The sequence below is a fragment of the Pteronotus mesoamericanus genome, unplaced genomic scaffold (assembly GCF_021234165.1).
Source record: "Pteronotus mesoamericanus isolate MK-2021 breed Mesoamerican mustached bat unplaced genomic scaffold, CSHL_Meso_final scaffold_705, whole genome shotgun sequence".
In the NCBI taxonomy this organism is placed as follows: Eukaryota; Metazoa; Chordata; class Mammalia; order Chiroptera; family Mormoopidae; genus Pteronotus; species Pteronotus mesoamericanus.
Window position 1 is genome coordinate 4504359 of NW_026555326.1, and position 121896 is coordinate 4626254.

The window sequence follows — 121896 nt, forward strand, 5'->3', positions numbered from 1 at the left end:
AGGGAAGGTTCTTCTTCCTCAAAGTCTTACCCTAGCCTCACCCTCAGCACAAAAAGGCGTTGTGACCTGGATCATCAGGCCATGCTACCCACCTCCTGGACTGTGAGCATCCCTGTGTTTGTTGCCCTGAGCTGAATGAAAGGTAAGGATGCAGAGGAAGAAGGCGATCATTTTCACAGGTTTCTGCAATTATGGGGGAAGCAAGCCTATGGACTCTAATCCCAGGAGCTGCCAGACAAATAGGGATAATAAAGAACACATTGACATAATCCTACACAAGCTCATGGAGAAAAAAAACTATACTAAGTGAAAATTAAGATATCCAATAAAGGATGGAGAATGGACTGAATTAATCAGAGAAAGGTTCTTGGAGAAGGTGAGTTTTAAGACTGGTTGTAGAAGGAATCAGGAGAAGGGAGTCATTGATTCAGACACAATTGATAGAACAATAATGTGTTGTGGGAAATAACCTGAGGTGAAGCTCCAATCCTGGGGTAGGCAAGCGCACAGCTATCCAGGTATAAAAGTTGTATGAGTTCACAACAAGTTACTCCCAAGCCCTGAGTCTGTCTTCCCATCCATAGAATGAGGAAGAAGGTAAAGTAGCTAGTTCCAACATCTCATTCCAGCTCCAGCCTTCTACATTGACACATAGGTAAGAGTTTGAGGGTGAATTGGCTTGGGTAGAGTAGAAAATTGGTGATAAGTAAAAAATAGGTACTAAGTAAAAGAGGACAGGCTAGGCTCTTGAGGCATCTAATCTGAGAATAATCCAGGTGCATCAGCTCAGGCTGAGCAAACTCAAAACTTACTCCTGACCAAGCATCATCCAGGACTGGTCCCTGTAAAGCATCCCCAGAACAAAAGTCAGCCTGTGGACGCGACATAATAAACCCATCTGGGTATAAAGAAACTGAAGTGTGTCAAGAAGGTGGGGCTGGGTCTTTACAAAGGTGCTACAGCTTTGTGATGACTCATCCATCCCCTCTAACAACAGACCACTGCCCACAGACTAGTGCTAGCCCTCGCTGCCAGGTGTTACTCTAGGTTCAACCTATTAAGTTGGCCCACATGTCTGCACTAGGTTGGTTCTTGTGCTTTAAATGTTTGTTCAGAGAAAAGAGAGCCCTTCAATGAGACACCTGGTCAGGACAATCAGGGTTGCTTTAATAGAAACAAGGAGATGGGGTGGGGTTTGGGAGGCCCAGTGTGATCTGCAAAGCACAAGGTTTGGGGATCCCTCATCCTACCCTGAAGGATGCAGTCACTGGTCTTTGCCCTGAGAATCCTGAAATTTTCCATCCCACAGCACCTTTGCCAATCAAATGGGTGCCAAGGGCAGAAATAGGTATAGAAAGTACGGAGTGTGGTGGGATTACAGTTTGACAAAGCAAGGGGGTTGGCACAGGTCATGATACACGGTCCAGGGAAATCCCCAAACAGAAGTGCCCCAGCTGGTTTCCCCATCACTTTGGGTAACTTTCCATTGCTATACACCCACACCCACTACCCAGGTCTCTTCTAAAGAACGTATTGCTCACTTACTGACCTGTTGAACATGGGAATCAAAAGAAGAAATAAACTTGGTTCCTAAAGTTGAAAAACTACAGTCTACATAGAAAACAAAACTTACATTCATGCCACAAGAAGGGAGGGCCTAAGAGGGAAATAATAATCAAGAGCAACACTTAAAATACGAGTCTCAGAGAAGGGCAGACAGTGAGAGCTGAAGCAGTGGGAGGAAGCTTCATGGAGGAGGAGCGAATAGAGCACAGCGGCACAGCAATCTGCGAGCGTGGGGAAGGCAGGAAGGCAGCACAAGTAATTTAGAGCAGGGACAGAAATTGGAGTATATACTGGGACAGACCATAAAGGGGAACTGGAGTGAAATAAGCCACCATTTGTTGGGTGTCTACTGTATGCCACTTGCTGTGCCAGGCACTTTCTATCTGTTACTTCATTTTATCTTCCCAACGAGAGTGGCAATGCCCTGGCCGGATGGCTCAGCTGTTTGGAGCATCATCCTATACACCAAAGGGCTTCGGGTTTGATTCCCAGTCAAAGCACATACCTGGGTTTCAGGTTTGATCCTCAGTCAGGGAGTGTATAGGGGCGACTAATCTCTCTCTCTCTCTCTCTCTCTCTCTCTCTCTCTCACACACACACACACACACACACACACACAGATACACACACATCCTCTCCCCCCGACCCCCACTCCTTCCTCCCTCTCTAGAATCAATAAACATATCCTCAGGTGAGGGTTTTTAAAAAGAGTGTTAGTATCTTTACTTCCATTTTGCATATGAGAAACTGAGGTGTTTATATGAATTTAGACTTGACCTGGTGGCCAATAAGAAGTCTCTGTCAGTGGCCAAAACAGCGAGTTAAGTAGCTTGATGGTAATGGTGATGAAGTATGAGTGACCTGGCCATGGAATTCGGGAGGCTGGAGAACATTGTCCACCTACCACTTAAGGGGTCAAGAGGAAAGATGACCCAGGAGCCCTCTAGATGCCTTTGGGAAACTGGGTGATGATCCCTAACCTGGGGCTTCACCCTGGGGCTACACCCTGGGGCTGCACCCTAACTCAGGTGCACTAAAATTAGCCTTTGCCCCAAGGGGGTTGCCCCACACCTGCTGTCAGCCCTGTCCCACTCCCCTTTCACTGGTTCTCAGCTTCTTCATCTGTCAGCAAGAACACTCCTTCCTGGCCGGGCAATTGGATGAGGTAATTCATCATCACCAACTGTTAAGGAGGCCAACGAGGTGTTACCATCACAGCTACCCAAAATGCGGCTATGACTAATCGAGCAGTGTCAGAGACTCAGAAAGCATTAATGATTATTATAATTATTTTTTCCAGCCTTGGGGTTTTTTTTCCTCTTTTTGAAGTTCCAGGCATAAGATGAAGAGTGACAGGAAGGCCCAACCTTTCCCAAAACTGAGAAGACGTGCCATTTTGTTCAGCCTCCCACTCAGTTTTGTGGTGGGGGAGGGCAGTGCCCACCGGGGTCCTATTTGACTCTCCAAGCAGCATCCTGATGGAGGCCCGAGCATCACTGAGCAGTCTGGAGGCTGGGGTGAGTCAGGCCAGATGGCAGAATCACAGGCGTGCTATAAGAATGTGGCCCTGAGACGTGCTGCCGGGGAATCCCTCAAGGGAACCGGACCACGCTGACCCACGCGGACTGAAGGAAAACCCTGTCTTGCTACATGATGCCTGATTCATGGCTTTCCCCGCCTGGAACTTGGCTCACGTGCTGCCCCTGACACAGCCATTACCAGCTACCTCAAATTATTTTTAAAATACTCATTGCCACCCCCCCAAATTCCTCAGACAGCAAACTACCCGAGATGGAGATGCTAAAGTGTCAGATACTCTAAAAGTCACCTGCGAAAGGCCTGGTCAGGATGTGACTCCAGGGCCACCCCTGGTGACTGCCAGTGGCCTGCATGGGCCACAAACACAAGCGCACCGTCACACTTCCAGGCCATGCTGGAATGCGCCCTGAAAGCCCTCATTCTACTGTTATTAGGATGCAAACTGTTCCTAGCAGAGGGACAGAAAAAAAGACAAGGAAACTAACATTTATGAGGGACTTTCTAGGGGCTAGACACCCTCTGGTGAACTTTAAATTCTTCATGTCAGCTCACCATCATGAAGCCCTATGAAATGTACCATTGTGATTCTCAACTGGAGAAAAAACAGAGGCTCAGCAGTTCCTATTTGCCCAAGGTCATCCACCAGAGCTTTCAGGGCTGGAATTAGGACCAGAATGTCTTTGATTCCAAAGACCATGGTTTTTTGAACATGCCACTGGCTGCCCCATAACTCTGTCTACTAAGGAGCAACAGAGTGTGATCTCTGCAGCAACACTGTGCAGGTTCAAAGCCCGGTTCTGGCACTTACCAAGCTATGTATGCTGGGACCGGACACCTCCCCTCTCTGACACTCGGTTCACCACCTGTAAGGTGGATTAATGGAGGAGGCAAAATCAATTACATGGATCCGTATCAGGATTATTACAAAGATTATAGGGATTAATATATGTATACCATTTAGAACAGTGCCTGATACATTCCAAGGGTTAGCTCTAGTTTTATTTCTGTTATTTATTTTAAAGGATAGATGACACTTAGAGTAAACTCAGTCCTGAAAACAGTTCTTAAAAAGAGAGGAAATGTGAATGTGCCAAGTCCAAAAGGGACAATGAGGGCAATCTTATTTTCATCATTACCCAATTTTTCCTAGGATGGCCCTGTCTGAGAACACACACCACTGCCAACTCAACACAGCCTTTAATGTGATACAGAAGGGTCCAAGGCCATAGCCAGGTCGGGACTGGGGAAGGAGGAGGTAGTCTAAGAAATTCAGACTTGCCCTGGACTCGGGGATACCCAGCCACATTTACTCGGGAAGTGGGGGGGAAATTGATGGGAAGTTGATTTGCTTGTATATTATTTCTAGTTTAGACTTTTCTGCTCTTTCAGGCTTTCCCAGAAGCTTAGAATAAAGAAAAGGCATCTCAAACTCAGTCCTTTTAAGCCACAGATATTACCAGGATGGGACAATTCCAGAGAAGCGGACATGTGCTTGTGACTGGCACTATTCATCTTTCATAATGAGAAGGTCAAATAAGATGATACATCCAACCAGTGGGGGAAGGCCCAGGGCCTACGCCCACCTTTCCCTCAAAGACACATACACACACATAGGAACACTCGAAGTTAGACACCCTATATTCAATACCATAGTGAAAAGTCTGAGTTTTCCTGGGAAGGTGAGAAAACGCAGTTATAACCTATTTTCCAGTGTTCAGTTGGTCAGTTACCTTTAAAGAAATGGGGTTTTTGCAGGGGGAGGAGAAGGGAACACCTGGTAAGGGTGAAGCGGTGAAGCTGTTGGTGAAGGAAACCACACTGAAGTTTTGGAAACCAAAAGAGATGATGAGAGGTCTCTTGAGGGCACAGGAAGAGATAGGACTGGGTGCCAGTGTGCAGAGAACTAAAGTCAAAACTTGGGGACACCCTGGACATGGCCAGCAGCAGGGCCCAGCCTTGCCCTAATAACGAACAAATCATGTTTATTGATTAACTCTCTCTATCCAGTCTACAGCCCTCCCAGAAAACAATCTCCTTCTTCCCAAGAAAGAAGTGGAAGAAGTCACTCTGGCCCTATAATTGGCATCTGATTATTGGTGTATGTGGCAGACACTGTTCATCTTTCATACGGTGATCAGCGCATGACGTGTACATCAGACAAGCCCTGGGAAAGCCCTCTGGCCCACAAATGCCTCAAGCTCAGAGGAGTACAACTTAGCAAGAAGAAATGAGGAAAGATATCAAATGTTATCTGTCAAATCATCCTAAACGTTCCAGAAAGAGTTCTAAGAGAAACCCCTATGGAATCTAGAATCTTGCCTCTGTCCTGCCCACTCTGCCTTCAGGCTGCAGGCACATGCTAAGGGGATTCTGAAGATAACAAAACCCTAACTCCTTTCCAGAAAGCACCTCCTACTGCTTCTGCCCCAGCTGGTCTGGCAGCATCAGGGAGGGAGAAAAGGTGGAGGAGGGGAGGAGGTGTCAGAGGCCAGAGTGAACCCCCAGACACCTGCCACAGCCCTAAACCTGCGTCAGAGTCTGTCTCCATCGAAAGGAAAGAAAGCAGTGCGCCACAACCAAATCACAGTAGGCAGACTGGAAAATACAGTTCTGACACGGGCCGTTGGCTCTGGGGAAAATTCTACTGATGAACCATATTGAGACACACGTTATTTATCTTCTATGGTTGCCAAGCTTGGGTTTCTCTTTCTTCCCTCTTTTTCTATTTGGGAGGTGACAGGTATTTCTCATTCCACTGGAATGGAGGGGCTGCTGTCGCCTGTCCTTAGGCATGCCACAATCAGAGAGGGAGGCTGAGTACTGGCAGCGATGGAATCTCATGCAGCTCAGGTTGTCTTCTGGGACACTGAGGGGAAGCGGGGTGGGGAGGACCCCACCATTATACATCAGTTTGTGAGATATAATCGACATAGAACATTATATCAGTTTCAGGTATAAAGACATTTTTTAATCTTCTAAAAATTATTGAAACCACACCATTCATCTTCTTTTTTCTTTTTATCCTCACCTGAGAAATTTTTTTTTCATTGCTTTTAGAGAGAGAGAAGAGAGAGAAACATCAATTGGTTGTCTCCCATTCACGCCCAAACCTGGAATCAAACCTGCAATCCTTTGGTTATAGGACCATGATCCAACTTCTGAGCCACACTGGCCAGAGCCATATAGTTCATCTTGGTATGATGCATTGGGTAAAGAAATGAACTGATTAACAGGAGACCAAAATTCTAATTTCTAGTCTGTCACTCAGGCAAGTTCTTTAAAGACTCTGGATTTCAATTTCCTTATCTATAAAATAAGAGGATTGATATGGAATTAAACTGGAAAATAAACCCCAAAATTCCTCCCAACTCTAATAACCCTAAGTTCTTAGAGTCGAGTCTTAATCCTACACACTCTGCTCTCTGACTTCGAGCAGCCAGCTAACCTCTCTAAGCCTCAGTTTCTTCATCTGTAGAACCGCAATAAGAACTCAGGCCTTGTCTCTTAGGGCAGCTGAAAGGATTGAATGATGCATGTGAAAGTACTTTGTAAATCTTGTTACCTTGGACACATGAAAAGTATTTGTGTAATTTCTACTTACCAGGACAAGGGAAGAAGGTTTTGAATGTCTGAAACTCCTGGTGTTCCATGAAGTTGGTAACAGGCTTGTAATAAAGGAGGAGAAGGTTTTAGTTGGATTAAAAAAAAAAATTCTGACCACCAGGAACATTAGACACTGTGGAATCTTTTCTAAAAGGCCTTGGGAAAAGAATAGACCAGGACTGGTCGCAGCTTGTTTAGTCATGTTTTGTAAGCAAGAACCTACACCAAATGACTCCCACTTAGCTTCCTGTGTTAGAATTTTTTTAAGCTTCCTATGTAGGGATGAGAGTGGGAAGATACATGGATGACAGCCCTTTGGACTTAAAGGGGACCATTTTCTAGGTCTAAGTCTTACTGGAATCTGGGGTGGTTTCCTGAAAGATTCTTTTGGAGTATGTGAGTATGTGGGCAATGTTTTCCAAAGCAACATACTGGGAAAATGGGTGGAGTAGCAAATGAGGTTTAGAAGCAATGTAGAGAAATGCTTTTGTAGTTTCCAAAAACGGAAGTTTAGTGAGAGGTATGGCAGCTTTGAGAAAATTCTTGATCGTACAAGAAGCTACCCATAAAGGGGTTTTTCCCCCTTTCCTGAGGACATTTCTTCATTGCTTTTACAGAGAGAAGAAGGGAGAGAGATACATCGATGTGAGAGAGAAACATTGATTGGCTGCCTTCTGTACGCACCCCAACGGGGGATCGATGGGAGATAGAACCCATCAACTTTCGGTTTACAGGACCACACTCCAAACAACTGAGCCACACTGGCCAGGGCACACGTAGCTCTTTTAAACATCTAATTTTGGGGTCCAATCTGCTTCAACCACTAATAACTGTATGACCTAAGGTGAGTTACTTGAACCTTATTTAACTCTTCTGTAAAATAGAATTAATAATTGTATGAACTCTTAAGGTTGTTGTAAAACTTAAAGTGAAATTATATAAATAAAGTGTCTGGCACATAGTAAGAGATCAGAGTGGTAAAGGAAAACCTATTAAGCCAGGGAGTACTTGGGTATGGGCATGAGCAGGGGTTCATGGACTCTAGCCTTGGGTCAGACCTTGTCAAGTCCATGGCACATAGTAGGCACACACTATATGGTAGCAGACAGCTGGCATCAGTTAGTCATAGAAGAGCTGCAAAGAGTCACATACCTCCCCCTGTACACAAGCACACACTCACACAACAGATCATTGCTTAAGCTCGCCATCTCCAGATCGAGAAGATGAATAAGAGGTCTGCAGACCAGTGTGTTTTCCCAGCCATGCCACAGAAAGGAAGGAAGGTCTTCAGGATCCCATGAACCCTGGGCAGAGGGGGATTTTAGAAGGAAGCTTTCTGAAAAGCTCAGATCCCATGGCTGTAACATGATTGAATGAAAGGAAAGTGAGGCCTGACAGACTGTCCCACCTGGGAGAGTGGGAAGAATAGAGCCCAAGAAAGAGATGTGGCTTAGTGCTTTGTGGCATGGTTAGCAAGCAGAAAGTTCAGGATCCTACTTCTTCTGCTGATTCTAGGAAAAGGCACCAGGGTCTGAGTCAAGGAAAAGACCACAAAGGAGCTAACTCTTTCATGCCATTAGCTATTTTGCGGACTTAAAGCATTTCGACCTATTGACAAGCCTCTTCGATTATCTGCAAGGGAGGAAAAAGAAGTGAGGAGTCTCCCCACTTCACAGAGACAGGAAACTGAGGCTCACCAAAGTTGGAAGACATCTTCATAATCACACAGAAAAAAGACTAAAACTAAAACAGGTCTTCTTTTCCTGGGCCTAGTTCTCTACCATTTGAGAATCCTAAACCTATATGGTAGCCAAAATGAATAAAATGTTCACACCAAGCTAGACTGTGTCTCCTCACTCTCCCTGGCATATGCGAAGCATGGGTCCAGGCCCCAAATGACAAAACACACACATATACACATGCACAACATATGTGTGCACACACACGCAGATACATACCCAGAAAAAGATGCTTCACAACTCTAGGTGGTACACACTGAGTGCAGCCAAGTATAGTCGTAAGCACTGGAGGATTTTTAAAAAGAGAGAAAAAAACTTAGTGATATCAGATTGGTAAAGAAAGTCTCAAGGGAGAGGTGGCACTGAAGCATGCTGTTGGATGGAAGCGGAGAGGGTGAGTACAGTCATTTCAGGCCAATGGAGCCAAGTGGAAGCAAGGAGTTGCGAGAGAGCAGGGCATCATCTGACAACAGGAGAGAGCCCTCATGTTGGCCAGAGACCTCGTGTAGAAAATATTGTGGGAAAGAAGGATGCAAAGACATTTGGGAGTGTGAATGCCACTCTCGGATAACTGGGCTCTGTTGAAGGCACTGGGCAGCCATTTAGGTTTTGGAAGATGAGCCTGCGGTCTGGAGAAATATAAAATGGCTTAAAGAATGCATTCTAGCCCTGGCTGGTGTGGCTCATTTGGTTGGAGCATTGTCCCATAAACTGAAAAGTCAGGGGTTCAATTCCTGGTCAGGGCACATGGCTGGTTTGCAGGTTCAGTCTCCAGTTGGGGACCATATGGAAGGTCCCTGGCTGTGGTGCATGCAAGAGGCAATTGATTGATGTTTCTCTCTTCTTCCATTCCCCTCTCTCTAAAATCAATAAATATCCTCAGGTGAGAATAAAAAAAAAAAAATGATGCATTCCATTTGCTGGCTGCCTGGAGTTGAAGGGAACTGTCACATAAAGAATTAAGTTTATTGTCCTTAGAATGATAATGGTAGTAACTACCAGCAACAGCTGAATGTCCACTGGCCCTTAGCTTGGCTAGGGTGGGACGATCAGGAGACTAGGGTGGAGTCAATATGAAGAAGTTGACACCCTTCACACCATTTGCAAAGATTTAGATCTCTGTTGCACTGACTCCAGCAACCTCAACCTCAACATTCCTATCACTACAGCCCATACGGGAGCAAGCTCTGGCTCCATGTTGCAACTCAGCTCCTCCTCCTCACCTCTAGTTTACTCTAAAGCCCTCTGATTTTACATGAAATGAAACAGAAGCCTGCACTGTAGTCACAGTGACCAGAAGCTCCTGTGTGCTGCTCCCCACCTCATCTGCCTTCATCAAGGGCCCTGTCTTATGGTCCCCTGCAACCCCACCCCCACAGAAAGGATGCAGTGGGGATCTCAACTATTCCTCCACTTGCACCACTCTTTGGATGTTCCAAGTCGTTACAGGAGGCTCAGAAGGGAAAGCGAAATTATAGTGTCAACAGTCATAGCTGTTCTCATAGTAGTGGCTGTGATAGTTGAAGTAATTGTAGCATAGTTATATAGTAGTTATAGTATAAAAACAGATTTCCAGGTAACAGTCATTGAATACTCATGTGGGCCAGGCACTGTGACATGCATTTAATCCCTTTTTCTGCTCATAACCAGGAGATGGGTACTAGTACTTATTCCACCTTACAGATGATAGGGTTTCCTCAGTGGAGATGTACATGGAGTTCTGGATTCCAGTGGCAGAACTCTGGAATCAACAAAGGCCAGTTTGCCCATGACACCTGTGAAGAATGTCCTGTTCTCCCTCCCCTTCCACTCCCTAGCCCCAAGTCCCCACCCCCTCATCTTCACAACACACAGCTGAATCTTGCAGTCCCTTTGACCAGATACATGTTTGTACACATCAGTGCAGTTAGCCTTCAGCTTACACACAGATGGTTTGTTAGTGACTTGTTTGGCAGCTGGAACAATGTCACCGTAGAAATTCATTTTACAAATGCCGATTTTTCCTATCTTACAAGTTAACTGAGTTATACTGTAAATAGCACCAAACTCAGTTCAGATTCATGGGAACTGGGGTCTACAAGATTTACAAAGGAGAGTTTCTTTCTCCTACTGGACACGTAACCTGCTTTAGGCAACATTTGAAATAGACAATGTTGTCTTGGATCACCACTTATCACACTCTACTCCCTCTCCCGGAGACCCCTCTCTGGGACGCTCTTGTCTACTTCCTCCTCTGAGGAGACCTTCCCCTGCCCCACTGAAACCCCTGCCTCCTGCCAGGCTCAACTTACTCTCCTTCCCACCTGTCTGAGCATATGACCACCCCCCCGGGAACTCAGCCTCTGGGTCAGCACACCCAAGGGGCTGCTGCTTCTTCCTCATTACTTCTTCAACAACTCTGAGTCTGAGCTCAATGGCTACCTAGAAGTTGCCAGTTACTTCATCAAGGGTTTCTCAGAAGCAGCATCTTGAGGTAAGGGGTTCCTTACCTCAGAAGGGTGAAAAAGAAGCAATAGATGCCCCTGGCAGCTATAGAAAACAGGCATTTTTAAATTAGGGGTGGCCTATGTATCTTCTTCAGCATCTACATTTCTGTCCTCTGGGTCCTCCATCTCCTTGCCCCCTGGAGCTTTCTTCCTTGGATCTGTGAATCTGCTTCTTTGGAGCCTGCATGAGATGAGTGTTCACCCACAGAGGTTTCCCCACAATGGTCAAATATCCTGTTTCCAGTGCTGGTCATTCCTCACTCCCTTCTTTTCTTTTCTTTGTGGGATACAACTGAGGGGCTGAGGGACTTCATTCATTGCTTCAAAGCCGGTGGCAGCTGGCAACCCCTGGGACTCAGGCAACATTCTTACTGGCCTCATTGGGCTTCACCATGGGAATCTAGCACCCGAGGGTCACCTTCACCAACAGAACCTATTTCTGGAGACTCCTGTCATGAGCCAACAACACCAAGAATGCTGCCTCCTCAGCGCTGGCAGCAGACATCAAAATGACACAGACATTTTACCACATGGTGTGGATAATTTCTTAAGAACATGAAGGCCCTTCTGAAAGAGATATGAAGCGATCTCTAGGGCTTTCCAGTAATATTCTTTCCTCCCATAGACAGTCAATGTGAGAAATCCACTTCCGGAAGGTGATCACCTCCCTCCCACACCCCCGCCACCCCCCGGGCCTGTGCTCTTGAGGAAAAGGCAGCATCACGTCCTCCCGTCAAGCGGAGGCCCTCTGATTTCCACTGCTCTCAGCAGGCCTGACTCACAACGAAACTGCAACCTCAAGAACATGAGGGGCCAGGATTGCAAGAAGGAAATACAGGTGAACACACGCAAACTGCCTCAGGAAAAGGTTTTGTTCCTCTTACAGTATGGCACTTCAGCTGGGCAGAAGTTGTGAACTGGAAGTGGCTGAAGGGGCCTGCGGTCATGCTGACCTAGTGGATTTGGCCAAGAGGGAAAGTATGCATCAGAGCCACACGTGCCAACTAACTCCTGTCGAAGAGGACAGATGGGGCAGGGTTGGGAGGGGAGTTAGGGGAATAACAGAAGTCTAAGAAGTTAGATATGGAAAGTATCTTAGAAAAGCAATTCTGTCAAGCCTCCCCCTTACAGATGCAGAAAGGGAGACTGAAGGATGGAGAGGAATGTGTTTGGGATCTCAAAGTAGAAGGTCCAGGGCTGGTTAACGTTCTCCTAGACACCTAAGTCAGACCTCTTTCTACTGTGGGATTGACACCTGCCCCCTCCTGTGACATCCTCAGGATATTGGGGTGGAGATCCTGTTGTGTTCCAAGTCTTCAGGTCCTCAAAGAGATACATCCAGCTCTATAACAGCTGAGCATTACCAGGGAAAAGCATTAGCAACCACAACTCAGATGTCCTGACAGCCTGTTATGTGCCAGGCACTCACCTAAGCACCTGTGGCCATTCCATTCAGTCTCTATAGCAAGAAAATTGCCCAAGGTTACACCAGTGGTGAGGGGCAGAGCCAGGCTACAAGTTTAGTCTGTCCACAGGGCCCACACACTTAACCACCATACTCTACTGCAAAGACCAACCCCAAAGCAGGGCACATAGTGTGCTTGGCAGTGACTGAACACTTGGACCCAGGGGGTGAGGATTGGCAAAGTGGGGGTGATGAGTGCTTTGCTATCAGAGATCTAGCCTTTGCTCTCAGAGGTATATGAGGTCTGCCACAAAAAGAGGATTCAGTGCACAATTCTTAGCCACTTTTTTGTGTAATCAATCAATCGACTCCTTGATACCAATTTATATCCAGCCTGCTGCCTGAGGCTTCTTACCTTACTACTACCAAAAACAGTCCTAGATCACCAAAAAGCCAAGGCACAAACAGATTCTCTTCAATTTTTTTTTTAAAAAATGCTATTTTTAAAAGCATTGATATAATCATCAAAAGTAGCTGAAACTTGTTGGACTTCCTTAAACTTCCACTATAATTTAGTGATGTGTTATTTTGAACTATGTTCAAAGGTTAAATCATCTTAGGGACTCAGGAGTTCTTAGTCCACCTCTAGAAAAAAAGAAGTTCTGTTTCCACTCATTCCATAAGGAGTCTCCCACAGTTGAAAGGGCAACAGGGATCAAGGTTTAATCTGAGTACAAAATATGTGACCCAGTTCCTAAAATAGTGCCCACCTCATCAGTGATTTCTGTGATTCATCAGAAATTAGCCATATTAATAACAGCCCCTGACTGTTAATGCCACTCAATTTTGCATGAGGTGAGAAGAAACTAAAAAATAAATTGTATTAATATGATTGGCTAAATCCTGTCCGGCTGGACTGGGAGATGTCTAATTTTATTTTGTAGATTATTCTGAAAACTGAGAAAGTACAAGGCTAACCAAAGAGAAAGCAGGGTTTTTTAAACTTTGTCTCAGAACTGAAGGAGAGAGACAGAAATATGGTGAAGAATTAGAAGTGGAAGTGAAAAGTAGAACCCAAAATAAGCCTGCAGTAGAGTCCCTCCAATAGCCCTGTGCCGCCTGATCGCACAAGGAGCCCACAACCCAATCCAATGCCCGTGACCCCTTGGAGGAGGGGGTTTACAGTAATAGGTATAACGCAGCACATCAGCCCCTAAAATTGCATGGTTTCTGACTTGAAACCACAAACACTGTATGTGAGGAAGCACTTCAGCTTCCATGACATACATGATGTGCACAGGAGCTGCTGAGCTTAAAGGACCACACTGGCTATTTGGAAACTCTGAATAAAGAAGACAGCAGTGAGGCGGTGGGCTTCCCCCTTCTCCATCCAGGCCAGGTGCCCTGTGGCTGTCTCCCTCACCCCTTCTTCTGAGGCCAAACTTGGGTCTCCCTCCTCCTACTCACCCTCAACCAGAGATTTTTGTTGAACACTTAACCAGCAATTCTTAAAGGGTGGTCCAAGGACCCTTGAGAGGTCGTCCCTTTTCCAACTATATATGTATGTATGTGAGGCTGGATCTTCTTTATATACTTCAACCAAAACAACATAGCACAACAGAATGCAGAAGCAGATATAAAAATACAAGTTCTTCTGTTAAAGCAGATATTTAAAGAGATCTGGAACCAATGTCAAACAATGCCACTCTTCTGACTAAATGTGTTCTGACTTGGAAAATATAGCTATTTCTCATAAATATGTTATTTGTATTAACATGTAATGGGTTTTTAGTATTATTACTTTAAAATGTCATAAATAGGCATCTTTTTAATTTCTCACTTTCAGTTTCTAATATAACTATTGATAGATAGAACTCACATAAGTAAAAGCTCTTCAACAATTTTTAAGAATGGAAAGGGTTCTGAACCCTAATGGCTTAGAGAATCTAGAACCACACTGGACACAGCGGCATTCTCCCACTCCCTCCCTGGGAGAGTTTATGACTCAAGGCTGGCATGTAAATGACATAGTCACAGCAGGAGTGGCATTAATCCAGAATGGTGAGAGCATCTGGCTGTTCCCATGTAATGCAGATGGATGTCTAAAGCACATATTAACAGCACAAGGGGTATGGGCCCTGGCCAGGTAGCTTAGTTGGTTAGAGCAGCGTCCTGATACACCAAAATGACAGGTTTGATCCCCATTCAGGGCACACACAAGAATCAACCAAGAATGCATACATAAGTGGAACAACAAATCGATGTTCTCTCCCTCCCCCCACCCAACCCTTCCTCTCTCTCTAAAATCAATTTTAAAAACACACACAAGGAGTGTGGTTCAGGATTCAGAGTCAGGGGTACATTTCAGAGATAAAGAGCAGAATAGACAAGATAAAGTACTCAACTCTCTGCTCTCTGAATAAGGCTTTTTGAAGGAAATGGTGCTTTAGGGGTACTGTGGTGGGAGGCCATGCCAACCTATGTCTTTTAACACCATGGTGGTTATGTCTCAGAGACAAATACAGTAGAAACTCTTCTCCATCTGCACATATTCTAAGGCTTAAAGGGAACCCTACCCAGAAAAGGCAAGTGGCAGCCATTGAAAGGTTAAGTGGGGAGGGGCAAGTGGTGTTTGGAAATAATCATTCTGGCTACAAAGTGGGGAACAGTTGGGAGAGTGGAAGTTAGCATATCAATTAGGCTTTATTTTGGAGCCCAGAAGAGATAAGATGGTAGCTTGAGTCAGACAATTTTTGACGCTGATGGAAATTGAGAGAAGTAAGCAGATTAGAAAGATGTTTGTGAAGAAAAATCTGGAGGATGTGGAAATAGACTGCACATAAGTTAGCAAGGGAGAAGGAGAAACCAACAAGTTATTACTAGGTTTCTGGCTTGTATAATGGGTTAGATGGTAGTGCTGTTTACTGATTTAGGAGGAGTAGATGAAGGTGAGACCATAAAAAGAAGATGATGAATTTAGTCTCATATAGAATCAACTACATAACCTTTGGGGTGGGTCTATGGCAATGAAAAGGTGAAGCCTGTTGTTCAACAATTATAAGAATTTCAAATGACAGCAGAGCAAGGGCAGAGCTTTTCCAAGCATGGGACCCTATGTGACCACAAAAGTCTCAGGGCCACAAAGCCAATCCTATTCAGACATGCTAGGTTTGAGATGTCAGCCATCCAGAGGAGATTTGAGTAAACTCAACCCCATCAGACTAACAGCGCTGGAGTTGCAAGGATCCATCTGTGCCCCAGGTGTGGGAACCCACTAGCTATTCCAGGTAGTCATGCAACAGAGCAGAAACAGCCTCGTCCTCTGGGTAACAAGGTCTCCAATTCCCAGTATCCTGGCTTCTGTAAGCTCAGGGTCTCATATGACAAGCTACAGATCACAGTGTGCCCTAAGGAAAATCCAAATTGCTTGATTCTCCTCATTGCACAAAGGGGAATTCCACATTGGCTGTCCAGAGATCAGCTCTTCCGCTGTGGTTTACAGTGTCTGCCTTGTCTGTCTGCCAGTCCTCGGAAGAGCACCCAGTCGAGTTTGCACACACTTTGCTTGACTTGGCCAAGAGGTCAGCCCCAGATCAGCTCCTTCAACCCACCAGGCCTTTATTATAAAGCACCCCAGGCACAAGACCAAAGTCGGAGGATCCCAGAAGAGGACAGGGACACAGATTGCTGTCCTCTTGGGCCCCCACCTGGCCACACTTGGGGGTGTAATAGCACACTCTGTGTTGACCAGGCCCGTTGCAGCACAGCCACCGAGGAAGTCTCTGACTAGGGAGCTGAGAAAGGTTATTCAAGAGAATACTAGAAATTTCAAGCTGGGGAACTATTGCATGCTAACTAGATGTCTTGGATAAGAAGAAATGAAAGTCCCACTATCAGCTTTGAAATAATAACTCCTAATGGGTAAGCAAGAGCCAGTCCCCAAGAGGATTTTCATCAGGACAGTTATCCCATTGCCCCAGGAAGCCACCATCCCACCTTCTCTGCCTGCAAAACAAACCTGCCTGTTCCCTCCCAACTGGCCCTATTAGCAGGTGAACTGGCCGAACCCTGAGTCCCGCAAGCCCAGATTCCTTAGCCTTCCTTTTGACGCTCCAGTGCAGCCCACAGGACATTCCCCACTTTTGGGTCTGAGTTGTGGAATTGCTCAAGGCACAGGGCAACTATACCAAGAAGGCTGCTATTTTGCTGACCATGAAGGTAGATGGGAGGTGGCCCCTTATAAAACTTAGTGCACTATAAATTAGACCCTCCAAAATCTACACACACACACACACACACACACACACACACACACACACACACACACCGGCCATTCTTGTCTGCCTAGACGCCTCTGTAGCTAAAGCAGTGAAACTCACTGAGTGGAACTTTCCAGAAAGAGTATTAGGATCTCCTGGGCTGATGTGCTTTTGGACCTTTGGACTTTACCCAGGCCCCATTCTCCCTGACATCCTGCAGCAGTGAATAGCAGAGCAGGAAGGCAAGAAAAGAAGCTTGTGGGTGACATGTGAGAGCTGTCCCAGCCTCCGAATACCTGCCTTTGGACTTGTTGTGTGAGACAAAAAATAATAATAATAATAATATCCTTTCCTTTTTTAAGCCATGCTTATTTAGTCAGATTTTCTTTCATTTGCAGCTGAATACTGAAATTAGGGAATATTTTAGGGCAAGGGAAGAAGAAGAGAAATCTTTTCCCCTCCCACAAACTTCCTCTTATTTTCCAGTGAGTCCTCACTGAAAAATTCATTTATATTCAATTTAATAAGCATATATTGGATACCTACTGTGCATCTGGACTTAGGGAAATTTGGACTCTGACATTTAACCTCAAGGAGCTCACAATTTGCTGAGTGGCATTTTTGTCGTCTTGAAATCCTCAGGATCAAACAGCGGCCAGGCTGATGCTCCTTCCATCCAGAGGTCCTGCTTTCTCACTTCCTTCCCTACATGGGCTCTTCCCTTCAGTCCTTCCCTTGGACTAAAACCCAAACTCAGATCCCCCAACATGCAGATTGTCGACATTTATGGCTCAGAGGTGACCTGTGAATTTGGGACTTTTTCTAATGGACCCTAAGAACTTTTCCAATAAGATTGTCTTCACAGTCTTGAGAAGCAGGATAACTCCTATTTTTATTGTTCTCCTTGTTTTGTCAATATAAAAGGAGAGGGTCTTAATTTTTCCCAAAATGTTCATCCCTATTCTCTTGAACCAGCTTGATGTCAATCCCATGAGATATGTTGATAGGGAACATATTGTTATCTCTATTTGTTAACTGAGAAATTGTGTCAAGAAATTTGCCTCTGGTTATCTCTAGATTCCAAGATTCTGAATCCACTAGATTCTGAAATTTTGAGATAAGAGGGGACAATGATTTCAAATCAATGGGGAAAATATCAACTATTTAACAAATGGTTTATGGATTAAAGAAAGATAGAAATGGCTTTTGCCCACTCCCCTCCTCCCTGCCATCTTGTGCATGAATGCACACATGTGTATATATATGTATGTATGTGTATATATATATAATATATATCTCAAATCATAAGAAAGTGGAAGAGATGCTTCCTGTCTCCCTGAATTGCTCCCCCTATCCCTCTGAGTCTTTGCCTATGCCCAGGCCAGCCTCCTTAGCATTCCTTCCTCCAGCCCTAACCAAGTTTCCCAGGACTATGCTCTGCACATCTTAATATAGTAAAGAGGAAGCCGTGTACCTGGCACCTACCATGGGCCACACCCCATGCCCAGCACAAAGTACACACAGGATACCAAAACAGCATTATGCTTCAGGGACCTCACAGCTGACTGAGGGAGACAAGGTGTGGCCGTGGATGATAGCTATAGGGTTGTAGGTTTAGTAGTGGAGGGAAGCATAGGGCATGGTGGCAAACAAAGGTAAGAGGGGTCCATGCTGCCTGGCTGGAGGGAAAGAACCTAAGAACCTTGTTCTGGTTCAGGTCCTCCACCTTAACTGCTCCACTAACATTAAATCTGCACTCGAAACACCCAGCTCAGAGAGGGGCCAGCCTTCTGGGCTAAAGCAGACCCAGACCAGAAAACCCAGAAGCCAAGAAGCCAAGAGTGAAGGAGAAGGGTGGAAAGGATGCAAGACACAGCTCCTGGCTCTTCCCTGCCTCCTGGCTGTAAAATGCAGTCCTCCTAAGCCCGGTGTAAATCTGGCAGGAAAAGCAATTCCTGTGTTAGTGCCACTCCTGTTTCCAGAAGACTCCTTCCCCCTTCATGGCTCTTAGGTTCTGTATTAACACTCCCTGCAGGGCAGGGAGGAGAGGTTGCGATTCTGATTCACAAGGTACACTTTCAGGATGGGCTGAACCCTCCCCCTCCTCCCTCCTACTCATTCCATCCTGGCCCCAGTGTGTCCACCATGCTTGCTCTGAAATACCAACCTTCTGCGACAGAGTGGGCTCAGAGCCCAGCACCATTCAGGGTGTCCCAGTGCTGACACAGGAGGGCACGGAAATAACACAAAGCAGATGTCCTACATCCGGGTCCACTCATTAACTCCCCAAACCCCATCCCATGGGAAGCCCAAGGCCGTACTGTTGCCCTCCTGGGGCAGGTGGAAAACAGACACGAAGAGGTCAGGGGACGTGCCCCAGGTTTAAAGAGTGACAGACCCAGGGCAGAACCCAGGCCTTCCACCCCCAATCCCAGGTCAGTGTTCTCCCCATTACTGTCTTCACTAGTGGGAGAAGCCCCTGTGGAAGAGGGAGCTCAGGGCATAAAAGACCCCCAGAGAATTTGCAGAGATCTGAAGAAGTGATATCACTGCCCTGTCTTTCCTAACTAGAGGTTGAGCCATGCGCCTCATCACATCTGGCTGCTCCACCCCCTGACACACACATTTACACACATGCATATACATTCACATGTCCAATTCCAAGACAAGATAACAAATGCTTCTTTGGGAAAGGAGAGGAGAAACAGGTCAGAGAAAAGAAAGGAGCCTGCAAGCCAACCTTCACGGAATCTTGACTTATTTTCTGTGTTATTTCTACTTCTTCCTCTCCATCTTTCAAGCTTGAGTCTCCAGCCATAGAAGCTTACAACTGAAAGAAACCTGAAGGCCTCTAATCTGATCTTTTCATTCCACACACTGGGGAGAGTAAAGAACAGAGTAAAGAGCGTGGATGGTGCCAGTGGCAGGCCAGCCTGGGTGCAAACTCTGGCTCCCTCACTTAGCACTCATGTAACTTTGTGCTGGTTCCTTAACATCTCTGACCTCAGCCTGCTCATTAGAAAATGGAGATAATAAGGGTCACGGTGACTGGCAGTTACCAAACTTATGATATGAGTGGACTACTTTTACTAACTTCCCCCAGATACTGAGACAGCTGAGGAGGTACAGATGTAACCCCAAGTGTCTCAGAGAACCCAGGGCCAGAGAAGAGGCCTGGAGAACATCCCGAACCCCTGCCCATCCTGTGGCAAGCCAGCATCTTCAAGGAGCAGCCTTGGAACAGAAAATGAGAGAACCAGAAGGGAGCTTTCAGGATATTTGGCTCCCCCACATGTTTTCACTTAGGGAATCTAAGGCCCAGAGAGTTGAGGTGACTTCCTAATTCAGCAAGGAAAAGCCCTGAGTATTCAACCCAGGTTAGAAAAGGGATCCAATTATTTCTCAACCCCAGTATACTCTGGAATGGCCAATTTGTCCACGTCACTGTGACCTAGGGACACGTGAAGAGAACCCACAACTATGGGCTTCTGCGCACAGAACAGCTGTCCATCCCAGGAAATCAACTTTTTTTTTATTAAGAGAAGCTGAGAAATTATTTTAAAAGAGGTAGCTAATCCTAAAATAGCTGTAATGCAGAAGTTCTTCAATCATCTTTTTTTGCTTATGATGCAAAAAATAAGTACTTAAAGAAGTTCATCGAATGCAAAATTGAAGTGGTCTACCAGAGGGAGGAGCTAGCTTTAATCAGAAGGGTGTGTTTTTTTGGGTTTTTTTTTTTTTTTATGAATGGGGCAATATAAAAGGGGACACAGTAGGTGAAGGTCTACACATCAGGGCCTTGCTCTTGCAAAACCAAACCACAAGGCCGACTTGCAGAAGACAGAGCACCACCATGTCCAGCTCAGCACTTCTCTGTTGCCTGGTCTTCCTGGCCGGGGTGGGAACCAGCCGAGAGCAGAGCATGCCATCTCAGAACAACTGCAGTGACTTCCCAGCCAACCTGCCCAACATGCTTCGAGAGCTCCGTGCTGCCTTTAGCAGGGTGAAGACTTTCTTTGTGAGTATGATGCCCCTGTCCTTCCTCCCTGAGACCGCCTGAACTAGGCATCCTGCTAGAGCTCCAAGAACCCTCCTTGTTTTCCTCTGTCCCCAGCACCTATTGCCCCCAAAGTTAAATTCTTAAGAGACTCCCCTAGTCAAGCTATGGGTTCAATGAGTTAAGTAAAGCCCAGATGATGAGCCAAATGTGCAGGTTAAAAGCTGCCTACAAGGTAAAATTGCTCTCCTATAATCAGAAACTTTTCACCAGATTCTGCTGGAGAGCAATGCTTCATTGGCTGGGAGAAACCACGACGGGGGTAGCCGAAGGTGCAGGAGTTCCCCACACCCTTCGGCAGGGAAACAGACATTGCCTCTGCTAAGAGCGGTCCAGAATCTGAAAGAGGGACGGCCAGGGAAGCGCCGTGCAGTGGGGATCCTGCATGAGGGGCCACCTCCTGTCCCCAGAGAGCCTTCAGGGCTGCAGCAGGGTCGGGGGCGGGCAGACCGCAGCAGGCACTGAAAGGCTGACAGGGGTGGCCTCTTCAAACTTTATGTATCTCTGCAGGAAGAGGACTGGGACTGAGTTGAGCTTCTGCCTTGGCTTCAAAATAGGGCAGAATGCTTTAAATAACTTGATCCTGAGGGGGAGGACTGGATTTAACTAACAGTTCCAGCGCTGTAGAATGCCTCATTTTGAAAACTCTCCAGTTTTGGGTCAGGGCTACAACTGGTTAAATATCAAAAACTCTATAAATAAAAGACATTGTTTTCAGTTATTTCCCTAAACCTCAGGTTTCTTCTCATTTTGTTCACTTGCAGCAAATGAATGACCAGCTGAACAGCATGCTGCTGAACAGGTCCTTGCTGGAAGACTTTAAGGTGAGAGTCGGTGGGAGAGTGTGCCCCAGGGCCAAGAGAAAGGAGGCTCGGCTTCACGCCTGCAGAGAGCTGGGTCTGCTTTCTTCACTCGAAAAGGAGAAGTGGGAAGATCTTAACTCAGCACAGAGCCAACCAGAGGGTTACAGAAGGCTCAGTCCTGGGGGGAGGCGGCTAGTAAAGAGATCCCTGGGGACAAAGCCATCCTCTCCAGCTAGTGGCAGCAGCCCTTTCTTCCATTCACCTCCTCCCCACCCGGTGCTTTTGCCCTTAGGGTTACCTGGGTTGCCAAGCCTTGTCAGAGATGATCCAGTTTTACCTGGATGAGGTGATGCCCCAGGCTGAGAGCCAGGGCCCAGACATCAAGGAGCACGTGAACTCACTCGGGGAAAAGCTGAAGACACTCAGGCTGAGGCTGCGGCGCTGTGTGAGTAGCAGACCAGTTCTCTCCCTTTCGGCTTTTCAGAAACACCGAAACACTGCCTCATCCCCTAACGCCACTCACACCCAGGCACTCAGAGTGGCAGGAGCCTGCTCACATCTTTCTGAGCAGGGGGTGGGGTGGCTGCTAGGCATTTACATGTGAAGATTTGCAAACAGCTTTCCTGTTATTTGTGAGTCATTTGTGGGTTATTAACTACTCCCCTGTCTCTGTATGAAAGGGGCCCGGAGCTTTCGTCAGGGCTCCCTTTCGTCAGGGCTCCTTTGTCCCCTGAGACCTAAGCCCTGGCCCCAGCAGGAGGAGCCAGAAGGTGAGAATCCCAGGGAAGGAAACTCCATTTCCTTCTTATTCTTTAGAAAGAGGGCAAAGGAGAGAGGGAGATAAACATCAATGTGTGAGAGATACATATATGGCTTGTCTCTCCCACATTCCCAGCCAGGGGCCTGGCCCGCAACCCAGGCATGTTCCCTGACTGGGAATCGAACCAGCGACCCTTTGGTTAGCAAACTAGGACTCAATCCACCGAGCCACACCAGCCAGGGTTTATTCTGAACCTTTTGAAAGCAGAGCTCTAAGTGAGGCCCTACTAACTAACAGGATTTTCCTTAGTATTTCAGAAGGGCCCTAAGGTTAGTGTCTGTGAACAATTCCCCGGGATAATCTGCTTCTCCAGCTGAAATTATGCCCTCATCAGTAATTTCCTTGGTTCTCTTCCTGATAATGGGAAATCAGCAGTTCGGGGTCTCTGTTTGTAGGATGGGACTATGCAAAATGTTCAGTCCACATAGCTGAGACTGTCTCTGTTTCACGGGGACTTAGAAAATGGTCCTCGGTGTCTGACTGAGGGGAGGGACAGGACAAGCAAGAAAGGACAGAAAGGCTGGCTCAGCACTAGGCACCACTGTGCACTGCCCGGAAGGAGTCCCCAAGAAGTCAACAAGCTTTGCAAACATTTCAGAGTTGTTCCTGGACAATGTTTCTCCTCTGTTTGGAGGGGAAGAATGAGAGGTCGGGGTGGGCAGGGGAAGACATTCAGGATGATTCTTGTCCCTACTTCTTGCCACCAGCTTGTCCTCCAAGTGCTATGGACTCAGGAGCTGAGAGCCAGTATCTTAAACACTTTCTCTTTTCTTGCACAGCATCGCTTTCTGCCCTGTGAAAACAAGAGCAAAGCAGTGGAGCAGGTGAAGAGTGCCTTTAGTAAGGTGAGTTTGCATGGTGGCCGGCAGGGTTTGGGGAACGGGATCCCTGACCACTCCCCAAGGGGCAGAGGTTGACAGATGCTAAGCAGCCCCCCCTCCGCCCCGTCCTTCCCTGAGAGGGACTATGGGAACCCGACAGATGGTGTGACCTCCTCAGCCAGTGAGGATCTGCCGCCTTGGTTATATTTGTTTTCTGTGAAGTCTCTTTGGGGGTTTCTAAATGACTGCTCCCCGCCTTTGCAGGCCTGTGGGTTGAGCCAGCCAACCAGCCTGTGAACGCAGTGAGCTGGGTGCTGGGGAGAGTGACAAAGGAAACAGAAAGTAGCTTTTTGGGAATCCAGGCTGAAGCCACACGTGCAGGAAGCCGACACGTGAATAAGCACACACAAACACACCCAGGGGTTCAGCCTAGACTCCCCAAAACTCAGACAGAGCAGGAAGCAGGATCCTCGCTTATCTAGAGTTGGTCCACGCTCACTTCCCATCTGCCATTCACACCTCCCAAGGTGCCTGAAAATGGCAACTCTCAAACCAAATGGGGTTTCACACTTCCAGCTGTTTGTGAACATTTAAATCCCATTTCTCAGAAGCATGTGGCTTATGTCCTCTTAGGGGGCTGGGGACAGACCCTCGGCACAGTTCCAGCATCAGGGGACATGAATCCCTGACATAGGCCAGAAGAGCAGGGTGAGTCCTAGTCAGTCTGTTGATGGAAGAGAATAAACCTAAAAGAGGCTCCCTTCTCTCCTCTCTCACTGGCCTGCTTTCAAAGTGGTTCCTCTAATGGTTTTTCATCAAATTCTGAATAAGCATCATGTGAGCACATGACCTTTAAAATTGTTGAAAAGGCACCCATCTGAAGACCGTGCTTTGCAGACTAGATGTTCCTCTTGCCACCCACTGCTAGTCATGCCTCGCATCAATGCACAGCATTTCTCATGGCAGCTGGGCATATCTTCAGGTTCTCTGGGTCCGTTCTTCAAGTCCCAGCCTGAGGGATAAAGTGCAGCTTCCGGGCCCCAGGGTCACGGCATCCAGATGAGAAGCCAGCTTACATATTCACTGAGACTGGGTTTTCACTAAACATTTCTTATCTCCTCACACAGCTCCAAGAGAAAGGGGTCTACAAAGCCATGAGTGAGTTTGACATCTTCATCAACTACATAGAAGTTTACATGACAATGAAGATGAAAAAATGAAACATCCTACGGAACAAAACATCCAGGATGATGACTCTACTAGACTCTAGGACATAAATTAAAGATCTTCAGAATTAGATCCAGAGTTCCAGGAGAGACAGACCAACTCCTTGGAGAACCCCATGGTACCTCTCTCCTAGAATATTTATTACCTCTGATACCTCAATTCCCGTTTCTATTTATTTACTGAGCTTCTCTGTGAACTATTTAGAAAGAAGCCCAATATTATAATTTTTCAATATTTATTATTTTCACCTGTGTTTAAGCTGTTTCCATAGGGTAGCACCCTGTGGTATTTGAGTGTTTTAAGAAAAATTTTAAGTTATATAATGAAAAAAATGTTTCTTAGAGAGCCAACTGAAGTTTCCATTCTGAGCCTGACCATTCCTTAAAGCTGGTGAGCTATTTTCCCCAACCTCCCTCTGCTTTCTCTTGTCCCTGGGCCTGGGGCTCCCAAAGTGTTACAAAGATCTCACCCTCTTAGGAAGAGAAACTAGGGAGCCCCTTTGGTGAATACTATCCTAGTGGCTCAGAGGGATTCCCCTGACCTCATTCCCCAGACACTTCTTTCTTGAAAGCTGTGGTCAGCTTGTTATTTATAACAACCTAAAATTGGTTCTAATAGAACTCAGTTTTAACTAGAAGCAGTTCAATTCCTCTGGGAATGTTACATTGTTTGTCTGTCTTTGTAGCAGATTTTAATTTTGAATAATAAATGGGTTTTATTAAAAATCATGTTGTAGCATCAGTTGATTTCTGTCTGACTAAAATTATTCCCCCAAAGTATCCAAGATAGAAGAGAATAGAGGAATGAATTCTGCATTCCAGAGTGAGACACCAACTACCCTCTCCCAGAAAGAGGGAAGGCTCCAGATCCAAGGCGGGAGGGGAGATATTCTCCCTTCAATAGCTGATATCGAAGGCCACCTCAGTCTTTTCATAAACTCAGTCCTTTAAGGAATTACCCTTAAATCCTCAAAGAGCGTGCTGATTTTCAAGGCTAAGGATAAATTGGAAGAATAGGCAGAGGGAGTTTCTTCGCGTTCTTTCCTTCTTCAAGCACCAAATTTCCAGAGGTGAACACCCAGTTGCCCTGGATCATCACAAGGACTGAGTGGGGTGCTTTCAAGGCTCCCGCACCAGGGGATGGCCCCAGTACACACAGCTGGTTGTGACTGGTCTTCACAACTAAAAACGTCCACCAAATCTTCCCTGAGCTGGGTGCAGTAGAGCAGAATATAAGCAAACTAGACCACTCACTAGGATACCCAAGGATTCAAGCTGCTGACACTCCTTGAGCCATCAGACAAAGGCGAGATTGGCTCCTGACTGTGATCTGCCGGGAGGAGCATGGTGGCTGGGGAAGCCCCGTGACCTGAAGGAGCGAAGGGAAAAGAATGGGCTAAGTAAAGACGGATCCCCTCACACTCTGCCCAGGCAGCCCTGGTTCCGGGGGAGGGTAGGAGCTGACTGCCTGTGGTCAGTTTTTCAGTAAACCTGACTCACTTCGGTTAAAGTAACCATAGGAAGGAAGTGGGGAGCATCAAAGCCGAAATTCTGAGATGAAAGGTTAGGTTTAAGAATGGGAGCTAGCAGAAGAAAAGGAGAGAAGGGGTGGTGTTGTCTTCGCTAAGGCTCTCCATACTGAAATGGAGGAGAAGCTATGAGGCCCTCAGCAGGGAAGGTTTAGGTGTGTAGGGCTGTCTTCCAGGCAGTGCACACCAACTCACGTTTGAGGCTGGCACTTCATGTGAGGGAAGTGGGCATCTGAAGCCGAAAGACAAAAACTCACCTGGGGAAGCCAGGTGTTGACAACAACTACAACTTATTGAGCATATTTTGAGCTAGTCAGTACTAGGCATATACAGGGTCTGACAGGAGTAATGCCTGCTTGGTAGGGTAATAATATGGGTGTAATAACCTATAATTTTAATTTGAACATTGCGCCTAAAATGTCATAAGGTGCGCTTTCCATAGGCTGCCTGCGCTTGAGTGTGATGTTGTTATGTTACAGAATTACATGTTTATGATTTTATAATAAAGATTTTGTAATAAAAAGGAGCATTATTTGTGCTGGACCCTGTATATATCAGGCATACTATATGGTATTTTGTTGCTATTTTCCGTAAGAGGAAACTTGACTCAGAAATGTTGATATGGCTTGGCCACACGGGTAATGGGGAGAATGGAGAACTGGGCATAGCATAAAACACCTTTCCCTTTATATTAATTATTTATTGCTGCCCCCCAAATGCAGCTTGAAACAACAAACCTCTACTATCTCACAGTTTCTGTAGGTCAGGAGCCTGGGAGTGGCAACCAAGGGTTCTGGCTCAGGATCTCTGAGTCTGCAGTCAAAATGACAGCCAGGGCTGCAATCACTGGGGCTGGACAAGTCACATGCAAGTTGGCACACTCACATGGCTGTTGACAGGAGGCCTCAGTTCCTCCCTGGCTATAGGCTGGGTTCCTCATTGCACGGGCCTTTCCATAGGCTGCCTGCATGTCTTCACAGCATGGCTGCTGTCTTCCCCAGAGCCTATAACCTGAGAAACAGACAGCCAGGAGATGGTCAGAGTGTATTTTAGACATAATCTCAGAAATCTCACACCATCGCATCTCTTACATTCTATTTGTTAGAAGTGAATTGGTAAGTAGATCCCCTCTTCAAGGGGGGGAGAACTTAGATTCCACATTTTGAAGGGAAGGATATCAAAGTATTTGCAGACATATTTTTTTCATGTAAAAGCAATCTTTATTAAAGATAGGAAACCATTCAAATAAGCTGTTTCAGATAATGAGGAGCTGAGGGCGGGTAGCTGTTTAAGATCCAGTTTTATAGAGACACTGCCATTTAGAGAATGACTAGTGAATTACTATGTACTTAAAATATCAGTCTTATCATCTGAAATTGCTTCAGCTAGTTGTACTTAAATTCTACATTTCTGACAATTATTTTTAAAACAATGCCTTAAGTGATTTGACTGGGGTCAGGGGAGACCCAAATCCTGCCTCCTGCATAGTAAAGATGACCACTAGTTATTTCACGATCCTTTATATCCTCTCCCTTTGAGATCTAGGCCTGCTCTAGGACTGTCGGAAGAACTAACAGTGTTCAGCCCCAGGCTGCATTTGCAGCTCCCACTTCCTGTCCCTTTGGAGCACTTCCTCTGTAACCCAACTACCATCATGTTACGGTGCTCTAATAGCCTCTGGAGAAGACTCTTTGAAGAGGAACTGAGGCTGCCAGCCAACAGCCAGTACTAACATAAAGTGGCTCCTTCTGCCCCAACAGAGGCTGCATGAAATAGAGATGAGCTATCCCCATCATGTGCTCCCCAACTGCAGATTCAAGAATAAGATGAATGATGACTGGAACACACCTTAAACTTTAATTCAAGGTATTCTATGATTTAAATTTCAAGGAACTATGAGAGGAGTAATAACTATATATTTTGAGCATTTTCTATATGACTAAATGCTTTACACATTCTTATTCCCTAAAACAATCTTATTTGGATTAGTAATTCCTCTATTTTATAGACAAGGCAATTATAGAGATTGCCCAAGGTCACGTAATAAGAGGATAATATTCAATAACCAGATCTAACTCCAAGGCCCATGCTTAGCCAGGAAAATGGGAATGAAAGAAATTCCAAGCTAATGCTAGGGACTTCAATCTTCACAAATAGTGTAAGAATTAGAACATGTGTCAATAAAAAGATATGTCCTGAGGGTGCCCCAATAATTGCTTTGCACAACTTTCAAAATTAAAAGTGCTAACATTTTTTGAAGTATAGTATTCAGAAAATATTTTCTGAGTATTTATAACCTCAAATATGTCTACCAAAAAACCAAAAAATATGTCTACATGATGTGTACACCCTTCTAAGAATTTAGAAGAAGTAGCTCTATCCTAGGTCAAAGGAAGGAGAAGAGTAGGTAGGCACCAGGGAGCATGGAGGAGTCAACATCACAGGAACTACCCTTCTTCAGTTCTCTCTCATTGGCTCAGTCTAGTGATGTTTACTTGTTCTGAGCCTCAGTTCCTCATCTAGAAAGCTAGCAAATCTTCTTTTTCAGCTGTTATGGACTGAATGTTTGTGTGCCCTCAGAAGTTCTATGTTGAAGCCCCAACCCCCAATGTGATGGTATTTGGAGATGGAGCCTTTGAGAGGTAATTAGGGTTAAAGAGACCATGAGGGTGGGATCTCATGATGGGATTATTGTCTGTTTAAGGAGAGACACCAGAGAGCTCCCCCTTGCACACGCACGCTCTCTCTCTCTCTCTCTCTCTCTCTCTCTCCACCCCACCTCACACACACACAACAAAGAAGTCTTATGAGCACACAACAAGATTTTGTCATCTATAAGCCAAAAGAAGAGGCCTCTGAATGAAACCTGCCTTACCAGCTCCTTGTTCTTGGACTTTCAACCTCCAGAAAGGTGAGAAAATAAATTTCTCTTATTTAAGTGTCCCAGTCTATAGAATTTTATTCTGGCAGCCTGAGCTGACTAATATAACAGGTTTGATATAAGGGTCAAATAGAATGTCAACTATGAAGATATATATGTATTTTGGATAGAAAGTATAGAGATGAAGTTTAAATGGGGATTTTTTTCTTCTTTTTTTGCAACAAGCCTTTATTCTCTAAGAGTAATCATCTCATTTCTGTCCATCTGTCCCTTCATACCAGAGTCTGGATAACAGTCGGAAATGAGAATCTCTGTTTGTCAGTGGCCCCAGCTGCAGAAGCGAGAAGGATGGAAGCAGCGAGAGAAGTTCCCAGGACTGTCATGACAATGGGTGATCCTATCTGGCCACTGACAGAAATTAAACAGGTGAAAAGCTCCACCGTGGGAGCGAGGCACAATCTGAAGGAAGAGGATGAGATCAGAAATGAAAAGAAAAGAGGAAAGTGGCGCATGACTTGATGGCTGCAGCTGTCCATTCTACAGCATGGTTCCCCTAAGATACTTGTATGAGCAGATCTGATTGTCGAAAATGCTTGTAGAATGTATCAGCTTTAGGCCTGGGGTGATTCAGGGAAAAGCAGAAATAACCCTCCAAGGAAAGAGGAGTGGGATCATGAGAACATGTACTCAGAATTAAAAATGGCAAGAAGGCCTTTGAACTTTAAAAAACTGCAGAACTGGCTACAGAATGACACTGTCAACTCTGTATTTATGAGTGGTTAATGGGTCCCAGTGACACATGTCCCATTTTTCAGTACCCCTTTTACACACTGACTCACTTCATGACTTTGAAAATTTTCCTTACCTTGTCTGGGCTTCATTCAGTTTCCTCAATAATAAAATAAGAAAGTAGATCTGGATTAATGGTTTCCATCTGGGGCCACCAAGATTGATGAGGGTTTTGGAAGGTACTCACGGTGAAAAGAGTATTGTCTTTAAATAATTTCCAAAATTTGAAGAAGCCTAATGAAATTGTACATTTTCTACCCCAACCTCCCGCAAGTCTGCACAGGCTCATTGAAAAGCACTTGTATGTGCTTGGCTGGAGTAAAAGCCACTTGGTACAGAAAGACAGGTGGTCCCATGTGGATCAGAGGCTCTATTCGATAGTCAGATATTATATAACTTATTAACAAAATGAAAAAATAGGATTATTTCCTTAAAAATTTAATCAGCCAAAATATTTCAAAATAGAGATCTCTGGAGAAAATTAATAGCAGCAGCCTTTTGTAGTCAAAAGTTTCAAAACCAGTGTATTAGATGACAGTGATTTCCCTTCAAGCCCATAGTTCCTAATGGCAGCATCTGATTCCTTTAGTTTTCCAGGTCCATTCCCACTTGAACCTTTCTCTGAGGCACATTCCTATGTCTGCGTAGTCTGCACTGACCTTGAAACATCACCTACCTCAGTGTTCTCTGTACTATGGAGAAAATAATCATTCCTTCAAGGTGTTGCTGTTGTAAAAAATAAAAGCATGAATTCGTGTAAAGCACGGTTTAACACTTGGTTTTTTTTAAAGCAGCTCTTCCTCTTAGACATTTGGAAAAATGCTCATGTGAAGCCAGATAGTAAGATCAGTGCTAAAACCATGAAAATAAGCTGGATATACCTTGCATGCCAACCACCAGACCTGGACCTTTCTTTTAACACCTTCGGCCTTCTTCCCTACCCACCATTTCTAAGTAGAAAGAGAAATGGACCATTCCTGCACTTGGGAGGGAAAGAAGGAAAATGACTTTTTTGTGTGTATGCCTGGAGTTGGTATCAGAAACACCTGACTTGGTGAAAGAAAATACACACACACACACGCACACATGCACACACATAATATATACACATATATAATATATACACATATATAATGAATAACAACCACTAGAGTTGCATAAGTCTAGTGAACTGCTTAACATAATTGTCAAATTGCATTCAGAGCAATAACAGTTATACACACCATTAAATATAGGTTAGAGTAGCTATGTAGAAAGTTCTCATTGATTACTTTGTTTATATATGCTCATTATTCATTATTGTTGTTTATCTACTACCAACCTGAAAAATGAAATGGCCTCCCACCCTGCTTCTTTCCTGACCAGTATTCAAGAAAAACATACCTATTTTCTAAAGTCAAGAAGCCATTGCATAAAAAAGTTCATCTAATATACAACTCAGAACCTCATTCTTATTCAAAGAAGTCCTCTTGGATTAGAAGAGGGGAATATCATTTCCCCAGTTGAACCATATGATACCCATTTCACCAGGGCTGAATTAGAACTATGGCTAGTATGCAGCATAAATAACCAAGCTCATTACAGAATAATTTCTACATTCATATCTGACAAGGATGAGACTCAAATCAAAACAGCAGACTGGCTTCTTCCATGCCTTTGCTCCAAATCTGGTTTTTATGAGCTGCACGATTACTCACTCAGAACCTATTAAGCTCTTAGGTACTACACTGGGTGCTAGAAAAAGCAGTGAATAAACAGACACAGTACCTGCTTCACGAATCTGATAGTTAGGAGCAGAAAAAAGACATTACAAAGTTAACTACACAATTTTACTATAATTATAATAACCACTAAATGAGAAGTGGGAGCTTTTAGCAGAGAAACCAACCTAGACATGGGGTTAGAAGGATGCTTTCATGAGAAGGTGGCAGTCAGCTGGACACGAAGAATGAGAGGAGTTAGCCAAATAAAGAGAGAGGTGACAAGGACCTTAGGCAGAAGGAGCTACATTTTAAAGACCCTTTAGAACTTCAAAGAATGGGGGCACAGGGTGTCTCTGAAGCAAAAGTTTGTACTGATTTCAACATAGTAGACCTGGGCCCTCTTCAGGACTCTCTGATTTCTCTATCTCTTCTCATGTTCTGAGGGCCTGAAATAGAAGGGAACTTAAACTGTTTAAGGAGCTCAAAGGTGGTGCACAAGTGAGGGACAGTATGCATGAGGGAGAGAAATTTAAGATGAACAAGAAGAAATGAACTGGGGTAAAAAATTTTAGACTTTAACCTAAGAACAAAGGGAAGCCATTGGAGACTATCAAATAGAGAGAAGAATATATATCTTCAGAATGAGACCCTTTAGGGGCCATTTGTTTCCAGCCCAGATAAGATAAAATCGCAGTCTGGACGAACGTGATAATAAGTAGGAATTAAGAGAAGTGCCAGTGGTTAAACATTCAGCAACTACTTAGATGAGAGTAGTAACAGCAAGTGAGGGCCAAGATAAATCTTAGATTCCTAGCCCAAACAACTGGGTAGAAAAATAGCAGGTCTGAAGGGGAAGGTGATTAATCTACAATGGCCTTGCTAAACTGGAGGTGCCTCTGAGACTTTCAGTGAATATACCCAGAGTGGTCAGCTGGACGTAGAGATATAGTCTGGAGTATAAGTGAGTGTCATTGCAATAGAGATGGTAAGTGAAGTCATGGGAGTGGAGAAAAATCACCAAGGGAAAGAATCTAGAGTAAGGAGAGAAGAGAGCCCAGAACCAAGCCCTGGAGAACCCAGATATTTGTTAAGTCAGAGCAGGAGATGCTGGCAAAAGAACTTGTAAAGAGAGGACTGAAGAATAAAAAGATATACCAGGAAAGAGTGGCATGCTTGAGGACAAGGAAGGAAACTATTTTAAGAAAGTGGGAATGGTCAGCTGGATCCAATCTTATTGGGATGTCAAGAAAGATCAAAACAAAAGAGATCCTACCGGATATAGCAAGTAGGGGCACGAGTGACTTTATCAAGAAGAGTTCAGGGAGTGGTAGGGGATGGGAGATAGATGGGACTACATTGAATAAGAGGTCAAAAAAGAAAAGAAAAGAAAACCACCATGGGATTACAAGTGTGAATGACTCTTTCAAGACATTGGGCCAAAAAGGAAGAAAAGAAGTTGAAAATCAAGAAGTGAGATGGGAAAAATTATAAAGATAGTTTCCTTAGAAAGCAGGAAGGGGTGCCATACAGGTAGAGGAAAGAGCAATCTTTGAAAGAAGGAGAAACACCTTCATTGAATAATAACAAGAAGGAAGTAGGAACAGTGAGTACAGAAGCAGGTTGGTTTGAAGATATGTTGGCAGGAAGCTGAAGTTTTTTTCCATCAGATGGTTTCCACTTTCTCTGAAAAGAATGAATAAAAAAGAGAGAATTCAGGGAGATTTGAAGAGAGGAAAAAAAGATTCGCAATGATTTTCACAGATTTGTAGAAATTAAGCAGCTCTAGAGAAGCATAGCAGATTTCCAGGTAATATTACGTTGAGCCCATTTGAGGCAGGTGATTATGAATTGAAGTGGCCTGTCAGATTGTATCATTTTTCTCAGAATTCTCTCGTCACCGTGGGGTGAACACAACAGAAAGTAGAATTGTTTTGCCCCATGAATGTACAATAACAAAAGGACAAGAGGGAGAGGACATTAGAAATATAGGAAAGATCCTGATTGGAAAGATGGACTCAAGAGTCAAAGTTGAATAATGAGGGAAGTGAAGACAGGAGAGAGCTGACAGAAAAGGATAATGCAGACTGGGGTTCTGATGAGTACAAGAAACAGTTGTGGGGGAGGGGGTACAAGGGGACTAACTGTTAATGAAAAAATATAATAAAGATTTTTTTTAAAGAAAGAAACAGTTATAATGGTAGAATCTAAATCACCAAGGAGAGGAGGCAGTGGCCAGAGAAAAGAAAGACTGAATGAAGAGGTTTTGGAGGTGGGTAGTTCTGAGGAATGACAAAGTCCATGCTATAACCATTAGAGTAGGTACCTGAATAAAGGCAAAAGAAAAGGTCATTGGAAATCTGGAGGTCATGAAATTGAAAAGCCACGTTTTGGATAAATCATCCATAAGGTCACTGAAGTCCAGATCAAGCTCAAGACAGTAGGAGGGAAGTCAGTAGAAGGCACTGGAAGGAAGAGTATGAGATAGATGCTCAAATCATTTGTGAATGAAAGAGAGATGCAGAAGATGTCTCAGCATCCTGGAGCTTCTGGCTGACTCCAATAGAGTTCTCAGTGTTTCATACACTGAGAAAATAATCATGTTTTTGAGATTATTTTATTGATTGATCTCAGAGAGAGAAAAAAGAAGAGAAAGAGAGAGAGACATCGATTTGTTGTTCCACTTGTTTATGCATTCAATAATTGATTCTTGTATGTGCCCTGACTGTGGATGTAACCCACAACCTTTGCATATTGGGATGATGATCTAACCAACTGAGCTATCCAGACAGGGCCAAAGGATCATTTTACATGTTCTAAATCTTAGAAAAGAACAGATCTAAGCATCAACCTCTTGGGTTTTTTAGAAGATTCCCTATAGACTTCTTGGAATTTCCTAATAAATAAAAGAACCAATATACTTATAAACATATCTTACCAGATTGAAGTCATTTTTACGTCAGAAAAATAACAAATGTCCAAGCATTAATCACACCCAACCCCATAGTCACTCAAATCAAGGAGGCTATAATTTTTGTCACTATGAGTCATCATTCAATGACATAGCAAATCTTTAAACAGAGACCTTTCCTCCTGTGGGCACGTTCTTTAACCGCTAAATCTCTTCTATCTCATATATTCCCATCATGCTCAGTCTCTTTCCTACATACCAAGAGGACAGAAAATCACCATCAAGAAAGTGTTCCCCACCCTGGCTGTGTAGCTCAGTTGTTTAGAGCATCGTCCAGATACTCTAAGGCTGCGAGTTTGATCCCTGGTCAGGGCACATACAAGAACCAATAAATAGATGCATCAAAAGTGGACAACAAGTTGATGTCTCTCTCTCAAATCAATAAACAAAACTTTAAAGGACAGTGTTTCCCAAAGTATAATACAAATCTGTTGATGAAAACAGAATTCTCCATGAAAAGAGCTGTGCAAAATAGCCTTTTCCTACGATGTTTGGCTCGACACTATAATCAGTAATTCTCCACTCCTCCCCCCGCTGGCCCCTGCCATCTCAGTGCTGAGACATCAGAGCACCAGATATCCTGAGCTGAAGTCTAGGAAGGAGGATGAAGGCAGAAAGCTCTCTAAATCAGTGTTACTCAGTTACATCAGTGAAGACCAATGTTGGCCCAGGAACAGTTTGTCACCAGTCATTGGAAAAGGGAATACAGAAACAAAGAGTAGGTGTTTAGAAAACTTGATAGCAATTTGACAGTATTTTTTGTTTGTTAGATTGAATCATTGAAAATGGAGCTTGTATTCTATATATATCTTTATAATTTTTCTCATTTCATTTTCCTAGTAGTTTTATTGTATTTTATTAAAATGATTCATAATAGATTCGATTTTTTTAGCCAAATAGAGTTTGAGAAGAATGGGCCTTTTTTCCCCCTCACCAGAGGACATGTTCATTGGCTTTAGAGAGGGAGAAGTAGGGAGGGGGGGAGAGAGAAACACTGATTGGCTACTTCCCATATGTGCCCTGACCAGGGATCAAACCTGCAACACAAGTATGTGCTCTGACCAGAGATCAAACTCACAACCTTTTGGTGTAGGGGATGAAGCTCCAACTAACTGAGCCACCTGGCCAGGGCAAGAAGCATGGGTCGTAAACACTCCCTGGCTTATTCCTAGACTCATGGAAACTAAGTTGGAATAAAGAGTCAATGAGATACAAATAGAAGAAGGACACTTAGACTAACCCAGTTTCAAATCCCTGTTCTACCACTTACTGATAACTTTGGGTAAAGTGCCTAGTTTCAGTTCCTTATCTGAAGGTGAGGATAACAGTCCTTGACCTGCAGATTTAAGATGAAGATGACAGGAGGCACTGTGCTACTGGTCTATCACAATAGCGGGCCCAGAATAAGGGCTGTGAGTTGCCTTAAAGATCACCTGGTTGAAGCCATAACCCATTGCTCCAGTGAGAATTTCCAGTCCCACCAATGAACCACCCACATATATCCTAGCACAGGCTGCACATTCTGACAAGGACCCCCAGCTCAAGCAAGGCAAGCAGTCCTGGCCAGCTCCCTCTGCTTGTCTCCATCATACCTAAAGAACCTAGCATCCTGACTCGGGAAAAACGTGGCAGCCACTGTTGGCTGCCATCCCTACTCCACCCAATAAAGAACCCTGATTTTGTTCTGATAGCAGGCATCCATGTGCTCCAGGGGAGCTGGGCCACTCTTACGGTAATTCCATTTCCCCTGTCCAGTGGCTGATTTAGGAATGGGTTTGTGGTATAACCTGGTCCATGAGATATGAAGAGAAGTTGGTTGAAGGATTACCAGGAAATGTTTTCTTCTGACTCTTAAAAGCAAGAAAAGTAGACTTTTACTGCATCTTGTTTTTGTCCACTTTTAAAGCCTGGAATTTCTGAAGCTTCTTGAGACTATGAGGGGACTCAACCGAAGAAGATAAATCAATGGGCAGAAAATAGCAAACAGAATAATGGAGAGAAGTTGGTTTCTGATGACTTTGTTAAACTCACAAATTAACCAATCCTAGATGAGAACTATTTCAGAATTTTTAATATGTTAGAAAATGTTCCTTTTTCTGTCACTGTTAATTGGGTTTTCAGTTACTTGCAGCCAAAATTATTTACAAAAAATATACGTGAACTCTCGGACTATGGGGCAACTTCAATCCTGGGGCTTCCCCTACTCCTTTCCTCCTTCTGAGCAGCCGAGTCACCCCTGACTCATACACTGAACCCTAAATATTTGAGAGAGTTCAGGAGAGGCAAGGAGTCCATTCGCTTTCAGCACAGGACATGACTCTCGAGTTTCAGCAAATTCTCAGGCCAGCCTGCATCCCATCTTCTCCATTGGTTTCATCTGAGGAAACCAGAGCTGTGCAGAGCTAAGCACAGACTCTGATGCTGGGAATGAAATGTGTGAGGAGCTCCCTCTAATGCATCTTGCCCATTCCTGCCACCTGCCTTTCTCACAGAGCTATCCCATCCCACCCTCTTTCTCCCGAGGGAGACCCTCCTTTAGAGCCCTTCCCCATCCTCTAAGTCCCCTGTCAAATGCTTTCTTTTCTATGAAGCCCTCCCACAGTGGAAGACCACCCATCTATCTCCATTCACTGACCAAACCACTGTACCACACATTTAGACAATGATGACATTCTGGAAGTTTGTGCCTCCTAATTGTCTCCTATGAGCTTGACATTGTCCCTCAAACCTGACTGTGCATCTTTAAGTGCAGAGCCTTGCAGTCCTAGGTCTCCAACAGCATCAAGCACAGACAAGCATTAAATAAATGTTTGAGTTCAACTAAAAAGAAAACTTTCCATACAGACATAAAAATCACAGGTATTTTGAGTTAGACCCTCAAAGGCTCTCCTGTCCAACTGCCTCCCCCCATGATCCTAACAGATGGACCTCTAGTTTATACTTCAATGTTTGCAATGAAGTAGGACTCATCATTGTGTGCCCCTATTTCATTTATGGACAGCTCTCAATATTGGAAAGTTCTTTCAGTGTTATTATCAGGCCCAAATTTGCTTTCTTGTAACTTGCCTTCCATGTCTTACTTAATACATTCAGGGATAAAATAGAATGAATATATTCCATTTTCACATGATATCCTTTAAAATACTGAAGGTAACTATTATATCTGTTCTAAATCCCCATTTCTTCAAGCTAACTATAGTAGGTTACTTAAATTATTCTGAAAAATGTATGCTTCCCAGGATCTTCTCCAGCCTCAAATTTTTCCTTGCCTTGTTAAAAGAGTCATTTCTCTCAAGCCTCATCTAAGTCAACAAATATTGACTGAGTTCTTACTATGCACCAGGCATACAGCAGAGAATCAAACGTCCAATTTGCAGTTCAAGAGGGAAGGCAATTAAACAATGAGAGCGAGGAACAGAGTGTGCCTGGTGACTGCATTGCACAACTTCAGGGGCACTATTCACACAATACAATTGAAATGTCACCCTTGGATTTGCACAATGTGGTCACTGATGGGAATGAGCAAACTGTGGATTAGGAAAGGCCTCCTTAGAAGAAAAAAAAATGTACTTAAACCGAGACTTGAAATATGAGTATTAGTTCATTAGACAAAGAGAGAAAAGAACAATGTGCTGCGCTCAGAGAACAGCAAGTATAAAGATGTGAGAGAGAGGGGGGAAGGTGTGAGAGTAAGAAGAGGGAACAGAGAGAAATGAGGCTTGAGAAGTAAGCTGGGATCAAGCCATATAGTTTAAATTAGGCCACGTTAAAGGCCACGTCATAGCCTTAAGAAGGTGGGAATCCACCAAGGGGTTTTAAGCAGGGAAGTAACGTGATCATATTTGCAATCTGGCTGTTGCATGGAAAATGAATTAAAAGAGAATAAGGCCAGAGACTGGGAGACCAATTCAAAATCTGTACAGTAACCCAAGCCAAAAAACAAAAAATAAAAAAAGAAATCAACAGTGGCCCAAACTGAAATAGCAGCAGTGGAAGTAAAAAAGAAATTGCATGGATATAATAGTTCAGATGGAGTGTCAGTTAGATGTGATGGTTGTCCAGATGTGGAGAGTGGAGAAAAGGGAGAAATCAAGGATATCTAAGACAAATGGACAAATGATGGTGCTATCGACTGAGACTGGAAACCCTGGAGGAGGCCCAGGGTTTTAAAAATGAGGAAGACAAAGATCCCATGTTGGATAGATTCAGCTGAGATAGTTAAAGATAGGCAAGTGGAGATGTCTAATTGTATTCAAGAGACATCTCCACAAGATTCTGGAGTCATCAAAGTATAAACTGTAGCTGAAGTCGTGGAAGAGGATGTTGACTCAGGAAAAAAAGAATGTAGGGTGAGATGAGAAAGTTTAAAGCATTGAGGAGTACAATCATTGAATGTCTGAGTTAAGAACTGATGTATCGGCAATGGAGATCAAAGAGAAACAGCCAGAAAGATGAAAGAAAAGTAGAGTGGGATGCATGGAAACCAAGGGGAGCAGGTGGGGTCCCGGACTGCAGGATGCCAATAGATGTGCCTGGCCAGGCAGGTTCAGAGCATCACCCTGCTTCCCCAGGATTCTCTCTCATGAGGGAGCCTCACCACTGTCATGCAGGCCCATTAGCAGCAGCCACTCTCCACTGTTGGCCATACCAGGTATGGTAGTTCAATTGTGTCTCCCCAAAGTTATGTTCAGAGCTTTGGGATTTGCATTCGTTTCCCATGTCTGCTGTAACAAATTATCAAATATTTCTTAACTTGGGTTATGAGCACACAGGCTTTTGCTTTATTATTGTTTTTAAACCATATGTATACATTTTATATACAGATATGATTTCACAATAACAGAAATAAAAATAAACAAGAGCGAAAAAGAAAAAAAAGAGATGTGTTCAAGTCCTAACCCCCTAGTACCTGTGAATAGGACCATATTTGAATAGTCTTTGCAAATGGAATCAAGTTAAGTTATACTGAAGTAGGGTGGGCCTGAATCCAATGACCAGTGTCCTTAAAACAAAAGGGAAATGCGAATACAGAGACAGAGACACACAGGGAAAAGGCCACATGAAGATAGAAGCAGAATTGAAGCTCTGCTGCCACAAACTAAGGGACACCAAACATTGCTGGCAACCATGAGAAACTAGGAGAGGCAAGGAAGGTTCTCTCCTAGAGCTTTCAGAATGAGCACAGTCCTGCTACCTTGACTGTGGAATTCTAGACTCCAAACCCATGAGCAAATACATTTCTATTGCTTTAAGCCACCCATTTTGTGGTAATTTTTTACAGCAGCCCTAGGAATCTAGTACCCTGAGGTCAGCTAAAATCCTAAGTCTTTACAATTTGAACTATGACCAAGTTACCTCATTCTCAGTCTGCATTGTACACTGAAGTTTTTAAAATAAAAGGTATGTCTTACACTCACCCAAGTCTGCTTTATTCTTAGACATTTGGGGAAATTGATCTAACTTTTGATAAACTTGACTTCTATAGGATTGCCTTGATTGATAGAGGATTAAATATGGTGAGTCAAGGCCATTACACATCAGATATCAATCAAGGCCCTTCTCCCAGCTAGAAATAATAGAAAGTTATAACTTACCCACAAATTGGTCATAGAAGATTTGATGAAATTCAAATATACCAAGTCTACTGGAAGTCCAAAAGGTCATGCCAGAGTGACCTTGAATTGGCCCTGTCCACTCAAGACCAGCACCATGCAAAAGCATCTTTTCATTTTGTTGAGTGAGTATGCCTTTCTCTACACCAGGCAATCCCACTGACTATGTTGCTTGTTCTGTTCTTGAATCAGCCTTCAGATTTGAAGTACTTGGTCTCCCAGTCATGGCTCTGTGTGTCGTCTTAAGTCTGACTCAGCACCCATACCTATAGACTGACTCAGGTATCTCCCCAAACACTGTCCTGACAAGTAGTTTATACAGCCTAAAATTGGGACCTGAACAGTGAACCTTTACTGGATCCTAGTGACTGTTGCCTTCCCTTTCACTTGTTCCCACACCCTTGGATTAACAATCTGTCATTCCACCTACTCTGAGGTAGGGAGAAGAAGCAGTAGGGAGCCTTTCACCCAGAAATTGGGAGTGAGGGAGAGACAGAAAGGAAAGATGCACTCATACCAGGAATAACATGTCAGAAGCTGAAGTTTGTTGAGTAAGAGATGAGCGAGATGGAACTCAATGTTCCCTGCCAGAAAGCAGAGAGCTTTGTGTGAGATCTTGAATTCCTAGAGAAGAGGGAGGGAGGTGGGGAAGTTCTTCTGTTGCAGTTCCCATTTCCCAGCAACAACTACGGATGGGGCAGGAATCTCATGAAGAGCCAGTCTTTTCTGCCACAGTGGAAAGCAAGTAACAATGAAGCTAAGAAAAATAAGTAAGGTATAGAGTCCAAGTTAGAAAAGTGTCAGTGCATGTCAGAGTTCTGCAGCCTCTGCTGAAATTATCCCAGGACAATTCTACAGAGGCCACCACTTGCCACTCTTCAGAGTCACCAGAAACAAACCAGGAGGAAAAGGGCGTGGATTCTGACACGGCTACAGAACTCCTTCCATGGAGAGAGTAAACTCTGGGGTCGGATGAATTAAACTATGGAGTCCGTGGAACTCTAGTCTGGATTTTACAAAAACAATGGCAAATGTGCTATTGGGAAAAGTAATATTGTTATATATTTTCTGTTGGTAAAAACAGGTAAGATGGTACTCTTGTGCCCACAATACCTAAAGAAATTATATCCCCTTCAGTTTTGCTCTATATGTAGCTATTCAGTGATTTGGGGCAGGGATACTCTTAAAAAGTTTATAGGGGTGCAGCATGTAAAATATCATTTGGTATTCCATGATTCTAGGAAGTTTGATAAACATCAGGCTCCTTTGCAGGCCTCCGGCCCTGCAAGTCTGTGATTCAGGGAGGCCCCCAACATGTGCAGCGCTCACCCATGCTCTGATGTGCCTGGTAGGGCATGTGACACAAGCCAGAGAGGAGCTAGAACCCTTTGAGAACTGGGACACCCCACTTTTCCTGTAGGCCCAGGAGCAAGGGACATGTCCCCATGCTGGTGACAGGGCTGTGGCCCAGTGTTGCCCTCAGAATGGTGCATAACAGGAGCAATCCAACAAGTAAGTACCCAGACGCCAGCAGGGCTTCAAATGTCTGGGTTTCAGGTTCCTAGTAAGGACTTTTAGGGCATATGCTGCTCTTCTTACTGCCCCATTTTTTCCCCTTGATTTTCTTATGTATTTGTATCCAGCGATATTGCGCCACACTGAATACAATTTTGGAAACTTCTACTTGGGGAAAAAATGGCATAAATAAAATACCAAAACACAAATAAATAAGAAAGTGAAAGAACCAAAATTTAGTTGAAATGATGTCCCCACCAAGTCTAGACACAAGCCAGGTGGCTAGGACTTCTGAGGGCACCCAGGAATCCTCAGCTTCACCGCAGGTTCAGCCGACGCCCACTGAGTGCTCTCTGTGGGCCAGCGTCCAGCCGAGTGCCTGGAGAGGGCCTCCATGAGTCCACCCGGCTCCGAGGATGAGAACTTTCAGCTTGACCCACCGCCTCCCAGCTGCATAAGTCTATAGGCAATTTGTCTTCAACAGCCTAGGGGGCTGTAGGAGAAGATGGGCGGGTGTAGGCTGTGTGGTTGCTGCCGCAGGGCCCACCAGGGGCAGGATGAGAGGAAATGGGCTGAAACAGCGGTGGAGGTACTGGTGGCTGACAGAAGGAAGGACGGGCTACCACAGGTGACAGGTGAGCTCGGAGTTCTGGGGTGCCGGCTAACCTCTTCTAGGAGGCGTTCCTGGCTGTGATGGAGCCCTGGGGGTCACTCTGGCTCCAGGCCTGCAGCAGCCTCTGCCCGCACCCTTGACACCAACTCAGAGAGCTCCGGGTGTTGTCCTCCACATAACGGTCAAGTGCACTTTTATTCTCTACGAAGCACACCAGATGCTACTACGTTTCCACCAACAGTCAGCAAATAGTTGAGGGCCTACTGTGTGCCAGACACTGGGGATGGAGAGGTAAATAAAGCAGACACAAATTCCTGCCCTGTGGACCACCCATTCTAGTCATTACAAGTAAGTAAATGATACAGATTTTCAGAAGATGATCAGATCTATAGGGGAAAATTAGTAGGGTAACTTTTGTATGGACATTATAATTCAATAAAACCAATTTTAAAAATAAAGCCATGGAGGGAAACAGAGTGACCAGAGCGGGGAGTCAGGGGTAGGAGGGAGGATTGCAGTTCTAAATAGAGAGATAGGATGAATGTCAGTGAAAAAGTGGCCCATGAACAAAACTTAAAGCCAATGAGTTGTAAAGATAACTCAAGAAGGAATGTTCCATTTTGGAGGAAGGGTGGCGCAAAATGGCCAGCATTGTACCCCTCCAGCCCTTCACATCCGTGAACGCTCTGTGCCCCTAAACCGTGGCTTGGCCACTGACAAGGGGCCTGGAGCTTCAGGGGCTTTGGCTGCCTCCTCTGTGCATTTGGGAGGTGTTCCAACAGGCTATATAAACTTCTGCTGAACATTAGGGTCCTGCACTATAAAAGATTGTTTAATAGGACTTAACCAGGCTGAGTCTCAGTGTACAAATCTGTAAAAGGGGGATAGTAATTCCACTACCCGATAGGGTTGCTGGAGGTCAAAATCCAAAATATAAAAGAAGGTCGCAAAGGGGGCCAGGGCCTCCAAACAGGGCTGGAGGGTCCTTCATTGGGTATTCGTTCACATGTGCCTGGAACTGGGCTGAAAGATGTACACCAATTAGCTAAAACCCAAACTAGACCCAGCTACTGCACATTTCCTCCCAGTCAGCCTTAATCTGTGGCCTCCTTTGCTAGGATATAACCCAGTGGTTTTCTCTGCCAGATTTTTCTAAGAGAAGAGAACAATATCTCCAGAGTGAGGGGCCTGATTAATTTTGGCAACTGTGGGAGGGGAGGAAAGGGGATGCATTCTCAGAATTGGGGCCAAGGCTGGGGCTGGCGGGCTCCTCTCTCAGCTCATTCTGAACACCAGGGGCCTGAAGGTTTTGAGAAAAACCCTGTGACTCACCCTCACTTCTCATGACCCCTGTTTTACTCAAAGGCACTCTGTCTCCCCACCATCCTCCCTCCACCCCCAACTGCCTGGCTGCTAACGCCCACCCCATGACCCGTGCAGCTACCCAGCTAGCCCATGTCTCAGCATGGGTGGGGTCCTCTCTGCTAGGCTAAGGGGCCACCAAAGTGAGCCTGAAGAGCCCTGTAGCAGACCTTTATCAGCCGTCTGATCCCATTTCTTAGCCAAAGCCACACGGCACTGACCGCCTTTACCCAGGCAGAGGGCAACCAGGGCCCACCAGGCTGCCAACCCGGACAGCTGCCACTGGTACAAAAGGACACGCGTGAGGAAGTGGGTGGTGGGGCAGTAGAGAACTCAGGGAAGGAGCAGGGAGATAAATTTCTTCTTTTTTTTAAGATTTTATTTTTATTCTTTTAGAGAGAGGGGAAAGAAGGGAGAGAAACATCGATGGGAAAGAGGTAACATCAATCAGCTGCCTCTCACACACCCCCAATTGGAGACCTGGCCCATAACTCAGGCATGTGCCCTGACTGGGAATTGAACTGGCGACCTTTCCGTTCACAGGCTGGCACTCAATCCACTGAGCCACACCAGCCAGGGCGGAAGACACATTTCCTAATTCCCAAATCCAAACTCACAAACTGGTACAGTTATCAGACTAGTTACTCTGATGTTTGATCGTGAGTGCTCGCTGTGTGCCAAGGATTAATGCTCAAGCTTTTATATTATTTTTCACTTGTTCTTCACAACCCTAAGAGATGGTATGTTCATCTGAGTCCTGGGAGAAGCAGATGGCAAAGTGAGATGCAAGGGTCTTATTAGGAGAAATGTATATTTTTGTATTAAATTTTATTGATTATGCTATTACAGTTGTCCTGATTTTCCCCCCTTTGTCCCCCTCCACCCAGCACCTCCCTCTCCCTCAGGCCATCCCCCCACCATTGTTCATGTCCGTGGGTCATGTGTATAAGTTCTTTGGCTACTCCATTTCTTATACTGTACTTTATATCCCCATGGCTATTCTGTAACTACCTATTCTGTAATTCCTAATCCCCTCACCTCTTCACCCATTCCCTCCTGTTCCCCTCCCATCTGGCAACCATCAAAATGTTCTCCATATCCATGATTCTGTCTCTGCTCTTCTTGTTTGTTTTTTAGATTCAACTGTTGATAAGTTTGTATTTTTTGCCATTTTATTGTTCATAGTTTTGATCTTCTTTTCCTCAAATAAGTCCCTTTAACATTTCATATAATAATGGTTTGGTGATGATGAACTCTTTTAGTTCTTTCTCGTCTGGGAAGCTCTTTATCTGCCCTTTGATTCTAAATGATAGCTTTGCTGGGTAAAGCAATCTTGACTATAGGTTCCTGCTTTTCATGACTTTGAATATTTCTTGCCAATCCCCTCTAGCCTGCAAAGTTTCTTTTGAGAAATCAGCTGACAGTCTTATGGGAACTCCCCTGTAGGTAGCTACTTTTTTCTTGCTGCTTTTCAGATTCTCTCTTTATCTTTAACCTTTGGCATTTTAATTATGATGTGTTTTGGAGCTGGCCTCTTTGCATCTCTCTTGTGTGGGATTCTCTGTGCTTCCTGGACTTGAGTGTCTATTTCCTTCACCAAAGTAGGGAACTTTTCTTTCACTATTTTTTCAAATAGATTTCCAACTTCTTACTCTTTTTCTTCTCCTTCTGGCACCTCTATGATGAGAATGTTGGATCTCTTGAAGCTGTCCCAGAGGCTGCTTACTCTATCCTCATTTTTTTGGATTCTTTTTTCTTCTTTTCTGATTGATTGTTTTTTGGTTCCTTATGTTCAAATCATTGATTTGACTCTTGGCTTCATCCACTCAACTGTTGTTTCCTTGTAAATTGTTCTTTATTTCAATTAGTGTATCCTTTGTTTCTGACTGGATGGATCTTTTTTTATGCTGATGAGGTCCTCATTAAGTTCCTTGAACATCCTTATAGCCAATGATTTGCACTCTGCAACTGATAGATTGCTTATCTCCATTTTGTTTAGCTCTTTTTCTGGAGTTTTGTTCTGTTCTTTCATTTGGGCCATATTTCTTTGTCTCCTCGCTTTGGCAGCCTCCTTACGTTTGTTCTTATGTATCATCTAGAGCTGCTTTGACTCTATGTCTTGGTAGTGTGCCTAATGTACTAGGTGTCCTGGAGGGTCCAGTGGCACAGCCTCCCCTTTCACCCAGGCTGAGTACTCGAGGTGTGCCCTTTATGAAGCACACCTCTTATAGTTGAGCCTTGGTTACTTTTGGCAGATCAATGGGAGGGATTTACCCAGGCCAGTGAGCTGCAAGGATTGGCTGTGACCACTGACCACCAACCTCCACCCCGCATGGAGGATCACCTGTGCAGGGGCAAGGCAGTGATGTTCCAATGTGGTCTGTAACTGCCCACTGGGTGCACAGGCCTTGGGGTTTCCCAGGTGGTACAGGCCAATATCAGCCCCCACCTGTGTTTTGCCTGGGGAACCCTGCCTGAACTATAAAGCAATCTGAGTTAACTGCTACTTGTGCTGGGCTTGGAGATTCCCAGGTGAAGCCAAGCTGTGAATCTAAGGTGGCCGCTGCTAGTGCTGGACCTGGGGCTCACTGAAGCCAGCTATTGTTTGTTTGATAGGATTTAGGAAGTTATGAAGCATTAGCCAAGACTGGCCATTCACAAGGAAAAGCACCTTGGGTGGATCCATAAGCTGGGAGGGGCAGAGTCTCTGAGGATCTCCAAGGTGGGTCAAACTGTGTTAGCCAAGTTGATGGAGTCTCAGATATGGCACCAGCTTACTGGCTCTGTCGGGGGAGAGTTTATTTAGCAAAGGGACAATGGCCTCTACTCACCTTGATGCCAGACACTTCAGTTTCTCTGTGTATGCCACTGGTGCCTTTCAAGCTGCTACTACAGTGCTGGAGCTCAGAGGGAGTGAATCAGAGTAGGTGAGTCCATGCGTGGGTTCTTTAAGAGGGACTGCTAGGTGCTCCAGCAGTTTCTTCCACCAACTCAATCCCCACTGGTTTTTGCAGTTGGAAGTTGTTGGGACTTACCTTCTAAGCACTGGAACCCTAGGCTGGGGGTCCTGATGTGAGGCTGGGACTCCTTGCTCCCAAGATATCCCTCCCAAATTTTTATACACCACACCTGGGTCTGGGGCCAGCCAGTTCTGCCTCTGTACCCCACCTACCAGTCTGGATGGATGGATATGGTTTCTTTAATTCCATAGTTGTCAGACTTCCATTCAACTTGATTTCTGACAGTTCCAAGTGATAGTTGTTCTATATTTTAGTTGTAACTTTGAGGTGGTTGTGCAAAGAGGCAGGTCATGTCTGCCTATGCTGCCATCTTGACCAGAAGTCCAGTAGGAGAAATGTCTTTATGAGAGAAAATAGGGAGGGAGCCGGACCAGGCCAGGCCAGCGGTGGGGTCGGGGCAGGGGCAGGGAGAAGGGTAGCCACCACACCATGTCCAACCCCTGCTGAAAGGAATGAGGACAGGAGTGTGCAAGTGTGAGGGGCTACTGTGCAGTCTCAGGAAGGTTTATAGAATTGCCAGGGAATCCTCCAGCCAAAGTCAGCTGTCACTAGCATCCTTGTTTCCTCAGGAATCTTTGTACCCTGGCGTCCCTGTTGTTCTCAGTCACTGGTGAAGAACAGGAGAGAGAAGCGTGGGCTCAGTGCAGATGCAGCAATGAATGGACTTCAGAGCACAGCAGCTGGGTCTCTGGGATGATTATGCTGGAAGTGGAGGTCTGTGAGGCATCTTCTCTTAATAATTTACATCATAAATATTAATAATTATTAATTATGACAAATCATATAATAAAAGTATAGTTATCATATATTTATTATAATTATAAGTATATATTTTAGTATAATTAATAATTAAATTATAATTATTAATTGGGGCAGTTCCATAATTATCACCCCTATTGTGCCGGTTGATAAACTCAAGCTCAGAGAAGTCAAGTCACCTGCCCATAGTTTCAACCCAAGTTTAACACTATTCCAAAGCTTTCTCCTGTGCAGTGTGCATCTGAGCTATTGACTACCACATCACAGACTCAGTAATCAGCAGAGGGTTGGGCACACCATCAGCATCCCAAGCGTTTTTGACAGGAATGTGGTTGAGCTCCTGAGTAGAAGGAAAAAATCCTGGCATGTCTCCTGTGTCCCCCACAATACCTAGGACCCTGAGTCAGAGCCATCTCCTCCACCATGTGCCTTTCTTTCCCTGATCTCCCTAATCAGAGGGGATCCCCAGTAACCTCCCCCTCATTCTGGGCCTCTCATAGCATCTGCCAGTCTGCCTTATGTAAGTCATTTGCATGCTGTCATCTCCTTGGTGACCAGGGCACTCACTTCCTAATCTGAGAAGTGGGTCAGGTAACCTGCTCAAAGTCAGAAACCAGAGGGCACTGAACAAGGCTGAATCTCAGATTTGTCTTTGAGCCATCCTGCCTACACACCCAAAATACATGCAAATAACCATAATTTAGTGATCAGAGCTGCTGACATGGGGAGAGATTGAAGGAATCCCCTTGTGTCCTCCAGATCTGATTTTTCCAGACACCCACAATGTGACCAAGGATATATGCACTTATCAGTTTGGGGAAGTGCTCAAATGTCTTCTCATTCTATCCCCAGTTTGCCCCACTGCTAACAGCAAATCCTTTCATTGACCTCTCATTCAGAAAGCAATATGCAAAGTGCATTCATTCATAACTTGATACTTTCTTTTCTGGCAGTGCCTACCAAAACATATATAACCTTTGATCTAATTATTTCACTTCTAGGAATCTATCCTACAGAAATCCTTAGACACATGCACAAAGATATTGTACCAGATCTTTGCAACATCCATTGTAATAGTAAAAAAATGGAAATAAATGAAACATCTATCCATAGCAGATAGTGAAATAAATTATGGTACATCCATATTGTGGAATACTCTGCATCTGTTTAAAAAAATAAAAGGATATGGTGGTTCTGAGTCCTGCCATGAACACTCACTTGGACATACTAAATAAAAAAAGCAAGTTGCATGTTCATTAACAGGTGTGAAAAATTTCTGGAGTTTGATTGCACAACAATGTGAATATACTTAACATTACTGAACTCTACACTTCAAAATGATTAAGAGCCCTGGCTGGTATGGCTCAGTGGATTGAGCGCCAGCCTGCAAACCAGAAAGTCACAGGTTCAGTTCCTGGTCAGGGCACGTGCCTGGGTTGCAGGCCCAATCCCCAGTTCAGGATGTGTGAGAAACCACTGATCAATGTTTTTCTCCCTCCCTCCTTCCGCTTGCTCTAAAAATAAATAAATAAATACGTTTTTTAAAAAATGATTAAGATGGTAAATTTTATGTGTATTTTACAACTACTTTTTTAAAAAGCATGTTGCAGAACAACAGGCCTAATGATTACACCTATACTTATTATAACCTTCAATGAAATTTCTCCCATGTGTTTATAAGCATATATGTATGTAGACAAATTAATACAAGAAAACATTTTAACCTGGATAAAATCAAACCAAGCTGTTAAAAGAAGTTACTTGGGGATCTGGCATAGTTGGGTGGGGTTATAAAGAACTTTCACATTTCACACTGTGTGCATATGTAATTGCGTGTATATAATTGCTTTGATGTTTGAGTTCATGAAATCGCCTTTGTTAATTGTTCTTTAGATGCGTTCAACATCCAACAGCTACTGATCACCAACACTGGGTCAGCTCTCATACTTAGAATCTGCAATCAGATCAGACCAGACTGGATTTCTGTCTATTCTTTTCCTCTTTTTTGCAGACCAGCTAGAGAATGGCCTTCTTTGGCCCCCACTGCGAGTGGGAGAGTGGGGTGAGAGGTAAGGCTAGAGTCTCGTTATTAGTACCTTTTCCTTAGAGCAGGTGTCTGACCAGAAAAGGAGACAGTTGAGTGCCAGAAACCCCTAGGCCCCTCCCGGTCTTACTATAAACATCAGCTCTCCATGCACCACAGGCTCCAGCCACAGCGAACCACAGTCTGGGTCAGACTCAGAGGAGGTCGTGGTTTCTTTGAAAAGCAAACCTCCAGCTGGTGAATTCAGAACCACAGGTTTCCAAATCAGAGAAAAAGAGCTGGGAGAACTCAGCTCATTCTGAAACTTGAGGCCTCCCAGCGCAGGGGAGGAAGCTCAAGCTATTGGATGAACAAGAGGCCCACAGCTGCCAGGATTGAGGAAGGACCAAAATCACGTTTCACACGGTCTCAGATAGCAACAGCCTGTTCTTAGCAACTGGCCTGCACTCAGGCCAGAGCTACCCAGACTGGGGGCTCATTTGCATAACCTTCGCAGATACTTTGCATCCCAAGGCCCCAGGAACACTGCTCCCCTAGGATCAGAGAGGTTAAGGCCAGAATTTGGTCACCTAAAGCCTGAGGAACACAGAGGGAGAAGAGGGTCTGAGAAGGGAGTGGGGATGGCAAAGGGGAAAAGCCACTCCCAGTATTTCACTTGCAAATCCTGGCAGGGTTGCTGGATGGGGGAGGAAACTTCAGTCCCTAAGAGCAAGAAAATTATGCAAACAAGTGCATTTGCATAGCAGCACCCCACTCCCACCCCACACACACACCGAAGCACAAGCTAGAAGCCTGCAGACCTGACAGCTAAGGCTTCCGTGGCCAGAGGCTTTGGCCAAAGGGAAGGGCAGAAACTTCCCTTTGGAGCCATTACTGTTCTCTCCAGCAGATGGTTGTACACTCCAAGGTAACCCCAGGTTTGAGATGTTGGAGTGCAAAACATAAAAAAGTGTGGAAGCTTGAGTACATTAAAATGAGTATTTGTAACAGGGAAGCTCCCAAGGGCTTTGTGTTTAAGGTCCTGAGCGATGGAAGCACCGTGAACTGGGGTGAGAGTTCTGGCTTTTCCATGACACTGAGAGAGGGGAGGAGCAAAGCAGCCCCTGACAACCATTCATCCCAATTTTCCAGAAGGACCCCGCTCCAATTTCACATAAAGTCCTTTTTCACAGTGATTTGTAAAAGGTGTAACAAAACGTGTTCTAAGTTTAAGGTATTATTTCCTCATAAGCTTCTTGAAAAAGTAACAAACTGAAGAGTAGGTAGGGAAATCCCTGTGTTCCCAATTTTGGTTTTGGGGAAGCAAACATGGTGAACAAGGGGGAACCCAGGCTGGAGAGGCTGAAAAAAGAAGATGACCAGAAAACACCAAGAACACCCGCCCGGGGGTAAATCAGATTTCCCACAGACAGAGCCGATGGAGTCAAAGGTCCAGCCGAAGAGCAGCAAGTAGTGCAGACCAGGAGACAAACAGGACGGACCGAGATTCAGTGAAAGAAGACGCTGGCCCCAGTGGGGAAAATCTCTGCCACACAGGTCCCTCATTCTCTGCCACCCACACGGTCCTGAGCACAGCCTGAGGACCCCTCGGGAGGCGCTCCTGGGTCTGCCCGAACAGCTCCGCCTTCCGCACCGGACAGCTGCCCCATCGGTTTTATGAAAGGCTGGTTCTCCCCGCCTTATGTCATGCTAGTGTCTGCCTGCCCCCCTGGGAGGAGCCGCCCGAGCGCTGGACCCCCTCGCACTCGTATCCATGTCGCCCCAGTGTCCGCAGCGCCAGGCATCGCACACAGCACGTGCTCCAGGTGAGCCGAACGAGACCCTGGCACCTCTCTTTATTCTGGGAGAGTGGGGACATTCTTCTCAAAGGGCAGCTCAGGCCTGAGGCCAAAGCACTGACCCCACTGGAAGGGCGGCCCCGGGGGGCTCAGGTCAGTGGCCCTGTGGTCCCATTGCTCCTGCATCAGCAGGGCTTCCTGCCTCTCCAAGTCCCAGTGTGGCTGAGTTTAATCCTCACGTGCCTGGGGTGGGGCTGGGCGTGAGGGGACGCAGATATTATCCCCAAGACGTAAGACTTGACGGCTTCATCCAGAAAATAAGAACCCAGGGCACACTTCCTTTGACCTAACTCATCTCTCCTGTCTCCGAACTTCTAGGGCCCTCGGAGGCTGTCCTGGGCCACCCGGGCTTGGATGGCACACTGCTCACGGTCTGGAGCAGCTTCCAATGGCTCAATTCAGACCACAAAGGGTGTCCATCCTGTGCACGCAGAGAAAGACAAGATCTCTCACCGTGACACATGTTTTGAATCTCGCTGACTGGGAACTGAGCAGGAACCAGTTCTTACTCTTGTTTCTCCCAAAGCACAGTGCATAGGAAGTGCCTGGGCGTTTAGTGATTTGGTTGTCAGGTGGTCTCTTCACACTGGTCTGAATGCAGAGAGAGGTAGATGAATTCCCCAAAAGGCCCCCCAGAGCTGGAGCCTGGTGTCCCTTCCAAATGAATGGCTAGTCCCACACTGGGCCAGACTCCCCCCTGGGGTGGCTGAGATCCCCAAGCGTGGACTTCAAGAGAAAGAGCCAGGGAGGGGCAGTATTTCCAGGGCTGAGGGCCTAGAGGCTGCCCCCCAAAGCCTGCTGCCTGCCGCCCTGGCCCACCCGGGGAGTGCCCAGCAGGCTTGTTTACACTCACGGTGGATGGGACGCCACTTTCCCCAGCCTCGCCAACCCCACTCACCTCCCTTGAGTGACTGAGTTTCCTTCACACCCTGAGCAGACAGACCTACCCCTACCCCCACTACCCACTCGTCACTCACAGCCCTCCGCATTTCCTGTCTCTAACCCAGTCAAAGGAAAACCCCAAATTTACTGTTATTGTTTACCAACTTGTCTCCTCACACCAAGACTCAGAGACAGGCCCTCAGTGTGAGGGCAGGAGCACAGACCCCACCTAGACCACCAGCCCCCCTCCCATCCCAGGGTTCCCAGTGTCCCCTGGGCAGTGCAGCCCACCTGTGGGCCGGACTCTACTAGTGATCAACCTGGCACCTTACAAAGAACTTAAACCATCTCCTCGGATTCCTCACAATAGCCACAGGGCATAGGAATATCACCCCCACTTCATAGAAAACACTATTCAGTGGAGAGGAATCCGGTCTGTTGCTGCCCTTCCCCCACCCGCTTCCTTCTCAAGAGAACTGCAGTGTGTTTTCTGAGGAGCCCTACACGTGGAAGCAGGAGATCCGCGTCAGATTCACCTCTGCCTAGTTCTGAGGCCTTGGGAGAGTCATTTCCTTCTCTGAGGCTCATTTCCTCACAGGTCAGACCGACTACCTCGTAGGGCTTTCATGACTGAAGAAAGCAGGGTACTGAGTCACCCAGCACGGTGTTGGAGCTCAGCAGGTACCCAGGAGTGTCCTTAGCCCTCTTTACATTTCACACCACCTCAGGGTGTTCGAGAATCTCACCCTGTAGCCCCCATGCAAGCCAGCGTCCGTTTTTAGGTACAAAGCGCCATGGTCATTCCATCTGGGAGTTCAGCGGGAAGAGGTTAAGTTGCCCCTAGGGGCAGGGAGAGCATCACAGGGCCAGGCCAGTGTGCCAGGTCAGGGCATCGGGGAGAATGGAAAGGATGGCAAGACCCCGCTCACCCAGCCGGGCATCTCCCAGCCCTTCACCCAGGCTACCCTCCCTGAATGCCAAGTACAGGCCCATCCTCACTGGCCACAAAGGCATAGCTTGGCTCACCCAGAGCGAGAAGGCAAGCGTGTGGGGCAAGAGGATGAGAAGGCTGTGAGACAGGCGGGCAGAGCGGGGATCCTCAGACGCCGCGTCCGAATCGCTGGACCTGTGGGCATGTTACCTCACATGGCAACATGGACTCCACCGGTGAGATGAAGGTTAAGAACGTCCTGGATTATCCAGATAGGCCCAATCTGATCACATGGGTCCTTAGGAGTGGAGGCTCCTTCCTGGTTAGCTGGGAGAGATGTGGTAACAGAAGGGTCAGAGAAGTGTGCTGTGCCTGGCTTCGAGCACCGAGGAAGAGGGCCATAAGCCAAGAAAGGAGGAAACCTCTAGAAGCTGGAAAGGCAAGGCAAAAGGATCCCCCCAGAGCCTCCAAATACAGATGCAGCTGTGCTGAAACCTGGATTTTAGCCCAGTTATACCCTATCAGATGTCTGACCTACAGAACTGGAAGATGCCAATTTTGTGCTAAGTCACGAAATATGACAGCAACAGAAAACTAATACAGCCTCCCCAGACAGCAAAGTGCTGACAACTCCCTTCTCGTGTCACCTCACGTCCCCTCCTACCACCCCAGGCCCTTTCCCAGATTGTCACTGCTGACACCTTCACAGGCTTACACAACCTAACGATTTCTCTGAAAGCAAAACGAGCCCTATGCTGGTTCATCTGAGCAGTGGTTTCTAGAATGGTGACTAGAGTTTCAAAGGAAGACCCAACCACAGCTGTCCTTTCAGGACTTCTGCAGGGACCACCCTGCCCGTGCCCATGAGCCTCAATGGGGGAGACGTGACCTGCCCACCAAGGACACAAGGCCGCCTCGCGTCGGGGCAGGAGGCCTGGTCTGCAGAGGAGATTCCCCAGGCCTTGCGATCCTAGTTCTAGCCCTGACCAGTGAGCGGCGTGCCCCAGGGCACAGGGCTTCACCCTCTCTGTCGGCTTCCTCACTCGTAAAACAGGGACCACCCTGCCTCACCTTCCTCCCCTGACAGCTCTGAGGCTCATGTGAGAAAATGTGAAATTACTAGGATTTTACTACCTGGGGAGGAGAGCAGCAGGGTCAGTAGACCAATTTCTACCTTTGGCCCTACTGCAAACCAAGCCATGTGATCTCAAACATCCCACTCTGGGCCCCGGTCTGTGAATGGAGGGGAATGAGTCACATGAATGCTGAGGACTCGTCCAGCTCGGAAGTGTTTTTGGTTTTTGCCTGATCCCTATCGCCCCCTCCTGGAAATTTCAGGAACTACACCAACCTACTCCCCGGTCTTTCTCAGGGTTTGAAACCAATTAACCACCACCCTCTTCTCCCTAGACCCCCCATGCCAGTCGGCCATGCCAGGCTGAGCGTCCCAGTGTCTGGCTATGGCTAAATTGGTGAAAGAATCACGTGCCAAGAAGCACCTTGGCTCCTGATTCAGTGTTTGGCAAAAGCACGAGATCCTCAGCTCTTCCTGGCGCCTCTGCCCTGCTCCAAAGGACAGCAGCATTAATGCACCCACACCAGCCACACTGGCCAGGCCCTCAGCAGGGCAGGTGCTGGCCGCTGCTCACCCAGGAGGCCCTCCTGGGTACCTTCCCCTTCCCTCGGTCAGACCGGTAGGTCCCCTCCCCTCCCCTCCCCTCCCCTTCCAGGACGCCCAGCCTTTGTTCTCCCAACAAACAGAACCACTCTCCACAGGTGGGAAGAGGAGAGGCAGGGCTCAAGGGGCTAAGCTCCGCGAAAGAAGAGACACAAAGCCTTTCAACTATTAAATCCGTTTAGTTTAGTAAAGACAATTTCGCTCATACAAAACAACAGTTTACAACAATCTGAGTGCTGGACACACCATCAGACACGGGAGGCGCTGCAGGCACTTGGAGCCCTTCCCCCACGACAGAGAAGACCCTGGGTGCCCCTCCACCACCCTGCCCTGAGGGAGATGAAAACTGAAGTATCACTGACCCCGCCCCACCCCTGCCCCAAAGGGACCTCGGCCCTGAGGACCTCTCTGTGTTGCACCTCAGGAATACCAGGGGGGCCCCCTGCCCTCCCCTCACTGGCCTGGACACAAGAAGCCAAGTTGTTTCCGGTGGGAGTGACGTGGCGAATGGGGAAGGGGCTGAGTCGGGACATCTTTGGTGTGAAGACCACCCCCAACCCACTAGGCCACACAACGGAAATGTGTGGGAGGACCACAACAATGATGTTGCCTTTGCCCATAAAGGATAGCCGGCCAATGCCCCCAGAGCCCAAGGCAAAAGGCAGAAGCTTTGGGTCACTTATAAAGTGCCCAGGCTCACCCATGTGAGCTGAGAGGAGGCCTGTTGAGAAATGGCTAAAAATGTAAGGAACACAAATGAGAATGGGTCACTAATGGCAGGAGGGGAAGCAGAGGTTACTCCGGTAGTCAGCGCCTCAGAGGCTAGGACCAGCACTCAACGGGGAGCAGGTCCTGGGGCGGGCGGTCCAGTCTTCCTGATTTCGTGCCAGTGCCTAGTCACTCCCCTCTGCCTCCCAGACCAGCCAACAGAGGCGGCCACGGAGGGCCCCGCTCAGGGTCTGGGCAGGCTTCCAGGCACTGTGACAGGCCCAACACAGGCTGGGCCAGGCCGGCCCGTGCAGGGCAAGGTTCTGGAGCCACAGCAGGGCCCCTCCCTGCCCGCCCCCGGCCCCCCAAACACACAGACCCAGGCACACATGCACAGGCGCACGCGCACACACGACCACACTCCTATCTGCCTGGCACACTGGTGATGTCCAAGGGGTCCAGCAGAGGATGCGGGTGGCATCCTGGCCCTGCCCTCCATGGCCTCCAGCTCCAGAACGCCCCAGCCAGCGGCAAAGCTCAGGCTGCGGTGGGGACAGGGGGCAGGTGGGGCAACACACAGGGACACTCTCTATAACAGTTTCCACAAATACCCTTTAACAAGAGGAAGGGGTTTGGGGGAAGAGGAGTGGGCAAAGGACAATAAAAGAAGTTTCATAAAAATTCTAGGTCAAATTACTCATAAAACTGCAAAGTGAGCACAGGTTCAAGAGCATCTTGCTCCCTTCTCTCCACGCCCTCCAGACCTCCCAGCCTCTCTCTCTCTGGGGTGGCCAGAACTGAAGGCAGAATCCGGCCTCTCATGAGACTCCAGGCTCCATGCAGCCGAGGAGGAGGGGAGCAGCTGTGAACAGTTCTGTGTCTCTTCATTTAAAAAATATTTCCAGGTCGAAAGTTATTGCTTGTCCTCTGGGGGAGGACGGGCCGAGCGGCTCAGTGAGCGAGGGCTGCGGCCTCCAGGGCCCGGGCTTTCTTCCGCCTCTTCAGAAGCAGGGGATTGGAGGCGTCTTCAATCTTTTTTATCTTGATCTGCTCGTAGTCGACGCGCATTGTGGCCAAGGCACTGGTCATCTCCTCCTAGGGGGAAAGGGGTCCAGCCACAGAGAGACATGAGAGACGTACATAAAGGCAGGATGAGGGCAGAGCAGAGAGGGGGCGGGCCGGCTGGGAAGGGCTCCGGGGCTGACCGCAGCCTCGGCCCTGGGCTAGGTTAACCGAGTCGGCCACTGCTGCTGCCCCTCTCCGAGAGCCCTCCGATGACTGCGCAGGCAGGCAGCAGGAGCACTGGCCAAGGAGTCGGGAAACCTGGGCTCTGGTCTGCCCCAGACTCTCATTAGCTGGATGACCCTAAACAGGTCATTCCCCCCTCTGGGCCTCAGTTTCCTCATCTGCAAAATGAGAAGAGAGCACCAGATGGCCCCTTGGGTCTTTTTAGAGGCCCGGGGAGCAGAGTGGTAGGAAACGGCTGAGCTCTGACTGAGCACAGACTCCTCTGGCCCAGCCTGCTCAGGGAAGTGGCTCAGAGGCGCCGTTCTCACTGGGACAGACATCCCCTGGGCGAGAGAAGGCAGGACCGAATCCTCCCCGGCCAACACCGCCAGGCACCCCGTGAGCTGCACCCCACACCTCTCTCGGCCAGTGGTTCCCTCACCTTGACATCCTCCCACCGCTCCTTGTCCTCCTTCAGGACCCGGCTGGTGTGCAGGGGGGTCTGAGGGACCTTTGTTGATTGCTGAGAGGAGAGAAAAGGGGTCGAACTGAAAGCCTGGGCAGGGCAGAGTCCTGGCTAAGGCCTCGTCCCAAGGGACAGTCCCCAAGGGCCCAGGTCTCTCTGGCCTGCCAGGCTTACCATGATCCAGGGGTGGTTCATGAACTCCGTGATGGTCATTCTCTGAGTGGGCTCTGTTTTCAGCAGGTTCCGGATGAGCATCTTCACTGTGGGATGACACAGGGGACAGACCATTCAGGGGCCTCTCTGCCTCTCCTGCTCTTCCCCACAGTCTCCAGGGAGAAGCCAGGGGGTGTCACCCGGGGGCAGACCGCCCAAGGATCTGCCCCGAGGACCATCACAGCTCCCCCCGCCACGGGCCCTGCACAGGCCTGTGCCAGGCCCCTCACACAGGCTGCACACACCCGGCTGCTGTGTGCAGATCCACAGCGACACCACCCACATGAGACAGACACCCACGTGGCCATGTGTACGCATGCACGCACGCGTACATGCATGGGCTCTTTACCTTCCTCTGATACTTCTGACCACTCTGGGTTGGGAAATTCATACTGGCCCATGCGGATGCGACTCTTCATGCCCGGAGAGATGGCAAGGCCGTGGTTGGAATAGAAGGGCGGATACCCACACAGCCTGAGCCCAGTGGAAGCAGGGAAAGAGGAGCAGAGGTGGTGTCATTTATGGGAACCAGGGCACCAGGAATAGAGTGAGAAACAGACTTCTTGTAAAGGTCGCAGAGAAACTGGGACTCGTTGGCTGAGGCACAATATAGAAAGTCAAGGACAGGGCCCAGGGTCCCCATATACCAAGCACCTGAAGCAGAGGTTTCCCTGCCCATTAACTAGTTTATTCCCACCACTTAGCTGCCAGAATCCACTAAGCAAAGGAACATACAGGAAGTTCTCCGGGAACTCCCCATCCAGAAGGGGAGTGCTAACCCTTCCCTCTTCCTCTCATGCAGGAGAGGTACAGGCCTCCTCCCCGCTCTGCGCTGGCCGCCTGGCCCGGCCCCAGCGCCCCCGCCCCAGTCCTTCCCCGGCACACTCACAGGATGTACATGATGACACCCAAGGACCACATATCGCAGGACTTGTCATACTTCTCTGGGCCCAGCACTTCTGGAGCTGCAAACCAAAGGTCGGCGTGGGTGGGCCTGGCCCTCAGACGCTGTGACCTAATCCAGTTTCTCTGGATGACGTTCCCACCCCAGCCCGTCAGACCATCGTGATGGATCGGAACTTGGCATGGGAGGGGAATAACCGTAACCCAGCCCTGGGGTTGGATGGAGGAAAGCAAAGACCCTCCTCCAAGTGGAACCAAGGGCTCGAATCTTAAGATAAAATAATTCCTGGCAAGAGCCTGCCAGACCTTCGATGTCCTCTGAGTTTGACAGACACGTTTGTGAGCTGATCCTGTGCCATCAGCGTGGGAGCCAGAACCAAATCTGTGCACCAGACACCACCAGGAACCTGACGGAGATGACAGCTCTTCTAGGGGAAAGTGCCCATGTGCACAAAACCCTGCCCACAACCTCGGGCTGCCAATTTCCTGTGACACTTCAATCCCAGCTCAACTCTGACGAGCCCTAAGCCAGGTCAGGTGGCACCAGGACCGGCGCCAGGGAGGGCCGCAGGACATGACCCTCCAGGGCCCTGTGGCTCCCAGGGTGGAAGCGGTGGGTCTGAGAAAGCTCGGGGGGCGTCGGGGGGAGCCCAGCCCCCTCTGGACTTACCCACATAGTACGGCGTATAACAAGGAGTGGTCAACGAGTTGTGGCTGGTGGTTTCCTTGGCGAAACCAAAATCAGTGAGTTTCAGAATGGCGTTGGGCCTTTTGGAGGTGTACAGGAGATTCTCAGGCTACAGAAAGAGAGAGAGAGAAATAGCAACCCTGCTGTGAGGGGCTATGGAAAATGGAAAGGGGACAGATGACATCCTTCCCTCCTCCGTCCGCAGCCACTTGTCTAGCCCCATGATCTGCACACCGTCAGCTGCATGTGACTAGTTAGCTCCCTGCCTTCCCAGGGCTCTTGGTAGGCTGGGCAATAAGAGACTAACGCTGAAAACCAGCAATCAACACCACAGGCAGAGAAACCAAAGGTACGACGTGTGGCGCTGACTGAGAAGACCACAGGCAGGAGTGTGGCCACCGAGGCCTCCCTGCTGGGTTTGGGGGTTTGCCTAGAGAGGGCAGCCCCTGCAGAGCAGAGAATGGTACCCTGCTCCCGTCTGCCCTCAGAAACCAGGCAGCAAGGAGGCAGGATGCCCCTGGCAATCCTTCCTGGGGTCACTATGATCCCAGAGCCCTCTGCAGCACCCGAGTTGGGGGGTGGGGGGTGCTGAACAGCTGGTACCTTGACATCCCGATGAGCAATGTTGATTGAGTGCAAATACTGAATGGCCTCGCCAATGCTCTTCATGATTTCTGATGCTTCTGTAAAGGAAAGGGAAAGAAAATCACAAGACTATCATTAGGTTTGAAATCTCAGTACACTGCTCCACCCCCCACACCCCACCCCAGTGCAGCCTAAGGTTCCCGACATCCACCGCCCACCCCAGAAACCAAGACACAACGAGCCACCCAGGGCCAGCTGAGAACAACGGCCCAGGCAGCGAGCTGGAGGGGGCAGCAGGCCTCAGCATCTTCCATAGAGGGGAGGCACCTCAGAGGGTCCCCGCTGCCCTGCCCGCCCAAGGCCCGTCCCATAACAGACCCTTTCTACCTCTTTCTGTGAACGCCTGGTCTCCTCGGTCCTGGATTCGGCTAAAGAGTTCTCCACCATCCAAACTGGAAAAAAGCCACTGTTAGATGCGGGGGATACACACCTCACTGCCGCTCTCCACCATCCCCTCCCCCCGCAAAATTCACCATTCACATTTTAAGCTCCAGGGCACCTCTGACCAGTCCTCAGAAACTGAGGGGCCTGGACGGGGAGTGGGGAGGCTGGGCCAGGAGCAGAACCGGCAAGGCTGCTTACCACTCCATGACGATCAGCAGGCACTTCCGGCCCGCGTACAGGTTCTCGTAGACATCCACGATGCGCACGATGTGCGGGCACTGGGAGGCCCGCCAGTGCAGCTCCACCTCGCGCCGGGCCTTGGGGCAGTCCTGAAGCATCTACAAGCAAACAGTCCCCTGAACGGCTGCACCATCTCTGGAGGGGCGGGCACAGCTGGCTGCTGGCCCACATGCCTGCTGACATCCCCACTGAGGCACCATTAACTCCCCTCTACCGCTGATCCTCTACCGAGCCAGGCTCCTTGGCATTTTCTCTGGCAGCTCCTTCTCCTAAATCCTGACCTGGAGCTTCATGGCTCCCTTGCCTCCTCTAACGGAAACCTCAGTGTGATCCCTTGGCACCTCGGCGGTCTCTGCAGCTAAGGACACAAAGTCTGTTCCGGAAGGCAGGCAGCAAGTAGCACTGGGAGACAGGGGTGAAGGAGGTGTGGGAGAGAGAGAGACTGAGGAAAACCAATCCAATAATGGGGAGGGGTCTAGGGAGAGGAGAGGCTCAAGAATTTAAAAGAAAAAGTATTTACACAATCCCTCAAACCCAGCACACCGAATCCCGAGTGATGTTCTCTCTCTGCTTCTGGGGTTTATCTCATTCAACCACAGATGGCCTCGGAGTCAGCCTGAGGTGGTTTGAATCTTGATCTTACGAGGTCTGCAACCTTGAGCAAGTTCTGTAACTCACCAAGCCTCCTTCACGCCCCCTCATCTTTCATGAACCAAGTCGCCAGGGGCATTAAAAGAGCCTGAATCCTCATGAGTCTCAGGGGCTGAATCTTGACTAGTCCAAGCCAGTCTCATTAAGTCCAGGCACTCTACTAGTGACTGGCTTGGAAGTAAACCTAAGACCCAAGGTGGTCAAGGAGAACTTTGTAAGAAATTGGCTGAGAGGCCTTTTAAAGGGAGCGCAAGGACCTCTCCTGCATAGGACACCCAGGACCATGAGAGTCACCTTGGTGCTAAGGAGAACCAGCCTAAGAGGATGAACCCACACACTGAGGAAGGCAACCAGGGAGGAGGCGGGCAGCTGCCAGGACCCTTGCTGGTATCACCACACATCCCTCATGACTTCTTTATGGTAAGAGCCAAAAAGCACCCTGATACATCCCTTTGTCAATGGGTATCAATTTGTTATAAGGATTAAATGAAAGAATTCTGCAAAACGCCTAGCAGAGTGCCTGCCTGTGCTCAGTAAGAGGAGCTGCCATTCTCATTACAGAAAGTCTACTTAGTGCGCGGTGCAGATGCCAAAATCATTAAGACAAGGACCCCCACAGACTTACCAGCCCTGTGGGAAGTGAAGACTAGCACTACACAGTACATAGCCCCACTGCGTTGGACTGTGAGCAGGCTGGCTGTGAGGGAGGCAGCCAGACGGAGGAGGAAAGGCGCAGGCAGAAGGGATGGCTGGCAGGCAGGGGAAAACAGCGGGAATCGGGGCTGACTCAGAGGGAGCGGGGTGGGGGTGGGTGGGTGAGCTGAGGAACCTGCCGGAAAGTGCGTGAGGCTTGGTACTTGGTAAGTAAGATCAGATCGCCGAGATAGATCCAGATTACAGAGGGCAATGAAAGGCAAACATGAGAATTTCCGACAATAAAATTAGCACTTGTTTATGCTATGGCCCATACTATGCTCTACCTTTTCTAATTTTACAGCAATTGCTATGTTACAGGATGAGAAAACCGAGGCTCAGAGGAATAGGCGTGTGTCAGGCTCAGGTTTGCAGACAGGCAGAGCCAGGGTTGGAATCCAGGACTGGTGGACTGCAAAGCCCAAGCCTTTTCCACTACACACCACGCAGCTTTTAGAGAAGGGAGGAAGGCAGTCTTGTTAGTCTCAGAGCACCAAATGCAGACTGACTTTGCAAAGGCAATATCCAAACAGATGCCCAGTTAATTCAGTCTCCGAAGGAGCAGGCAGGAGGAAGGTACCCATGTGGTCACACTGCCACCTGGTGGCCAAATGAGGCTACAGCACCGGTCTTCAGCCAGCCTCAAATTCATTCATTTGGATGCACCGAAGAAAAAAATTTATTTTCCTTCCCCAAGGTCTACGAGGAGTAGAAGGAGGCACTGACTGATTTCATATGTATGAAATTTAATTCCACAAGCATTTATTGAGCTCCTACGATGGGCCGTATATTGTATAGGATGTCAAGACCAAATGCAAGAGTCCTGATCTGAAAGAACTCAGGCTGGGGCTGGAGGGTGTGATGCACTAGGAAAGGACACACAGGAAATACTTATAACCCACTCAGATAATGGGCTGTAAGACTGACTGATAGGTTCAAAGGATTCAGAAGCAATAGTTCAAAGAGCAACAAAGCAGGAAAGACCTCCACCGCCCCCTACAGGCATATAGGAACGGAGGCCCTGAAAAAACAATGTCAAATTTACTCAGAGGCAACATAAGGTCATGGATCAATTTCTGGTTGCATAACCTCGGAGAGGTCCTTACCTTTCTACGCCTGTTTTGCAGCTCTAAGTTGGGGGGCAGGGGGAGGAGAAATACCTACCTGTCCCCTCCCTCCTAGAGCCATTGTAAACATCTAATGAAATAACACCTCTAATCGTGCTGTTACCAGACAGGCACTGATCACTGAACCAGCAGTATAACTGTCTCTCAGTCATATCTGTGTGGAGGCTGGAGTACGCCATGGTACAGCCAGCACAAGTCACCTGCAGGACTGTAGGCTGGGTTTCTGTCTGCAGCCTGGTGACCACCTCCTGGGAACCAGCTCCAAGCTCTAACCAACCCCAATGGTGCTAAGCACCAAGACCCAAACTCAAGTGCACGCCCTTCCTGAAATGACAGCAGGCACTCGAAGTTCTGTTCTTTCTGCCTTAGACATGACCTTAGAGTGGCATCAGGCAAAAGAGAGCTGCAGTCAGAGAGCCTGGGTTCATTGCCCCTCCAGGCTCACACACAATTCTGCGCCCCGTAGGGGAGCCAGGTGGACTTAGTACAACACACCTGGCCTTGGGGATCCCACACAACTCACATCCCAGGTCTGCCTTCCCAGCTTGTGTCAGGGAGACCACTTCATATTTCTGAAAGGGGTTGCCTCATCTGTAATACTGGATTCCATTTAACAGAATAAGTTAATTGTAAAGAATGGTATTTTTTTAATTCTAAGAGAAATATAATAAAAATTTCCCATGAAGAGTGGTAACCGACATTCAGGGACATGGTTATCACAAGTCCCTGAATGGATATGAAAACCAACGCAAGCAAGACCTTCAAATCAGTCAGGAGGGCAGGCCGGCTGACGTCATGGGGCAGAGCCAGGAGAGCCAAAGTGGCTCCGCAGACAGCTGTGGCGTGCGGGGAGCCTGGACTGAGGAAACCAAGAATGTGCTAATCTCAAGTACACGGCTAAGTAAAGAACAGCCGGGGAGGGGGGCGGGGGTGGGGCCTGAGCTCCCAGCCAGAGAGAAGAGACAAGGAGAGAAAACAGGATTCCCAAGGTGTTGGCAGGGGCAACCAGCAGAGGTGCGGTGGGAGGTTCAACCAGAAGCCAAGATAGCCACCTAGGAAAGGTCCCACCTCTCTGGCATGGGAAAGGACAGAGGACACCAAGAGCCCAGGACTACTGCCCCAAGGGCCTGATTCTGAAGAAGGGAAGCGTCTTCCTACTAAAATGTCACACAGGCTCTTGGGCAAGGAATGTCTGCCTAGAAGGGACTGTGAAATATTTTAAACCCATGCTAAGCCTGGAACAGATACCACGACTTCCCTCCTCCCTCCAAGCTTGCGTCTGAAATTCTCCTGCGCTGTAGAAAAGACTGTGGCATGTGCAGACTGTGCTGGACTGCAACGCAGTAGGCCAGCACTCACTCTAGGGGTCCTTCCCAATGCGGCAGGGGCCAGGCCACAAGCTAGAGAGTCCACTGCCTGGGAGGAAACCCTAGGGTGAGAGTGGCTATTATAGAGATATGGGAGCTCTCCCGACTACCTCTCTGCCTTCTCAGGAACCTGGAGGGAGGCAGGATGGTCCTCTTATCTCCCCCACCAATCTCCCATCATGGGCTCACAGGAAAAGACTGGAAAATAGTCAGCATCCCAAGCCGAGCCAGGAAAAAGGGAGGGAACACAGCCCAGGCCTGAAGCCCTGCTCACCAGCAAAGCAGAAACGACGACAGGAAGGAACAAGCCCAGGCCCCACCGGAGCATCCCCTTCCCAAGCTCCGCCACGACTTACCAAGAAGTTTTTAATCCCTTTGTGCCTCTGTTCCCTATCTGTTAAATAGGGTAATAATAGTACCTATCTATATTAAATGAATTAACACATACATTATGTAAATTACTAAGAGTGGTACTTGACACATAGGAAGCACAGCATTAGTGTTGGTTATGATTGTTCTGCTCCCCACAAACCTCCCGGCCAGTGTCAGAGTCCCATTGGGGTGGGGAGCTGGACTACCACTCCTGGCCGTGGCTTTCAAGGTGTTGGCAGCATGCAGAGAGGGGACCCAGAACACCGGAAGGGAAGCAGCGTTGGCATCCCAGCCCCGAGCAATCCAGCCCCCTCCCTAAGGGGGCTGGACAGCTGGGGGCAGGTCTGCAATGCAATGAGAGAAGAAGCCATCCATTCCCAAGAATTCCCTGTGCCAAGAGTGACGCAAAAGTCTGAATCAGGCTCTGTGTTGTCAGTGTGCGGTGTGTGGTGTGCAGTGCCTCGTGTTAAACAAGACAGCCCCGCGCTCCCAGCAGGGGGCTAGGACATGCTCCATCCCCCAACCGGTACCACACAGAGAGGGCTGAGGCAGGCCTCGAGGCCCTTCCAGGCAGAAGAAAAGGGGAGGACTTGGGAAGGAGGGCTGCTGCTGGGGCCAGGTTTGAGCAACCTCCTGCCACAAAGCCCAGCAAGCAGCAGGCAGCCTCAGATGCCGAGGCGCAGGGAGCGGTGCACCGCCTCCTGGGAGCGCTCCGTATTACTTGGGTGCTAAGTAGTAGGAATGGGGAACCCTCACACCCATCCTCACACTCACCCCGGGAGGAAGCATCCTATTTTATAAATAACAAAACTCAGGCTCACAGACACTAAGCATTAGTTCAAGGCCTTTCAGCCAGTTGTGCGTGGCAGAACTGGAGCATGAACTCCATCCCCACGGCTCCCAAAACCTCTAGTCCACCACCCATGGCAAGGCAAAGGGGACAAAATCTGCCCAAGGCTGTGGTATCAACAGCCAACTATATATCTCCCCATAGTTGTTTACCCTAACTAGACATGGCTAACAAGCTGAGTGCCCAGTGACAGCAGAGATTTATCTATACAATCTACAATCTTCAAAATGATGTTTCAGAATAATATTTACAAGAAATGGATTCCTAAGTATCTATGAGCTTCTTAGCCACCATCATAGTCATTGTCTACTTTTTTTTTTTGCAGCACAAATCCCAACATGTAGCTTCCTTAAATTTATTTATCAGAAAATATCTGATAGTAAGTGGAAAAGCAAGTTGCAAAGCCTATGTACAGTACAGTTCTACATGTGTACCTATTTCTACCTGTGCATATATATACACACATAGAGATATATAATACAAGTGTACACCTATAATAGGAAGGGCATTCATACTCAGTAAATGTTAGTAGTAATTCTAACTTAAAGATAGGATTATAGGTAACTTAATTTTCTTTATTATATCTTTATTTTCTATGTGACTTACAATTAGCATATATACTTTTTAAAGAGGCAAAGAAGTTTAACTCTCCAAATTTTAATTGGAGGCTGTCATCCGTACCCCTGTATGGCCAGGGAACAGCAGCTTGTGACTTACAGGCAGCTCTGCCAGGCAACTCAGCCACCTGAAGTCCATGGACTTCGAGTCTTGGAGCCTTGAGCAAGAAAGCAGCTCATGCCCAGGGGAGACGGTAAGGAGCACTGTAGTAGAGCTTTTCGATCATTTGCTGGCCCCCTGGCTGAGCTCCCCAGCTAGGACTGGGCCATCCATATCTGGCTCAAAGATCTTTGGCCCTCTCCTTTCAGCCCGCAGCCTGGGGAACTGGGTCCCCTGAAGCCCTGTACTAGAGAAAAAGGGAAGTGTGAGGAAGTCACAAGGCTGCAGGACTACGACATAATGTCTTTACAGCATTATTATCTCTACAGGGTCTGCCCAAAGCCTCCATCCCTGGATCTGCAGCCAGGGAAGGGGGATGTAGGGAGAAGACACACAGGGCAGGCAGTACGTGGTCTCACCTTCCCAGAATGCCATCACTCAGCCAAAACCTGGAGCTCCCAGTATGAGCCACACACTGCTTTGGGAGGTCGTGGGGGAAATGAACAGAGAACGTGACAAGTAAGGCCTGTGCCCCCAGGGGATTTACATTTTAATGCACAAGGTACACAATAAACAAGGTTTGCTTGTTGTTGTTGTTATTTTTTACTTTTAATTGGGCATTGTGATTTGTGCTGCAAAGGAAATAAACAGGGAGCTGCTACAAAATCAGCACTGGTGGTGGGGGGACTCTCTCATCCCCCAAATTACAGGGAGCTACTTAAACACTGGGAGATAAGTCTCTTTTCATCTAGCCCAGCTCAGGAACAGAGCGACAAACAAGATGTGACAAACAGACACATCTTGATTGAAATGATGATTTTCCTCTACATCTATTGGGAGAGGGGAGTATGTCCCCCCATTGCAGAACCTCCACAAAGCTCAGAGAGGAGCAACTGAAGGCTTTCCCTAGAAGCTGATCTAAACATAAACCTCGCAGCAGACCTGTTTAACCTTAGAAGGTCGCCGTAATAAAAGATACACAGGAGTACATCACTGAGGTCTCTCACGCTGGCGCACACATCCCCAAACATTTGGTTGGGAGGCAAAAGCCTTTATTTGGCTTTATTTGTTACTGACTTTCATTCATGGTATGGGAGGAAATCCCCACCCAAAACAAAGCCAACGCTTACAATGGGAACTCCATTTCCAAAAGCCGTAAAACAACCACAACCACGCCACACTGCCCAGAAGGTGAGCGTAACCTTTCCTGTGGTCTCCACCCTCGACCTCCATCCAGGACCTTCCCAGGGCAGCCAGAGGACCAAGGTTCCGTGAAAAGGCAAGAGCCTTAAAAGCCACACTGTAAATGACAGTATTTTTTTTAAGTATCTGCAACACATGATGGATAAAAGGTTAACTTAACTCTGGCAAATCAACTGTAAAAGATTAAAAATCCAATATAAAAATGAGCAAAGAATAAGAACAGGCAGTTCAAAGACAGAAACACAGATGGCCAACCAGAAGATACTTGACACAACTCATTAAACGAGGAATGTTTATGAAAACAATGACAATAATTTCACCAGAATGGCTAAACTTTTTAATGTTTGACCAAAAACATAACAAAACTCCTGAGTTTATGCAAAGATTTAGGGAGGAAAAGACACTCTCTCATATAATCGGGAGGGATATAAACTAGTATATTTTTAGAGGAATTTGGTCATATCTGTCAAAATTGTAAACATTCAACCCTGGGACCCAGCAACTACCCAGATAGGAAATCACCCTATAAATGTGTTCCTAAATCGTTTTAATGGCAAAAAAAGAAAAAAACCAAAATGCCGCCCCTAAGATGCCGGTCAGATAAACGGCAGCAAAGATGAACACCAGAGTACCGCAGAGCCGGGCCGGAGCGAGGTCACCCCCGCCTGCTGCGGGCAGGGGCGGGCATGGGCCCACGGGCACGCAGACAAAGAACGGGATGACACTTCAGCTTCACCATTAATGACTAATTTTTTTAATGGAACTGCAGTCACATTACGTAACTTTTTTTTTTTTGAAGCAGCCAACTTTTTTTTAAAGATTTTATTTCTTTATTTTTAGAGAGAGGAGACGGGAGGGAGAAAGAGAGGGAGAGAAACATCCATGTGAGAAACACTGATCAGTTGCCTCCCCTATGCGCCTTGACCAGGGACTGAACCTACAACCCAGGCATGTACCCTGACCAGGAATCGAACCAGCGACCTTTGGCTTTGTAGAACAACACCCAATCACCTGAGCCGCACCAGTCAGGACCGTAACTAACTTTTAACGTGTAATCAGAAAGACATGAAGCAAACACACCAAAAGCTTAATAAGTGTTGTAGGTTTTAATTTCCAAAATAAAATACTGAACAGAATGTAAAATAATACCCCACCTGGGTGTTTTTGTTGTCATTGTTGTTTTGTTGGGGTTTTTTTAAGGCAGAGGTAGAAGATACATGGATCTGTGGATGCTTAAAATTTTTCTAGTGGAATTTATCCCCCAAAAATATATTAACAGTGTTAACCACCACTAGGGTACAGTAGAGAAAAGATTGTATTTTTTCTTTTTCATTTTTATTTTATATCTTTCCATTGTTTAAATATTTACCATCTATATGTATTTTCTTAATTAAGTCAAGGTGTTTAAATTCTAAAGTGCAGTTTTTCTCAGACCTTAATTTGACCCCGGCCTAACAGTTATATGAGAGGTCATCCAAAAAAACCAGAATTTATTTATAAAAAATTGTGTTTTATTCTTACATGTTTAAACTTCAGTCACCTTCAAAGTCCTCTCCATTCGATGCAACGCACCGATCAAGACGTTTTTTCCGCTGCTCAAAACAGTTTTTGAACTCATCGATTTTGATGCCCGTTAGTGCTTCTGCTGTTTTTTGTTTCACCTCTTCCACATCAGCAAAACTTCCCTTTGAGGACTTTTGTCATTGGGAAAAGCAAAAACAAACTCACTCAGGCAGAGATCGGTGAGGAGGAGGGCGGGGCACGGGGGTCATGCCATTTTTTGGTCAAAAACTGCTGAACAGTCCATGTAGTGTGGGCAGGTGCACTCGTAAATCACCATGAAATGGGCAGACACATCAAAAGAGTCTCCAAAAAAAATTCACTGAAGCCTAACGCAGCCTCTCACAACAATGCCAGTTGGTATGCTGCTACAGTTAGGTTCCTAGAACACTCACCTAGCAGAGGAAGACTGTAGTATAAGCAGCAAGCAGCCTTCCCTCCAGTTTTGGGTGGGTACCCCCTCATATCTGCCCCAAAGCAAGCCAACCCTCTCTAGCAGGAGGTAAGCAGAGACAGGGGATCCCACACTGGCCACAGGAAGAAGGACACAGTATAACTGTAAGTATGAGGGTCAATGAGCTAACGTAAAGGCCTGGCATCTTCCTGGAGAATGTAACCAAAATATGGTTAAAAGTAGGCCAAAGCCCCAAAGCACCACTGCTGGCCACTTCCGACACACATGGACGTGAAGACCGCACCCAGCCAGGTATCTGGCACTCCAGAGTCTGGGAGAGAAAACTGAAAAACTGGAGGACACAGATATTTCTGTTTCTGCTAGTAGATAATTACGCCTTCGAAAGAGAAAGAAATTTTCATGTGTGCTGCACCAGCATGTGTCAGGTGCACTTTATATATAGAAAAGAAGCTACACGCAAGCAGCTCTCTCTCAGAGTCAACTGCTGATTCCATTAACAGGTGTGACTACCAACACCCAGTGAAGTAACCGGGCCAGGGCCACGTGCTAGAAAGTGACAGAGATAAGACTCACACCCGATTCAGACTCTAACCTCCAAGTCCTCTTCTTCTTCCCCCACTACAAAGGAGGCTTTGCAAAAACCCTGCGCTTCTAATACTGGCTTACTGTTGCCCTGTCTTGTTGTTCCTAAACATCTCCCTTCCCTGCTCTGTTCACAGGCCTCTACCCCAGGTATCTCTGAATCCCTCAGGCCCAGCACAGAGCTTCATGCAGAAGATTAAAGGGCAGACCGTGTATCAGAACAACTATGGGCCGTGGCCCACAGCAAGATGCAAGGCATCTTTTCCTGGGACACAAAGCAGACGGGGGTAGGAAGGAAACACACTGAACACTCCACGTTGGCTTTAAGTTAAAATATGAGTGACCGGAAAACAAATGCCATGTTCTGAAAATCCACAGAGATGGAGAAATTAAGACAGGAGGGGGTCAGGAATGCAGCTTCTGGCCTACCCAGTCTCCATCAATTGAACCCCACACAGCTGACAAAGCAAATGTCAATTTTTAATTGGAAATCACAAATGCCATCTCATCTTCATCACTCCAATTTAAGGAAGGAGATTTCCGGCAAGTATACCTTAATCAACAGTTCTAATAGGAAGTGAGAGAGAAAGTAGAAGAAGGGTCATATAAATCAAGAGGCAGTGTACACACACACGCCACCCCTTGACAACAATTTCACAATTCTACTTGCCTAAGAGTGGAGGGCAACCGAATAAGGAAAGAAAGGAAAAAGAGCATAAACGGTAACATATGGGAGAATACATGGTCAGGCAGAAGATATAAACCACTCTTTCCTACATAGCAAAAATGGCTCAGATGCAAGACAAAGCTCAAGCTACCCCACGTGGTCACAAGAACATTGGAGAGAGAGATGTCAGTCTTTCCCTGCTAGGAATAGGGCACCTGATAAATTCTTGTGTTGCTTTACTAAACAGTTTACCTCTCACCCAGCTGAAGAAGAAAGGAAGGGAACCATAACCCTAAATCCAATTCTAACCAGGAAGCCAAGTCTAATAAACTATAAACTATGTTCAAAGAAAAAAAAAACACTCAAAAATAACTTAGCGAAAACAACAATAACAAGAATACCACATTGGGAAATAATCTTGTCATTTTAGAGTTCAAAGAAAAGGAACAAAAAACCTGGGGACAAAAACAGTGGTTTAGCCTAGACTTCCAGAAAACCAACATTTAGATGTTGACACAAAGGAGCAGATGAGCAGAGATCCCAAAAGGGAATGCATTTTGAAAAATAAGCCCTGCTCTTTACCAAGTGGGTTGTGATCATCTAAAGCACAATAATTCGGAAAAAGAAACAAGAAGCAGGCAGCCACAGATGCCAAGGCCACAGCAGGGCCAGCTCTGATGAGCTCAGATAATAAAGGATGTGCCCAAAGACACAAGCACCTCCAATAACCAGGACAGACCAAAAGAGAGTGGCTCCTGAAGCAGAATGAGCAGACCTGGTAAAAACGCAAGAACTATGAGAAGCATGCCTTAAACCTACATGCAAAGCTGTAAGAAGAACCAGGGAGGAAGTGGGCCCGTCACGGGGACAGAGCCTGCAATCTACAAACGTAACAGATTTGGGGGAATGTTCATCTCCAATATGTTCCATCGTAACTATGAAGGAGAACGTTCTTCAGATTGGAACGAGCTCCCCATGTCCACACACTCAAGGGAAACCTCAAATCCAAGCGAGACCAAGAGCCAGCTTATTATAATCACCCAAGGGTGAGTGAGTTAAAAGAGGCCAATCTTAGAAGAAACAACACCCAGGATGGAGAAAGAATCTGCACGACTGCCGGTTCTGAAATATGGCAATGCCCTGCTTTGGGGCAGCACACGTTCCCTCAGCACGCACTATGCGCCAGGCACTAGACTAAACACTTAGGCGTTCACATGGTCCAGTCAACGAAACAGAAACAATACATAAACAGATTAGATGATAAAAAAAAAAAAAAGACTGCTCAACTTATCTGTCTCTGGCAAAGCTCTAGAACAGATCACAAACTGGACCATCTCAACCCAGCCTGGGTTCCCTGAGAAGCCATGCAAGCTAGTCTGGTTAGCATTTTTTAGCAAGGTTGCTAAATTATAGACCAAAGGTCAGATACATGGTACTTTCATTCTATAAAAGTATACAAAGTCTCCTGGCAGACCTTTGGGATGACAAAGGAAGAGTAGGTAAGATGACAAAGCATTTTGATAATACTTGCAATTGTTACAAATGACCAATAATAAAGTGGTATTTAATGGAATCTAGGACAGGCTGAACATGCACCAAAATGAACTCATTGCTCCCTCTCACTTGATCCCCAGCATCAGTTAATGACAATGACATCACCATCTAGCCAGACTCCCAGACATAAATCTTGAAGTAGTCATCTTCAACCTCTCTCCCTCCCTCACCCACTGAAGCAATCCAATTTAGTGTTGGAAAGATCTCACAAATTCACCTTCCCTTTTCCAGCCTTGCTGTCACTTGCTTGGTCCCCTTTGCTCTTGGGTGCTTTCTAACTGGCTTCGAGATGGTACTTAGTCTGTCTGTGGATCAACTGTTGGAAGGCAAATCTGAGCAGGGCATTTTTTTTCCTTAAGGCTAACGTGATAAAACCTAAATTCCTTAACCTGGTCCTTCTTAGCTCCTACCCATAATATCTCCGCCCTCACCTCCCAACACATCCCCTCTTACTAAGCTACACTGAACTTCAGTGCCCTCAAACAAGCCATGCCTTTGCATCCTTCATGAACCATTGCAACGTCACCTCCTCTGTGAAGCCTCCCTGAGGACTTCCAGGCAGAGTTAGCCCCTCTGTCTTCTCTGCTCCCACAAGACCCTGTTGAACTCCTACTTCAGTAGTCACTAGTGTACTGACGAGACGGTTCCTTCTCCTACTGTGCAGACTGGGCCCCTTCAAGGCTGGGATGATGTGTTCACCTTTGATTCCAAATCCTAGGCCCAATATACAGCAGTGTGGACAAACTCAGCATCTGCTCATTGGCTGAACCCAGAGAACACCTCCAGTGACAAGCCAAGGAATGCCGCTTTTGGCTTTGCCAAGTATTTTACCAACAAGTTGGATGAAGACAGAGTGGACGCCAAGCTAATCAAACTTGCAGGTGACTAAAACACTGGAAGTGGGTTAAGATTTTAAGAAGACTACAGTAGTGAAAGCATGGGCTAAGACTAACCCAAAACAAAGTCCTATGTTAAGGTTCAAAAAGATCATCTAAATAGCTTGTGAGGAAAGAGGCCCTTCTCCGGTCAGTTCCACATCACACAATGAGTGAGAGCAAAGCTTCCGAAGCCAGGCTGCCTGGGGGAGTCCCAGCTCCTGCATTTAACTCAAACTCACTGCGGGACCCTGAGGTGTCCAAACCTCCTCAGACCTCCACTTTCCTTCAGTGTAATATGGAGATAACAGTATCTACCTCATATGGGGTGTTGTTTAATTAATAATACTAAAAATGTATTTGCAATTAGAATTATGCCTAGCTCAAAAACTCTACTATTACTTTTTGCTGCTGTTGTTCTATTGTTAACAGATACTTCTAAGAAAAGAAAAGCTGTGAAGTATTGTAGTTAAAAGCAAGGGATCTGGAATTAGACTGTTTCGAGTTCAAATGTCAGCTCTAAGCTTAGTAACTGCCTAACCTTAGGCAGTTATTTTACTTTCTCATCATTGTCTTCATGCATTAAATGGGGCTACTGATAGTATCTGTCAGCTATATTCACTCAGCATTTGTTCAAAGTGGCGGGGAGGGAATGGAGATAAACTAAATGCCCATTACTAGAAAACTGATCAAATAAATTATGGTACATCTATAATGGTGCATAGAATAATATGCAATTATCAAGAATGAGGTAGGTCTAGATATATACTGAGATCAAAATTTGTGCAAAAAGATATTCTTCCATGAAAAAAGATGCAGACTGATATATGTAGACTAGTCCCATTTTTGTAAAATGTTCTGAAAAAGCAAAAGAAATGTGACTATAGCCCTGGCTGGTGTGGCTCAGTGGATCGAGTGGGGCCTGCGAACCAAAGGGTCGACGGTTCGATTTCCAGTTAGGACACATGCCTGGGTTGCAGGCCTGGTCCCCAGTAGGGGGCGCAAGAGAGGCAACCACACATCGACATTTCTCTCCCTCTCTTTCTCCCTACCTATCCCTCGCTCTAAAAATAAATAAATAAAAATCTTTAAAAAAATGTGAATATATTCTCCCCAACTTTTGTAAATATCGACAGCCTTTGTTCTGTGCAGGAACATGGAATCATAGAAATGACCGTGCAAAGCAATCTTAATCATCAATTTAAAAAAGTAAGATTGTTCCATGACCTTGAGAAATTTTTGCCAAAAGTTTAAAACCTCTCTCACTATCAGTTAAAAATAAAGGGAAATGAAAAACATATTAAAACTAATTTTTATTTAGTAAAAAAAAATTAGAGACACTGAGAAAGAGTGTTTTACTTCCTTGTAAAAACCTCAACCAAAGTAGTTTGAACAGTGCTTGCCTTGTCACATGCAATACAGATCGATCATCTTTTCTACACTTCTGCCAATTGTCATACCCTTTTTCTACGTTTGGCTCGGTTTCCAACATCTCATCCTTCACACTTTCAATGTTGCAAAATAACCTTCAAGAGTGACTGCAATGTGCAGTTTTTTCCAGTGTCACTTCCTCTGGAATTACGTCATCTTTCCCATCACAACCACTTAGGTCAGTGAGTTCGCCTTCACTGAGCTCTGCTGGCTGTATCTGTAGTCCTGAACCGGGGCAAATGTTAACATTCATACGATCAGTTTTTTACTCTATAGTTGTTTTATGTTCAGCTCAAACTTTTCATTTCTTGGCTGAAATTTCATCTTTGTTGGCCAATTCCCTCTTTTGATTACCTATTTTTATAAAATGTCACATGCTATCATTAAGAGACAAGGAGGTCACACAACTGCACACTTTCCTGTCTAAACATCAACTTAACGACAGATGGGCAGTGACCCACCGACATACTCTGAAAGAAGGGACATGAATGGTCACTGATAACAAACATCTGTTATGTGTATGGTGATCTGTGGACTGAAGAGCTAGTAGCAAAATTTGTACTCCATGCAATTACTCAGAGTTAATGTACACAATAACTGGAATTTGAGCCATGACGTCGCGGGCCTAGTGTTATTTAACTAATCGCGGCGACTGAAATTCATGCACACTGGAACCATGAAAAGCAATAACTATCTATACGAAGGACATAATAAACAAGTATATCCACTAAAAAGTAAGAGTGGGGAAGAACTTTGGGAAGAGCTGTATTAAGTGTTTTTCAATGACTAAGTTCTATATCTTAGGAGTGGTCTCAACCTGAGACAACTTCCCTCCACAGAGGACATTTGAAAATGTCTAGAGATATTTTTGATTGTCACAACTTGCAGCACCTGGAGAGGGTTGTAACTAGGATCTGTTAGGTAGAAGCCAGGGATGCTGCTAATTCCTAAGAAACACAAGACAATCCCCCACAACAAAAAAATTTTCTGGTCCAAAATGTCAATAGTGCCGAAGTTGACAAACCCTGTTTTAATCCCAATGGTTTTTATTAAGTTATTTTTAATACCACCTTCCTCATCAGGCAATGGCAAAGATTATGAGATCATGGCAAGTAGAATAAGTAATATCGCTATGATTGATTAACTAATGCAATAAATGCTATTAATGGCATACACTCTAGATGATCTCAAGCTACATGAGTATCCTAATACCACCTTAGCCTTGTGGTGTCTTTTGTTTTACAAATGTTAACTCATAGATGCCATGATGTCACTGTCAGAAAGTTCATACCACTTTCAGCTCGCTGACAGATGGATACTTAGAACAAGACAGGACTCCAGACCCAACCCACGCTCCACCTCTCTGTCCACATCTAGAATCCAGTGCTCACTTCTGGGCAACACATCGGAAAAATTCCAAAGGATGATGACCAGGACGTAAAATGTCTGAGAACCAAGTCACATGAGAAAGGGCTCAATAGGCTGGGACAATAAGCCTGAAGCAGAGAAACCCTGAAGGAGCGATTAGGAATAAGATGTAATAACAGTCCCGAAATTCTAAAGGGCTGTCACAGAAAAGAGAGCTAACTTAGAATTGTTCTACATGGTTCTCCAAGGCAGAAATGACAAGGAGCTGTCCCACAAAGGTAGGGGCCTGGATGGTAATAAGCTCCTTATCCCTGCAAACATTCCAGCAGAGACTCTCGGGTGGGATTTCAAAGGACTCCTACACTGAGTAAGAAAATAATCTAGATGAGCAATAAGATACTTCCTAAGACAACCTTGGGCGCAGAGTACCAGGGGGTAGTGCGGCAGAGAGAGTCACGAACAAGCAGTAACGGTCTCCTTTGACACAGCAATCCCACTCATAGGTACTGACCTGAGAGAAATGAAAACATGGTGCTCACAAAGACTTATGCAAGAATGTTCACAGGCACTTTAGTCATCATAGCCAAAAACTGGAAATACTCCAAATGTCTGTCAACAGGAAAATGGGTAAGAAAATTTTATCATATGCATACAACAGAACACTAATCAGTATAAAAAGAAACAAACTACCGACACAGGGAACCATGTGGATGGCCCTTACGTAGAAGAGTTCGCACTGATTATTCCATTAATACGATGTTCCAGAACAGGTAAAACTAATCTATGGGGGAAATCACCAAAATGAGATTGCCCGGGAAGGAGCATGAGGGAACTTATGAGGTAATAAAAATCTTTTATTCTATATCTTGACAGAGGTTTGGGTTGCACAGATGGAAGCATTTATTGAAACTCATAAAGTGATGCACTTAAAATTTCGAGCATTTCAATTTTTATCAATTTTACCACCAAAAAACAAAACGAAATAAATGCATGAACAAATACTGAACTGTAATTAATACTTATTCACACCGAAATGTTTAGAGGTGAAGTGTACTGATGCTGGCAACTTACTATAAAAGGCACCCCCAAAATAAGATATGCTGATAAATGGATAGAGAGATGGAAAGATGGAGAAAGCCGTGACAAAGCAAGTAGAGTAAATTATTAATGACAGAATCGAGGTGGTTGGGTATATAAGTGTTTACTGCAGAATTCTTTCAAGTTTGCTGCTTATCTGACATGTCTCATAATAAATGTGGACAAGTACCAGCCAGGAGGGAGCACAAGGAAAAGAAGGGATGGCAAGGGAAAGAATTTCTGCCAATGCAGTGGGCTCTCCAGGGCACGGGTGCACAGGTCTTGGTTGACCTGGGGACAGCTGATCTTAGCCAGGATGGGAAACGTGCGGGGATGGTGCTCAGATCTTTGTTCTCGCAGTTCTTGTTCCCATTAGACCAGCTCCATCACTGTCCTACTCCAAGTCCAGGACAAGTCTCTGCCCCTCTCTGGCCTTGAATCCTTTCCCTGGACTGAAGGGACCAGTTTAGAGGTTCCTTAAAATGTTTTCCAGCTCTGACAGTCGGTGCAAACCATGTTTCTAAACAAGAGCCAAAGGATGCAGAGATGCCAATTACAGCTTCAGCGAGCTCCCGGCAGTTTCCTGCACACAAAAGGCAAGGAGCTTGCTGTTGTGTCAATATGCCTTCAAAGAAAGGGACTGGGTACAACTAGCTCTCGACTGTCCGCCTGTAGATTATCCACTCTGTCGATCAGCTACAGCAAACACTGAATCACTGAGAAGGTGTACCCCACCCCACCCGCCAACACTCAGCAGGGCTTCTGGGACAGGAACCTTGCGGAGCTCAAGACAAGTAAGGAGATACATTTGCTGGAGAGGAAAAATGCACTGATATTTTGAGAAGTCCAATTTCAATAATTTTTACATTATCTACTCTACTATCTCTCCCTCCCTTACCCCCAATAGCATGGATAATTTAAGCTGAATTGCATACAAGACTGTCAGACTTTCTGTGGTCTGATCTATCTACTCTATAGCTCTCTACCCCAAGGACCCACATCCTGGAGTATATACCAAGTGATAGAAGGATACAACAGAAAGCTGGCGACCCGGTTCCAGTCCCCATTCCACAGTTAACTTGCTGAGGACAGGCAGACAAGTCATTGTCACTGCATCCTCCTCTGGAAAATCGAACGTATGCCTCGCCTACCTGAGGCCTTAGGATTTCCTCTAACTCTTACATTCTTTTCCATCATTCTCTCTCCCTAGGTAAGTAACGTAAGCTTGAAATTTGTTTAATTTCAAAAAAAAAAAAAAACCAAACTCAGAGATACAGACAATGAAGAGGAGGGGGTTGAGGGAGGGTGAAGTGGGAAAACCCCTTTACCCAGTACGTGGCATATCGAACTATAATGTTGTACACCTGAAATTTGTATCATGTTATTAACCAGTGTTACCTCAATAAATTTAATTTTAAAATTTGTTTAGTTTGTATATATTCTATAGCCATTCTGTGTATAAGACCACCTTTAAAGTTGCAAACTAGGTGGATCCAACATGGTCCTTCTTTTAGGCACGTGGGAACAAAGGTGGACAGGGTTTCAGGCATCTGCCCAGGTTCCACAGCTGGTTAGTGGCCGAGTGAGGGCTAAACCCAGGGCCCCAAGTAGGCCATGCAGACTTCTCAGAAAAGCGCTGGGGACCCCGGCAGCCCTGGGGAACCCGTCCTAGATTTCAGTACGTGTAACATCCCCTCTTTTCTCTGCCTTACCGACTCAAGAGTCTAGTGCTCTGGTCCTCAGATCTTAAAGGGGAGGGGAATGTGTGAGTGTTTCCCAAACCAAAGACCGTTAGCTCGCAAACCAGTAACAACCAGTAACAACTTTCGGCAGGACTTCCTTCCCGCCATTCTCCTGGGAGCAAGGTCTGGGCTGGGGGCGGGGGGGGGGGGGGTTGGCGCAGAGAGCTTAGAGGTCAAGACTCGGAAATGGGAGCCCGGAAGCCTGGAGGAAATCTCCGGAGCGCCTGGAGTTGGGGAAACCCCACTCCTCCCCTGGAGTAACCGTGGCAAACCACCTAGGGGAGATTTGGGATCATAAAGAATTTCCATAATGACTGATTTGTCTAGAAGTGGCCTGAGTACATTCCCAGCTGTGGTGATGCATCCCCGGCTGATGGGGGAAGAAGGGAGTCATCCTGCTCCTCCCCTATTCCCCGGTCCTCTTCCACCCTTACCCCACACCCACCTCCGTGAGCTCAGAGCTTCCTGGCAAGGGCTCCCCTCTGGGGGCCGCAGCAAGTCCACAGGGGTCACAGCCCCTGGTCCCTCCCGGGACGCTGGAGCCTGGGAGTCTGCAAATGCAGCCCCGGTTGGCAGCAGCAGCTAATGCTCCTGCTTCCCAAACCAAAGCCTGGCCCATCCAGACTTCCTGTGCAGGGGAAACTGAAGGACAGCGTCTGCCCCTTCTACTAACCCAGGCAGCATTTGGAGGGACTGGGTGTGCTCCTCTCCCATCTGAGTGACACCAGCCACTGTGGCTGTGGCTGAGGAAAGGCAGGGAGAAGGCCAGAGGAGCTGGGGGGGACAGGCATCTCACCCTAGTTCCTAAGAGCAGACTAACTCCCCTCCCTTTGAAAAGGTCAAAAGAGGAAAAGCAGCAGCATAACAAAACATAGACACAGTCACACACAGAGATAGGAGATCCCGGGCCTGACTTAGTGAGAGCAAAGTCTACACCCGCAGGAAGTGCATGTTCCCCTGCAGGAGGGGTTGATTCCTACCCACACTCCCATTTTCTCCCCAGATGCCGATTTCCTTAGAAATCCCCACAGCCGCCTGGCAAAGCTGCCCCAGGGGATTCTGAGGCCTGCAACAGGCTCCGGAATTCCCTAGGCCCATCTGCCCTGAGTGAGGCACCCAGTAGGGCCTCCCAGGCCTTTCTCCGGGAGCTGGCCGTCCGGGGGACCATCACTCATACCCACCTCCCATCGCCAGGGTTCTGAAAACAATTCCATGCAGCACTCTCGAGATTTAAAACTCCACAAACTTCAGGAAGCCGTGTCACAATTCTGAACTCTTCCTTAAATTGAAACCAAAATGCCTTGCTCTCCCTCCCCTGAATGATGGAGAGCCAAGTGCCTTTTCCCCCCGGTCCCCCCTCCAGATGCCCTTTGGTTGGCGAATAGGGGAGAAAACACCCAGCCCACCTGTTTCTTCCTGGCCGCCACCACCAGGTTCAACACCACCTCCCCATCGGACAGGGGAAGGCAGGGAGGTGAGGGAGCTAAATCTTGCTCCCTTCCATGTCCAGGATTAGCAAGCAGCTGCCCTGGGATCACCAGCCCCTCCCCGCTCTGATGCTGAGGGGCTCTCAGGAGCCTGGGCCTCAAGCAGGGGAGCCCGCTCACTGCTTGCTCACCCCCCACACTGCAAACTGCCGCTTCCCAGGCATGACAGATGTAGCTGCTATTCAGGATCTTCGAGCCAGGACAAAAGCCTTCTCCAGAAGCACAAAGCCAGCACGGATGCAGACAGGGCCAACTTCAATAGAAGCCACCTGCCAGGGGCCCTTCTCTGCCACACCCCCCAGCACTCACGCACACGCGCGTGCGCGCGCGCGCACGGACACGCTCTTTTGTGCCTCTCAAACCTGTGTGGACCTAGAGTCAGCTGACTTCTTTGAACCACTGGACAGTTCTTCCAGCGCAGGGAGATTGTATTGCCATTTCTCCAATACATTCTGTAGGATGTTAATAAGTGATAAGTAAAAAAAAGGGGTCCTATATATGACAGAAGCACTAGGTTATAAAAAAAAAAAAATCAAATAGGTTTTTTTTTACTCCAGAACTTCTCAGAGCCTTTAAAATATTAACGTGCACTGCAAAATATTTCCCAGATTTAGCTGATCACAGAGCATCTCAGAACGGGCATTCCACCAATACATTCCAAGACCGTAGTGTATGGAGAAATGGGTGGCTCTCTCCTCCACGTTCACCCAGTCCCGCTACACAGCACTTCTACCAGCTGGAGCATATAAGAAATACTTTTTCCCCCTCAGTAAGCTTCCAATAAACAGGGGAATGCAGAATTAATGAGCACATGCACACTTGTGGTATGGCCACCATTCAATCCAAAGGGTGAAGGAGCTGCTGGAGGGACCGTTGGAACTTCGTCAGAGACTGAACCTTTGCACACTCAAGCCAACCTTGGCTGTGAATCATCTGTACTATGCGCCAAGGACAAGGGTTCAACCCCAGAGAAGCTATTTGGTTTTATTCCCTGATCAAGTCTCCCCCTAGACTCCTCCAACTGTTTTGCATTTGTCTCTAAGGGTAACTGGGAGACCACAGTCCACATGCACACCTGTGGTCAGTGAGAAGTCACAACCATAAGTGCCACACAGAGTCTGGGTGAGCTCAGGCACCAATGCCACTAATTCCAACAGAGAAACCTGAAAGGAAGAGCAGGCCGGCCAAGCTTGACCAGCAAGGGTCCCCCCCACCCAACGCCGCACCCCATCAGAGCCAGATACCAGTGGGCAGGACAGAATGACACTCACTCAGACACCGCATCAACCGTCAACATTTCCCAGAGAGCCCAGGATTTTCATATTCAAACTACATCTCAGATTGTCTCTTAGATGCGATTGTAGACCCTCCCACGTGCACCAAAAGACAACTTTTTTTAAACAGTTTTACTTTGGGTTGGAAAAACCAAGGCCATGTACCACAGGATGAACTTGGGGGAAAGACCCTTCAGCAGCCTTTCCATTTTCCCACCATGGGCTTTCTGCTTCATTCAGAACGAAGCAGGCTCTGAAAGGGTGTCTCCCACTGACCTCTCCAGTGAGCGGAGCGGCAGGTGTCCCCCGTGACAGGCTGCAGGGCACTCTCATGCCCCCACCCCGCACACAGGAAGTCATTTCCTCTCGAGCAGCTGCCCTCGCTCTGAAGCCACGGACTGTTCCTGGCATACAGGCACATTTCTTAGAACACCTCCAGCAGAGATGGGGGCTGCGGTTAGCATCTGGGCACCATCAGAGGCTGGGGAATTCCTGGTGCTCTTGTGACCCAGTGGGGAGGAGGCCCTGCTGTCAGCTCTGTCCTCCCACCCCCAGTAGCGCCGGAGGAAAACAAGATGACAGGCCACTAGGCAGTACTGAGGCATCTTTGTTGGTCGCCAAATACAAAGAAATGGATGCCTTATCACCTTAGGAAAAAGCCCAAACTTTATTCCTACCCTATTTTTCTAAATTTCTCTTCTTGCCTACCTGGAAAATTTAGTCAGGCAATAGAAACTGGGAGTGAAAGGAACAACTGACAGCACTTTCCAGTGAAGCCCCCTCGCCCTCCCCATTCCCCACGGCCCCGCCCCAGGAAGCAGAAACAGAAAAGTCCCCCTAGGGCTGTGCCCACTCAGCGGCCCACCCAAGCCTCTTCCCCCTGGATTCCCTCAAGGCAAGAGAGAATTCTGGTTTCGCTCATTATTTCCCTTCTCCACTGGGGGAAAAGGAGGCGGGGACGGGGGGCGGGGGGGCGGGGCACGGCAGTGTTTGGATGTAGCTGCTTCTGAAGCTGACACTGTAATTCTTGATTTTAAAAACTTTAGTGTTTAAATACCAGTTTGCCTCAGAGGCAGCTGAGGCTCTATGCCTACTTGTTAATTATCAGCTGCTAAACACTGCACTTTTCTCATCCTTTCTCATCAGAGCTCATGAAGCCTGAGGCCACTGGAGAGCCAATGTGGATGCTGGGAAAAGGGCTCCATCTCCTGCTGTGGCAGGCTCAGCAAACGCAAAAGAAGACAAACCCGCAAGAGGCTAACCACTCCTGTGGGTGGGCGCCGCACCTCGGCTTGGCTCGGCACCAGCACCACCTGCACTGGGAGATACAGCGCAAGCACACAGTCCGCATCCTCCAGGGGCTAAGGGTCTAGCAGCAGAAGACAGGGGAGTGACATGACAGTCACACAGCTACTGTTGACTACCCTACCGCGGCAGTTATCCTGCCTAGGATTGGGGGCGGGGACAGGTGAACTGTAAGCCTTGAAAGATTAAGTACAATTCTACCAGGAGTTAAAAGGATGAAGAATGGAAGGCCCCAGAGATGCTATGGAAGCACAAGACTGCCCTGCAGAGTGGGAAGGAGGCATCCCCGGGCAGAGGGGTGTTTGTGTGTGCCGGGTAGAGGGGGAATGGAAGGTCAAAGCCAGCTTACTTGAAGACTGTGTTTACCGTCTGAGCCTTACCCTGGCTGAGCCTTACCCTGGCAGTAAGGGAGGCTACGAAGGTCTCTAACAGAACTGGTGTTTATGGTCCTATCTGGCCAGGAACAAAGGCAGAGTCCCTCAGTCCTCTGAAGGAAACCAGACCAGTGCCCTCGAAAAGCAAGTGTGAACCATGAAGAGCATCAGGGACTCTTCTTCCCTGGGGAGAAGCACACAGAGAGGCGGAAGGACACGTGGCCCACACCAGATGGACAGCCCTCGGGACTCCACTGCCAGGGTCTCCCAAGCGTGCGCCTCTCCTCAGCCTCTCGGGAAGGCCTGGGCCTGGCGCCACACCTCTGCCTCCTGGAGAGCCCTCGGCAGGCTGCACTCATGCCTGCAGAAGATGGGACTGGCGCGTTCGGTGAGGGTCTGGACCCCACGACTGGCACTATGCGTTATTACTAATGCAGGAAACCAAATTCGGAACTTAACAGACAGAGAACTTTAACAAGAGCAATTTGTTTAATGCTAAGTTTCTGAAAAGGAGTAAGCTCTCCAGATTGGAGGAATTTAGGCATGGGTTCCACAGATCGGTGGTGGCCAAACCCAGATAATTACCAGATAAAAACACACATTGCTGAATACTACCCCCAGAAGGGTCTTGAACTCAGTAACATACAAAGAGTGGGGCCCAGGAATCTTTACTTTCAAATGTTACCTAGAATGATTCTGACAATACACTTGGTTTGGGAGCCACTGGGCTAGATGGCCATCTCCTCAGATGGATCCCTAAACAAGACAAACTAAATAACCACAGCCCTTAAGATCCCCTTCTGAATGATTACCTCCTCTTTACCCCTGGCCCAGAACGCAAAACCTCCCCTCGGGCTCCTCCACAAATCTCCTTCCAGCTCAGATAAACCTTATCAGGGAGCAGAATGATTAATTCGGGGCCCAGCACTATCTAAAAGAACCTTGTATGATGATGGAATGTTCTCCATCTGTGCTGCCCAACACAGTGACTAGTGAATATTTGAAAGGTGGCTAGTGCTACCAAGGAACTAATTTTTCATTTTATTTATTTAAATTTAAATAGCCACATGTGGCTAGTAGCTACCATATTGGCCAGCACAGCTTCCTGGGAAAGAGCTTCCACATTCACTGTGAAATCCAGGCAAATGAGCCAGTTCTGACTCCCTTCCCTCCACCACCGTGGCTTGGAGCGCATGTCCAGGCTGAAGAGACCTGCCCGATGGTGGGAATTGAAATTCAAAGAAAGCAGCAGCAGAGGAGGAGCTCTGTGTCGGCTGCCCTAGGGAGAACAGCTACAGAGAAGCAAGAGCCTGAGCACCACCTCTCAGCCCCGAGGACTCTGCCCTGCTCAGCCAGGTGAAGCGGCTGCGTCCGGGACCCTGGCAGCCATCGCGGCAGCAGGCAGCTCCCTCAGAGCGGCCAACCTGGCTCTCAGGGGTGACCTCGCCCCTGGTGGGCTAAAGCTGGAGTCTCAAAGCAGGTTTGTACTGGAACTTTTTGGCTGTATTGGGGTATAGAAATCCAAGAGAGAGGAAATGAAACTCACCAACAAAAAAAAAGTTCCACTACTTTCCAGACCTCAAAACTTTTCATCAGGAAAATACATCATCTGAACACTTCCAAACACAACTGGATCCCTGCCCAGGTACAGCACAAAGGCCAAATTCAAACCTGACCAAGGACTCCAGATTAACATGTGTGGTCTTCCAGCCTGGATTTCTGCCTCCCACATTTCAGGCCCCTTTTCCCAGCATCTGCCAAGACACATGCTCTGAAGTGTGTCCCGAACACTGTGGGTATCCGGGCCGAGAAACCAGCTCTGCGTCCACCTCGTGGGATGCCGAATGAACACAGACTGACGCAGGAGCAAGCGAGGCCAGGTGGGGATGAGGAACCACCTGTCACATTAAACAGCCCTCACTGTCAAGGAGAGGCCTCCCTGCCGCCTTCCAGGCATGAGCTGCTGCGGTCTGTCTCTTGCCTGGAGGACAACAGACAAGATGCTTTCTCAAGGCTCCCTCAGCCCAGGTCATGGACACTTTCTCTTTGGAGGGGCAGCAAGCCTGCAGCAGAGGCACAGTCCCTCAGAGAGGAGGGACACTGGAAGGTATGTTTGGGGGAGGAAGGATGGAAGAAAGGCTACTGACAAAAGGCAGTGGGGGAGAGGAAAAACAACCATCCATCAAAGACTAGATGCTTTTTCTAAAGTTTACTGGAAGATGTTTCCCCGCTTCTTGCTCTATAAAAAGAAAGTACAAAAAAAAAAAAAAAATGTTGCAACTTCCTTTGTCACAGCACACACTCAGGAAAAAAGACCCGGCCCGTTGCTTCACTCTCCCATCTGCGCTAACGGTCAGTGGGCCGGCTCCATCCCAAGCCCCGGCTTCTGCTCGCCAGGCCCTGAGAGGCGCGGAGCAAAGATGGCCGGCGCTGGGGACAGACAGCCCTCCAGCCACCCTGCCTGCCGCCTGTCACTCCACCTGCAAGGCTGAACACATGAAAGACATGATTCTTCAGAGCAAGAGAGAAGCCCTGCGAGGGCCCAAAGGGGGATAAAAATAACCTCCGCCACAGCGTCAGCCTGGCCATTTCCTTTGCATTACCCCCTTCCACCCTGGCTCCGTGCGGTGGTCAGGCAACACCCCAGCCCAGCGTTTCCTGTAACCAGAAAGATCCATGAGGAGACACTGTCCCTTTGCCCTCGGCCACACAGGAGGTGAGGATACCCAGTGAAGTTCCTCTGTCTGCCCAACTTCTGTCTGCACAGTCCCCTTGGCGTGTCACAGGGGTGAGTCCGTGAAGTGTCCCTGGCAGTGCCAGGCAAAAGTGACCCCACCCCCCGACCCCCTCCAGCCCCAGGGATCCCATCACATGCCTCTGAATCTTCCGTGGCCTCTCTTTTGTCTGCCTCCATCATTTCCCAGCACCACCTCCCTGAACTTCTTTCTCTGTGTGTAAAACCAGGAATCAAACCACCTGGCCTGTCAGAGAGGTACAGTAAGTCCTCACTTAACATCGTCAATAGGTTCTGCGGCTTTAAGGGAAACACTGGATGATGAAACTAATTTCTTCATAGGCTAATGGATTACAAACAAGAGTTAAGTTCCCACAGCAGCATCTAATCAATATTATAATGAAACAACATTATTATTCCAGGACCTGCTACCTTGCCTGTCAAGAGTATCAAGTGGGAATATGTACGAAAGGGCACAATCCAGGTTTAGGAGGCCGTCTTTTTTCATTCCTTTCACTGTTTATACACACACAGGTGTTCACTCCTCCTGTAAGTGTCCAAAGGCAGAGACTACGTCTGATCACTGTAGCAATTTGCACAAAATCAGCATTCCATGAACACTTGATGATAAAACATAAATTGCTAGGTCAGCTAAGTACTGAATTATAATACAGTCACAGAAGAACTATGCGAGAGGCAGTACTGCAAGCTAGAAGGAGCCCAGGCTTTAGACTTAGATATTCCCATTATTAATAGCCTCAGGCTCTGCACTTGCTATTGTCAGCCTGCGGCCCCTCCTCCCCCCAAATATTTCCAAGGGTCACTCAAATGTCACTTTTGTAATGAAGCCCTGACTGAGCCCCTATTTAAAATGTCAACACCACGCACACACACGCACATACACACACAGCATTCCAGGGCCTCCTCTGCTTCATCTTCGCCTTTATACCTATCACCACCCAATAAGCTGCACCACTTAATTGACTACGTTTTGTCAGTCTCCCTCTGCTAGAATCCAAGTTCCATGGCACGCATGATTAGTTTTGTTTTTCTGGTCTGTTTTGTACAGTGACGTATCCCCAGAGCCCAAAATGATACTTAATACTTAGTAGGTGCTTGATAAATAATTGCTAATAAGTGAATTATTCCGAACATGTTTGAACATGTTTCTTCTTCTGAAATATGCGGACTTTTATGTTGCAGTATTATTTTAATGATTAACAAGAGCATAAGTAAAAACACCTAACACAATACCTGATACATAGTATCTGCTCATACCTGATACATAGTATCTGCTGAATGAAGGCTTGTTATTAATTTAGGAAACCTTAGCAGTGCTGCAAAACTTTCAACAGTGATCTGAATGAGGCAGAAGGTACAAGGTTGTTATATGTATCAAATTCAATCTGCTGTTCTGATTTTATCCTTAGGGAGAATGTAGAAGGCAGTCTCCATTCTGCTAATTGATTTTCTTGAGTAGTATATTGCTTTGGATCTTGGAGGGATAGAAGGCACCTTAAGGCAAATCCTGCTTATAAAGGCAGAGGTCTAGTCTAAGCTGCTGGAAATCAACCCTCATTGTTTGAAATTCCTCTCATCTCATATAGCAGAAGCATTAAAGGGGCCTAAACCCAAGGGGATGGCCCCGATTAGTCTTAGTTGTCAATTCTATAGGCCAGTCCTGCCATCTGAGCCTCCTGATGGCCAGCCAGCAGGGAAGAAAGGAGGCAGGCGTGGAGTAGAATGTTTGTAAACACTGGTTGAATGGCTGAATGAATAAAAATACTACAGCTAGGAGGAGGGCGGAAGAACACTGGCCTGCAGACAGAGAGGATGGCTCCCAGTCCCCAGGCTCCCAGTCCCCAGGTTCCCTGGAACCTGGGCTGACCACCTCTTTCCCAGCATCTGGGTGTTTTCCAAGTAGTGGGGTTGCAACAAAATAAAGCAAGTCCTCCAATTTGTAGTCCTTCCAGTCAAGTCTAAGCCCTTTGACTTACAAAGGAGGAAACTGAGTGAGGCCCATAACTTGCTGAGGACCACACAACCAGGTCTCGGTTCTGTTTCCCCTGGACATCTGTGGCCTGGAGTTAAGCAGCCCCACAAGCTTGAAACCTCTGACCTCAGTCCCAGCAACTTGGGGTGCAACACTGGTCCTCTTGCAACACACGGGAGAAAGGCCAGCAGATAGATCACCTTGGACAGCATCCGTGTGTCTCTGCTGTGTCTGGAGCTAACTAGAAGATGCCAAGAGCTGTAGGAAAGCTGGCAAGTTCCACATCTGTCCCTCCCTCAAAGTTTTCCGACAGGCAGGAGGGTCATCTCCATAGCAGAACAGGAAAAGGAGGGGCTCTGGAACAAGGAGGAGAAGGAGAAGAGGCATCAATGGGAAACCGTGGTCAGGGCCCTTACAAGAAAGAGAACTCCATTAGCAGAAACAGAAGGTGCCAGCTTGAGTCAGCAGATCCGAGTGGGTGGAGAGAAGAAATGCCGGAAAGACTCTTCTGAGAATGGCTTTTTAGGAGACAGGAGGAATAACAGGGACAGACACTTAGGGAGACCTTCATATACACCTGGGTCAGTCACAAAGAGTTCAGCTCAATATGGTACATCTCCCACAACCTCCGCCTCAACCCTGAGGATCACTGCTAGTCCCCTACAGTATTTATGTAGGGAGCACCCACGAATAGTCAGTTACAATAGCGCCCCTTTGTTAGGCAGCTAGGTATAGTGCACAATGCCAAAGTACTCTGGATTTAATCATGGTGTATAGTCACTACATGGAAATAAAAGGATACAAAAGTAATAAACATGGAGGTCTTTGGGAACTTAGACTCCAGTATCTAGGGGAGCACCTTGCATATGGAGAAAGACATTTCAAATGTGGAATAAAAGGTAGCAGTGTCTTGGCAAGTTTGACAGGGAGGGAAGGGGGAACGAGCTTCTGGTGTGAAAGGCTTCACAAAGGCGGCTGCACTTGTACAGGCAGCACAGACAGATACAGACAGGGCTGGGGTGCAGAGACAAAGAAGCTGCAGGTGGACAGATGAGATACATACCACGGTAAAGGTGAGGGGCTGGGAAAGCAGAGCCCTATTAAGGAGACAGCATAGATAAGCCACATAAAATGAAGCAGAGCATGCATTTTCTTTTAATCAAGGTCAGCCCTGGCCAGTGTGGCTCAGTTGGTTGGAACATTGTCCCATAAACAGAGAGGTCGTGGGTTCAATTTCCAGTGAGGGCACATGCCTAAGTTGAGGGTTCAGCCCCCGGTCAGGGCATGAACAAGAGGCAACCAATTGACGCTTCTCTCTTGCATCGATGTTCTCTCTCTCTCTCTCTCTCTCTCTCTCTCTCTCTCCCCCCCCCCCGCCTCTCTCTCCTTCTCCCCCTAACCCCCTTCATCTCTCTAAAACCAGTAAGTATATCCTCATATGAGGATAAAAAAAAAAATGGAGGTCAAATCAGGAAAGGATTTGGAATTCTCTTGTATTCTGCAGGCAAAGGGAATCCACTGAAGGGTTTAAGCTGGGAAACTACATAATCGGAGCTGGAGTTTTGGCAAACCAACCCCCCATACACTCCAAGGAATTGAGGGCCAAAAACTTCCTTCCACAGCTGAGGGTCTCAAGAGTCAGCAACGCATTTCTGCTTCCCTGCCCCCCCCACCCCCCACTGTTCTCTATTCCTTCTTTCTCTAATTACAGCTCTAACCCAATCTTATGCTCTTTTGAAAACACCTAAAGCACAGTAACCAAAACAATTACATGAGATCAGGAGACACATTCAAAGGGGCATCCATGCCCCTCTTGCTCCTCCCTAAGAGCACAAAGGTAGGGGACACAGGGTCTGAGGTCCCTGAGAATCCCACAGGCTCTTTGGAGAGACTATGATGCTTGTGAGCCTGGCAGCCAAAGGGAATAATACAACAGCATTCCTATAAGCATACGCGTCTACAAAGCAGATCACTTATGCAAGCTCATTTAGTGCCTGTGGCCTTCTGCCTTTAGGAGACCTGGGAGCCAGGAAGGAGAGAGGCAGGACAAAAGGTACAAGATGACCCCTTGCTGCCCTGACCAACACGGAAGAGCAGAGAGCCCCAAGCTCTACGACAGTCTCTTCACCAGTCCACCTGCATTCCTAGGATACTCCGAGTTCCACACGTGGCCTCAAATGCACAGGGCTCCCCCTCTCTCCTTCCCCAGGCCCCCAAACCCCTTGAGCTCTGCAGAAGTCAGGCATGCCAAGTAATCAGCAGGTTCTGAGGCTTCCCTTCCGGGCTCCTGTGAAGCCTGGCCTTGAGGACCCTACTAGCCTTCCTCTAAGAACTGCAGGTGCCAGGGAAGGAGGCCGGGCCAGGGAGAGAAGAGGAAGAGCACGGGTTCCCAAGGACAGGGACTCCTCTGTCAGAGTTAAAAATAAACTCTTAGCAATTTACACCCAACTCCTCCCCTACAGAGGCCAATGGGCCTCGGCAAATAAACCTCTCCCTGCAGAGGAAAGAAGGACAGACAGGGGAAGACAGAGTGGAGACACGGTCTGGGTGTGTAACTCCAGCTGAAGACAAAGGGCCTCTCAAGTCCTACCTTGGCTTCTATCACTCTCTCCACACGCCCCTTCTCCCCAATAAACCCTCATCCCAGAACAGACATAGAACCCTCCCATCCTAGGCTGCGGGTTGTACCAACGCCTGTCCAAGGATTAGAAAAAGCAAAGAGAACACCACAGTCAAACAAAAAGAAATAGTCTGCCCAGAATCACCAGTTGAGCAGGTGTCCCAGCTACCTGAGCCCCTTCCCTCCCCTTCTTCTCTAGGTCCCCAGGACCCATGGGTGGCAAGGGAAGAGGTCGCCTTAATGGACCTCAGTGGACACAGATCACCAATCACCCGGTCCCCACAAGTCAGGAGGTCGGTGAGACCCACGCTCTCTGTGACACCATGCAGGTGGCTGAGCGGGGAGGGCCAGAAGAGCCATGGCCTGACTCAGGAAGGAGGCCCAGCCAGGGCCCAGTTATTCTTGGAAGCCAACGAGATGAGGTCACACTGGTGAATGCGGTAACCCGAAGCCCCGGGTGCAGAGGTGGAGAGTGCTGCTTAGCAACAGGGGCAGGAGTCCTACGGCAGGTAGCGCGCTCAGCCACAGGGCAGCTAGGGTGAGGGCCTGGGACGGCTGCAGGCAGAGCTCTCCTCCTCACCCCCGCACCTTCTGGCAGGGAGGCCAGAGCTGGAGGAGGCACAGCCAAGAAAGTCTAGTGAGCTCTGCCGAACTTGTTCACCCCACTCCCTGCCTCGCAGTCCCCCATGGGGAATAAGCAAGGCAGCTCTCCAGGGCCTTTGTGCGCATGCAGCTTACTACCTGGGCAAGCACCTGCCACAGCTCACTCCCAGCGCTCAGGAACAAACTGGTCCCAAAAGACCTACCAAGCTCAGGCTGGAAGCAAAGGGGCCAATGGGGGGGAACGCGAGCAGCTCAGCAGTGTAGCAGGAAGGCCAGGGACAGACACCAGGGCCTGGCAGTGAGGTGAGACTTCAGCAGTGGCAGGTTTATTTTTAGCTGTTGGGACAGAGGGGCTGAGTAACAGTTCGGGACCCTGGGCCGGAGACCAGGTTGGAAATGCCCAGGGTGGGCTGGAAGCCTTGGAACAATATGGATAAGCAAAATGGTAGCAAAGTCATCTGAGGTGCTGCTGGAGGTGGGGGGAGCCCCCAGGAACACGAGGGTGGAAGAGCCGGCAGGTGTGTTGTCAGTAGGTCTCTCCTTAGCGCACCACCTCCCCTACCCAAGACTGCAAAGATTTCACCTTTGCTTCAGGTTCAAAAGAAGAATCTTTGGCCCTGGCAGGGTAGCTCAGTGGGTCAGAGCGTCGTCCCAATACCTAGGGTTGCAGATGTGATCCCCAGTCAGGGCACGTGCAAGAATCAACCAATGAATGCATAAATAAGTACAACAACAAATTGATGTCTGTCTATCTGTCTCTCCCCATCCCCTTCCCTCTTTCCAAAAAAAAAAATTTGATTGACAAATTTTTTAAAATGTTTAATTAAAAAAATATGAATCTTCACAGAGAAAAGCCAAACAGAGAGACGGTCTGGACAGAATGGTTCCCTTTGTTCTCATCTGAGACAAAAAGGCTGCCAAGGTGGCCGTGAAGTGTATACATTTGGTCACTGCTCGTCACCTCCTAGAGGAACCCTGGCCACGGAGATGCCTGGAAACGTCCCTAAAGAGTTAGATGCCCTTTCTTATGACTCTTTGGGACAGCTCAGGTTCCCACCAGAATAAACACACAGCCTGGCTGGTCTTGGAAGGAACATTAGTTACAGATAGGGACTGACCAGCTGGATCGCACACAAAGGTGTTTACTGGATCAGAGGATAAAGACCCCAAGAACTCTACACTGCCAAAGAAATCCGAGGTCCTGGCACATGGGGCCCGACAGTCCAGAGTTCCAGGGCTTTTGCCTTGAATGGGCAGGAAGAAAAGAAAAGAGAACACCCATCCCCGGCCACCCCTCCTCCTCCGGCTTCTTCAGACTCCTGGTCTCCCTCTTACCCGGCCCTACAGGAAAGCAGCGGTCCCTGGATGTAAACCCTGCTTTCCCGTCGGCTCTGGGAATCAGTCTCCACCTCTCCCCCCGGAACAGGCCCTAGCCCATGCTGTATCGTTGAGTAAAATAAAAGAAACCACACACCAAGGCAAAGCCTGACAACTGGACCGTGGGCTAGATTGCAGCCTCACTCCCTCACTCAGCAGGTGCCCTGCGTAGGGCACAGCCTGCGCCACCAAACACAGGGGCCACGTTAGCCCACACAGCAAATGGGAAAGGAGTTTCGGGTGGGAAGCTAGAGAATTCCCTATCTCCACCTTGAGCCTCCACTGCACTACTTCAAGGGAAGTAGATTCACGCTCTGTGGAGTTTCACAGCCCATCCTCTCTGCTAACGGAAATACTTCCCGAGTGTTCCCACTGCAAGATAAGGGTCCCTTTACCAGCTGGTCAGTGATGACAGTTAACCGGACACACGCTGCCCTGAAGCCCAGCATTAAGCCTATCAAAAAAAGGGGGCACCCACGCTGGCCCAAATACTGCTGATGGCCAGACACAGAGCAAGCTGGCATGCCATCCTGCCCGCCCTTGGTCTCTTGCTTCCAGGGCAGCCTTCCACTGTCCCACACGGCCAGTGCTCAAGGAGCCACTGGCAGCCTGACACTGTGATGTGTGCACTAAGGCCTGGAAGGTTTAACCGACCTGCTCAAGGTCACACGCTAGCTAGCAGGGCACAAAGACTAAATCTTTTGTTTCTTTCTTTCTAATCTAGCACACAACCCATTGCAATGGGCTCATCTCTAGATATTTCTATCCATACATATCTTAAAATACAAAATATCAGCATTCTCCTAAAAACTAGAAAAGGTACAAAAATCCGATTTGGATTACATGCCTGCCACAGTGGTGTGGTCCCTTCTCTTTACCAGTGTCCCCATTTATAAGAAATATCCTAGTGACCAGTTAGTGGAGCTCAGGTTTGCACTGTCAGGTAATACTACCTCCAGCGACCAAAACACCAAGAAACCCCACGTCAAGAGGAAGCGGGTCCCAAGACGTGGCTCTTATGCTGGCGCCAGGTTAGACCTCGGACAGGTTAGAGCTCAGCCTTTCTGGACTGGCCGAGCCTTTCCTTCGGTGAGATGAAAAGAGTCCAGAAAGACCATGGGGAGTCTGGTCAGCTCTGAGGTGCTGGGTGGCATGGATCCCTTTACCTCTGGGCCTTACATCATCACTAAGAGCAACTGCGGCCCCTTCAAACACAAAGAACCACTCTGCCTGCCTGTTCACCTCCCTCTGTGACACGTGAAAAGACGTCGTACAGGGAGGAGGGGAAAAGAGAGCCCCCCTGGGCTCTGTTCTGGAAGGACCTGGAATAGAGGGGAAGAAGCAGAAAAGCACCAATCCTGTGGCACAGACATCAAACCACAGGGGAGAATCCTGGAGCAGAGCACGGCAGGGCCACCTGGGACCTGTGAAAGGGCTCAGGAGATACCCATGCCCTGGCTCTCCCCGCTGTGGCTGGCATTCCTCCTGGCTCAGGCACCACAGCGAGTGCGTGACAGAAGCTTCGGCCCCCTCCCCCAACCTTAAGATTTTGCCAGGGATTAAGTGTGCCCCCAGAAGTCCTAATGCTTGGCTCTTCCAGGCCTCAACCTGAATCCCCTGCTCCTGCTTCTTAAAATCATAACTGATACCAGTCCAACCTCTCAGATCCCAAACAGCAACAACATTGTAATCATGGGCACCAATACCTTCACCCTCCTGAAGAGGAGCCCCTTCATTTCCCAGACCCTCACCAATATCTGGTCCCGAGGCCTGGGGCTGCTTTTCTCCACCCCTACACCTCCTACAAACTACTGATCCCAGATCTTAGTTGGAGATTGTTTTCTAGCTTTACCAAAGTCCCACAGGTCACAAGTGAGAAAGAACCATGAGCCAACTCAGCTTTGATCCTGCCTTGGTAGACGCCAAGAGCCCTGCTGCAGGACACGGGGCCAGAGAGAGGGACGGGGTCTCTGAAACCTCCCCTCACAAACCATACACCCAGTCTCAGCAATTCATAACCTTTCTTAACAATATCCTGTTCCCTTATTCCATGACCCTCAAACACGTGGAAAGCTGTCTTTAATACAAAGGTGGCTCAGGTTCAGTTCTGAGCCACCAGCCCCACTTGACCCCTCCCTACTGATCTCCTGCTCTGCCCTCGACTCTGCCACCCAGGGCCGCGGGCACCATCACCTCCCGCGGATCACCGCATTCCTCAGAGGCCCCGAAGCGAGCTCTCCCCAACTCCTTCGATCCTCACAGATTTCCCCATTTCAAACCTCCTCTCTTCCCAAACACACAGTTTAACCTGCAGTCCAGCAAAGTCCAGTGCAGCTTTCTGAGGATGAAAATGTTCTTCTGCATGGTTTGACACAGCAGCCATTAGCCACGTGCATCCACTGAATACTTGAAATGTGGCTAGCAACTGATTTTTACATTTTAATTTAGTGTAGTTTAATTAACTTTAATTTAAATAGCCATGCATGTCTATCGGTTACCACATTGGACAGTGCAGCCCTAGATCACATCTGATAAATTTCACCTTCTTCAAATCAGTTTCTTGACAGCCCTCTCAAACTTTAAGGCCACTTTATATGTCTGTATCCTCCATACAACAACATATGGTAGGATGCTCAGCAAACTGTTAACTACCTGTAACCACAACGGATATAAAAAGGTTGGTTTGGCCAATGAAACTTTCCTCACCTTGTGATTCCATCCAGCAAACCCCAATTTGGAACACTGCCTGTCGCCCAGCCACACTACCAGTCTTGCTCCCCAAAAGGTACACATGAGGCGTGCTACTGAAGGTGCTGCTTGTACTGTGAGGATGTGGGAGCTCTGGCATTCCCTCTAACGGTATCCAGATCAACCATGAGAGGTTCAATCAGCTCCTCTTCAGAACATCAAAGGAGGCCACGTTGCAGGGACTCTATGGGACCTGGAGAGAAAGGACTGCTGGAGAAAGGAAAAGAGAAGAAAGCACAGGACCTTGTTTTCTCTAATCTATGCAATGGAAAGATAAACAGATCAGTTAAGATAGCATGCTGTATTTTTTTTTTAAAGCAATAACATAGTCCACCTAATCAGAGTTGCACAGCAGAGAGGGACAGTGATGCCAACTTTAATTAAATTTGCTCAGCTAATACCTCAGGATCACCATGACACAGTGAAGCAGGAAGCAGCTGGAGAACCCCACAGGGAACACAACCAATTACTACTCAAGTGGGTTGAGACTAGGCATCCCTATCGAAGAAAAAGTTAATAGAATTCCCACATTCTTCTACAAAAAAATAATAAATTTAAGATTTCTATCAAACACTTCCTAAAAGGGGGAAGGAATGGTTAAAGAAAAAGAAAAAAGAAAAAAGCTTGTTCACCACAGATTCAAAACTCATTGAGCTACTGAGCTGGTTCATCAGCTGGCCCTCCGACTTCAGGGATTACTGCAGAGGCTCCGATTAATATCCACCCAGCACCCCCTCACCCAAGTCAAGAAAGGCGTGCGGTGACTGTGTAGCTCCTCATGGGACTTGAGGGGTTCTGGAGCAGCAGCCAGTCCCAGGTCCCAGCATGCCGATGACACTGCAGTTACGAAGTGTGACGAGGCCTGAGACCCGGCATCAGGTGTCCTGGATTCTAATCCTGCCTCTGTCAAGTGCATGGCTCTATTGCCTCAAGCAAGTCTTTGCTCTCGGCCTTACTTTTCTCATCTGCAAAATGAGGGCGTTAGGTGAGATGACCTCTAAAGTCCCTTTTGACTCTGAAGTATGAAAGTGACTCAGAACTCAAGAGAAGCAGCCAGGAGATATGGTGAGGTGAGGTCACAGCACCTGCCAAAAGCATTTACTTCTCTACTTCTCAGGTGGAGGTAGAGAAGTAGCAGGGAGAGCAAACTGAGATTATTTTTTAAGCACTGATTTTACCTTATAGACTAAGAGGTCACAGACCATAAACAGGGAATAAGGGCACCTAGGCATCCACTGCCTCCCATCAACTCTCAGAGCTGTGAAACAGCCACCTCAGAAGCCCCAGCAGAAGCCCCAGCAGAAGCCCCAGCAGGGGCCCTGCTCTCTGCCCCAAACGCCCAGGAATGGCAGACACCCTGTGTAGGGTCGAGGGCTTTCCCTTTTTCTTCAGGCAGCTTCATGATGGGCAACCCCTCCTGCCCAGCCCCCATCTTCCTCCCTTGCTTTATAATCAAAACACTCCAGGTTTTGAAAATCACTTCACTACTCAGCATCTAAGGTCAAGTTAATCAAGACCCAAAACCTAACATCTCTCTGGTGTATGTCCGGAACAGGATTCTTTGAACCAGATCCCTCCCAGCTGTGACCATGTGTTAACCAGTATCTGGGTGTGGAAGCGCTGTTGACACTGCTGTCATCTCTGAAGGCCTCGTCCCTCTTTCTTCCTCTATTATTACATTTTTACACAAAGATGTGTGGGAAATCTACTATTTAACAGTTGAGTCAACTTATAAGATCTGGGAGCAGATTGCCTGTCAAAACAGACTCCGACTTCAATCTTCACCTGCTTCTAACCTGAGAAGGATAAACTGTGAGTGTTATTTAAAATACTGCTGGGTTTTCCCTTTCAGAACTATTCACAGGGGGGAAATATCCAAATCTCTCTTCTATTAACTACAACAGATATCTTAATTGCCACCCAAAAGCATTTTGGAGAGTGGTTTTGCATGCCTATGAAATAGAACAAGGAGCAGAAGTTGAGAGCTTTTGTTCTTAAGTCTTTACACAATATTTCAACTTTTCAAGAAAATGAGCAGCCAGTGTCCCTTTACTGCTGATGGATGAAGGCAGATGGCATCTCAGAGGGGAGAGAACAGTCTCCCGGAAAGAAACGTCTGTCACTTCCTCAACGGTACAGGTTAATTGTGGTCAAACAGCATTCACTCAACTCTACTCCCCAAGGTCAGAGCCACAGCCAAACGATCACTCCCCCCTCAGTCCCCAGTTGTGAGTATGGAAAGAGTGGTCTAAGGCACAAAAAGTGTTCAAGTATTCAAGATACTGATGCATTCCTCCTCCAACAGTCCAACACCAAAAAACAATCAAAAGCCTACGGCAACACCTTAAAGTAGAAACCGAAGAAATCTGACAGTGTTGGGGTTAGTGGAAAGCTCTCCCCCAAAAGGGAGGATGACAGCAGCAAGAAAAAATAACTTATAAAGGCCTAAAACCTGGAAATTGGACATTCTTGCCCTCTACAACCCCGAAGTACATACCAGGGTTTTATTAGATCTAATTATATATTCCAACAGTCCTACCCATTACACATATCTGAGTGTTGTGTTAATAGCTGAAATACAGCTGGCAGTGGGGGTTGAGGAGGAAGAGAGAAATACAACACAGGAAATAATATTACTCTCCAATCATTAAGACACCCCAGGAGAAACAGGGGTGATGTGTCACCTTTAGAGATATGGTTAGATCTGAAAACCCTCTAAGGGGAAAACCTTTTTGTGACTCCGCACACTGGCTCCCACCGCACTGGGGACCCATCCGTCTCTCAGACCTCCAAGACCACTCTGTTTAACTTCTAAAGTACGTATTCTCACTGAAATCCCCGTTCCCCGCCCCCCACAACACCTCCTCAAAAAAAAGGGAAGGGGGGTTTCCTCACTTCAAGGATAACTCTCCCTCCCACTGTCCACCAGTGGCCCGTATCCAAGACTCCAGTGACCACCTCCGATCTGCGGAATCAGCACCGGGCCAAGCGTGGTTTCCAAACCCAGTTTACAAAGATCAATGACGCTATGGAAACAGCAGACGCCGCGCCGGAGCCTGCAACCCTCCCATCTGGAGCCTCACAGGCAGGGAAGGTAGGAGTGCGCCTGCTCTCAGATCAAAACAATCCCTCCTTCACCCGAAGGGGGCGGTGGCCCCGCGGAATCCCCAGGCTTGCACCTACCTCCGGCGCCGGCGCGCGCCCCGGCCCGGCCGCACTCGCGAGGCCCAGGGAAGTGAAATCACACATTCCGGCTCCCAAATAAGGAGCGAGGCTAAATAAACCTCTGAGATCCGACTTCTCCAAACCAACCGACCAACCAGCTCAATGAGTAATGGGCCTTTTGTGCCCACAGAAAGAAAGGAAGGAGGGAGGAGAGGATGGGGAACCACAGCCCCGGAAAATCACTTCCTCGAGACTCGGTGAAATTAGCAGAAGTGGTCCCGGAGCCAACCGTTCAGACTCGGCTGGATCCCGCTTAAACCCCAAAATGGCAGAGTCCCCAAGAGTCCCCTCGGGTCCCCGCCACTCACACCTGAGGTGACCGGAAACGCGGTCTCGGCGGCGTGGTCGGCTCTGCCCTGACCTTCCCGCTGCCCCCGCCTCCGCCCCCGCCTCCGCCCCCGCCGCGCACTTGGCACCCGCCAGGCTCAGACCCACCGCCCGGGCGCCCGGCCCCAGCACAGGGTCGGTGCGGTCACGCGGAGCGGTCGTGCGCCCCGGCCGCCCCAGGGCGCCGGCGCGGGCCCGGGGGGGGGGGGGGGGGGCGGCGTCCCCGGGAGCTCCCCTCTGCCGTGCTCCCCCGCCCCCAAACCTACTTTTAGGGCGAATTTTTCCTGGGTCCTCTTGTTGAAGATCTGCAAAACTTTCCCGTTGATGCCCAGCCCCAGGACCTGGGTGGTGACCTTGTAGTCGTCGATGATGGCGTTCTTCTTGATCTGCAGGCTCGACTTGACATGGAACTGGGGGAACTGCTGCGGGGGCTGCGGCGGCGCCTGGGACGGGGCGGGGGGCTGCGGCGGCGGCGGCGGCGGCGGCGTGGGGAATAGCACCGGCGGGGTCTGGCCCTGGGAGTTGGACAGCATGGTGCCCGGAGACGCGGGAGCAGAGGCGGGAGGGCCCCCGGCCGCCCCCTCCTCCGGCTCCGGACAGGGTCCCCGCCACCCCCCGCCCGGCGACGAAGTTTGCTCCGGGCTGGAGCCGGCTTCCCCGGCCGGGCCCGGCTCCAGGCTCGGCGGGTCGCGGGGCTCCGTGGGTCCCGCCGTGAGCCGCTCGCGCCCACCGGCCCTACTCTCTCCCTCCCACCCTCCCCCCGGGGGCCTGGCGCTCGGAGGAACGCTGGATGGCGGGGGCCCAACCGGGGGGAAGCGGCCGCGCGACAAACTACCCAGCCCCTGGGCCGGCGGCCGCGTCACAGCCTTGTCTGCGTCCGGGGCCGGTCCTTAAAGGGGAGGGTCGGATGGGCAGGGCCTGGGGAGGAGGGGCGGGGCCGGCGGGAGGCGTGGGCGTGGGGGAGGGGTTGGCCTTAAAGGGAAGGACGCGAGGCCCCGGGAGCGTGGAGGGCGGGGCGGGGGGCAGGGGCCAGGGATAGGGGCCAGGGGGCAGGGCGGGAGGGAGGGAGGGCCGAGAAATCCTGGCTCTTTATTAGTCAGACCCACGCAAAGGGAAGGGGGAGGTGTATGAAAGTAGCTGCATAGTTCAGATAGAAAATCCACTTTTCTCCAATAGTCTGGCTCTTAGCAGCGACCAGTTGGAAGATGAGGGGTGTATTTTGCAGGAGGATGACCAGTAAACAGGCGCTGAATGAGACCTCGGGGTGGGCTGGAGCTATAGGCCGTGCACCGCAGGAATAGGTGTGAAGCAAATGTCAACTCTGACTTTTGCATTTCTTTTTCATATATGTATTGTCTTTCAGCAAAGACTTACATAACTTTGAACAATTGAGTAATTGTACCTTTGAACATTTTTTTCACGTGAATTAGCTTTCAAAGAGGATACGAGGTGGTAAGAGGGCGGGTTGACGCTCAGCTTGCCTGGACCCGGGAGCCCTGGCCACCGAGGCCCTGCGGGCCCGAGCCAGCCGCTGCTCCTCTCTCTCGGCGGAAGGACAGTGATACCTGGTCACAGGCATGCTGAGATAATCAGGTAAGACAATGTAACGCACAGGAAGGTCTGGTGAATAGTTTCTGATTTCCAACGTGGGAAAGTTAGACCCTGAACCTGCACCCACGAGAAGTGGGTATTTTTGAAGAAACGGCGTTCCAGTGCAGGTTAGCGCCGCGTCTCTGCAGAAGATACTAAGAATCTAGCTAGACCTACAGCAGTAGCCTACGCCAGAGGACAGGACTAGAAAGGCCACGAATAGAAGCGGCCGGGAGTCCTCTATACACGTTTCTGATGGGTTTGGGGATGATCATGAAATACACCCTTGATGACCTGCCCCCCTCTCTGACTAGTAGACCAGTTGAGACATAAGACAAAGGAATCAGACAGGTGAAGACAAACACTCATCTTAATTACTGATAAGGCCAAATGATAGAATGGGGCATGACCTATGGCCACACATGGCCCCTAATTTATCCCCCCAGCATTGCAGAGCCCCCTTGTCCAGGGAGACCCAGCTTAGGAAGGAGAGAAGGGGACGTCTGGGGGATGGGGCCCTTCGGGACTGAGGCAAGGCAGGTAAGGCGTGAGCGGTAGAATGAAAGGCAGAAGTTCCCCTCCCAGTACAACCCTTCCCCAGATGGGCAGGGCTTACTCCATGGGCCAAAGAGAGAGAGAGTTCCCCAGCCACAAATATTTGTTTTTTTCAAGCAGAGTTCATTTAGCGCACACATTGACTGAGTACAAGGCACCGTGCTCAGCCTTGTGGTGGTGGATGGCATCACTCTGTGGCAAAGAAGACAGACAGGTAGATGGGGACAGCATTGGGAGAGAGGCAGAGACACAGGTCTGGGAGACAGGGCAGAGGGATCTACCACTGGCAACAGGAACTGGAGCTTCCTCCTGCGCTAGAGGGTAAATGCAGTAGGTTCCCCAAAACCTGACCTTCAAAGACAAAGAGACTGCCAGAGGCCACAGAGATCAGGAGGCCTTCACCCCACCAGTAGTACAGTATTGCTGTCACCTCCTTGGGCACACAAGTGAGATACCCATGGAGTGAGATAAGGGCACGAGGATAGGGTGGGGGAGGAAGCCCCAACTGCTCAGTGTCTTCCTCAGCTGATAGGAGGTTCAGGGTCTGGGGCTGCTCAGGCCTCTGAGTTGGTCTTTTGTTCTCAGCAGAGTGTCACTAGGGGCTTCCTGCTGCTTGACACTGAGCTGTCACCTGCTTCTACCCACAAGGCTAGAAAGACAGTAAGCTCTTTTTGTACTTTCGGAGGTGGCCAGGCACCATGGAAAAAGAACAGAATTTAGAGACAAATGACCTGAATTCAAGTCTGTCCTCAAATTGAGTTATCTTGAGCAAGCCATTTATCCTCTCTGCACCTGGAAAAAAAAATGAGAAAAATAATAAAATCTGCTTTCAGGGCTGAGTGAGAATGAGATGGTGTTTATAAGAACTCCTCAGCCCTGGCTGGTGTGGCTCAGTGGACTGACTGCCGGCCTGCAAATCAAAGTGTTGCTGGTTCAATTCCCAGTCAGGGCACATGCCTAATTGGGGGTGTGTGAGAGGCAACCGATCAATGTATCTCTCACACATCGATGTTTCTCTCCTTCTCTTTCTCCTTCCCTTCCCCTCTCTCTACAAATAAATAAATAAAATGTTTTTAAAAACTCTTCATAAAGTATAAAGTATCAGGAAGCCATCAATATTATCATTACTGAGGCATCGCTGGCTTGCTCCTCTGCTTTGTGCCCACTGCCTGGGGATCTGTCCCTGACACCAAATCGGCCTGCCTACCAAGCTGGGGCCCTGGGAAAGCGCTGAGGCTCAGTGATTTTGGAACAACAAGACAGCTGAAACCCCCAGCTGGGGATTCTTCCTGGAGTCACATGGTCCATTAGGCCTGGGGACACACAAGGACCCTAAGGGCTTGTACACAGTGTACAGAATTTACATAAGCTGCACATAATACCCAGAAAACACGCGCATATATAAACACAAACACATAAGCACCATGTTACTGACATGCAACAGACACGGAATAAATGCCTAATGGAGGAATAACTGGGGAGTGAGATGGGCTAAAGAAAGGAGCGCTAGGCGAGAGACAGTCTTAAAGTTCCGTCCCACTGCTAGCTAGCTAGATAACCTCTCCAAAGGCCCTTGCCCTCTCAGCTCCCTCTTTCCCACCTGTAAAAAATTAAATAAGGATACATTAAGAAGGATTAAATAGAATGTTTTGCCTTGGGACACAGAAGTCCAAGGTCCCATAATATCAAACTCAATCATCTATAATGAATTACTTAAACAGTTTTTCTGAATGCACAGAAGGCCTTTAAAAGTCTGTAAAAATAGAAAATACTATTTTTGTCTATGATTTACATGCAGACACATATGTCATGCAAAATTGTACACACGAAGGCAACTTAAAGACCTCAAGTGCATAGTATTGGATTAATTATAATCCTTGATTCGTGACACACCCTTATCATTGGGTCACTGGCCCCTGTATCTCTACTTTTATTTAATTATTAGTTGTTTATAATAATGCAGGAAGCATCTAAAAATCCACTACCCAAAATTAAAACTAGACTTTGACAATAACATACATCTAACTAGGTGGTTCCTCCATCCCCCTCCAACCCACCTGTTTCCCCAAAGATAACAATTATCTTGACACCAATGGTAATCATTCCCTTACTTTCCTTTTATATGCTCTTATTTTAAAAGAACACATTGGAGGCATAGGCATCTGACCTTCATAAGAGATGACTCTGAGAGCGTCTTAAAAGGGAGATGGATAAGGGTGACTTGATCAACAAAATGAGGTTCAAATAAGGAAATACCTTGTCATTGTTTCAAAGTATCTCCCATTTCCTCACGGTGGTGGTGATGATGATGATGCCAATGGTCGCTGAGTGCTACTCTGGCCGGCACTGTGCTCAGCCCTCCACCTGCCTCATCTCATTTAAATCTCAAAAGATCTGTGGCAGATTGCTAGCTGCTTGGGCCCATACCCATTTCCCCCTCTTTGATAGTAAAGAACCTCCAATATTTAGCTAAGCATGTGACTAGCAGAATAAAAATTATGTTTCCCAGCCTCCATTACAGCTGGCTGTGTTCATGAGATTGAGCTTGAGCTAATAACTTGTAAATGAAAGTGGCTGAAGGGAAGAATTAGTTCCTTCTTCACCTCCTCTTTTCTTTTTCCTGATGGCTGGAATGAAAATGTAAGGGCTGGAGCTTGAGCAGCTATCTTGGTTTATGAAGTAGAGGCCACAAGTTGAGGATGACAGAGCAAAATGAGAGAAAGGGCCTATTCCTAAAGGGCAAAAATTCATCTTACCAGCCCTAAACCACTTACCCAGGCTTTAAGAAAGAGAAATAAAAGTCCTTCCTTTTACAGTAACTGATGTACTGTTTTCTATCATTCACAGCCAAACCTTATCCTATTACACAACCATATGAAGTATGTACTACTATCCTCATTTGTTTCATAAATGAGAAAACTGAGTCCTAGAAAAATTTAATAATTTTCCTAGGTTCACACAGCTAGCAGAAGATCAAACTCAGGTCTTTCTGACCCAAAGTCCTTTCATGCCTCCGACTCTGAATCCTGAGCAGACATACGCCCACATATTCTTCTTGATGTCAGGAATATAGTATGTGCCAATTCTGGGCAGGAATGGCCTAAAGAGCTATGAGGTATACTTACATTTTAGATGAACTTTAGATCTCTCACATCCCAATTTCCTTTAATCTTCCAGTATAAGCCTGTGTTAATTTTCATGTCTGGGTTATATTGCAGGACAAATCATGAATCCATGGCAATGTCTATTCGCTTCCCCTCCCCTGCCTTCACACCATCAGGAAGTGAACATTTTCTATTTAACTATGATGTGACATTATGAATAAACAACAGAGGGTGGAAATCTACTGAGGTGAACTCCTTGGAAGTTTTCAGGTGATGTGTCCTTGATAAGACAGGCTCATCCATAGGCTTCTGGATACACATATGCACACACTAAGTGGCTTTTGTATCTCTTGTCTGTTAGTACATCAAACAAAACAATGCAGAAAGGAACATGAGTCACAGGAAAATTCTATCCCCTAAAAACTCTCTCTTGGAAAGGGGTATGACTTTAGGTCAGGGAGAGAGAAGCAGTCTTCATGCCATAGGCTAGTAAGTCTTTCATAAAATAAAAAAATTCTCTAAAACAAGAATGACAGCTCTGTAAGAATCACCAGACACAAAAATTTCTGAAATCTCTGAAAGTGCTAATCCATAGGAAGAAATTCTACCCAACTCAGGTGCTGGCAGCAATGCACTACCCAGAGAAGTGCTCTGCTCCCCAGCCCTCAGTGCCAGCCCTGCAGCCCATGGTTTGACAGTTCAATGCCACAGCAGGGAGCAGCTGGAGCAGTGGGGAAGACTGGGAATGGAAACAGAAAGAGGGAAGTACCCAAAGGGGAAGAGAAACTTAGCCTCAGCACATCAACACAGAGAACATCGTCCAAAGGCACTACAGATGGAACTAATTGAGACTATAGCATGCATAGTTATCAATTCTACATCTTAATATGCAAAGTAGAGGCACAAAGGTAAGTACTCCACCATATTCAAGCTGGACCAAGACTGCTGACCCTGTTTAAAAGCTTTGCCCCTCCAGTCTTACCTACATGTACCATGTCAATTGCAATTCAAATGAGTACTTCGCCTGGAGAGTGAAGTGGGAAAGAGAGAAAGCAAAAGGGGATTTGCTTCTAGGGACACAACCGGAAGAGTCACTGGGTCTTTGCTTGGTGACCTGGTGACCCCTGGATTTTCTTTTCCTCCATCACTTAAGTAAATGGAAGTGGGAGGATAGGAAAGATAAAGAGAACGTGCGCGCGTGTGTGTGTGTGTGTGTGTGTGTGTGTGTGTGTGTGTGTGTGTGTGTGTGTGTGTGTTGAATGGGTAGTGATTCCCTAAGGTTGTAATGATAAATAGCTTCACAGGAGAATAAAATTTTGAGGCAGCAGCGCACGTTGAAATCAAATCCTGAGTTCAAATTCCACTTCCACCACTTACTACTATGTTAACTGCACCTCCACATTCTCTTTCTACAATGATATTCTCTAGATTAAATGCACATGCAACAGTTTGAACTGTTAATGATACATAGTACTTGACCTCTATAACTGTGAGCTGTTATTATACTGTAGGTACTTTCATACCAATCATTTCCTTCAATCTTCTCAACAAGACTATAAGTAGCATTATGATCACTGCTATTTTGATCATTGAAAACACTCTGGCTCAGAAAGGTTACATGACTGGCCGAAGTCATCACATTAGAGTGGGAAGAGCCAGAATCCAGACTCTGGCTTTTCCCACAGACGTCAGAGTCCATGTTTCTAAATGCTCATGTACAAAGCCATCCCGACCTGTGTGCATGGCTCACAGGAAGGAAACACAGTCTGTGACCTGCAAATTAGATTCCAAAGGCTCTCCCTCTAAGAGAGTTACAGGCAATGATTGAAGTTATTTTAGCATGAATAAGTTTGGGATCCTAGCATGCATAAGCTTTTGAGGAACAGACCTAAATATAGAAGATATATGTGGTATATGCTGCATTTTTTGTTTTTTGCCCATTCCATGACAGAGATAGGAGCTAATTTCTCCCTTACGTTTCTCATTAGGTTACGAAAACAGTGATGTTGCAAATCACCCAACCTTTCCCTTTCCTCCAAAGATCACACCTACATCATAATATAGGTGTGTGACCTTAAAAACTTCAGACTCTCAGAACTGCCAATGCCTCAACCACAAGAGGAAGCTCTTCTTTTTGTGTGACCCATATAGCTCATGTTGCAGGCAAGTCCCGGTCATTCTGGAAGCTCACTCAGTGAGCCCGGCGAGGGGTCAGCCCACAGGGCTGGACAAACATTTGAGCCCCCTCCGGTGAAGCAGTGGGTACAGGGGAAAATCGGATGTGTTGGAAGAGAGAAGTTGACTATGGGCCAGCCTGAGGTGTGCACATGCCCCCCTCCGCCATCAACTCTGTGCCCCCTTTCATAGCAACAAACACAGACTGAGTACCAATTAGTGCCAAGTATTGTGCCGGCTGTGGGAACACCCAAGGGCCCCTGGGCTTGAGCACCTTGAAAAGTTATATGTATAAATGGTGATAGTCATGTATCTACATAACATAAAATTTGTCTTTTTAACCATTTTTTAAATGTACAGTTTAGTGGCACTAAGCACATCAGCACCATCCATCTCAAAACCTCTCATCTTCCCAAACTGATAGTCTGTACCCATTCAACAATAACTCCCCACTCCCACCCTCCACCCCCACCTCCACCCCTTGGCAACCACCATTCTACTTTCTGTCTTTACAAATTTGTCTCCTCTAAAAAGCTCACATAAGTGGAGTCATACAGTAGTGGCTCTTTTGTGACCAGCTTATTGCACTTAGCATAATGTCTTCAGGGTTCGTCCATGGTATAGCATGTATCAGAATTTCCTTCTTTGTTGAAGGCTGCAGTGTAGGTATATATCATTGTGTGTATATACCACCTTTTGTTTATCCATATCTCTCCATAGATACTTGGTTTACTTCCACTCTTTGGCAATTATGAATAATGCTACTATGAATACGGATGTACAAATATCAGTTGAGTCCCTACTTTCATTTCTCTTGTGTGTATACTCACAAGTGCGATTGCTGGACCATATGATAATTCTATGATTAACTTTTTCAAGAACTGCCATTCTGTTTTCCATAGCAGCTGCATCATACTACATTCTCACCAGCAATGCACAAGGGTTCCAATTCCTCCAAATTTTAGCTAACGCTTGTTATTTCCAGGTTTTTTTGGTTTATCTTGGTAATAGCTATCCTAACGGGTGCAGCCTTGAGAGGGTTTAAGCATGGTGCTCCAGGGCTCATGAACAGGAGGGGTTCATAGAGAAAGGCCAGTCCTCACTACAGAGGTGACATTCGACCTAGGCATCCAAAGATAACTCTCCAGACAGAGGAAGAAAACAACAGAGGAGAAAAAGTGAACACTGAACAACGGAATGGAGAGAGATGAGAAAATGCATGGCCTGTTTAGAAGCAGCAAGTAGGCAGCATGGGCAGGAATGTAGGGTGTGTGGGGAAAAGTGTCAAGATGTGAGGTAAGAGGCAGATTTAAGGACTAGAAATTCCACTAAGGCTTTGGGACTTTGGGCAATAGGGAGCCATTGGTCATGTACATGAAAGTGCCTGGCAAACATCAATGTAGTCTATAAATGTAAGAATTTAGAACAAAAAAGAGAGAAATGTTTTTAAAGAAACAAAGGTACTGAAGACTAATAAACAATGCCTGGAAGATGGAGCCAGCTTCTGGCATCTGTCTGGGAGGACCCTGGGTCCCCAGGGTATTGACCCTGGCTCCCTTCCTTCCTGTTGGCTCCCAAGTGCACAGGTAACCAAGCAGCACAAGTGGCTTGTCCCTGTTGACCTCTTCAGTGTGTGTGTCTAGGGCGGGGCAGGAGTGGGGGTGGTGGTCTTCCTGCTGGCCATTGCATGGGAGCGTCCTGGCCTCCAGGCCAGAGGGCCCTGTAGAGTAGCAGGTCCATCCTACTCCTCCTGGACCATTATGCTCACCAGTGTGTCCCCTTCTAATGCCACTCAGGGGAAATCACAACCCTGGGTGGCCGCCTGCCTCTGACAGCCTCTTCTGCGCCTGAAGTCAGGCGCAGATGAGGCCTCTCCAGTGCGGACGTCTCCCTGTCCCTTCTGCCACAAGAACAGGGGAAACGGACTCTACTCTGTATTTAACATAGAGGAGATTTACGAAGTCACATATTCTTTTTTTTTTTTTTTTTTTTTAACCTTTACTACATTCACACGGTACAAAATGCAAGAGCCCAGAAGGAGACACTGTGAGCGGCTCCTTTCCCCTAGCTTCTCACGTAGCCTTCTAGAGGTATCCCAGTCAGTCCGGCCTTTCACCTAGCAACGAGCAGGGACTGGGTTTGGCCTAAATCCCAGGCTATCAGATTCTAAACTGAGGAGACACGCTGTTAGGAGGAAAGCCCTGGACCAGCCATGCCACGGGAACTCAGACGCTGGGCAGCCTGTGGGCCAGCGCCAACCTCCAGTTCAGCCTTTGCTCTTGGGCGCCCGGGATCCAGGTGTTCTCCCAGGATTGTGACGCTTCCCATGGCGCTGGAAGAAGAAGTATACCATTCCTCCTGAAACGATGGAGACTGGGAGATGACAGCCAATGGTGGGAACTGGATCCATGAATACGGAAGATAGTGTGAGAAGTCCTAAAAAAAGGAGAGATGGGGGCAGATGATCCCTGGTTGTATGAACCAGGGGGCCGAATCTGGGGGGCTGACCAGCTGCTCACTTGGATCTGCAGAGCTGGTTGGTGCAAAGGCCCCTCTAGCTCAGGCTGAGAGTGCTGGAAAGGTAGCAAAGAGGGACGCGTGGGCAGCCCTCGCGGGGCCTTCCCTAGACAGGTCAGGGCTGAGCAAAGGTGTTTCTTCAAGTGCTGGTGTAATCACAGCCACCTCGGCCACGGAGCTCTCACCCAAGTCACTCCCCGCCCCGCCAACGTCACTCCCCAGGAATCTGGCTCTTGTTTACTACGAAGAAGTGTGGTTATTACAGCACCTAGTGGCCCTCCTCCAGCTTCCCCAGAGAGCCTGCGGAGGAGCCCAGGGCCTGGGGAGGGAGAGCTGCTGAGTGGGAAGACCAGCAGGCTTCCGGGACTCTGCCCCTCCCAGGCACCCTCGCCAGGACAAGTTGGAGAAGGACCTGGCAGGACTTGCCACAAACCTAGGACCTACCTTCCTGGAAGTTGGGAATAGAATGAACAGGGAAGCAGAAAAGCAAATGAAGGAGGGCAGGCCAGGAACCGCTCAAGGAACCAGGCTTTACGCTGTGTTAAGAAAAAAGGGAAACCAGGGCAGGCAGTGAAGCCTCCAAGGAGATTTATGTTCCGTAAACTTTGCACCCAGCCCAAGTGACTTGCCCAAAGTTTATCACAGCACAGGACACATAGTTTGCTGAACAGATGGAATGGAGGGTGGTGGGTGGCACACAGAGAAAGACAAATACAAGTCATGATAATAGCTCCCATTAACTGAGTGCCTATTATGTTCCTGACTTAGTTCAAAGTGCTTTCCATGTGTTAACTCAGTCAATCCCTGTGGCAACCCTACACGGTAGGTGTTAGTAATATCCTTCCAGTAGCCCAGATAATTAAACTGAGGCCCAGTGTGAATTTTTAAGTGTCTTAAAGTAAGGACAGGAGTGGGGACTTGAATGCAGGAAACTAGGACCCCACACTGTCTCCTTAGACACCATGCTCTCCTGAACAAGGATCCGGGCCACTGGAAAGGGACCAGCCAAAGGCAGACAGCTGCTGCCCCTTGGGATAAAGCTCTACCTGAGAATCACCCTGCTGTGGCCTCGTCCCCATTCCAACCCTGGGGTGGACTCCACTGGACCCCTATTTTAGGCTCATAAAAAAATCACAATGAGCCCTGGCTGGTGTGTCTCAGTGGATTGAGCACAGGCCTGTGAACCAAAGGGTCGTTGGTTCTATTCCCAGTCAGGGCACATGCCTGGGTTGCAGGCCAGGTCCCCAGTAGGGGGCGCATGAGAGGCAACCACACATTGATGTTTCTCTCCCTCTCCTCCCCTGCTTCCCCTCTCTCTAAAAGTAAATAAACAAAATCTTTTTTAAGAAAATCATGAGACTAAGATGGTTATACTTTTCCCAAACCAAAATTCCAATAATCTATTGATTTGGCTCAAGATCTTGGTATGAAAGCCATAAAAAGGCATGGGCCTGGGACCTGGAACAGGAGCCCGACCCCTGCTCCACATCTCTTTATTGTCTCTCCTTGATGCTTTTCTCCTTCTGTCCCTTTCGGGTTCCCATTGGCCAAATGAGAAGGTATTTCTGAAACACCAGCTTGGTGCATTCACTTGCCACACAGCTGCCTGCTATTTTCTCCCTGGGAAATTGAGCTAACAAGGTAGTATGAAAATTAGGTCATTGCACTGTTTTTCAGAGTTTCCAGAGGCGATGCAACTGCAAATGGAAATGTCAACGTGGGATCATTACATGACGCCCTGTTTTCTGACTACCACTTATCCATAATCGATTCCTGAAAAAGACAAAGGATCTGAATAATCGGCCAAGCAGATGGAGAGTCAGGTGGCCTGGCCAGAAAAGAAACACAGCTCCCCAGCAGGGAGGGAAGAAATGCCCCTGGCACAGGGGATGCCTCTCCTGTGGGGACAGAACAGGCTGCAGAGAAAGGCGTGGGGCTCGGCCCCGGCCTCAGCATGTAAGGTGTGTGGAGAGGAACCAGTTAATCACTGGAGTAGTCTTTTAACATCTCTGACAGCAGTGGGAAACTCTCTAGGAAATGGGGAAGGAAGTAGTTAGGAAGGACACTGAGGATATCACGTGAAGGAGGAAGCACGGCCTTAGAGTGAGGCTGAAAGACCTCAAGTCCTAGAAACTAGTTATTTAAAGACACTCCTTGTAAAACACACGTGCGGGCATATACACACAAGCACACACGTGGTTTTCTTTGGCTGGCTTCTTTGCCTTTAGGTCTGGCTGAGGAGTTGGGGCCAGGCATTTACCATGGTGCATTTTAGTCAGTTTCACTTCCTGTTTCTCATGCTGAAAGCAGAGTAATTATCATCATGATAATAATAATTCCACAGCTTTGCCTTCACCTCCTATTTATCTAGAGCCTCCCAGAGTGTGTGTTTAAGTGTGTAAGTGGGAGGGGGAGAGTATAGTTTATCTCTTCTATCAGTCAACAGGTGGGTGGAGACAGGCGTGAAGGTGATGGTGGGGGATAGGAATCAACAATGGAAATTATTAACCTCATGTTTTTTTCTAAGAAGAAGAATCTAAATGGGTTGGTAGCTTCCCTCAAATGACTATTCTCACCTTAGAGACGTTCGTATATTTCTTGCCCCAAGATCTCCCAAAACTAAATCCTCCCCGAGACCTTTCCCTCCTCCAATCCGCCCCAATCAAGGAAAGCCCAGACAGTTTAAGCTAATTTCCTGGAGTCACACAGCAGGTCAGCAGGAAAGATAGGAGAAGGTCAGGCTTCTTCTCCAACCTTTAACCATTATAACCAAGAAGGGAATTTCCAACTGTATGGGGAAATAGGAAAAACCACAACTATTTCTGCTAAGGAAAAAATATGCAGTCCCTGCGGACTTGAAACCCTAGGACAGTAAGAGAAACTTTGGTCTTACTAAGGACATGTTGGGAACATCTGAGATTAAGAAGGGGTAAGAGGAGCAGCCTCCAGACTTTGGTCGGAGCAAGGGTTCATGGAATGGAAGTGTCTAGCCAGCAATTTCTTTCTTTTAACTGCCAGTGATGTGCTGTACTCTAAGAACAAAGGTGAGCTCTTTCACAGGCCCTGCAGACTCTGGTGGGAGTGGAGGAAAGTGGGGGAGGGAGCCCTCTTCCTGATCGATCACAACAGGGACAGTCTTCCTTTAGGTCCTGCATGGCCCCGGGGGTCGAAGGGGAAGGAGGTCTATGCGAACAAAAAAGGCAGGTAAAGGGGAAAAAACATAACCTCCAGAGAGACCCTAATTAATTGAGTTAAAATTTAAAAAAAGAAAGGAAAACCGCCCCTCTCAGACACACACCCCCACGCCCACCCCCCACAGCCTCACCCTGAAGCGCTGTCTGGCTCCACCCTGGATGAGGGGATGTGATCTCACATATTTGTTTACTGTGATATTTATTTTTGTTGGGTTTTTCCCCCCTAAAGTATGTATAATCATAAGCCTGGGGCTGGATGGTGAGTGGCGGGTTAAAAATGTGAAAATGAAAAGCTAACTGGGATGCTATGAATAATCATCCTCAGGGTGTCAGGGGCTGAATCAACGCAGGGAGGGAATAAAAATCATATCAAATATCTCCATAGCAATCACTCTATGCCAAACACTGTTCTAAGCACTTTACATACATTTGCTCATTTAATACTCACAGCAACGCTATGAAATAGGCTGTTACTGTGATCACATCATCATTCATACTCATTTCGGGGCCTATAGAAGGACTGCGCTATTTAGCTGCTCGTCTCTGCCTCTCTTCCCAGCAGCCACCGCACCCAGGACCGGCTCCATAATTTGCGGGACCCAGGACAAAATGAAAATGCAGGGCTCCTTGTTCAGAAACTATTAAGGATTTCAAGAGAACAACGGCAGAGCATTAAACCAAGCATTGGGCCCTCTGAGTTCAAGTCCCCGTGTGACTCTCCAGTCACAAGCCCATGAGGCTGGCCCTGCATGGAACCTCCCCATGTCCTCGCACAGACATGTCCTCTCTTGGTTTACCCTGGTGTGTGCCCAGCTCCTTAACCAGGAAAGGGACACAGAGAAAAATGCATCCTACCCCAAATATATTGGGCATGTGTGTGGCTTTGTTGAAGAAGGTGCTCCAGAGCTAAACAAGGTTGCGTTTCAGAGTGAGCTAGATAATTTTTAAGATCTCTCCCAGTGCTGTATTAGGAGACCTGTCCTTTCATTCCTCCCTCCTCTCACACCCCACATCTAACCGGCTGACAGTTTGTGCTGATTCTATCTCAGCAAGGCATCCATCCCATATCCTGCCCTCTTTTCCATCTCCCCTGCTCCTGCCCTAGTTTTCTCTCACCTAGAATATTCCAGTAACTGGCTAACCAGATTCCTTGCTTTCAACTCACAGAGTTTCCAATGTGTCCTTCACACTGCTTGCCACACTTAAGCTTTTATTAGTTTGACTTTAGGACCTTCTTTCCCCTGGGTTATAAATTTCTCCAGGTGGGTTTTCAGTTCCCAGTCTCGCGTGCACCCCTCAGTAACACTGAGAAGAGACACTTGTGCCGCCTGCATAGTGCTGTAATGCCTCCTTCGCACATCTCTCCTTTTCCTCCAGGCCCAGCCTCTGGTAGTCCCTATTACAGCTCGGCCCTGGAAGCATCAATCAAGACAGCACTGCTCTTCTGTCAAAATTCCAGAGGAAAGCATGACATCTAAAGTCCCATCTCCAATTACAATGAAAATATGGCCAATTGGTAAGACAGAAAGAGCTGCCTGCCAATGGATCAATAAGGAGAGGTAACGGTGAGAAGCTGTAGAGAGGGCCGATTGACATTTCTTGCTTGGAAGTGTAGATGTGGGCTTATTTGGCCTGACTTCAGAAGGGCAGAGAGGTCTGACTTCCATGATTTTCGGTGCCCATCACAAAGTAACTGGCAGCTCAGGATTGTTTTAAAGAGGAGGAAGCCCCACCCTGGCTGGTGGGGCTCAATGGATTGAGTGTTGGCCTGTGAACAAAAGGGACGCAGGTTCAATTCCCAGTGAGGGTATATGCCTGGGTTGCAGGCCAGGTTCCCAGTAGGGAATGTGTGAGAGGCAACCACACACTGATGTTTCTCTCCCTCTCTTTCTCCCTCCCTTCCCCCCTCTAAAAAATAAATTTTAAATATTTAAAACAAATAAATAAATAAAGAGTGAGGAAGCCCCAATCAAAGATGCTTGACCTCGACATTTTTAAAGGTCTTTCTGGTACCCTGGTCTCATTTTGATATGACAACCACCCATATCAGCGAGGATGCATTCAGCTGGGGACTAGCAGTGACTTAAACCATACAGACGCTAGTGGTTTCATAATAAGAGGGAAGGCAGATGATCTCAGGCTTTCTGGCAGCTCAACGAAGTCATCGGGTACCATCAAGGAGCCTGGTCTTACCATCCTCATGCTCTGCCTCCTTAGCAGGCTGGACCTCACCCTGCAGCTCAGCTCTTCCCTTCACTGTTGCAGACAGGCGGCCGGAACAGCTCTAAGCTTCACATCCCCAGACAACACAGTTCAACAGAGAAAATAAAAAAGACAAGAGTAAAACAAGGAATACGAATAAATTTTGAAATTCTAAGGGCTTGTTTCCTCCTGTGACTATCTTACTTATCAAGGGAAAACATATTTGCGAAAGAACCTCAGCAGATTTCCCCTCGCATCTCATTGGCCATAAGCAGATCAGCGGCCCATCCGAAACCAATCACAGGGCAAAGGAAGTGGAATTCCCAGGACTTATCCCCTGGGGTGGGGAGGAACCTAACCCACAGGAAAAAACCAGTGGTTTTTGAGTAGGTAATTGACAACATGTCCCACTTGCACTCAGCTGACTTCTTCCATCGATCTTGTAACATGTTGAAGTATCCCTGGCCCTTGAGCCTGCCTCTCCCTACGCTTGCCAGGCTCTCCTCCTCCCTTCCCCGCACACTCACTACAGAAGCCATCTGACTGCATTGTCTGCCCCCTCGTCTTCACCAGCCCTTCCTCCTATACTCTCCTAAAGTCAGGCTTTTGTCTCCCCCACTCCTCCACCTCCTTCTCTTCTTAGCTCACTCCCTCAGTGAGATCTCTCTGCTGGCTTGCACATTTTGCACCATCTTTTTTTCCTCAAAACTCCGTCCCACCTTGGTCTCAGGACAGCATACCCTGGATTTTACTTCTATATCCCTGCCTACTTCTCAGTTTTCCTCACTGGCTCTTTTCCTCTGCCTGTCCTGAAAATATTAGAGCTTTCTGGGGCCCTTTCCTTGACTGCCTTTTTAAAACATTCTCTACTACTTCCCAGGTTTCACCTACCAGCTAACTCTATACCTATGACCCCCTAAATCTACAAATCCAGCCCAAATAATTCTCTTGAATCCATATACGTAGTGGATTTCCATTACGAGGTATACTTAGACATCTTAAGTTCAACATCTACAAAACCGATTTCATTACACACACACGCACACGTCTTCATTCTGCTGCTCAGAGAAGGTACCACTATCTGTCTGGTTGCCAAAGACTGATGCTGGTAGTTGCCCTTGACCTCACTGTCTCTCATGCCCAGTACTCGATCAATGACCAATACCTGCTAATCCCACCTCCCCACTATTTGTTTCCTTTAATTCCCTTGCCATTTATACAACTCAGTTAATTTTAGTTTTATGCTACCAGTACCAAAAAGAAAAAGGAAGGAAGAAGAAAAGGAAGTAACAAAGGGCTCCATTAATTTGCATGTGGAAAGACTCACAACCATTTTGAACTGTTTCCCTAAGGAAGAACAAGAATTTGTTCTTGTGACATCCAGGGTCTGATAGAGTCACAGTGCGCATAGAAGGAATTTACAGTAAGGTGTTGAAAAATAAATGTAAATCAAAAAGACTGTTAATTGATAACGACAAGAAAATAGGCCCAGGACTATGTCTTTGCAGCCAGAGCCCCACAGTCCCCAGGTCACTCTGATCTTCCCTGGCAGGCAGCCTGGGCTGCCAGGAAAGGTGACTTCTCTTCCTGACCAAGAGGGCAGGAGCCTGGCAGCCACGAGGGGCTGAGCCATGGGTGCCTCAGGTCCAGGCACAAGTGACAGCGATGCCAGCTTCCCACAGGGGAGACACCCCAGCAATGAAACTAACTGGGTCCCAGGACCTGGAAGCGCCCCTGCTTCCCCATACGTAGATACTCCCCATTCTAAGTCGGGGACTGCTCACCCACAGCACCGAGGCAGGGAGCGGACTCACTGGGAGGCAGGCAGTGACGCTATCCCCTCCACGATGCAGGTATGGAAACAGCTAGGCTTGAATAGAGATACTCACACAGGTAGGTTTTTTATCGCCATGGAGCAAAGAGGAGAACGGACTCACTCAATGTTCTCATTGGAACCAGGCTCTTGTTCACGGCATAGGTCCAGTGCTTCTTCCATTGTAACGTAGCAATCCATACCTTGAAAGACGCTCCTGGCTAAGGACCATAGCTGCAATCAGGAGAAAAAGAATGAAGCGAGAAGCCTGGACTAACAGCCATCTCTCTTTTGATGCTTTCGGGGAGAAATTACCACAGACTAAGTAAGTATGGTAGAGAGCGAAGAAGCCGCCCCTGGGTAACTCTATCCCGATATTCACCACCAGAGGGGGCAGTTGCTCCACATCGGTGGTCTTTCTGCAGGCTGAGAAGGTACTTGGTAAGGGTGAAAGACCCTACCTAAGGCCGAAAGGGTCATTTTAGCTCTCGCCTGACCATGTGCTGCCTGCATTTACTTAGCAAATGTGACTCTGTTGTAGATAAGGAAGGCACTGCAGGGATCATATGGTCCCAGGCAGCTGGCTGTTTTCCCCACTCTTAAAGTGCTCCAGAAATAGACTCCAGCAACCACTTGGCTGCTGCCACAAGGCTGTCCGTGTGGGCTGCTGGCAGCCCACAGCCCCAGAGACAGGAGCCAGGTGAGGGCAGCTGCCCCACCCCCGCCCCACCCTGGGGACTGTGCATCATCAGTCCCTGCAGAGGAAGCAGGGGCTCCTCCTCCTGTCCAGGAGCCCCCGGTACCTGCTTCCACCTTTCTGGCCACCGCACAGACCATGCCTCAGAGCAACGGTTAGCGCCTTGGCCTGGGATCCCAAAGCCTGGAGTCCCTTTGCCTGCCTCTTGAGCTCCTTGCTTTAAGGAGCACCCTTTGTGGAGATGAGCTTGGGCTCCTGCGACAACCCCATTTAGAATCTACTCCCACCCCTCCTTGCCCCCAATGCATCTGTCTTTGCTTCATTCCATCTGGTGTCCTCAGAGGGATGGCTAATTAAGTTGAAAAGAGTTGGCCTATTTTTGGTGTTTTGCAGTGAAGATTTGGAGGAATAGCCACAAAGTTTGGGAAGAACCCCGGGGAGACTGAGAAGCCCTGGGTTGGTTGGTTATTCTAGGATTGGCAGGTCCTAAATCCCATAGGCTGGCTGGTCCACTTAAGTTTCCATCCCATTCTCTGGGTTCTCACATCTGGGAATGGGGTACAAGCCAACAGGGAAATATCTTCCTGGGTGGTCTCAGTCCACGTGGTCCTAGAAGAAGCAATAAACTCATTTCTTTCTCCTTGTCATTTGTGACAATGGCAGAGCAGCCACAGTTTGGAAATAAAAAATTGGGCCAATTCTCCCTCCCAGGAGATGCCCATGCCTTTCCCTTCCCCCCTTTCTTCCCCCACAGGCAAGAATCTCCTAAACTCTAAGGGTCCCCCCAAGACTTACAACCAGAGGAGCAATGGGTGGCAGCAGCTTATCCTGGGTTAAGCCCCTGATCCTGTCTCCAAGGCCCCTTTCTCTGACTCTCCAGTGAGCTGACCGCAGCTCCACCGTGGCTCACTCCCTTCCTGTAACATTTCTAGGGAGCCAAAGCAGAGCACCACCTAGGCTCTGCTGTTGCTTCTTTCCATCCTAAGCCCTTCCTTGTTTCCCTGTCCCCAGCCTTAATAAACAGACTCTCAACATCACCTGGACTCATGCTGTGAAACCCCTGTGCAAAATCGAGAACCCACACACGACCGGCCAGCCTGAGGCAGACCCACTCCAGGCCGGTCCCTTTTCCAGTAACATCACCACCAACCAAGAGCAGCCCTTACCAATATCGTTATTTCCAATGTGTGCCCCCTCCCCATGAAAAAGGTTAGGGAGCTCTGCTTGTCTCAAGTGCAGAGGTAAATGTTCAGCAGAAAAATCGTTTGATACAAGTATCACTTGAAACACACCAAAGAAGACCCAAGGTGTTAAAAAAAAAAAAAAAAAAAAAGTTGTTCTCTGGAGAAAGATGGCAGGAGCAGGGATGGGTAGGAGGGTATTGTGGCCGGGCGGGGGGCGGGGGGGCGAGGCGGGGAATGGGAGCAGAGGGACAGATCTCAATCTCGGATTCCACTACTTGCATTTGAATAAATGTTTTTTCTCCCAGAAAATTATCGAATACTTTTTCTTGGAAAAGAAAATTCACATTAGTGCCTTGCGTTAAAACATCCTTTGGTTTCTTATTTCTCTGCTCAACTGATCAACTCCTTGAACAGACTGTTAGTTAGTGTCCCTTCACAGTGGCCCAAACCCTTCTCACCAGGCTCAGCCCTGCACACTGTGCTCTTGCCACCTGGAGTTGCTCGCTACCCGCTCACCTCTGGCCGCTTCCACACTTTCACGGGCTCCTCCAGGAAGAATTCCCTTCTCAGCCTGGCAGATGCTGCTTGTGCACGGACTGACACTGCAAACGTTACCTCCCTGAAGCCTTTTTCTTTTCTTTTTAACACCTCCAGGAATTAGCCCCTCTCCACTGTGCTTCCCTAGAACTTTGGTCATACCTCCAGCACACCTCCTAGCAAACACATTTTCATCATCTTTTGCATGCCTGTCCTATGTAAAAACATGAGCTCCTCAAGAGCAAGGATCATGTTTAATCATTTGTATGTCCCAAATTCCCAGCATGAAGTCCTGTGGATTTTTATTGATGACTTGCTTGTAGAAGCCTGAACTCCAGAGAGGATGCAGGCAGTTTGGCAAGTTGATCCTCCCAGCTGAGGTGAGAAGCAACGTGTGGAGTCCCACGGCTACAGTCAGATGGGAGTTTTTGGCCATGGCTGTTACGTAAAAGCATGCCCTTGTGGTCGGTCCAGTTGCTAAGTGGCACTTGTTCCAGCGAAGGACTGGACGACGGCGCTCCCAACCCTTTTCCCGCCCCTCCCGCGGGCCCCATCTCACATGCCCACTCCCTCCAAGAAACGGCCCTGAACGATCCTGCTCCGGCCTCCCCGGCTGGAGGACCAGAGTCTTGAGGTTTTATCCTCATGGACAACACAGTTGTGGTGCGTGTTCTGTGTTTAAAAAAAAAAAAGTTTATTGATGCTGATAACATTGCCTGCTTAGGATCACAGAGACTGTGCTGTGCATACTCTGCCCCGCTGGATCCACTCCCTGCCCTGTTCCCCAGGGCTCTGTGCCCCAGGAGCCTGGCCTTTTGGGACTGCACCAGCCAGACTCTCTTGTCTTCCAGCTTTTGGCCAGGTATGGCCCATGGGAGGCATGAGGGTAAGAGGAGAAGGCAGCATGTTTATCCCCTTGGATTCTCCCATTGGCCAGAGGCTGACAGTGCCTGCCTTCCTCTACTGAAGACCACAGCTTTTGAAGGGCAGCCCTCTTCTCCAGCCTCACCCACAGCCACGCGCTCTATGGTTGCAGCAACCACTCCCTTCCCTTGCCCCCTGTGGCTGTCCCTGCGGACCTCATTGTCCCTTATTGGTTTCCTGTAACTCTGCCCCTGTTTCATAAATGACTCCTCCTCAGATCCACCCCACGTCCCCATTACTCCATTCTGAGTGAGGATTAGCCACAGTATCCATAGGAAATTTCCGGCCCCCACATCCAGCACTGTGCCCGCCAGGGTTCTCAGATGCCTGCTCAACATTTGATGATTACATTTCAGGAACTCAGGTGCTCTGCACGTATCCCAGTCCTCTTTGATTTCTTAAATCTTCTGACCAGAGAAAATGGGCATTTGTTGTCAACCTTAGGAGTCATTTCCATGGAGTCCAGAGTTCCACAATAGCTCTTGGAATCTCAAATACTCCTGTTACCTCCCTATATATTCAGCATGTTTCTGATCCACTTAGATATGCAAATGTGCAGTGTTTTGGTTTTTCGGGGGGTTCTTTTTGGTGCGGGGGCGGGGAGCAATCTCTCCCTTAAACCATCAACCACCTAGTCAATAATCTCCAGAGCTGTTGCATGCGCCCTGCCTTCCTAGCCCACAGCTATCTCCCCAGTTCAGGTTCCTTGAGTTCAGGCTTCTTGGGGCCTGCAACAGCACCTGTTCTCTTGGCACGACCCCCCGCCCCCCTACTCCCGCCATAGCACCGCGTCATTCTGCAGAGAGCAAGTTTTCTGATTGCTCATGATCCCAAGAACTGCTCCAAGCTGCCCCACTGCAGTGAACAGGTGCTCTTGGCATTGCACGCTTCCAGCCCTAATACACGTGATATCCTCTCAGGAGGATCTGAGCATATGACCCTCGTGGCCCAAGGTTCCCCAACATCTCAGGGAACTCAGATCTGAACAGGATCTCCAGCTTGCTAAATCATTGCATCTAGTTCTGGAACTTCAGGAGAAAGATTAGTTCCAGAATAAAAACTCTCTTCCCAGGAGCCTCTCTCTGTCAGATCTGGCCCTCAGGGCCCGAACAAGCTTCCTGAAGGGAAACTGAGGCTCGGAGAGGAGCAGCAGCCGCTGCCCTGAGTCACAGAAGAGGTCGGGCGCGAGAAGGGAGAGGGGTCAGGGGGGCTGTAGAGGTAGACAGACACTGCGGTTCTCTGCTGGGAGGATTAGAATAAAGCTGAGACAGAAAAGACACGCAGTGGGGTGTGCGTTTGTGTGCTTGTGCGCTTGTGTGTGCACATGCAGGGGCAGCGGGTGTGCTGGAACAACAGCTCGGGCCAAATTAAGACTTGGTCATGCCCTGACCGGTGCAGCTCAGTTGGCTGAGCGTTGCCCCACAAAGTGAGATGTCGCCAGTTCAACTCCAGGTCAGGGCATATGCCTGGGTTGCAGATTTGGTCCCCAGTTGGGGCACTTTGGAGTGGAAGACAATTGAACATTTCTCCCTGCCCCCCTTCCCCTCCCTCGACGAATAAATTCTTAAAATCTTAAAAAAAAAAAAAAAAAAAGAAAAGAAAAGAAAGAAAGAAAGAAAAAAGAAAAAGAAAAAGACGTGGTCATGGAACATTTGCCAAGCTTTTTCTCCCTTCGACTCCTTCGCCCACACTGCCCTCATCAGAGTTACCACCCTTCCCCAATGCCAGGGCCTGGGGACCGACAGTTTTGCCCACTGCCTGGCTCCCTCCCTGGCCCAAATTGCCCCTTCCCACTGCTCTTGCCTATCCATCCAGGGCCCACAGAGAAGAGCTGGCACCTCGCCCACGGAGCTCCTCGAGCCAGATAAGACACTTGAGCTGGGAGATTACCGGAGTGCTCTTTTTAACCAGCCTGGGCTCATGTGACTGGCTTCTGTCCAGGCAGACATATGCAGGCCAGCCCTCCACGCAGGGCGCTCTGCGCTATTTATTTCCTACTGGGTCCCCGCAGGCAGAGCTAGCTGGCAGGGTGGGGCTTTCTCATTGTATTTAAGCCTCAGCTGGCGCCACTGAATTGCCCCAGCCTCAGCCTTTGCCCCTTTCCCAACCCCGCAGGTAAAAATAACTCCCCCCCTTGTATCAGGTGGGGGGGGTTGAATGGGGCACTCTTTTTTTTTTTTTGGTACAGCAGAGGATAGTCTGGCTGCAAGCCTTGGCTCTGCCACTAAATGAAGGGACAAGTGTGCTTGTTGTCTCCAGTTTGGGCCTCAGTTTCCTGCTTTTCCAGTTGGGAAGAGCCTGGCACATTCTTTCATGATGGCATTGAACGTAATCGGTGGTCGGGGGAATGGTCGTGGCTAGTGAAGGAGAGGAGCAGTCGTCGCTGTGTCCTTGGCTGCCCCTCATCCTCTCCCTCCATCTTGGTGGTTTTGGACTCCCAGAGCATGCCGTCCCTGTCTACCATCTTAGGCATCCCATTGCATTTCCATTCTTTGTCCACTAAATGCTGGAGCAAGGACGTGTCTCCCTCATATTTGGATTGGCTGGCCCCGCACCCGATGCACAGGAGGTGCTGAGGAGAAGGCCGGCAGAGGACGGTAGGCGCGGGGCCTGCCGCCCCCTAGGGGCGCCCCTGCAGAACGTGCCGCTGGGAGGCTCAGCCGTTGCACACCCTGAGACTCTGGTCTGAGAAATCTCAGTCTGGCCCCCTCCTCCAGCCCCGCCCACCCAGGCTTTCCAAGCTCAAGCTGCACCTTTCTCCTCTGGGAACAAATGAACTGAGGGATTACTCTCTTTTTGAACTGCAGCTGCCTGGGGCCAGATCCGGCTTGGAAGGGGTGCAAGGGGTGGGGTGTGTGGCACAGCAGTTAGGAAACAGTTGTCCCTGCAGGAAGACCGACCACGACCACGGAAGCGGAAGCACTTGGCCGCGCCAGTTCTTTCTGCAGGATTGCGGGAAGCACCTGTGTGGTCACCAGCCACCCACCCTTCCCCACAGCTTTGCCTGAATATCTCTCTGGCATTTTGAAGTAGACAGTGATTTTGGGTTCCATGTTGGGGAAGGGGCTCTTCAATGGAGGGAACTGGAACCAGGACAACATGGGGAAGCTGCTCAAAACCTGTAGGTAAAGATCTCAGGGATGAATTTCCTGAATGCACCCCAT

At 47.8% G+C, this 121896-nt stretch overlaps 2 protein-coding genes across 3 annotated transcripts; one reads left to right on the plus strand and one right to left on the minus strand.

The window, feature by feature from the left end:
- Positions 1-20450: 20450 nt before the first annotated feature.
- On the plus strand, positions 20451-24419 carry IL10 (interleukin 10). The gene is made up of 5 exons (XM_054562848.1): positions 20451-20615; positions 21419-21478; positions 21750-21902; positions 23057-23122; positions 24226-24419. The coding sequence occupies exons 1-5, from the start codon at positions 20451-20453 to the stop codon at positions 24316-24318; spliced, it is 537 nt and encodes a 178-aa protein (XP_054418823.1). The 3' UTR covers positions 24319-24419.
- A 30188-nt stretch (positions 24420-54607) lies between these two features.
- On the minus strand, positions 54608-98972 carry MAPKAPK2 (MAPK activated protein kinase 2). 2 transcript variants are annotated; one of them, XM_054563126.1, is made up of 10 exons: positions 98507-98972; positions 59881-60020; positions 59617-59690; positions 59257-59336; positions 58636-58762; positions 57952-58027; positions 57412-57536; positions 57024-57109; positions 56826-56906; positions 54608-56251 (listed from the first exon to the last, which is right to left on the minus strand). In XM_054563126.1, the coding sequence occupies exons 1-10, from the start codon at positions 98771-98773 to the stop codon at positions 56108-56110; spliced, it is 1200 nt and encodes a 399-aa protein (XP_054419101.1). In that variant the 5' UTR covers positions 98774-98972; the 3' UTR covers positions 54608-56107. The 2 variants fall into 2 exon arrangements, with proteins under 2 accessions (XP_054419101.1, XP_054419103.1); XM_054563128.1 differs by having other exon boundaries at positions 59626-59690; positions 98507-98970.
- Positions 98973-121896: the final 22924 nt, after the last annotated feature.

Bases quoted from the DNA above. Each gene is read 5' to 3' on its own strand.
- IL10 (XM_054562848.1), top strand. From the start codon at position 20,451: ATGTCCAGCTCAGCACTTCTCTGTTGCCTGGTCTTCCTGGCCGGGGTG. The intron at 21,479-21,749 runs GTGAGAGTCGGT...TTTTGCCCTTAG, and splicing joins CCTTGCTGGAAGACTTTAAG to GGTTACCTGGGTTGCCAAGC. The intron at 23,123-24,225 runs GTGAGTTTGCAT...CTCCTCACACAG, and splicing joins TGAAGAGTGCCTTTAGTAAG to CTCCAAGAGAAAGGGGTCTA.
- MAPKAPK2 (XM_054563126.1), bottom strand. From the start codon at position 98,773: ATGCTGTCCAACTCCCAGGGCCAGACCCCGCCGGTGCTATTCCCCACG. The intron at 58,028-58,635 runs GTAAGTCCAGAG...TTTGGTTTGCAG, and splicing joins TTATACGCCGTACTATGTGG to CTCCAGAAGTGCTGGGCCCA. The intron at 56,907-57,023 runs GTAAGCCTGGCA...CTCTCCTCTCAG, and splicing joins TGAACCACCCCTGGATCATG to CAATCAACAAAGGTCCCTCA.